Consider the following 116,812-nt stretch of genomic DNA (forward strand, 5'->3'; position numbering starts at 1 on the left):
TGACCACTAAATGATTTTTTAAATTTATGATATGCAAGATTTTTTGCTTCACACTTAATCACATGCATGTTAAAACACAGGACAGTTTTTAAAGGTAAATAAAACATTTTTTTTATTACTGTCAGTTGAATGTGCGATAAAGAAAAAAGTTTTTGGCGATTTCTGACTGAGTTGATGAAATCAATCAATTCATTTATGACACTGTGGCGGGACATGGCTAGCTACCTTATGTAGCTAGCTAAAAGATATTGGCCCTAGATCAGTTTACAACTGGTTTTGTTTAACAAAAAAAGTACAGGATAGCTTCAAGTTCTTCCATTGTGCTGTGTTGTCTCGTGATGGGTTAGGTGACACAAATGCGTGCCTTCCTATGCCGTACCGTACTGTATAGTGGAGAAAAGGCACAATATACAAAGCGTATTTCAATGAATGATACAGTCGAATGTACTGCTGGTAGGCTATCTCGCGACAATACATGCTTGTTTTCCATACTAAATCAAGTTTTCAGCTGTCAATCACAGGGATAAATGAGATTTGTTTTGTGCATGATTTTGTTGTTAACTGTGAAATTAGCATGCACTAATGGTAGTGAATAGCTGTGTATACCTCCACTGCACCACTGACTAAGATCTATCTATATGTTTACAGATGGGGAAGCAGGTCAGGGTGATCCACAAGAACCCAGGGAAGGTCAAGATGATGCAGAACCCCTCAGAGAAGGTCAGGGGGATGCAGAACCCCTCAAGGAAGATCAGGGTGGTCCCCAACCCCAGGAGGGTCCACAACACCTTGGGGCATGTCAGGATGATGAGATGTTAAGTAACCTAGGATTTTTTAATTCAGGCCACAAAACCAGTTGAGGAAATCTTAAAGTGTGCGTAGGATGTCTGAGGGCCAGAAATGCTATTTGCTCAGAAACTATGACAGGCCATCAAATCACTTAATTTTCCCAACACCAATTCCTTGGTGGCTGCAACAGGGCATTTAAGCTCAGGTGGTTGGAGGAATATGGCTGGTGGTTGGTGTACAATTCTAAGCTTGATGGTGCTTTCTGTGTGCTGTGCCCTGTTTGTGAATGCCAAGGAGAGGAAGCAGATGGGATTGATGGTCAATGCTCCATTCACACAATGGCATAAGAAAACATTGGTAATTGGCAGCCATTCAACAAGCCCATCTCACTTAGCTGCAGTTGACTTTAACTTATTTTTAGCTTTTGGTCTTCATGTGTGTATATCTTATACTGTGTTTGCTGTGTTTTTTCTGTGTCTGTCTTCTTGCACTGTTTGGTGAAGCCACAGCCCTCGTTTCATTTTTAACATGTGCCTGCACATTGTTTTTAATGAAGATAAACTGAATTGAATTGAAATGCTAGATTGTTTCTCCAGTTGGTCGACAAACCTGAGACCCAAATATCAGTCCTGATGGATAGTAGGAAGGAAGCCAACATCAAAGAAAACAGGCACATACTCAAGTCTGTAGCAGAGGCTGTACTTTACTGTGGTTGCCAGTGTATTGCACTTAGAAGTACAACTGAGCAGCAGCATTCTACTGGCAACCCTGGAAAGTTCTTGGCCCTGATGAGTCTACTTGCAAACCATGATGAGATGCTGAAGCAGCAAATGGCAAAGCCAAAGCTCAGAAATGCCACCTACCTCTCACCCCAAACCCAAAATGAGATGATTTACGTGATAGGAAAGTGAATGACTGAGGCCCAGATTGTGGAAGAGATCGAAATGCACAGATCTATAGTCATGGCAGATGAGGTGACATCCCATAATATAGAGCTGATGCCAATGTGTGTAAGATTTGTGGACAAAGACTTAAATATCAGGGAAAAATTGCTAGAGAGTTGTTCTCTGCCACAAATCACAGGCCACCACATTGCAACTACAATTAAGGATGGGCATCCAGGTTGTGATCAAGAAATATGCACCTAAAGCAGTGTACATGTATTGCAATGGGCATTGTCTGAACCTTGTCATTGCATGCTCCTGTGCTCTTCCAATTGTGTGCAACATGATTGACAAGATCAAGTTTGTCGTCATATTCTTTACCTACAGCCCGAAGAGGGAAGACCTACTCAGGGAGGTTGTAAATAAGGATGCACACTCTGCTGCAAAGAGGAAAACCCTCATTGACATATGTCACACAAGATGGGCAGAAAGACACCATGCCTACAGCCACTTCTATGGTGTCTTTGTTTTCATTGTTAAGGCTTTAGAAGTCATGACACTTGGTCTCCATACAGAAGAGTACAGCCAAGATATCACCACTGGATGGGAGGGCAAGCACAAAGCAAAGGCCTATGGTCTCTTGTCTGGGCTCGAAAATTTCAGTTTCATCCTGACCTTCCTCACAGTCTACCAAGTTTTATCCCACCTTGCAGGCATAACAGTGAAGCTGCAAAGAACCTCAATTGACATTGTTGAGGCATTTAGCATGGTAGATGAGGTGACAAATATCTACAAGGAGCTACGTGAGACAATTAGGATGACTTCAACCAGATCTATGAGTAAGTAATCAGAATGGCTGCTCAGGTCAATGTGCAGCCTACTAGTCGACCAATGGCTGCTGGACGGTAGACACACAGGGAAAATGCACCTGCTGAAACTGTGCAGGACTACTATCATTGCAACATGGCTATACCCTTCCTAGACCATGTAATCTTGGAGTTCGAATCCAAATTTAGTCCACTATCTGTACAGTGCCACTCGGATGTGACAGTGGACATTTCTGAAGCAGTTCACCTTTACCAAGATGACTTACCTTCACCAGAACTGATTGACCAGGAACTGAAAAGCTGGAAACTGAAGTGGCAAAACAAATCATCAGAACAAAGGCCAACTTCATGTGCTGAGGCAATCAAAGAATGTGATGCGCTGATCTACCCAAACATCTTCAAGCCTCTCAAAATAGCTTGTACTCTGCCAATCACCTCCCGTGAGTGTGAACGGTCAGCCAGCACTCTCCGGAGACTGAACACATCCATGCGTAGTAGCATGACAAATGCTTGTCATCCCTGGCCCTCATCCACACACACTATGATATAGCAGTGGACCTGGATGAAGCTGTCAACACGTTCTCCAAACTGCACCCAAGGAAAGTAGAACTCACCAGTGTTCTCATTCCATAAGTGTCAAGACATGGACAGTAACAAGAGAGGCAATGACAGAGTAGAAGAGAGACGAGTGGGGATGATGACACATCAACAGAGAATACAAGGAGAGGAGGAGCAAAACAGAGGGAGGACAGATGCAGACAAATACATGGACAGCAAAAAGACAGGAGGCATTGACAGAGATCACAAAAAAGCGAGAGGAGGAAGAGAGAGACTGTCCATAAGAGAGAGAGCAATGTGAGAGGAGGAAAGACATTAAGACATGGAACATGAGAGGAGAGACACGAGGAGAGAGACAGCAACAGAAAATAAGAGGAAAGGAGGAGCAAAATAGAGGGAGGAGAGAGACACATGCACAGCAAAAAGAGGGGAGGCATTGACACAGATGACAAACTAGAGGAGAGGAGAGAGGGACTGTCCAGAGGAGATGGACAGCAACATGAGAGGAGAGGAGGAAAGACATTAACAGACATGGAACCTGAGAGGAGAGCCACTAGGGGAGAGGAGAGAGACTGTCCAGAAGAGAGACAGCAACATGAGGAGAGGAGGAAAGACATTAACATACATGGAACAGGAGAGGAGAGACACTAGAGACAGCAACAGAGAATACAAGGAGAGGAGGAGCAAAATAGAAGGAGAGAGACAAATACATGCACGGCAAAAAGAGGGGAGAGGCATTGACATAGATGACAAACTAGAGGAGAGGAGAGAGATTGTCCAGAAGAGAGAGACAGCAACATGAGGGGAGAGGAGGGAAGACATTAACAGACATGAAACAGGAGAAGAGAGACATTAGGAGAGAGACGGCAACAGAGAGTGAATGGAGAGGAAAGAGACAGACTTGACATGCAGCAGAAGAGAGGGAGAAACAATCATAAAGGAGAGACAAGAGAGGAGTGGGGAGAGAGCAAATAGATTTGTAAGATGTACTTATTTAAGGGACAGTGCATATTTAATGAACATTTATAATCAAATGTAACATGCCAGATTTAGCCACCAGACTAATTTTCATCTGTTGTCCATTGGCAGGTTGATGTCAAAGAGAGAATGTGAGAAGAGAGGAAAGAGACCAGATCATTACAGAGACAGTAGTAGGCTGAGTAGTTGGACTGATAAGTGTGTGTGTATCTGATTTTGGTAAGCAATGAATTTAAGTTATTAAATGTCAATATTTGGAGCTGTTGAGTAGTGTAGGTCATTTGGCAGTAGCCTGCATTATATTCCATTATATTTTGAATTGACACCGTAGGGCCTGCATTTTGTGTTTTCCTTTACATATAAAGGCATTTCCACCCTACATTGATGCAGAAAAAATCACCAGAACCCCCCCTCCCCCCACTTAATGTGTCCCCAGAATAAAAAAAAATCAAAAGGCCCACTTTTTCAGAAAAAAAGAACCACCCCTTCCACCAGGCTGGCTACGGGCCTGCGAACTGTTGCTTGATTGATGCTGTCTCTTTCCCTACATACCCGTGCACACTGAGAGGTGCAGGGACGCTCGCCTGTCAAACACGCTCGCCTCCGGAGATACATATCAACGCCTGCTCGCAGAGATCCCTGACCTCACCACACCAACGTTCTCATCAGCGGTGGCCTAGCATGGTGTGGAGCACCATATTGCCACCGACGGCCCCCGAGTCTACGCACGTGCTCGGCACCTCGACTCTGCTAAGCTCGCGATTGCCAGGGAGGAGTTTGCCACCATGGAACGCCTCGGCATCATGCGTCGCCCGTGGGCCTCTCCCCTGCACATGGTTTCTAAGGTTGATGGCGGTTGGCACCCCTGCAGCGATTTTCGTCACCTGAACAATGCCACAACCCCCGACTGGTACCCCGTCCCGCACATACAGGACTTCTCCACCCACCTGGCGGGGGCCACCATCTTTTCCAAAGTGGATTTGATGCAGGGCTACCACTAGGTACCGGTCCACCCTCAGGATATGCCCAAGACCTAGTGGACCGGTACCTAGTGGTAGCCGTTTGGACTCTTCAAGCTCCTGCGGATGCCCTTCGGCCTCAAGGAGGCAGTGCAGACGTTCCAGCGGCTGATGGACTCTGTGCTATGGGATATGCCGTTCTTGTTTGTTTACTTGGATGACATTCTCGTGGCCAGCACGTCCGCGGAGGAGCACCTGACGCACCTCCGGCAGTTGTTCGAGCGGCTCAGTTCGCATGGACACATAGTCAACCCAGCCAAGTGCCAGTTCGGCCTGTTGTCCATCAACTTCCTCGGCCACTGCGTCTCCCCACAGGGAGCTGTTCCACTTCCCGCCAGAGTGGACACCGTCACCAGTTTCCCACGCTCCCGCACCGTGAAGTCCCTGCAGGAGTTCCTGGGCATGGTGAACTTTGATAACAGGTTCATTCCCTGCGCAGCTCACCGCATGCGGCCCTTGTACAAGGCCCTGTGAGGCAAGGAAGCCAAGGGCGAGGTAGACTGGTCCCAAGGGATGGACAAAGCTTTTGATGATGCCAAGGCTGCGCTAGCAAATGCCGCTTTGCTGCCCAACGCCCTGATTGCCCTCACGACTGACGCCTCTGACTATGCGTTCGGGGCGGTGTGCGAGCGATGGGTGGGCGGCGCCTGGCAGCCCCTTGCCTTCTTTAGCAAACAGCTTAAAGAGAACGGGAGGACGTACAGCACTTTCGACCGGGAGCTCCTGGGTCTCTTCCTCTTCACCCGACACTTCAGGTTCCTGTTGGAAGGCCGCTGTTTCACCGCCTTCATCGACCACAAGCCACTGACATTTGCTATGGCCAAGACCTCCGAGCCGTGGTCCAGGCACCAACAGCGTCAGCTCTCTGCCATCTCGGAGTTTACCACGGACATCCGGCACGTGGCTCGCAAGGACAACTTGGTTGGCGACTGCCTCTCCGGGGCGGTGGCAGGGTCCGTTCACTTGGGACTCAATTACGCTGCCATGGCTGCAGACCAAGCCGCTGACGCGGACATCCAGGCCTATCGGACGGCCGCTACAGGGCTGCGGTTGGAGGATGTGATGTTTGACAGCGCCAACGCCACGCTCCTCTGTGACGTTTCAACAGGCCAGCCCCGCCCCATGGTGCTCACTGGCTGGCGGCGCCATGTGTTTGACGTTATCGATGAAGGCGTCCATTAAGCTGGTGGGGGCCAAGTTTGTCTGGCCCGGCCTCAGGAAGAACGTCAAGACCTGAGCTGACTCCTGCGTGCCGTGCCAGCGTTCCAAGGTACACCGTCATACCAAAGCCCCCTTGGCACCATTCCTGGTGCCCAAGAGGCATTTCGACCATGTGAATGTGGTCCTGGTGGGCCCCCTGCCCCCCTCCCACGGGTTCACTCACCTTCTCGCCATGGTGGACAGGACCACCAGGTGGCCGGAAGCTGTTCCCCTGTCATCAACCACTTCTACTGAGGTGGCGCGGGCGTTCATCGGGTCCTGGGTGGCCCGTTTTAGCACGCCAGCCGATCTCACCTCCAACAGGGGCCTGCAGTTCACATCCGAGCTCTGGACTGCAGTCGTGGAGGGGCTGGGGGTGAAGCTTACCACACCACAGCGTACAACCCGCAGGGCAAGAGACTTTGTGAGTGGTTTCATTGGTCTATGAAGGCTGCTCTTCGTGCCAGCCTCACAAACAGCAACTGGGTCGACTACCTCCCGTGGGTCATGCTCAGCCTTCACTCCAACCCCAAGGAAGACCTCCAGTCCTTGTCTGCCGAGTTGGTTTACGGCAGTTTCTCCCGGACGACATGGCCCCCTGGTCTGCAGCTTCTCATTGGGCTGCGGCCCGGGACGGTGCCAACGCTTTCGCTCCGATCCCTACATCTCACCACTGCCTCCCTCAGTCCTAAGTCCCCAAGCATCTGCTGTCAGTCAGGTACGTCTTCATCCACCACAACAGCCAGCGTACCCCACTACAGCACCTCTACGATGGGCCCTTCCGCGTCTTGGAAGCGGGGCCTAAGAACTTTTTGGTGGACATGGGGGGGCAAGCCGGAGCGGATCTTGGTGGACCGTCTCAAGCCTGCCCATTTGGACCTGGGTGGGCCGGTCGAACTGGCCCTGCCCCCATGGCGTGGATGCCCCCCTTCTCGGGCCCCCAGCCCAGCCTTGGCCCCTCCCCCATACCCGTTCAGCGCAGCCGTTTTGGCCCGCCTGGTCCGCCCCCCGAGACGGGGACTGTTCGCCTGTTGGCTGTTTGTGTTTCATTGAGTTCTGTTGTGTTACATTACTGTTTTGCATTTTTTCGTGATGGTGAATTCTGGGGGGGGGGGGGCTATCCTCATAGACAAATGAGGATACATTCACCGGGGGCTGCTGCTCCTTTAAGGCAGACGTTCAGAGTTCTGACGTGGGCACGGTTTAGAGTTTCCCAGGAGGTGGAGCCATGTTTTCGGCAGCCTAGCTGTTAGCTTGTGGCCACGAGAGGTTGTGCTGTATCGGTGTTGTTTTGTGTGGCGAGTAAACGGAATTAACTCGACTCGATCTCTCCGTCTCCTCATTCCTGCACTCCCGCAGAATATGATTAAAGTGTCATATTAATTGGGGAGACTGAGTCTTATTTTTTATAAAAAGGTATCATTAAATTAATGATATATATACTAAATAAAATACTGTATATGTATATACTATAAATTATATACATTAATGATATGTCCTGGTGATCACCACAGCTGATTGCGTAGTAGGGGGTACTCGCGGTTGGCTTGAAATGCTTTGGGGGTACAGTACTCAAACACAGTTGGGGAGCGCTGGTGTAGGAGCAGGGGGCAGCTGCAGCGCCCGGGGAATATCACGCGTCTCTTGCGAAAGAGTTAATGACGCAACTCCTCTCTCCTGGGTCAGGCTGCCATTTCATATCTTAATAGCCACCAGAGACTAATTAGTGTGTGTGTGTGTGTGCGTGTGTGTGTTTTTTTATTATGTCCACTTCCAAAATACACACACACACACACACACACATCTACTCTCGCGCGTGCATGTGTGTGTGTGTGTGTTTTGGAGGTGGACATAACAAAACCACAGGACATAATAAAACCTGTCATAGCCTTGGCAGGAGCACTCACACACAAACACACACACACACTCTCACACACACTCTCTATCTCACACACACACTCTCTCGCTCACACATACACACTATCTCACACACACTCTCGCTCTATCTCTCTCTCACACACACACACACACACACACACACTATCTCTCACACACACACTCTCTTTCTCTTTCACACACACACACACACACTCTCTCGCTCACACACACACTCTCTCGCTCACACACACACTCTCTTGCTCACACACACACTCTCTCGCTCACACCCTCACACACTATCTCACACACACTCTCTCTCTCTCTCTCTCTCTCTCACACACACACTATCTCTCTCACACACACACTCTCTTTCTCTCTCTCTCACACACACACACACACACTCGCTCACACACACACACTCTCTTTCTCTCTCACACACACACACTCTCACACACACTATCTCACACACACTCTCTCTCTCTCTCTCTCTCTCTCACACACACACTCTCTCTCTCTCACACACACACACACACACACACTCTCGCTCACACACACTCTCACACACACTCTCTCTCACACACACACACACACACACACACACTCTCTCTCTCTCTCTCACACACACACACACACACTCTCACACACACTATCTCACACACACACACTATCTCTCTCTCTCTCTCTCTCTCACACACACACACACACACACACACTCTCGCTCACACACACTCTCACACACACTCTCTCTCACACACACACACACACACACACTCTCTCTCTCTCACACACACACACACAACACACACACACTCTCTCTTTGTCCCTCTCTCTCTCACACACACACACACACACACACACACACACACACAACCTCTCCTTCAGTATCTATAGTTCTCTCTCTCTCTCTCTCTCTCTCTCTCTCTCTCTCTCTCTCTCTCTCTCTCTCTCTCTCTCTCTCTCTCTCTCTCTCTCTCTCTCTCTCTCTCTGTCCCTCCCTCCCTCTCTCTTTTAAAGTAATTCCTTAAAGACAGACCTTGGACTTTGGTTATATATTTAGTAATACGGTTGTGACTACATGTGTCCTATGCTTTCAGACACACCTCTGCACTCACGCCACACACTCACGCCACACACACACAGATTTGTAATTTTAATAGTTAGGTCCTCAGAAGTGTGTCAGAGGACACTAAAAACACCAGGTTTTGTGGGGATCACAACTCCAAGGACTCTTTAAGGTAAGGTGAATCCATTCATACAGGTTTCTGATTTCTTTTTATTTGCCTGGGGTACAGTTCATTGCCACCTCCAATTGAAGTTTTCTTGGGCTCTAAGAAAAGTCTGACATCCCGGAGGTAGTCGGCGGGGTTGCCCGTTGAGGAATTATTCATTTACAGATAAAAACCCTTTGTGATTATTGTTGTAGAGAGACTGAATCGGTCAACCCAGGCACAGCTAGCAGAGGACATGCAACTAGTAACTGAAATACCCCCCCCCCGGTTTAATAGAAATAATGCCTAGTCCGCTATTGTGACAACGAATAAGTACTGGTATGAAGGCAATTTCAACAGTTATTCAAAATCAAGATATTAAATGCATTAAGATGTTGTAATTATCGATGTCCTCGTTACTGATTGGGATCAGCCCTGGGTACGACGCTAAACTGCAACCGCAGGCTGCAGAGGGGTAGCGCCTTACCTCAGCAAGGGCCCTTTGGCTAAGGACGACGTCCCTACTGATAGACCTGGTCCTCCTGCATGCCTGTATGGCACTTCCCAGCCAACACATTGGGGATAGGAAGAGGGAACTCTGATTTCAAATCCACCTGCTGCCTTGTGGGTTGTTGCCTCTGTAGGCAAAGGCTGGGAGAAGGTCACTCTGAATTCAAATCCCCGGGCACAGTCTACCCAGCTGTCAGGACCCAGGAAGGGTAAACCATGGCGGCTCCGCTCGGTCAACTCGGCAGCGGTTCTGGCAAAAAGCAACAGGATCCATCCGCGGTCGTCTCAGCTACGTTGTGCCATCAAACAACAGAAAATCTGGCCAGGGGACGCTATAGAGCACCAGATAGTGTCGCCATCTAGTGTGCAGCCTCACATTGGAATATGGAGATAGGGAATCATGGATTTATACTATCTTTGTATTAACTTGTGTTTTACTCGTTTCGGGTGAAGGTGTGTGTGTGTGTGTGTGTTGTGTGTTGTGCGTGCGTGCGTGTGTGCGGCTATCAGTCCTTCACCTTTGTCACCAAAATCCCAGTATTGCCATAACAGGGGAGATAGGACAGGGCAAAGAGCTGGGAAAAACAGGATATTCGGGGGAAATTTCGACGGTTTAAAGACGTTGGTGTCTGTCAGCGTAGCATTTTAGATTCGCAGAGATTTCTCCTCCGCTTGAGCCAAAACCCAGGGATCCCAAAACCGACCAGCTGCACCGAGGCGCACAGTACGTTATTCCGAGTTATGCAAAATGTTATAAATATTCCAATACGTCTCAGCGCATCAGTGGGTCAAGGTTCATCCCAAGTGCTCATAATGTCTAGTTGACAGAAAAAGCCTTTTCTATCCTGTCTCAAAGCTGTTTTCTGTCAAATCCACTTATAATAATCTCTGAAACAGATGAGGCCTCTCCTTCTGTTTGTGCTGTTAGCCCCTGCAGAGCAATGTGGGTTGTCTTGGCCTTGCTGCTTGCCTTGTCCGGTGGGACTCTGTCTCTGGACAAGCTCAACATGTGTATGGATGCAAAACACCACAAAGAAGAGCCTGGCCGTGAGGGTGACCTTTATAAGCAGGTAAGGCACATCAGGCACATCCCCGCATTTGATGCATGGCAGTATTTTTGGTGGGCCACACGGCGTTTAAAACGGCACCGTGAATTATTTTATAGCTTTAAAGTTACTGAAACTGTTGCCGCGGGCCCTTGCAGTTTAAGATGGGCCGACTCTTAAGCCTATAAGTCCTGCAACAGCCAGCGTAGTTGGTTTTGGCTCACAAGAATACAGTTTTTTTTTAGTTTTTTTTTAGAGCCGCTCTTCTGATTTGACCTCTTCTTTGTCTCTAGTGTGATCCATGGCGTGACAACGCATGTTGCACAGCCAACACTTCCACAGCGGCACACAATGACTCTTCATACCTTTACAATTTCAACTGGAACCACTGTGGTATGATGAGTCCAGAGTGCAAGAAACACTTCATCCAGGACACCTGCTTCTACGAATGCTCCCCACACCTGGGACCCTGGATACAGAAAGTACGTTATTGTTTGCCTTGTCTTTAAATGAAGCCGTGTCTGTGTTCGTGTTCATGTGTGCGTGCGGGCTCTGGTCTGTGCATTTGTGTGTGTGTTGTTGTAGTGTGCTACACTAGATGGTAGCATAGCATAGCGATGGTCGTGGTGAAGGGAATTGACAGCTGTTACACCCACTAAATGCACCTGTAGCTTGCTGTTAAGATCAAATTCATACATTGATATGTTTTTGAATTTAAGCTGTCTCTATGACGACTCCTTTTTCTTTTTTCTGTTTTTTTTCTTTTTTCAAAAATGGTGGTATGATCCATAACCCACCCCTGTTTTGGCTTTAGAGGCCATTGGTAGCTCGTTTAGCACAGCATAGCACTGACACTGCTTTGGTTAAGGTTTTAATTCCCGGCATGTTCACCAGTAATAATAATAATAATACTGGAAACTATTTCTTCACACAAATTATATTTACAAAAAAAGCACATTTTATATTGTGGCCTTTGAGTCATGTGTCTATGACTAATGTGTTCTTCTTGGCGGGGTCATCTCAAATAAACTACTCAGTTGTGTGTGTGTGCTACAGGTGGACCAGTCCTGGCGTAAGGAGCGGATCTTGAATGTGCCTCTGTGTAAGGAAGACTGTGACACTTGGTGGGAGGACTGCAAGAGCGACCTCACCTGCAAGAGCGACTGGCACTATGGATGGGATTGGAGCACAAGTGAGTAAACACAGGCACACACACACACACACACACATGTGCAAATGCACACACACACGCAGGCACCTACACCAATGCCGACAGGCTGGTGTGAACTTGTGCACTCAGAAAATATGGATACACAAATGTGTAAATGTGTGCACACACTGTACTCGTGCATACACTCATGCACACTGTACTTATGCATACACAAATTGTCCCCACAAAAAAAAATTCAAATGCATGCATACAAACTGAGCTACTATGTGTGCATACACTGGCACACAAACACCACACATACAGTATAAAGACGCACAAAAACGCATAGATGCACGTAGGCTGTTACCTCGTGGTTTAGGCTAATGATTTAAAACATTGACACGTATCCAGTGTTAGGAGAGTTACTTTTAAACTGTATTCCACTACAGATTACAGAATACATGTCATGAAATGTAATTTGTAACGTATTCCGTTAGATTACTCAATGTGAGTAACGTATTCTAAATACTTTGGATTACTTTAATATTTTCTTACATTTTGTGCAACAGTATATGTAGCATTCACACACTACTTCTTACTTGACTATTCTGTTTCTTCTTTTGTGTCAGCTGGCTGAATATATTTGAGTCACCTTAAATATATATTAACAGGGGCTAGAAGAGTACGTAAACACAAAAGATCTATGATTTTTTTTATCTGGAAAAAAAAAAGAAAGAAGAGAGCTTTTGCATGTCCTTTTCTTTATTTCCATAGCTGTTAGAATGAAAAAGCTTAGACAAAGATGAAAATATAGCATACCGTTTTACTGAATTTACTGTTGAACTAACATTTAGGTGTCACTTTCACTGCATTTTGTGTCACAATCCTCTTAAAATAAGAATGGCACCAAAGAAAAATTTAAGTAATCCATTAATTTCAAGAGCGTAAATGTATTTTGAATACCATAAATTTAAATTGTAACTGTATTTGTATACAGTTACTCATATTTTGTATTCTAAATACGTAACGCCGTTACATGTATTCCGTTACTCCCCAACACTGCACGTATTACAGACCTAAGTCACATACAATTTCAAATACATTTATTAATTGTATTCTTATTGGGTTGTAGGGTCCTATTAAGGGGTACTATACAGAAAAACATGGGAAATGTTGCCCTGTAAAATAGCAATAAGACAGTGGTTCACAATCGAGTCCACACTTACTAATAGTACTGCTACTTTTCTATTCTGCCAGGTAATTCATTACATTTCCCTGTTGTTTTGAGTCTAAAATCTCCCTGATTGGAGGCTGGAATAACTGCACAACAAGTGAACAACAGACGAATGTAATGACCTACCTGGAAAAAGAGAAAACCAGCAATACTGACACTGATGCACATGAGCACCAGATTGAAACCCCCTGCAGGAGGGGGAGATCAATATCCATTTCTAACTATTACAGGAAAACGCTGACATTTTAAGCAAAACATGCCCATGAGCAGTTGGATACCTTATATGTCCTGTCATTTGTGTTCCTGTCTATGCAATTTTTTTTGTGGTTTTACACATCAAAGTCAAAATCCTCCTTGCACAATTTATGAATAAATGTGGTTCTGATTCTGATTGTCACCACTTCCTCTCCTTCAAGTCATTTGAAAACTCTTTTTTTTATGCATGATGTATTTAGAGAATGTGTTAGGGTTGAATAATAGAACAGAATATAAACACAACTGACAGAAAAAACAAACAAAAAGCAGGACTGCATCTCAAGCAGCATATACTAAAAAGAGAAACATCATCAACCACCACACACTCACATATAAATACATAGAAAAATCTCATGCTGATGACATTTGGTACTCAAATTTGGCTACAAACAGCATTAAGAACGTGAGTGTAGTAGATGGAGGAACCAAGACAACAGAGATATAGTTAAACTGTTGATTATATACATAGTCAGTGAAACCATTTTATTGAAAAGCCATTTTATTGAATTTTCTGTCCGAGCCACAAAGGAAGTATTCAATCTTGAACTGACGAATCATGACCCCAATGATGATGTCACAAATGGAGACAATACCAGGGTAAATAGGCACAAGTTCACTCTTTGACCAGAGAACCCTTTGGACAACCTTCCACTGCAAAACCCAATGACGAGAAAATATAGGCAAGTTATGGACTTGGACAAAATCTGTAAACCAAATTTCTGTCTCTACATCGTTACTGAGATCCTTTGGACTAGATAGTATGTAGGGTGTCAGCAGCGGAGGGTTGAAATGTGAATAAGATGTATTATGATCTAGAAAGTCAAGGGTTTACTTTAAACACAGTTTCTAAAGGGAAGAGATAAACTGTAGCAGTACTATCATGTAATTTTTTACAAACAAATTTTCAGATTTGAAAATATCTAAAAAAGTTGATCCTCATTAGAGTACTTGACTGAGTTAACTTATCAAAAGAAGCAAAAATACAATCAATATGCTGTCTTTAAAAGAGCCAATCCGGGGATAGCCGGTTCGAATCCCCGTGTTACCCCTGGCTTGGTCAGGCGTCCCTACAGACACAATTGGCCGTATCTGTGGTTGGGAAGCCGGATGTGGGTATGTATCCTGGTTGCTGGACTAGCGCCTCCTCTGGTCGGTCAGGGCGCCTGTTTGGGGGGGGAGGGACTGGGGGGAATAGCGTGATCCTCCCACGCGCTGCGTCCCCCTGGCAAAATTCCTCACTGTCAGGTGAAAAGAAGTGGCTGGCAACTCCACATGTATCGGAGGAGGCATGTGGTAGTCTGCAGCCCTCCCCGGCTTGGCAGAGGGGGTGGGGCAGTGAGTGCGACAGCTTGGAAAATAAGGTAATTGGCCAAGTACAATTGAGGAGAAAAAAAAGGGGGCGGAAGAGTCAATCCTATGATCATCCTAAATCTGGCCAAACTCATCAAGTGTAGCTAATTAGAAAAATATATTTATCTGGAGACTGGTGGAATAGGCCCCAGCATCCCCGCGACCCTGAGAGCAGGATAAGCGGTTTGGATAATGGATGGAATGGATGGATGGATGGATCAGATCATCTGCATATAGGTGATATCTATGTCCATGTCTGCCCCTAAAAATGTCCAGCATCTCCCCGCTGGTTCTTAGTGTTACTGCCAAAGGTTCAATGGCTATTGCAAAGATTGAGGGGGCTAGTGTACATCCCTTCACTGTCCCCCAATATACAGGGAAGAACTTGGAGTAGTTGGTATTAGTACACATATGTCAGAGGGGAAGGTTACATCATTTTGACTTATAATATGAACTGTTCACCATACACAAATCTTCATACAGTTTTAAACAGAAATTTCTGCTCCATTCTGTCAAATGACAGAATCACCTGAAATTATCAAATCTGGAAAATCAGAAATAGGGGTGTATGTTTGATTTGTAGAAATAATGGACGTAAATATAGACTCTAAGATTCATGCTAGCATATTGGCCAACAGTTTACCATCAGTACTGAGCAGTGAGATGGAACAGAAATTGCTGCACAGAAGGGGATATTTATTTTTAAGTACAAGGGAGATGGTATCTTGATATATACTCAGTGGTTTTACCCAGTGTCTGTGAACCACAAAATTGTCCCAGACCTCTTTCTTAGCAAACATATAACCATGTGAGAGCGGCGCATAAAGATTATCACGAGCATTTGGAACTGAGTCTGATTGTCAGACTATCTGACCTTCTTCTCATCCCTGCCAACTTCTCTCTCTGACCTTGTCCTCTTTTGCTTAGACCAAAACAGATGCCCTCAGGATGCCAAATGTAGGAAATGGACTGATGTTTATCCCACACCCAAGTCCATGTGTGAGCAGATCTGGTCCAATTCCTACCTCTACACCACCCTCTCCAAAACCTCGGGCCGCTGCATGCAGCTCTGGTTCACCAGCCCAAACCCCAACAAAAAGGTGGCAGAGTACTATCTAAACACTGGTACTAAGGCACAACAAAGCTTTGCCTTAACACTTCTTCTTGCTGTGATGTATTTACTGTAATGATGTTATGAATAAAACCATTATAGACAAAGAAATTATGACCGTGTTGTCTCTGCCTGTGTGCGTGTTTACCTTCGTAATGATAATGTCACAATTCTGTATTTTACAATGCAGATGATATGTGGCTCTGCTTTTGTGAATCAAGGCACAGGGCAAAATGCAGTCAACAGCATGGAGCGCAGTATGTATGGGGTATGCTGAACAGACTTTTGCTATTTTCATGGCAGGAGAGGCACAGCATACCTTTTGCGCATTCGGGAATGGGATGAGATTAGGAGGAATACATTATCCATGGGTGTCATAGGGAGCGGGCTGGTATTGAATTAACCGATCAAAAATCCTCTCTTCCTTCCCTTTAAAGGGAGTGCACTGTATGCCAGAGCACTCTGCCAATTTGGTGATGGAGCTTTCCAGAGCTTTCCACAAACAGAAAATGTTATCACAAGAAGAATCTGAATTCAATGAAACAGCAAGATACACTCCACAAATGTGACTTTTCATGACAGAACTATCAAATATTACTTACTTACCTTATTTTACACAAACGTCTTCTCTGTAATGCGTATTGAACAGGCCTACTTTCCACGGCACAAAACCATGCTTTGCTCCATGCGCTTTTATGAAAATAGGGCCCCAAGTCTTTGGTTTCTGTGTGAGCGAGACTTCCTCCTTCATGAATACACGATCTGATTTCTAAAATTTTGGAAAACTGATCATGAAAATTGATGAATGGAACCAATTTTGCTCAGTTTGACCACAAAGGGGTAGGTATCCATTAATTTGTCTCATTCCTTTTTTTAGCTTCTTTCTCATAATTTGTAATAAGAACTAATAACTACTAATAACTTTTAAGCTATTTTCATAGGAGTGGTTTTTTACTTCATTTCCCCACATCAGCCCTTTTCCAAACGCTGTAGTCCAGCCAACCATCAAAACCAATCTGTCTTTTTCAAAGTGTCTCAGAGGCTGGGTACTTCAGTGCTTCCTGGAGAAACCATCCATGTACTTTGTAAATGGTTTCGAACCCAGCTGCTGCTGTGGTCTGTTATATTTCTATCCTTCTTTTTCTTCATTTTTTTCTCATTGCACAATTTAAGATACTGATAAAATACTGACCCATGACCCATGGTGAGGTGCCCACTCCTCATTTTGAGTCAGGAGTGTCCTGCTCAGCCATCTGCCTCGATGTATGTATAGCTATATTAGTTCAAGTCCCTGCGCTGGCCCTTTTACTGCCAACACTTCTGCCAAAGCACCATGCCTATCACAAAAAGCTTAAAAAAAAGAGGGATATCTCTAATTCTTATAACTGGAACAAAACTACAAAAACTTTTCTAAAATGGTCTGTATGGTTGCAATAACATTACTCAAAATGGTTTTTTTCAACTGCAATGGTAAAATGTTTTTGTGAAAATGAGGGATACAAATGTCTGTAGGGCTGGTTTAGATTTGATTCTGTGTGTGTATAAAAAAAGAAAGAAGGATTTAGATTGTTTCCTCATCAGTGGCCAGTACTGCAAAGCTTGCTTGGGTGAAGTTTCTTATGAGAGCAGATCAGGGATGGTCTTAAAAACCTCTAAGAATACTCTCTGATTACATTTACTGGTGGGGAAATGGTGAAACTGATCTCAGATCGATGCCAGAGGATAAATATGCTATGTGGGGCCCCACTCATCATGACATCATCACATGACCATTCCAGGCTAGCTAGTGGTTAGCGGCCTCTGCTGCACTGTAATTGTGGGTTGCGACTGCTAGTGTGTGTCTGCATGTATGTGTGCGTTTGTGTGTAGGTGGGGGAGTACAGCATGAGTGCGTGTGTCTCCACTTCTTGTTGTGCTTAGGTACGTGTTTGTGACTTCATCTTGTGTGTTTCTGTGACTGACTTTGCATGTCATGCCTTTCACTGTGTGCCATGTCTATTTTCAGTTTCTGTGTGGTCTATTAGGTCTTTAGGGAAGCTTTGTGACTGGTTGCTGAACACTGGGTGCATATGCCAGGTATGATCACAGACCACCGGTGGGATACTCAGAAAATGAGTAATATCACTAAATGTTTTTGAAATACGTGTACTTATGTGGTTTTCATAGGTTTCATGGGGCAGGCCTGAGCTATATCAAGTAACTAGTGACAAGATACTGTTGAAACAGCCCACAGTATTTTTCTTTTTTGGCAATTCCAGCCTTTATTTGAGAGAAGAATGATGATAGTCATGAAATGGAGTACAAAACAAGCAAGGGGAAGAGGTCTCAAGCTAAATTTAACCTCAGGATGCTGCAGTCAGGCCTGAGCCTACATGGCATGCTTTCATATAAATGAGCAACATCCCCACTACCATTTAACAGCGAAAACCCACCTAATTCTCCATCCCTGGGCAGTTCACTGCAGCTATTCTAGGAGATGAAAATTATTTTGTGTTGCTGTCTTATCGCCACATCTCTTGCTGTCACTACCCACTGTACTTGGGTAGTAATAATTGTGTGAACACATTAACAAAAGGAGGTATGGTTAGGCATCATCCCTCTGCAAAAGCAGTTATACTGTGATTAATCCTTATCAGGGAATTGCTAAAGATCATTAATCCATTAACATTAAGTGAGAAAACGAACATTTTTTGGGTGGATGATAAATTGTGCACACTCAGCAAATACCAAAAATTTCTGTCACTGTCAAATACAGGATGCACACAAGGTAACCCTCACAATGTTTAAAACCTAAACACATGTCAGTTTCCACTCTTATTTTAGAAGGCACCAAAAAAACATTTTCCATAGGGAATGAAATGCTTCCTCCATGAGTCCCCGAAGCCTCATTCACTGCACAATGTGCATGCATCTCACGAGACACTGCGGAGTGTGGCATACTGCGGAAGCCACAACCTCCAACGGGGAAAACGCTGCATTATTCTCCATTCACTTTGTGTAACTGAGCTCGCAACCTGGATATTTTTACCTTTTTATAAATATTTTATAAATATGCATCAAAGCTGTCGTGTGGTGGGCTGCAAAGCCAGCAAATGTGAGAACCCAAAATTCATTGCTCCTGAGCAAAACAAGGGAGCCCTTGAGAAGAAAAGTGTGGATCCAGGCTATAAGGAGAGACGCCTTAATGGAGGTAGTAGCTTGAAGGGTAACTAAACCCTAAACCGTCTTAGTGAGTTTACAGACATCTACAGGTTAAAGGTTAAAAACATGGCAGGCTGGTCTTGGAACTCTGGGATGTTAGCATAGCAGGATAAACCCAGCTGCAAATAACACTAATAATGGGCCTGTTGGACGCAGGTATGCCAAAGAGCCACCATTGACAGCACTATTGAATAGCCAGTGCTGGCTCTGACTTACAATGCTGATAGGTGTGCTGGCACGCCTAAATAAAAATTTCAAAAAAATAAAAATGAAGGATTATCCACTGGTTAAAACTTTGTAAATTCTACCTGATGCATTCACTGCTAGACTTGAAAGTGACCCTGTATGTTTGGCTTGACTAAAAATAAACAATATTGCACATTCATCTGCCCATCCTTTGTTCATCGGTGTGTAACTGAAAGAATATTTCCATCCATCCATTATCCAAACCGCTTATCCTGCTCTCAGGGATGCTGGAGCCTAGCCCAGCAGTCATTGGGCGGCAGGTGGGGAGACACCCTGGACAGGCTGCCAGGCCATCACAGTGAAAGAATATTTCATCTCCAAAATACCTGCTTCTGAGGAACTGAGAAAAATTGCTTTATTTCCTAGGCGGCGCCCTTTTTAACATTTGACAGTATATTAAATATGCTATGTTGGCTGACTTCACAAGCTTTGATATTAAATCTTGCGCAACACTTTTATACTCTGCATGCACACAACGTAAGATGGGCAGCACGGTGGCGCAGTGGGCACTGTGGCCTCACAGCAAGAAGGTCCTGGGTTCGAACCCCAGGCCGTCCCAGGGCCTTTCTGTGTGAAGTTTGCATGTTGTCCCCATGTCTGCGTGGGTCCCCTCCGGGTGCTCCGGTTTCCTCCCGCCACCAAAAAACATGCAGGTTAGGGTTAATACTCCTGCCTGTGCCCCTGAGCAAGGCAATGGAAAGAAGAACTGGAGTTGGTCCTCGGGTGCTGCAGCTGCCCCCTGCTCCTGTACAATAGGATGGGGTAAATGCAGAGGACAAATTCATTGCAAGAAGGAATACGATTTGTTGTAAGAATACAATGTCAAATAAAGTGGCTTTCATTCATGTTATGCATACCTCTACCACACACACACACACACACACACACACACACACACACACACACACACACACACACACACACACACACACACACACTAGAGTGATGCCATAACCAGAAATAGCAATAGGATGGCTGCAGTCTCTCAGGCTATTAATACCAAGCTCGCCACAGCACACGTTGCCCTGCTCTCGCTTCTGGCGTGTACACACTTGGCGACTATTGTTACCGCTCTTTACACACAAGGCAACCGAGTCACTGCATAGTTCACAACACACAACTCTGAGCACTCTGGATGTGCAAAGTCACACACAAAAAAAAAAAGAAGAAAAAAGTCAAACAGACATTTTTCTCCCTCCACAAACCCAGGAGCCTTGCATCCAACCCCCTGGGTCCACTGATAAGCTTTTTTTTTTTTTTAAGCTGAGCAACAGCGACTGTGTTTGCTGCGAAACAACAAAGTTTGTTTGCACTCGCGCAGCGAAACTTCGGCCGCGGGCGCCCTTTGCCACCCACCTTCGTGTTCCCTCCACCTCTCCCAGCCCTAAAAGTGCAGGGCGCCCGACGTTTGGGACGAACCAATTCGGGAGCTTCTGAGAAAACCAGATCACGTGTGTGTGTGTGCGTGCGTGCGTGCGTGTGTGTGTATTAATCAATTGTTTGAGTGGCTGTTGAAGCTAGAAAACCGCCTGACTGATTGATTGATTGATTTATTGATTGATTGATTGAACAGTAGCAGGGCTGGTCGCAGTCCGGATCCACGTGACGTCACACGGTCACGGGAGCGCGCCACGCTTGGACGGCGACTGGAAGCGTTTGGTCGGGGACGAGTAGCGTGAACCCGCCTTTGCTTTGTGTGTGTGTGTGTGTGTGTGTATGTGTGTGTGTGTGTGTGTAAGTTATGGACGTGTACACAGATCTCAATGTATCTCCCATTGGAGACCTGTAACGATTTAGGTTTAAGGAATAATGACAGAATATTTCAAAGTGCAACTGAATAATTCAATAGCCACTTTTAAGATGGGCCCATTGTTCGTATGTCAGACTTACGTGAGAATCCGCAAAAAAAAAAAACGGGAGTCGCGTAACCGGACTGGCGTGGACCCGGGCGTCATCGATGACTGACCCAGACTGGCTGATACTCAGATAGTGACGTCTTCGGGCACGTGTAACGTGGCGCTAGTTTCCCCACCTGTAGAGCGACCGGTGATTGACAGGTGAACCAGACATGACACACTTGGCGGGGGGGGGGGGTACCGAATGACAAAGAGACGAATAAAGCAGAATATGACACACGGTCGCGGTCGTTTGTTCAAGCCTGTGTGGGGCCAAGCACGTTGTCTGTGTACGCGAAAGAGTGTAACCGGCGTAAAACGCAAACTCGGGCCGGAGAAGGTAAATTGGCCCGCAGAGTTTGAAAATAAACAGGGTTTTGAGTTTTAAAACAAAAAAACAACCCCACAAACAACACAAAAGCAACTGCCGCTGTCCGTCGCCGGGTTTGGACAGGGGGGAGCAGGGGCAGCAGCAGGAGCAGCGTAGCCCCGCTCCTCCCTCGCCTTTCCCGTCCCTCTCCAGGGGTGGATTTACATACACGCGCCGCTGGCGTTTCCGCGGGACGGCGCGAGAGTCTTTTCAGGAACCGAGGAAGCGGGGCGACACACTCGCGAAGTCGTACGGCCGCGTCGTTTCCCGTTCTGTCTTCCACCTCCATCCCCGACCACCACCCCCCTCCCTCCCTCCCTCCCCCCTCCCCCCCTCCCGGGACACTTTGTTCGGCGGCGGTTGGGGTTGGTTGGAGAGGAAATCCACTGGCTTCGACTCTGGAGGCTCGGAGGACTCGGGAAGCGGCTGCTGGGTGAAACCGGTTGGGAAGAGGCCGTGGGCCATGGCCGGCGGTGGTGGCGTCGGTGGGGTCGGCGGCGGCGGCGTCGGCGGCGGGGCGCCGTCGTCCCTGGGGCTCACGCCGCCGATGTGGTATCACCGCGACTTGAGTCGCGCCGCGGCCGAGGAGCTGCTGGCGCGGGCGGGGAGAGACGGCAGCTTCCTGGTGCGGGACAGCGAGAGCGTGAGCGGGGCGTACGCCTTGTGCGTGCTGTGAGTAACGAAAAACCCTTTACTCTTTTTAAGTTCGACGGACGCCGCGAGTTTGCGCGAGGCCCGCGGCCGGCGTTGCTCGGCAACTCTCTTCTTCTTTTCTTTTCTTTTTTACAAACTTTTCCAACCGCGGCGTTTTGTCGACGGCGCCGTCTCGTCCGATTATACTTTGTCGTCGTGCGACGCCGTGTCACGCGTTCTCGAGCGGGTTTGTTTACTCTCTTCCGCCGCCGCCGCCGACTTGTTTACGTCCCCCCCGAGCGGCGGCAGCGGCGGGGGCGACCTCGGCGTGACACCGCTCTCAGGGTCGTCCCCCGTCCTGTCTGGGTAGATGTGGTCGCCAGCGGTGCCGTCTTTTAGAGAGCGTATTGCGCCAAACCCTGCGGTTGGGAGTTGGTGCCATTACATTAAACGGCACCGGAGGGAGGGAAGTATACGTCCTGTCGCCGGGGGGGGGGCACGCCGTTGTTTACCGCGAGGCCGACCAGGGGGCCAATACACGGCGGTGGAGCGGGCGCTCGGGGCTCATAACGGCGGATGTGACGAGGCCAGTGTCTCTGTACCGAGAGGATGGGGTCGTGACCCCCCCCCCCTTTTTGCTAAGGCAAAAGGTTTGACTCCCATATCTCCAATGAACTGAGTAACTCCTATAGGCCAAGTCAGACATATCTTACCCGTTACTTGTTCTTTCAGAGGGAAAGCGTAACAAGACCCTGTTACCTGCGTAAACCCAGAGCAAAGCATCGGTCAGACCATGTGTTGTATGTGCACAGATGTTGACTTGAAATATTCAAGTTTTGAAACGTGTACTGAATGGAGAGTTGTTACAAGTGTAACCGGTTATTTTCTTGCCCGGTGCGGGATTCGATACGGGGTGTACTGCGCCACAAGGCGACATCACTAACCGCTCGGCTAATGGGTCTTATTAGTAGTTTACACAAGGAAAAATAATCTGAAAGAAATAAGTTATAAAACGTACAGTGACTGGCTACTGCTCACAGACACAAGTATGCAAATAAAAGGGCATAAGCGGTGCAGAAATCCTTTGCTGACCATGACCTATACCATGTGACCTTCAGTGCTTTGATGACATTGATTTGACCTACATCCCTTATTTAGTAGTTTGTCTCGTGTGGCGCTGGCTGTGTGTGCATGCATGTCTGTGTGTATGCACATGTATTGTATAGGCCTATAGAGTGAATCCACGAGCATGAAACTCAGCGTGGGAAGGAGAAACTGGCTTTCATCTGTGCTTGTGAGTGTGTGTGTATGCAAGCAAACTTTGCCATCATGGTAAAGACGTGTGGTCAGAAGGAAGTAGGGTGGCAAACCTTCTGTCTGCATAGCCGCCATAAACGTTTTACTGGTCTCCTTTTATTCAGGTCCACGTAGCCAGTTAACAATAGTCCACTGAAGTTATTGTAAAAAACAACAACAAACAAATAAGCTATTGCAAAATATCCTCTTGTACAATATGAGAGTGGAAAATTTGTAGATGGATTAATTAACCTATTTGTTAATAGCTTTGGAGTACCGTGTTGCAGTGCTATTTACAAAATAGACTTGTGACCCATTTTGGGCCCTGGCCCATGACAGAACAGGGTCTATCACAGAGAGGAAGATCCATACAAATTGATCACCATATCCTTTTACCATGCTGTGTTGGTTGTTATTTAGTAGGTCAGACTTAATGAACGGCATCACTTCTGACATCTTTGCCTCAGTTGTTTCCCCTCTCATTCCCAGCTCCATCCTTTCTCTTGTCCTATTCCATTTTAGTCTTCATATTACAGACTTTTTCGTTTTTGGGTTGTATTTTGGGCCCACTGTTACCGCATCTTGTCCAAAAGGTACTTTTCTCAAAAGTGCAGTGATAATTTGCCCAAAGTTCTAAATATCAGATGAAATGGAACCTTAAGGTTGCTTAGCAACTGTGGTGGAGAGATGATGGTGGAGCTAACATGGCTGCCAGTGAAAACCGCAAAAGACAAACTTTTATCCTGTCTTAAATTATACCCTATTTGAGTCATATTTAGCTGTATATAATTCTGTTAGATAGTTGAAGGGGACTGTGTCAGGGTTCAGGGACGTGAGTATTATTTTGAAAATTTAGCCAGTTCAGTTGCAGTGAGAGTTTTTTTTTATATACTGTGTACCAAAACTGTACTCTACTACCATACGTTTATGTCTATCCATTCTAAGGCATGAAACACTGAAGAAATGCATCAAAAAGATTCCAAAGTTTATTCTTCCATTGGATTTTTGGGTTTCCTAAAAGCTAATGCCGGGATCAGACTACATGATATTTTTGTCTTTCACGGTGGTCACCATGTCAGATTAGACAATCATAATGCCATACATTCTTGCTGCGTCTTGGCCGGGAGGCTGGCAACACTACAAATATGACCCCGACCAATCATCATGTGCTGCCTCTCACGATCTCGCACGAGTTCATAGGTCGTCGGGGAGGAGAGTCAGGAAACTGTCAATCATGGCTACAGGAACGCTGTGTGTGATGCTGGTGATCTTGTGTTCTGAAACGAAAGAAAAAACGATTGTGAACGCTGTTCTGGCTAGTGCTACTGGGGGAATGATAACCTAGCATAGCTTAACTAGCTACTCACCGGGTTGCTGAAGTACCTCCGCCTTTTTTTTTTACTCTGTCGTGGTCCTCCCTCGAGGAAACGTCGAAAAGACAGGGGTGTTGTAACCTTTCCTTGGTTTCGTCGTCCCACCTGATGGCAGCAATAGCAGCATCCTTCTCTTTGCCATGTTTACATGCGTGCATCAGAGAGCACCCTGCCATCCTACTGGTCAACGTCAAGGGACACGTCATAGGAGATGTCACCCAGGGGTGGGCGGTCTTCTCCAGAAAGGGCCGGTGTGGGTGCAGGTCTTTGTTCCAACCAAGCAGTGACACACCTGTGTCTCCTAATCAAGTTCCTCAACAAAGACTCTACTGGTTGATTTGTGAGATCTGGTGTGTAACTGCTTGGTTGGAACAAAAACCCGCACCCACACCGGCCCTTTCTGGATAGGATTGCCCACCCCTGGACTAGACAGTAAAATACAAAAAGTTCTGACATGCTAGACGTTTCGTCAGGGGTGTCATGGGGCGTCCAAGGCATCATCGCTGTTCTGCGATCATGTCACACCAAACGGGGCAAAGATGCCTGTTTGTCGTTCCCGCCGCTCGTAATCGGGCCCGATGCTGGAAATTTGTCAGCCACGACAAAATTGTGTCAAAATCGGGCTGAGTTCATGTGGTCTGACCCCGGCATAATAGCTTGTGTTTGTATGCGCAAAATTAGTTATCTCATCCAATTTAGAAAAGTGGACATAAAACCTTCATATTTTATGTCCACAGTCATGATTTCTAACTCTGGCTAGCACTTTAGTGCCCTAAGAAGTATTTTTTTTTTAATATGAGCTGAGCTGCCAAGATTAAAAGCTTAGAGCTGTGAAACCACCACAAACCTAGAAGTACCTAACATACCCTCAGCTCATATCGAATGCATGTTAACACTGTTTCGCAGTAAAGTGTGCATTGCTGGCGTCTTTTAGCAGTTTCCGGATCCCCCGATGGCAAAACAGTTCCCTCTTCTGTCTCCCCCACCTTACTTGTTAATTGCCACCTTGTACAAAGCTAAAGAGAGCGGACCCCATGAGAATGATGAATAAATAAAATTGAAAATGTTTTGGCTTTAGGCTGCAGTAGATGTGTGGCTGGGTTTGGGGTAGGACCGGTGACACATAATGTGTGTCTCTGTTATCATGACATGTCATTTTCACGGTGTACCGGTCTTCCCCATGAAACCAAGTTTCTTAATGTCTGAATTAATCCAGAATTTCAAAACAGTTCAAACAGAAGACTAAGTAAGACTGCTTAGGTTCTGTCGTTCATGTCAGGACAAAAGTAAATGGGTGTAGTTTGTCGAAGTGGAACGCAGCTGTTCGTTTATTGATTATGATGTCAGATCTGTGAAGCCACCGGGATGCTGTCTTGGTGTTTTGTTGTAGTGGATGCAGATAAATGGACGGACATCACCAGCAGCTGGTTCCCTGCTGGGTAAACATTTATGCCGAGCACATTATTTGTTTGCGTCCTGCTTATCAATGTGCTTAGTCTACCATGTGCTGTTAATACTATTACATGACAACCATAAACGTGATAAATTATTTCTTCTAACGTTGCTGTCACCTGTGCATAGTTTTACCACTGCCTTTTTTTGAAATGTGGTCTTGCAGCCATATGCTGCACATCTTAGTCATAGTGACAAGCCGCCAGAAACCCCAAACACGATTAACTTTTTAAGGAATACCAAGATGGCGGCACAGTGGCTTCAACCGTATTGGGCAGTCTGTCATTACTTTATTAATCCCGAGTTTATTACAGATCAGGGAACACGAGCATGACAAGAACCAGGCCGGTGACACATCTTAACCTCAAATGTGATCTTGATGTGAAGAGTTTTTTTTTTCCAGTTTAGAAACACAGGCATGGCCTCCTGTTGGGCTTGGTCTGACTCAAGTTCACAGACATGCTTCCTTTTTGCTTGAGAGGCACCAGTGTATTTAGGAAGTGTTTCCAGCATGTTCCTGTCTGAGAATAGACTGGCGAGAATAGTGTTGGTACTTCACAGCAGCAGGAACAGTCTTGGGACCCCTGAGGGAGCGTTTTCTTCAGGCCTCCTTTCGAGTCTCTCGCTTCCTCACCGTTTCACTTCACAGACTTTGAGTGGGCAGCGTCTGTCTGCCCGCAGCCAGCATGTAAATGAAACACTAACTGTGTGTGTGTGTGGGGGGGAGTGGGGTGGGGGGGGGTCAACTTACATTTGTACAGGAAGAATATTGCCGGCAAACTGATAGTTTCTCCACTTTGTGTTCAGTAATTTGTGTGAAAGGATGATGCTTCAGATGATGCTAAGCTAACCATTGACATTGTGCTAGAGGAACGCCCCATTAGATGCCCATGCTGGATACTTTAAACCCAGAGGTACACTTCCAGACTCGTGTCAATCCTGTGCTAATTTTGATTTCATTCGCCGAAACGTCTTCGTCGTTCTCCTACAAAGGGGGATGTTTCTTTGACCTGTCAATTGAATTTTAATGTTGACAAAATGGATGCCTTTAATGCGCCAGCAAGATGAATGCCACCCCCTTCACCTCCCGCTGTCCATGCAGGAAACACCACATGCATATGAGCTTGTTTGCATGTGTGCAGTGATAGAGAAAGATACACACTGGGTCGTTTGAAATTGTTTTCCTTGAAGGAAGCTGTTTCTGTGTGTGGGTTTAGCACGTCTAAACATGTAGGGGTTCGGGCTTAGCCTGCTGGTTGTGGGGGTTACATGTGTGTGTGCGTGTGCAGAATTCCTCATAGGGAAAGTTGTGTGCGAGTGTGTTTGTCAGGGTTTATGCCCCACTTTGTCTACTTATTGATAGTGGGGTTGGGGCTGGCTAGTTCACACAGTGTTTAATCACAGAAATAACAGGTGATTTTTTTTAACAAGACGGTTTCCAAATGTGACAACTCTAACATATAAATGTTACTTACATTGCTGCTTTATCCTTTCTGTGTTTCTGTAATCTACTTGTGGTCTGTGAGAGTTTGTTCGTTCTTGACAACTACTGTTTATGACGGCGACATGCTGTTACTTATTCCACGGTGTCTGTCTGCTGCTTGTCACTCATTCTGCATATAACACATGCATATAACACATGCACATGCACATACAGTGTGCATGTGCTCTTTTTAAGCTATGTTTTGGAGGACCAGTTTGAATATTTAACCAAAAGATTGAGGAGAATTTTGCAAAGGACATTTTGGACTTCTTCAAGGGTCGGTTTTAGGGTAAGGATTTGGGTTTAGAGTTAAGGTCAGAATAAGGATAACATTCAAGTAAGTGCTAAATTGGGCATGTAGTGCTGATAGTTTGAGTTAGAGTTAGGTGCTCGGGAGTGAATATAGGGAATGAGGGTCCTCACAAGTATTAAACCGACAAGTGTGTGTGTGTGTGTGTGTGTATGTGCAACATCCATCCCTTGTTTTTCTAACCCAATGGGGCCCAAATGTCCCCTTTAGGATAGAAAAACCAGAAACCACCTACCTTGTGGGGCCATTTTATGGGGCCCCACAAGGAAAAGGGTCTATTTTAGGGTTAGGACTTAGTTTAGGGTTAAGGTTATGATTAGGTTAGGGTAAGGGTTAAGGTTAGGCATGTAGTTACGCTGGTTAAGGTCAGGGTTAAGGGCTAGGGAATGAATGTAGTCAATGAGTGTGTGTGTGTGTGTGTGTGTTTCCCTCAACTGGCACTTGTGTTGCCTAGCAATGGAAGGCGAGGAGATGGCACTCTAAACACACCTAGGACAGAGGAAGTCACTGAGGCAGCCTGTGCCTTCACCGCAGAGCTCTGTTTACAACACACACACTGTGTACTTTGGACATATCCCATGAGGAAACTCCTTAGTCTCTCTGTCAATCTCTCTCTCTCGCGCTCTCTCTCTCTCACACACCCCTTTGTTTCTTGCCCCCCCCCCCATTCCTGTTTTAGCTTCGCGGCTTCTGAAACAATAGTATTTACCCCATCGACCTGCAGACAGTCCCCTCCGCTGCCAGCTACCATAAGCAGGAAAACACAACACAGATGCACCGCACTCTTTAACTCCCACCCAGACTGCTGGTGGTTTGTCTAATGGTGGGGCTGTTTTCACACTGTATTTTATTTTTTCTAATAATGTCTCATCAGTGTTGGGACTAAACTTAGAAATCGGTCCACGCTCCAGTCAGTCACCATTAAAACACACTTGCTGTGTAAAATAAGGGCTGACTAATGCAGACTGCAGCACATTTTAGAGGCCGAAGCAACTGTTAGACTTCTGCCACCCGGGGCAGTCTTAAGGACATCTTAGCTTGACAACATCTCTGCTTAAACTTAACGATAGTCTTTTATTTTAGCCAGACTTCATAAACGTGTCTTCGTTAAGAAAGGGGGGGCGTCCGGGTAACTAGTGGTCTATTGCCTACCAACATGGAGATCGGCAGTTCGAATCCTCATGTTACCTCTGGCTTGGTCGGGCCTCCCTACAGACTTGATTGGCCGTGTCTGCGGGTGGGAAGCCAGATGTGGGTATGTGTCCCGGTTGCTGCACTAGCGCCTCCTGTGGTCGGTCGGTGCACCTGTTCGTGAAAAAGTTAGTACCGCCAGACTGCATTTGTCAGAGTGGATGACTGTGCACAAACTTGTAAGACTGGAAAAACAACTGAGTAGTCAGGGCAAAATAAAGTGCTGTCGTGGATCTCTATTTTTAAACCACCATACGTTCTGAAAGTGCACATAGACAATGTCCACATACATTCAGATGTCGGTGTTTTGCATGGGCAACAAAATTTGTCCACACGTAGAGACAGACACAATCCAGTTTGTGTACACATACACACACGCACACAACCCTACAGTTTTCTTGGGGGGGTGTAAATTCTTGTCCCTTTAACAAATATGAAGCTGAGTCGTTTGTATCGTTGAGCTGTGGTTGCGTGACTTGTGTTGTAATTACTCACTGGAAGGGGATTGTAAATGCAGTTCTTCAATCAAAAACAGGATTGAGATCATCCTCGTGTAACGACCACAGATGACTGGACTCGCTAGCCCTTGGCTAACGGGTCGGACCCTTTAGTTGACTGGTTAGCGCAGTCGCCCATGATGTGGGCGACCCGGGTTCGCGTCCTGGCTGCGGCGGTTCTCGGCAGCCCCCCCCCGAATTCACTACATTGGTGTACCCCCGAATTCGCTCCATTGGTGTACAATGTACATCAATTGGTGTCCAATGTAACGAATTCGGGGGGGCAGCCAGGAACCGCCACAGCCGGGACGCGAACCCGGGTCACCCACATCACAGGCAGCTGTGCTAACCAGTCAACTAAAGTGTCGGACCCTTTAGTCGACTGCGGGTGACCTCATTAACCAGTTGACTAAAGGGTCCGACCCGTTAGCAAAGGGCTAGCGAGTCTATTCACCCGTGGTCGGTACACTCGCAGCAGAAACCAAGTTGTGTGCTACATTAATGAGGCATTGTGGATCGAGCGAGACAGATTTCCTGTAGCTGCTACCTTAGTGCAGTGATGCGGGGGGGGGGGTGTTTTGCTGTAGCATCACTTGACTCGTACACACTGTCTCCTCTGCTCAGACATGCTGATACAAGGCTGAAGTCTGCTTACTTTGTGACAGACAGCAACAGGTTGAAGCTCCTCACAGCGGCTGAAGCCCTCTAAAACACACACACACACACACACACACACACACACACACACACACACACACACATTCTCAGATCGAAAATGTAATGTGTAGCTGGAAGAAGAATTAACCATGAAGGAACTGATTCTTTTGCCTCTCTGTTCTCATCTACTTAATTCTTTGTTTCTGTCTCTGTCTGTCTGTCTGTCTGTCTGTCTGTCTGTCTCTGTCTCTTGTCTCTAGGTTTCAGAAGCATGTACATACATACAGAATTCTCCCAGATGATGAGGGATTTCTGGCGGTCCAGGTACAGAGAAGATACTCGCACACAAATAAGTTTATGTGTCTGTCCATATTTAACCTTTGGGATCATATCAAGATGTGCGTGTGTGTGTGTATGTGTGTGTGTGTGTATAAATAGTAGAGTAAAAACTTTTTGCTTCAGTAGCAGTTGGCTGGCTGTGATGCTTGTATTGGCTCTGGGTTCATTTTCTGTTTCTATCCGTTTGTCTGTCTGTCTGTCTGTGTTTCTCTGTGTGTGCGCATGTGTCTGTGTGTCTGTCTGTCTGTGTGTGTCTATGTGTATCTGTGTGTTTGTGTGTGTGTGTGTGTGTGTGTGCGCATGTGTGTGTCTGTCTATATATCTGTCAGTCTGTGTGTGTGTGTGTGTGTGTGTGTGTGTGTGTGTGTGTCTGTCCGTCCTAGACAGACACACAGCAGTCTCTTTGTGTTATGTGCCCAACAGCTGTGAAGCTGCCCCCCACCTCTTGCCACACACACACATTCATGAACACACACCCCCCCTTTTTGCCACATCAGACATCTGTCTCACCAGCTTATGATATTATTGGGATACAACCAGATCCTTTTATCCAACAGTTTTAACATTGAATGCCTCAGAATATTCCAGCATCTATGACTCCAAATTTGTGCTTTTTTTTTCTTCTTTTTTTTTTTTGTTTGACAAGTTTATGTCTTGTGTTTAGATTGCCATGAAAATTTGCCTATTGAACATTCTGTGTACACAAATTAGACCACTGGGGATTTACAGACTATAAAACTATAAATTACATATTTTGGGGTGTTTCCTTGATATTTCCATGCCTTTCCTGCCATCTAGAAAATAAACTCTACCCCCCCCCACCCCCCCACAGACATCTCAGGGAGTACAACCCAAGCGGTTTAAGACTCTACCAGAGTTGGTGTTGCTGTACCTGCAACCAAACCAAGGACTTGTCACAACGCTGCTTTACCCCGTAGACCGAGAGGAAACCGCTGTCAACGATGACAGGGATTATTCAGGTCTATTCAAAACACACACACACACACACACACACACACACACACACACACACACACACACACACACAAACTCTCACTCGCTAACATAAACGGCTGGCCCGCCGTCCCGTGACCAGCCCCCACATGTTGATTATTTATTTACTTTCCTCTGTTTGACAGATGGGGAGGATGAGAAACCACCCCTCCCCCCTCGCTCCGCCTCCACCTCGACTCCTCCAGGGCCTGACACGCCCACAGACAGGTAAAATATTGGACATGAGTTGTATTTTGATAGTGCAGACATCAGCGTTACATAATGTTAGCTTGCGGCTCACGCAAGCAAGCATCAGAGAGTAGTGTGTAGATAAACTATTAAATGAATGAGTAATGAAGTTATTAAATAGTGAAATATAGGGGTCGACCAAACTAGTCAGTAAAGCTGCAGTCCTCCTTAAGTGTCAGCCATTGTTGTCCTTTAGGAATTAACACTTGCGGTCGTCCTGGACGACTGGAATTTATTTATTTTATTTATTTATTTTGAGAAAATTTCCCCCCTTTTTCTCCCCAATTGTATTTGGCCAATTACCCCACTCTTCCAAGTCATCCTGGTCGCTGCTTCACCCCCTCTGCCGATCCGGGGAGGGCTGCAGACTACCACATGACTCCTCCGATACATGTGGAGTCACCAGCCGCTACTTTTCACCTGACAGTACGAAGTTTCACCAGGGGGACATAGCACGTGGGAGGATCACGCTATTCCCCCCCAGTTCCCCCTCACCCCAGAAAAGGCGCCCCGACCGACCAGAGGAGGCGCTAGTGCAGCGACCAGGACTCATACCCACATCTGGCTTCCCACCCGCAGACACGGCCAATTGTGTCTGTAGGGATGCCCAACCAAGCCGGAGGTAACACGCAGATTCGAACCGACAATCGCTGTGTTGGTAGGCAGCAGAATCGACCACTACGCTACCCAGACGACTGGAATTTCTATGGGGCAGCTAAGATTAAACACTTTAGGCATCTGGACAACTAGAAACAAGCTGACACATAGTAGCGTTAGTAAAATTAGATTAAGTACCAGTTCTGCACGTTATTTAAGGATTCTTGATTAACGTTTCATTTGGAAGATAGAACTTAAAAGAAGAACTGTAGCCACTACCGCATTTATGCTCCGCTTTTACTGTTACGTTTTTGACTGTTATCAATCGTAGTGTTTCAACTTCCTGGTTTTTGATGGCTCATGGTTCAAGTCACTTCCCCAAGCTTTGATTACCAGTTAAACCCAGGTGTCCCCAATTACTTTTCATAGCGGGCCACTTTTAGGGCCACTTTTAAAACCACGGGCCACTCAACCTCCAGCAGCATGTTGTTCGTTAGTTTGTTTTGGTGTCGATACGTTGCAGGTATTATAATTTAAACAGAGATTTTTCATCTATTTTTTGATATATTACTTGTCTTACTTTTACTAAGAAATTTATTTATTTATTTATTTATTTTTGGTAGGGAAATAAAATTCTTTCTTCTGGCATTTCTCCAAAAATTCTCGCGGACCATAAATCAACCCGTCACGGGCCGGACGTGGCCCGCGGGCCGCCTATTAGGGACCGCTGAGTTAAACAAACAAATTACAAAATGTGTGGGGAACAAATCGGCCAATCCTCGCCAAAATTATGTAACTGTTCTCAAAAAAAAACATTCCGCTTTTCTTACAAAATGTGAAGGATCGCGTTTGAGTTCAACTTGTGAAAGCAACTTTGCGATCTGCGCTGTTTCTGAATTGAGATGGTTTCTGAAAACGTCACGTCTTGTGTGCTAGTCATTCAGCTGATCATTTGGCAAGAGTCATTCAGCTGGAGTTTGTGGTTGTACCCTTCTTGTCATATATATATATTGACCTTTTACTTTGTTGCTTGATTCCATTACAAAACACATGGGCAACACAAAGATTATTCAAAAACACTGTTTTTTACTCTTCATGAAAGAATGAAGCCCTCTCTGTGGTGGTTTGACTCAGTTTTATGTGGAACGACCTCAACTCTTGAGGGACTACTTCAAAATGAGCTCTTGTCTGCCCTATGTACAACTAGAAATGTTCCTTAAAATTGACCCCAGTCCTTGCTCAGAAGCACATTTTCCACTCATGAGTACTGTCAGCACTGACAATCAAACCAGCTGCCCCTTGACTGCCAAGTTGGCCTATCTAACCCTCTAACCAACTGTCATAGAGGCCAGTACTGCAAATGTGCACACAAAAAAACCAAGACATGCATCAATCTACAGTTAAAAGAAGCCATCGCTATTTTCAAAATTATATCTATATACACTCAGTAACCAGAAAAATAGACACCCTGGCTCTGCAGAAGAAATGGGCCCTCCCTGTCCATTTGCATGTATGTCACTACATAAACACATGCATGGAACAGCAACTCCACTCTCACACATGCTTTGCATGTGAATGGATCACTGAGAATGGGCTTAAAGTCTGATGTAACGGACTTTGAAAAAGGCATTATTGTGCACGGACAGGTGAGTGTGTTTGATCATTGCCAAGACCATATAGCTGCTGAGCTTTTTGAAGACGGCAGTCTCGGAGGTTTACCATGAATGGACCAGAAGGCAAGACACCTTATCAAATGTTTGCTATGTGGGAGGTGGCCAGTGGTGGATGAATGTAGAAGAGTGTCGGGTGGCTCGAGCCATAACAAGTAATCACCAGTCCACATTACAATAGTGAATGTCACAAAATACTTGCGAGGTACAACGGCCACAATTGGAACACAATGCGTCACGCTCTTGCCGGTATGGGGTATAACGGCAGACGACCATGCGAGGTACCTCTTCTGTCCGTAGCAAACCGTCGAAGGCATTTGTAGAGGGCTAAGAAAAATAAACACTGGACTGCCGGTGACTGGTAAAAGGTTGTCTGGTCAGGTGAATTCCACTTCCAACTGCACCACCATGATGGTAGAGTCGGGGTGTGGCATAAACAACATGAGGTGATGAACCCATTGTATATGTGTACAACTGAACTGGCCAGTGGAGCAGATGTAATGGTTTTGGGAGGCATTCAGATGGCATACACTGGGTCCATTAATACCTGTAGACTAATGTCTTGATGCCAGAGCATACCTTAAATGAAGACTGCTGTCAAAAACAACAAAAGGCTTAGTAACTAGAGTGTGCTATAACCACAACGGTGATTTACTTGACCAAACTTACTCCAAGTACACAGACTAAATCGTTCTGTTAGCACTGCCGAAGGATAACGTCAGATAATGTCAGTATTCGGGGAATAAATAATTAAGAGACTGCAGGAAAGAGATGGTGTGCGGTTATATTAGAAGCATTACAGCTATAGCAGCTCATAAAGACAGTTGCGTCCTCCTGCGATGCTTGCTGGTACATGGTGAAACTGCAGGACTCCCTCTCTGAACAGGAAGCCACCGTTTGCTCTGTAAATGAGCTACACCAAAGCAGTTCAGGTTTTTTGATAGACAAGACAGACCATCGGTCGTTATGAGCAATGGAATTTTCCTTTAACATTGTAGCAGACTAGTTTCATCACTTCTTGCCCATCATGTGCACCCAGGGGGGGATGGGTCCTTCGAACCAGGTAATGGCTTCCCTGTCAAAGTGAAACCATCATCCAGGAGTGGTTTGAGGAACATTCAAGTGAAATTATGTTAATAACCTGGCCGCCAAAATCCCCCGATATCAGTCCCATTGAACACCTTTGGGATGAACTCAAACCCAGCGTCTGTTGAAGGGAGCATCAACCCATCAACCTTGGGCAGTGAGGCGAGCACCAGTATGCCACAGGACCATTGTTGAGTCACTGCCATAACATGTGGCAGCTGTTATCAGGGCCAAGGGTGGTCCAACGTGGTACTTATCAGGGTCATAGCGGTCTATTCCGTTGCCTATCTGCATGGGGATCGGCGGTTGGAATCCCCGCGTTACCTCCAGCTTGTTCGGGCGTCCCTACAGACACAATTGGCTGTGTCTGCAGGTGGGAAACTGGATGTGGGCATGTGTCCTGGTCGCTGCACTAGTGCCTCCTCTGGTTGGTCAGGGAGCCTGTTCAGGGGGGAGGGGGAACTGGGTGGAATAGTGTGATCCTCCCACAGGCTATGTCCCCCTGGTGAAGCTGGTGACTCCACATGTGTTGGAGGAGGCATGTGGTAGTCTGCAGTCCTCCCCAGATCAGCAGAGGGGGTGAAGTAGTGACCAGGATGGCTCGGAAGAGTGGGGTAATTGGCCGGGTACAATTGGGGAGAAAAATGGGGGAAAATCCAAAAAAAGAAAAGAAAAGAAATAGTTTGGGGATGACAATTGGGGTTTTCATGAGATATTCACACGTAAGAACATTTTGATAAATGAGGATCATTAGAAATGTCTCTATGATGACAAAGTAGTGGCATGGCATTCATTGTTCATTTCACTCAACTAAAGCGGTTGAACAAGTTCAGAAGATGGCATCAAATTAAGACCAGAGAATGACAACATTTAAACTATATAATGATATTACCATATATTATGATATTACCATATATCATATTACCACAGCCAAAATAAATCCCAGACCATATCTAGCAGTTGGAAAGTAACAAATTACAACTATTCTCATTACAGTACTTGAGTAAAAAAAATTCCCTGTCGCAGTACTTTTTTGAGTATAATAAAATCATACTACTTTTACTTTTGAGTTGATTATAACAGCATATTCTTCCTCACTAATTTAATTTGATAACCATTACGGAGTTTTAAAAAAAATGGCTTGATGAAGAATTTGTCTGAATAAGTCCCAAGAGTGCTGGTACTTGATGTTGTCGGAGACTTTCATTGCCAAAATATGTTTGGTTTGTTCATACAGCATGTTTGTCCAGGTTGTTTCCAGTAATATAAATACATCAACTGAATGATATTTCCAGAGTTTCAGAGCTACAGCTCTGTTTGTTTTTAGATATGAAAAGAACAAAAGTAGCTCACAAAGTAATTTTTTCAAGTAGTTTTTCCAATAAGAGACTCATTTGCTCTTGGGTAATTCTCTTAATACTTTTTCTTGTACTCAAGTAAATGTTCCCTGAAGTGGCAGTACTTTTACTTGAGTAGGAATTTCCACCTCTATCTATTCTCATATCAGAATATTGATTTTATATCAATATATTGCCCAACTCTAGGTTTCTATCTTTCTGGTCACTGAGTTTATATTTTGTAAGGCTAACTCTCCATTAGCCGCCATAATACTGAGCAGTCTATTTGTGTCTCTGAAACAGTGCCGGAATTGTGTCCTCTAGTGACATCACTGTTGGACAATCTATCCATCCATCCATCCATCTATTATCTGAACCGCGTATCCTGCTCTCAGGGTCGCGGGGATGCTGGAGCCCATCCCAGCAGTCATTGGGCAGCAGGCGGGGAGACATGCTGGACAGGCCGCCAGGCCATCACAGGGCCTGTTGGACAATCCGTGAATATGAAAACGTACTCCCTGGTTTGTCGATAGGCTGCGGTGTATGAGAAACACTACGTACAGCTGTATAAGACGATGCCAATAACAGTGCACCATATAGCTGTGTAATGTAACCTTCTTATCTCCGCCAGGCGGATAGCCTGGAGGGGATTGTGTGCGTGTGCGTCCACGGCTAATTTCACACACTACTGGCATCAGCCTAAATTTTTTTTGTGCACAGTTATGACTGTATGATGAGGAATCTCTCTTGGTAGCGGTGATTCAAAACCTTGGAAAAACATTTGTTCTCGCTATCGCCGCTCCCTCTCCTCATTCACTCTCTAGCTAGCTCGACCAATGCTGCTTTCTATCGCTGGCTGATCTGAGTCAACCGTGCACATGTGTGCGCGTGTGGGAGTCACATCTACGGTTGACTCAGCTCTGGGAGAGACGCCCTTGCTGGGCCTCTGCATACCCAGTATGCCGAAGATACCCGAGGGCCGAGTACCAAAGCAGCAGAAAAAGAGGCCAACAACGGTTTTACAATTGTCGTATGCCATTTTATCATTAAATTCACTAGTGAGAATTTTTGAGGTGAGAAATCAACTGTAGGGCGTCCAGGTAGCATCACGGTCTATTCCGTTGCCTACCAAATCCCTGTATTACCGCCAGCTTGGTCGGGTGTCACCTACAGACACAATTGGCTGTGTCTGCGGGTGGGAAGCCGGATGTGGGTATGTGTACTGATCGCTGTACTAGTGCCTCTTCTGGTCGGTCGGGGTGCCTGTTCTTCCCACGTGCTATGTCCCCCTGGCGAAACTCCTCACTGTCAAGTGAAAAGAAGCGGCTGCAGCCCTCCCCGGGTCAGCAGAGGGGGTGGAGCAGTGACCAGAACAGCTCGGAAAAGTGGAGTAATTGACCAAGTACAATTGGGGAGAAAAATGGGGGAAAATCCCAAAAAACACAACAAAAATCAACTGTGTAGATTTCAAATATTGGCAATTTTACAAAAGTTGATGTCAAATAGAAATTTGCTCCATCATTTTCAGAGTTGAGAAGCTCCACAAACTGGCGACCAGCCGGCCAGTCAGCTCGGCTGGTGCTCTCTCAAGAGACCAGTCTCGTATGAAAGGCTTTTATTTCCCTGTTGACGGATGGTTTGTTTTTGGAATAGAACTTTATTTGTCATTGTACAAGTACAATGAAGTGCAGTTCTTATCAGTGCAAAGCTCAGTATAAAAAGAATTAAAAACATAAAACACACACACATTCATTTTAAATGTTTATTTTAAATTCAGTTTAAATCTAACACAAATGTCCATTATAAAATTAACAGAACCTGTGATTATCTGCTTTGTTCTCCTGTGGGATGATTGGTCTGAAATTTACAGGGTTAACTTGATTAGTCTCTCAATATTTCATAGGGCGAAGCGAACTCTTCGGTGTTCTTTGTCGATCTGTTTTTAAGCATAGTACTTCAGACAGTTATACTAAAATGAGGCTTTTAGATGCGGAAAAATTAACGTGGGGTTTCAAATTCACTCCGTCAAAGTCGCGATCAAATAACATACTTGCTGATAAAACCATTTGATTCCTATCAAACTTTGATTTGAAGTGTCATTACTCAGTGTTGATGGGTGCTTGCGTTATTCAGCAGAACTGATAGTTACTGCCGAATAATGCATCCCCTATTATTTCAGCTTAGGTCGTTATTAGATGTATAAAATTCACAATGTCCAGCCAAAACTTCCCCAAATATGCGCTGGTAAAACCATTTGATTCATAGATCTCCAGAAATAAAGTTAGTGTGGATGCATTATTTGGCAGAGGTGTATTTTAATACCAGCTGAGAACAGAGAATCAGCCGCTAAATATTATTATTCGATTCAATTTATGTCATTAAAAACAATATGCAGGCACGTGTAAAAACAAAATTAGGGATGCGGCTTCACCAAACAGTGCAAGACAGACAAACATGGCAAACATAGTATAAGATATATATACAGATGAAGACTAAAAGCTAAAGATAAGTTAGAAAAAATTGTTTCCCTTAACTTTCCCTTTAAACTAACTTTAGTGTCATTCCCACTATGAACTTGAAGAAATTATAGAAATTACATCATGCCAAGTTTGGTATAGGGATGCTCGTCTTCTTCGGACTGCTAGGCATACTGGGTATGAAGGCCCAGCAAGGCGTTTAGTCTTTCCCGACTCGGATCGGGCATGATCAAAAGTGTGGGAAGATGGCGGCGCGAATTTACGTTTGCAGCGGCCTCACCCAGTTCCGTCCATGCAGTGTCCTGGTCCACGTCTGTGTCTAGATTTTTGTTTTTGTTGGATGGTTTAGCGAGCTTGGTGTGCTGCGTCCTGTGGGCCCGGGTACCAAGGCCCTGCCTGGAGCTGTGTCTGAGGAGGAAACACCGAGGGTGGTCTGATAGGGTGTGGAAGCGGGGCAGGCTAAGCTAACTGCTAGCCCATGCAGACTGGCAGTCCGACAGTCATCCTGGCTTTTGCTCTGTTGGACAGTGAAATTTTTTTTCCCTGATGTATATATTTGTTTTTGTAGTTTTTTTTTTTTTTTTGTAGTTTGGATATGTGTGTTCTTGTCATTTGGATGTGCTTTTGTCTTTGTGTTGCACTGCTGTGGGCTGGGGAAACGATATTTTGTTTCATTTCACGTGCGCAGGCGCATGGAATGAAATGACAAGTAAATGATCCTGATTCCTGAAATGTTCCTGAAAAGTTATTAAAAGACTTTTGATAATAGAAAAAAATGTGAAAGTTATAAAGGAACAACTTCCTCTAGGTTACAGTTGAAACAGGAAGTGTTGCGTATTCTTGTCGCTGCCCAATCTGAATCAACCGTAGATGTGTTGCACACATGTGCAAGCATAAACAATTTACCCAACTCTTATTTGATTTATTTTTTTATTAAATTTTTTTTCAAGGAAAACAAATTGAACTGAACAGTTACAGTTGAAAGACTATGATACTTTTTAACATTTTAACATCCCCAAATCCCATTTACCCACATCCTGCTCCCCTCTATCTACTCCTACCCCGTCCCACAGGCCCCTCCTCGGACCAGAATTAAACCACATTACAGTAGGTTAAATATAAACACGAAAAAGGGAAGAAAATTTAGATAAGTAAAACACAAAAAAAGGCACAAAAATACAAAATAAATAAGATAAAGAAGCCAGTAAATAAATAAAAGAATAACTACTGTGCCGGCTGTATTAAGAAAATAAAGACAGGGTTAGGGTTAGACCAAAATGGTCGCATAGCCAACCTTTTCTTTTTGGAAAGCGCAAAGTTCATATTGGTTGTATTAGTGTGAGGGTCCTAGGAGGCTGCACATCCACAGACTGACAGGCAAAACGTTTTTATGAGATAGATTTTTTTTTTTTGAGCTTGAGCGCTGCATATTTAAAAATGTTTTTTCCGTATTTCCCATTCAGTCGACTTGGGCGCCGTGCAAATGTCTTGTAATGGCAGGAAAAAACAGTTTTTTTCTGTTCGTGTGTCTCTGTCCGCTGCTAATCTCTCATACCCCTGGGCCTGTCAGCCTAATATTTATGCACAGTTATGACTATATGATGGAGGACCTCTCGTGGTTGCGGTGATTCAAAACCTTTAAAAAAAAACCTGTTTTGTCCCCAAGTTTGAGCACCGGGGAAGGGGAGATAGGCCTGGCATGGATCTGCACTCTACTGAGTGCACTCTTCTAGTTGTTAACATTTTTGCTGTTTGCATTGGGCACGAGGATGCCCTTGTCACAGAAGTCAGATTAACACACAGTTTGATAGTATGAGTAAGCTCACTTATAATACCAAAATCATGCATGTGCACACGCTCTCCTTCAGTTACTCTTATTTTGCTCTTTGTCTTTCTTTTGCATGTAACACACACCACACAATAAATATTCTTGGTAAAGAGTCATACCGTAAGCACACCATCATCCGTACTCTTATTCCCTTTAAAGAGTCATACCATAAGCACACCATCATCCTTACTCTTATTCCCTTACATTTGTGTATACACGCACACACACACACACACACGCACACACATCTCGGTTCTCCCTGAACAACCCCCTCTCTGTAAAAAGGAAACCACATCCTGTTGAAAACCACATTGCTCACAGAGGATGCAGGGCTTCGGGGAAGGAGCATGCATGTGTGTGTGGATGCGTTCATGTGTTTGGCAGGTAGTGTGTTTACATGTGCATGTGCGGTTTTTGTTTAATTAAACAAGTAGAACGATTAAAAGATTCCCGTCTTCACGTTTTTTTTTCTAAAAGCCGTAGTTTAATGAGATCTATTCAAAGTCCTGTGTGACTAGCCAATACCGTCCCTCCTTGTTTTCACTTGTAACAGCCGTCCTTCCATTAGCTGAGTATTTGGGAGTTTTTAGGGCCGGGCAGAGCTCGGTAACACTTCCAGAGAGTCAAGTACTTTTGTCCAAACAGAATCCCACTGTATTTTCTTGATTTGTTCAACTCCATTTTTTTCTATCTGATGTCAAAGAGCCCCACGCGACGGTAAATGTTTACTTTTCTTTGACACGTGTCACCCCGTGGACGGGTAGAAACCTACATTTCTGAAAGTCTGTTATGCGTTTGTGATGCAAAGGCTTTGACCTTAGGCGGCAGTGCAGCAAAATCCTCCTTTAAATCATAAGTGCACGTGTGCGCAAGTGTGAGTCAGCGCTCTCTCTTTAGAGGAAGTGTGTACGTCTGAAATTCCTGGCTGCACAGATATGGTATGACTAAAACACACAAGTGTACAGACACAGTTTCACGAAAGCATGTGAAATCTGGAATTGCGTGTTCCTCATCTGAAAGAGCCGCTTTTTTTTTTCCCAAGACCTAGTTCTCCTGACCCAAAAATTCTCCTCATTCACAGTATCAAACCCTTTTAATGCAAAGAATGGGGTTTTCAGTGTTTTTTGCCAGTTTTTTTTTTTCCACAAGTATTTTTTCCAAACTTGATTCCTATTCTTTAATCCCAATATTTCCATTTTTTTGCGTTGTACTGCACTGTTCTTGTACGGTAGTTTGTGTCACTACTTATATCTGTTTGCACTCACCTAATCCTGTCTGTGTGGATCGATTTCTTTCAGCTCCCCTGCGGCTAACGGCCTTAGCACCATATCCCATGAGTACCTGAAGGGGAGCTATGCTCTAGATCTGGAGGCAGTCAAACAAGGGGCCTGCATGCTGCCTCACCTCAACAAGACCCTAGTGTCTTCTTGCAAACGCCTCAACGGGTGAGAGAGGAAAGTCCAAGCACACACGCACCCATGCATATCTGCAGCTGCATCAGAGCGGACATGTGTTGGGAACAAACATGCCCACGCATGTGTACTATAAACATATGTGTACTATAAACAGATAAACATATCATCAATACCGGGTATTTTTAAACACACACACACACACACACTCATATTATTTACGCACATGTCTTTCTTCTCCTTCTTTGTCTCTCTTCCCCTAGGGAGGTTGATAAGGTTCTGTCTGGTCTTGAGATCCTCTCCAAAGTATTTGATCAGCAGAGTGCCTTCATGGTGTCCAAGATGATCCAACAGGTAGGTGTGTGTGTGTGTGTGTGTGTGTGTGTGTGTGCGCGTGTGTGTGTGCGCGTGTGTGTGTGTGTGTGTGTGTGTGCGTGCGGGCGCGCCTGCCTGCCTGCCTGCCTGCCTATAGCTTTGTCTTTTTCTGATGTGGCTTGGTCGGGGGTCCCTACAGACACAGTTGGCTGTATCTGGGGGTGGGAAGCCGGATGTGGGTATGTGTCTTGGTCGCTTCACTAGCACCTCCTCTGGTTGGCCGGGGCCCCTGTTCAGGGAGTAGGAGGAACTGGGGGAAATAGCGTGATCCTCCCGCGTGCTACGTCCCCCTGGCGAAACTCCTCACTGTCAGGTGAAAAGATGTGGCTGGCGACTCCACGTGTATCGGGGGAGGCATGTGGTAGTCTGCAGCCCTCCCCGGGTCAGCAGAGGGGCAGCGACTGGGACGGCTCGGAAGAGGGGGGTACAGGTACAATTGGGGAGAAAAGGGGGGGGAGAAATTTTTTTTTTAATTCCTGCAGGAAAAGTAGGAGGAGTGTGTACGTCTCTGTGTTTACATGAAGTTGCTGCTACCCCTTCAAAAATGTTGTGTGTGTGTACATATGAATAATTGGATGTGCACATGTACAACTTTGTTGAGATACAGGGCAAGGTGAGGCATTCTGAGCTTCCTGTCTTTCCAAAAGAACAGCTGCCCCCCCTCCCACCCCAATCTCAACACACTTGCGCACCACACACACACACACACACACACACGCACACACAACACAACATACTGACAGAAACATAACAAAACACAGACATATACATAAATGCAGATACATAGAGAGAAACTATTCAGAAGCTCTCACACAGTAAATCCACAAATCCAAGTACACACACACACACACACACACACACACACACACACACACACACACACACACACACACACACACACACACACACACAGGCAAACACTACTGTGCTGCTAAGTGCATTGCAGGTCATGAGAAAAGAGCTCTTTTGTCTCCAGGAGTTGCTGAGACAGCTGAGCAAGACACAGTCACACTGCAGTCACGAATACACACAAACAGTCAAGACACACAGCATCACATTAGCACTGCTTTCATAGCAACCTGTAAATGTTTTTGTACATACATAAGTGTATGTGTGTGTGTGTAAAAAAAACAAAACAACTTTTGTGTTATTTTCCATTGCATGTGCTAGTACTTTCTATACGGATTGTGTTGTTGATATTCATAAGTCTGTGTGTGGGTGAAACCCTTCCCATTTAGATCTGAGTATGAGTGGAATGAATTGCCACTGATGAAAAATTTACATTTTTACTTTGTAAGTAAGTTGAAAATACTTGCAAATGAAAAGACTAGGTGGTGGGGCCTTCGCACGATTGTAGCAAAACCCCAAAGTCTTGGTCATGGGACTGCGTGTTTACCTACTGGGTTGGGCGTGTTACACTCTTGAGTCTGGCTTTTGACCTTTGACGAGGGACGTGTATTTGTTTGTTTTTCGGTTTGGGTGGGTGGGTGAGTTAAGGGGTTGGGCCACCACTCCCATTCATTTCTAACTAGACATCGCCGCTTCTTGAGTTGTTTGTTACTTGTCACGCATCCTCCCTTGTTCATGTCTTGTCTCTCATTCTCCATCATGTAACAACTGATAAATGTGTATTTCTTCACCAGTCAGTGAATCAGGGTGGAGACCAGGAGTTGGAGAACCTCGTCACCAAGCTGGCAATCCTCAAAGACTTGCTCTCCTCCATAGAAAAGAAGGTAGATAAATTCAGATGTGTCTCTCATGCTTTCGCCTTTTGCCTCTAGCCGGTGCTCTGCCACTGTGTTGCTCTTTCTGTCTAACCTTCACTCATAGCTTTTAATAAAATGGATCATTATGTATGTATCGTTTTAAAACTGGATATATCATCTAATTTCTGGGTTATTAGCTCCAGAGAGGTTGAGATGTTGGTTATTGGCCCAGCAAGACATAGGCGTGGGTTTGATAACCGACACTTCCAGTTGAGAGAGAGACGGAGCGAGACAGACTCAGGAATCAGGAACACTTTATTTGTAATTTCACTTCATGCACTTGCGTACATGAACTGAAACGAAACGCCATTTCCCCACAGCAGTACAACACATACAAAAACTACAAGAACACACATACCGAAACTAACACATATATCCAAACTAAACAAAGAAATCACCGTCCAAGGGAGCGAACGCCAGCCAGGATGACTGTCAGAACCGCCGGTCTGCATGGGTTAACAGTAAGCTTAGCCCGCCCCGCTTCCGCATCCTGTCAGACCGCCCTCAGCGTTTCCCCCTCGGGCGCAGCTCCAGACAGGGGCCGTGGTCCCCGGGCCCGCCGGACGAAGCGGACGAAGCAGACCAAGCTCTCCCAGCCGATCCAGCGCCAGCTCCCCCAGCCAGACACCCTCAACACACCTCCCCGCACTCCTCACGATGACATCAAAAACACCACAGTCAGCGCCAGGGGAGGCCGCCGCCAGACCGCCCTCGGTGTTATCGGAACCGCCCGTCTGCGTGGGCTAGCAGTTAGCTTAGCCTGCCCCGCTCTCCCAGCAAACCCAGCACCAGCTCTCCCTGCCATCAAACGAAGACTAAACTTGGATGTGGACAAAGACACCGCATGGACGGTACTGGGTGAGGCCGCCACAAATGGGAATTCGCGCCGCCACCTTCCCACACCAGAAACGGAAGAGAGGGAGAGAGACAGAGAGACAGAGACATGGAGATGGAAAGAGAGGGAACAACTTATCAAGTCTCTAGTCAGTGTTTGCCATGTTTTGTCCCTCTTTTTTTTTTTTATCGTTTTGGGTCTCGCTCACATCGTTGCTGGATTATTCATGAAACAAATTTCAGATTTCATGTTTCCATAATATATAAACAGTGCAGGATTTATGACTCGACAGCGAATTTACTACACTCTTAAAGTTGTCTCCTGTTAATAAGGCGGTATAATTTTACAACTAAATGTTATGTGTGGAAAAATTCTCCTTTATGCCCCCAAAGTAATCAAGTCTTATTCCTTTTTTTTTTTGTAAAAATTTGCTGCTTGTGTGATGCCTCCTTCCACACTGTGCCAGCTGTGTTTGTATTCCCCCCTCCCCTCAGGTAGACAGGGTGGTAACAGATGATGCAGAGCAAGCTGCGATGTGATTGGCTGCAGTAAATATCCCCCCTGGGGTTGATTTGAGGGGGGGGGTGCAAGGGAATGCCAAAGACCCACCCTTCTTAAAGCTGCCATCTCCCCTTTCCATATTCTTTAGGGTAATGCCGCTATGTGATATATCTCAACCAAGTAACGTTAGTACATATGAAGACCACTTTTACTGAGGGTTAAATTTTCGCCATATTAGAGATTGGCACACCAGAGACTTGGTTTTTCTGAGCTCTCAGAAAGTTTTTTAATGGTTTTTACTCACACATGGTGTAAGAAAACCTTTCATGGTTAGGAATATTTTAAAAGGTGATTGGTTGTTTTGAAGCAGATTGTAGAGGAAATGGCCATAGTGCAGTCATCCCTTGCTTCATTTCTAGGTTCTCCCCCCCCCCTTATCGCTACTCTACTCATACTAGCTCACATCCAGGAAATGAGAAATTGTTTCCTTGTCGAGACCAAATATAGCAGCTGAAAATCAAATTGCTATCCCTGCTGCTAATGTTTTCTACCGCCCGTCTAAGTTCTCTCCCCCTTCCTTTTGTTTCTGTCTCGTACTACTACTCTCGTACTACTGTTTTCACTCGTTTTCGCGTTCACCGTGAATCCCACCGCAGCTTCAATTTCAATGACACAAAACCATTACGTTCTTTCTGGTCTTCCATTCCTGATCCCTCAAGAAAGTCCCGACGGACTGCACTTTTCTTTCTCCTCCTTGCCCATCTTTCTCTCCCTCATTCTGTCTCCCTCTGCCTCTTTCTATGTCTCTTTTTGTCTTACTCTCTGTCTTTGTATCGTTTTCTTTCTCTTTCTCCCCCAGGCCCTGAAAGCTCTCCAGGACATGAGTTTGTCCTCTCCTTGTTCTCCTCCTCCTCTCTCTACGCGTCACAGCAAAGCCATCCCTGTACAAGCCTTTGAGGTACACACACACACACACACACACACACACACACACACACACACACACACACACACACACACAGTGTCTTTATTAGTGGGCGTCTGCTACAGGGAGATGAGAGGTCAGATAAGGGGGCAGTGATGATGTCATCTGTTCCTAACTTTTCACCTTTCCAGGATGTGGCTCAGCGCTGGAAGTAATTGCTCTTACTGTTAAACTGGAGTCGGGTGACAGAAACTGCTTCTTTTTTCTCATCAGTGTACACTGATATGCTTGACCCTCATGTATTTGTTAACTCTTAAAACATCTGATGTGTTCCAATTGATATTTAGGACGAGAAGCAGAAACTGAACCAATATAATGCTTTCATGTAGATTGCAGTGGATTGTATCTGAATTTTATTCTTATGTCCCCGACAAAGGAGGCAAGCAGTATTGAAATACCACCCATGGCCGTGGTATCCAATGTCTTGTGTTACTTATGACACTTCCGGTCGGGTGAACGCTGGCGAAACTCGCTGCTGCTGCCCTCTGGATCGCTGTTGATTTTTGCTCTGTCATTGTCTCTATTGTTCCTTTAGCCAAATGATCAGTAGCTCATTCTGCTGACAATTTCAGAAATGTTTGCTTGTTTTTATCTGACAATCCTGTGTGTTTTGGGCTACCAATTGTTGTATACCTGGCTGCTCGATTCCTCGCCTCCCCCAGGTACTGTCGTTCTACTCCGGATCCTACGTTTGGTGCAACACCAGCAGTAATGTGCATCAATGGGCTGTTTATATGGATTATGTTCGCCTGGATTACCCTATCTTTGATACTCCATCCAGTAACACCGTTACTTCAGTACACGAGAGCGGAACTTTTTCAACTACGACCCCAACTCTCTGAGCCACCACCGGTATTGCTTCTTCACCAGGATATCGTTCGTCATTTTCATTGGAAATGCATTCACCGTGAATCCCACCGCAGCTTCAATTTCAATGACACAAAACCATTACGTTCTTTCTGGTCTTCCATTCCTGGTCCCTCAAGAAAGTCCCGACGGACTGTTGACCACAGGGCACTAGCTACACCTAGCCATGTCGGCTAGCATCAAACCTGAAAAAAATAGTCTCACCATCGGGTTATTTAACATCGGCTCGCTAACCAACAAGGGACTCTACCTCATGATCTACTGAATGATCATAAGTTGTTTTTTTTTGACTGAGATGTGGCAACAACCCAATGGTTTTTCACAGTGAAATCAAACTATTCATCCTGGATTTGTGTACACCTGCAAATCTCATGACACCAGCAGGGGGGGTGGTGTTGCGATACTTTACAGTGAAAAGTGTCTTCCAAAATTGTGCCTGTGTATTTTTCATTCGAGTCTATTACCCTACAAATCAATGGGCCAAATCCTACTATACTAGCCACTGTTTATCGACCACCGAAGCCCAACAATGATTTCTTAAATGAACTTTGTTTTTGTAACCTTCTTATGTTCTTTGTCCCCTAATGTAATATTACTGGGTGATTTTAATATACACGTGGACGATGTCAACAATATTCTCATAAGGGATTTTATATCATGCCTGGATAGTTTTGGATTACAGCAATATAGTGATTTTCCTACGCACTCGAAAGGACACATACTTGATCTGATTTGCTGCTCTGGTGTAACTCCTCTTAATTGCAAAGCATCTGATTTGGCCATTTCCAACCACAAGTTAGTGTCTTGCGATGTTAACAGTATCCAAAACAAATTTGTCACACTCCATCTCCATCCGTCCATCCATTATCTGAACCGCTTATCCTGCTCTCAGGGTCGCGGGGATGCTGGAGCCTATTCCAGCAGTCATTGGGCGGCAGGCGAGGAGACACCCTGGACAGGCTGCCAGGCCATCACAGGACCAACACACACACACATTCATACCTAAGGACAATTTAGTATGGCCGATTCACCTGACCTACATGTCTTTGGACTGTGGGACGAAACCGGGCCCCTGGAGGAAACCCACACAGACACGAGGAGAACATGCAAACTCCACACAGAGGACGACCCGGGACGACCCACCAAGGTTGAACTACCCCGGGTCTTGAACCCAGGACCTTCTTGCTGTCAGGCAACCGGGCCAACCACTGCGCCACCGTGCCGCCCACATTCCATCTCATTCCATATTATTAAGAATATTGATTTATCTGCTCTTTCTTAACCTCCCCAGCAAAGACAATTTATCCACCCCAGACGAACTGGTCTGTCATTACAATGATGGATTTTATAGTCTTTTAAACGATCTTGCTCCTTTGAAAACCCAGTTTGTTTCCTTTACCCTCTATGCCCCTTGGTTTACACCTGCACTACACCAGCTTAAAGCTCAAGGCCATCACCTGGAACGCCTTTACATGAAAACTGGCCTTGTTGTTCATAAAGACATGTATGATGACCACATACTTCATTATAAGGAGGATCTGTCCACAGCAAAATCATCTTATTATGTAAATTTATTTAGATCAGGCGCAAACAGAACACTAGAGCCCTTTTTTTCATGGTAAACAATATTTTACAGCCACCGAACACTCGTGCATCTCACCTGTATTCAGTTGCTCAATGTAACTCCTTCATGACCTTTTTTAATGCCAAAATTGAAAAATTCATCAGCAGTTGACCTCGTCGAACAAAACCACATACAGTTCGTCTTATTCACCCTTCTATGTTCCCATCTCTTCTTCACTATCTAGTTTTAAACTCCCAACTGTTGCTGAAATATCTGGTCTTATTCGCAAATCCAAATAATCTACCTGTCAGCTAGACCCCCTTCCTACCTCTAGTAAAAGCCTGTCTACCTTCTCTATCCTCTTTAATAACTGATATCATACATTCCCCCCTTACGTCCGGTCTTGTTCCCTCATCTCAAAACAGCTGCAATAACTCCAATACTCAAGAAACCTGATGCAGACCCCAATAATTTGAATCATTTTCACCCAATCTCAAATTTACCATTTCTTTCTAAAGCACTTGAAAGAACAGCTGCATCTCAGGTACACTACCGTTCAAAAGTTTGGGATCACCCAAACAATTTCGTGTTTTCCATGAAAAGTCACACTTATTCACCACCATATGTTGTGAAATGAATAGAAAATAGAGTCAAGACATTGACAAGGTTAGAAATAATGATTTGTATTTGAAATAAGATTTTTTTTACATCAAACTTTGCTTTCGTCAAAGAATCCTCCATTTGCAGCAATTACAGCATTGCAGACCTTTGGCATTCTAGCTGTTAATTTGTTGAGGTAATCTGGAGAAATTGCACCCCACGCTTCCAGAAGCAGCTCCCACAAGTTGGATTGGTTGGATGGGCACTTCTTTGAGCAGATTGAGTTTCTGGAGCATCACATTTGTGGGGTCAATTAAACGCTCAAAATGGCCAGAAAAAGAGAACTTTCATCTGAAACTCGACAGTCTATTCTTGTTCTTAGAAATGAAGGCTATTCCATGCGAGAAATTGCTAAGAAATTGAAGATTTCCTACACCGGTGTGTACTACTCCCTTCAGAGGACAGCACAAACAGGCTCTAACAGGTACTATTTAATGAAGATGCCAGTTGGGGACCTGTGAGGCGTCTGTTTCTCAAACTAGAGACTCTAATGTACTTATCTTCTTGCTCAGTTGTGCAACGCGGCCTCCCACTTCTTTTTCTACTCTGGTTAGAGCCTGTTTGTGCTGTCCTCTGAAGGGAGTAGTACACACCGGTGTAGGAAATCTTCAATTTCTTAGCAATTTCTCGCATGGAATAGCCTTCATTTCTAAGAACAAGAATAGACTGTCGAGTTTCAGATGAAAGTTCTCTTTTTCTGGCCATTTTGAGCGTTTAATTGACCTCACAAATGTGATGCTCCAGAAACTCAATCTGCTCAAAGAAGTGCCCATCCAACCAATCCAACTTGTGGGAGCTGTTTCTGGAAGCGTGGGGTGCAATTTCTCCAGATTACCTCAACAAATTAACAGCTAGAATGCCAAAGGTCTGCAATGCTGTAATTGCTGCAAATGGAGGATTCTTTGACGAAAGCAAAGTTTGATGTAAAAAAAATCTTATTTCAAATACAAATCATTATTTCTAACCTTGTCAATGTCTTGACTCTATTTTCTATTCATTTCACAACATATGGTGGTGAATAAGTGTGACTTTTCATGGAAAACACAAAATTGTTTGGGTGATCCCAAACTTTTGAACGGTAGTGTACATGCTCACTTGATGCACAACAATCTGTTTGAACGATTCCAGTCTTGGTGAGACAGCCTTGGTGAAAATCACTAATGATCTATTGATGGCAGCTGACTCTGGGCTCTTAACCATACTTGTCCTTCTTGACCTGAGTGCAGCCTTTGATACCATCTCACATAACATCCTCCTAGAGAGATTAGCTTCCATTGGAATAACTGGCACCCCCCTTGACTGGTTTAGATCATATCTCTGGCCGTACTCAGTTTGTTAACTTAAAAATTTGAGATCACAGTCCTTTCCTGTTATTACCAGTGTTCCCCAGGGCTCTGTATTGGGGCCCCGCCTATTTATTATTTACCTATTACCTCTTGGCCACATTTTCAGGAAATTTGGCATTCAATTTCACTGCTACGTGGATGGCACCCAGCTTTATCTATCCACCAAGCCTACCTCCACTCTTCAACCCACTTCCCTTTCTGACTCCTTACTAGAAATTAAATCCTGGTTTTCATACCACTTCTTCAAACTTAATAGTGATAAAAACCGAGGTCCTCTTAGTAGATACTAAATCTACTTTGGCTAAACCTAATAGTTTTTCCCTATCTATTGACAATTCTATAGTTCCTCCATCGCCTCAGGTTAAGAGTTTGGGTGTTATCTTGGACAGCACACATACTTCTACCTACTACTACTTCTAGTACTACTTTTGGCTGCTCCCATTAGGGTTCGCCACAGCGGATCATCCTTTTCCATTTCTTCCTGTCTTCTGCATCTTCCTCTGTCACACCAGCCACCTGCATGTCCTCTTTCACCACATCCATAAACCTCCTCTTTGGCTTTCCTCTTTTCCTCTTCCCTGGCAGCTCCATATTCAGCATCGTCCACCTATACAATATTAATCATCTTCACCCATCGCTTACACCTAACAGCACCACCATACTCATTCACACCCTGGTTACATCCCTTGTTGACTACTGCAATTCTGTCCTCTTTGGTCTTCCCCTCAAGTGTCTTCATAAACTTAAATTGGTCCAGAATTCAGCTGCCCATATCATTACCAGAACTCCTTCCATAGAGCATATCACTGCTGTTCTTCAGCAACTCCATTGGCTCCCTGTTAAATACTGTATTACCTTCAATATACTGCTTCTCACCTTTAAGGCCCTTAATAACCTAGCTCCTTCATATCTTTCTGAACTCCTTCATATCCACACGCCCTCCCGCACTCTCAGATCCTCTCCTGCTCTCCAACTCACTACTCCTTTGGCCTGCTTGACTACCATGGGGTCTAGAGCCTTCAGTCATTCTGCCCCCGCCTATGGAACTCTCCCACAAGACATTCACAACATCAACTCTCTTTCAACCTTCAAATCCCATCTCAAAATGTACCTTTTCAAACTGGCATATTCAGTCTGATCCACGCTTCATTGAGTTTTGTGCAGATGATGATTTTATACTTATCTGTTGTGTTAACTTTTTATTGTCTACTCTGGTTTGTTTGGATTTTATGCTGTCTTATACAGGGCTGCTTGTTTTTTTTAACTGTGTTCTGTATTATTATCATTATTATATCCATCAATATTTAATATATCCTATGATAAGGCAATTTAATTTGACATGGGACGTCCTAAACATAAGATCAACAGGCCAAGGAGGCATCATATATACCTTTTCCATTGCTGTCGTTCTGAGGCCAGACCCAAAAGAATGTTTGTAATGCACTTCCTGTGACATTATCAGAGGGCCCCCACTACTAACCCAGTGACTCAGTTTTAATGCATCACATCTCACTTTCCCATGCTGGGACTCAGAGACGGTCACTTTTGGAGATGAACCTTTTTCAGAGAAGCACAGAAATGTTTTTCTCTGGAGAAAGACTTTGAATTTTGATCCAAAAACAGAACCAAGTGAAATGGGTTCAAGAACAAGGGTTAAAAGAGAGAAAGAGAGACGGAGCATAACGGACAAGACTGAAAGAAAGTAAGGATGTTGAGAGTGGGGGAAAAGGGATACACACGTGTGTGAAGTGGCTGAAAAAAGACGTGTGAAAAGGGGCTGGTGCAAGAGGAATGAAAAACTAAAGGAAGAGGAGGGATGACATATTTCAAATATTAGCTGGCAGTGGAAATGTGTGTTTTCTGTTGGTCTGGTGATGAACTCTTTTTAGATACTTCCTGTTTTGTACAGGAAGTATAGTGGTTTGCTTTGATAAACACGATTATGGGTAGACGATTTGCTACTAAATTAGTCCAGTAATACACATCCACAGCCGTGTTTATATTCTAGGTGACTCAAATGTCACATAGGAAAAAAAGGAAAATGTGCCAACTCACCATCTCGAGGAGATGCCGTTCTGATTTAAGGCCAAGTACACCATGAAACGGAGCCCACGCGGGATCACTGCGATCTTTCACAAATGGGCTCTTTGTTGACCTGACAAGTTTGAATTCACTAAATCAAAGTGTGGCTTCACCAAGTAACATCATACTTTTTGAAAATATTTTCCTAATGTAAAAGATGAAAATTAAAAATAAAAATTAGTACTTTTTTCTCTTTTTTTTTTTACATGCAATCTGTGATAGCATAGCAGTGAGGGAGTGTACATGTCCAAGAGTCTTTTAATCATTTTTGGCATTTTTATTAGATAGTGACAGTGGAGGCAGACAGGAAATGTGGGGGAGAGGAAAGAGGGGTATGGCATCCAACAAAGGTCACACCGGCTAGCATTGTGACCATGCGTCCTGGCGCTGTAACCATTGGAGGCACTCCTCCATGTGTCCCACTGTGTCTGTGTCTGCTTTAGAGCCCCCTGGTGGTGAGGAGTTTGAATGACCTGAACGACAAACAAAACAACCCCCAGTATTAGAACTCACACAGGCTCTTTCTCTCACAAATGCAAAAGGAGCCTTTTTAAGCACACACTTTCTGTGCGATTGTCCGTTTCTGTGTATATGTATATTTGTTTGGGATTTTTATCCGTCTCTGTCTCCGCTACAGGTAAAATTAGATGTCTACCTAGCTGAGCTGACTAAGATAGGAAAGAGTCAGAAGCACACCCTGTCAGTTGATGTCGAGGGAGGAAGGCTGGTGGTGATGAAGAAAGTGAAAGACAGCCAAGAGGACTGGACTAACTTCACACATGACAAGAGTGAGAAACACACACATTTTTCTGCATTATCAGCCTGGACCACCATCCTACATCAGGAGAGATAGAAATGTACACAGACATGCACAAATAGAAACAGTATTTCAGCATTTCTTGGATCACATTATGTGTCAAAACTCAAAATGAGTCAAGGGCCTTTTTTTTTTTCTTTAATGACAAAAGTGCAAGGAAATTTGAATGAGTTTAGATTGGATGTTCATCATTAGCTCTTGTCGCAAATATGCTGGTGATAGGAATTCAAAAAGGACATTTGTTGACATGCTAATTTCAACCTTTCTGCCTGACCTAGTAACTCTCTCTCTCCCCTGTTTCTTTCTCTTCCTCACTCCACCCTCCCTCTAAAACCCACCACCCCTTCTGTCTTTCCTCTTCTCTGTCGCTCGGTTAGTCCGTCAGCTGATCAAGTCTCAGCGGGTTCAGAATAAATTGGGCATTGTGTTTGAGAAGGAGAAGGACAAGAGCCAGAGGAAAGACTTCATCTTTGCCAGCGCCAAGGTTGTGCATGCTCCAACACATGCACTCAAACCCACACATGGACACACACACATGCATGGACATACACATAAATACATTTACACACAAATCAACACACACACAACAAGTTGTTTGCTCAGCAAATTATCCGATGGATGCATACGTAAAAGAAATCACATGGGCATACGTAGTTGCACACATACACACAAAGACACATGTACACACTCTTGCTGCAGAGATGGTCCACCCTTTTGGGCATCTAGGCCAATATTACTCTAAAACATACATCTAGATTGAAATTAAAAGGAAATACTCTCACCCATTTTATTAGCCTATTCATTTCCAAACAAAGGACACGGGCAGTGGACAGATTGGGGGGGGGGGGGTCACAGGCTGTGTGGGCAATTGACTCCTATACCCATATGTGATTTTTTTTTTCCCCCATCATGGATCATATATTTATTTCTGCTAAGCCTTTTTTCCTCTGTGTTCCTCAAGCATCTGTCTCCTGCTCTGCTTCCCTATTTCTATTTTTATTTTACCCACAGAGAAACCCAGGTGAAATAAGGAAAAGACAAAAGTTTTAATGCCATTCTCTTAAAAACAGAATATACTGACTAATAGTGTCATAATTTAATTAATTAACAACAGCAATGAAAGATCAATATGATTTTTTTAAAGGTCAAAGCATTATTGCAAACCATTTCAATCCAAGTGTAAGTGAAATGGTGTACACATTTTGGCAGACTTAGACTAGTTTCAGTAGTTACGTAACAAAACCACATGCAGCAGTCACAAACATCTCTGAAGTGCCACTAACTAAAGAAGTGGCATCCAGTAGGCAGTTTGGTTGACTGGCGTGTGTGTGTGTGTGTGTGTGTGTGTGTGTGTGTGTGTGTGTGTGTGTGTGTGTGATGTTTCAGAAGCGCGAGGCGTTTTGCCAGCTGCTGCAACTGATGAAGAACAAACATTCCAATCAAGATGAGCCAGACATGATCTCAGTCTTCATAGGCACCTGGAACATGGGTAGGACATGCACACCAAAACACACACACACACACACATACGCTGCTATAGTCCCGGACTAAAAGTCGCGGTTTTTTTTTACTCGTCTGGCTGGTCCTGTGACTTATATTCCAAAGCGAATTATACAATGTAATTTTGTTGGACGAATACACTGCATTTCAACTAAGGCCACTAGATATCACTGATTAATCTTGTGACTCAATTGAAAACACTGTACCGCCATATAAATGCGACTTATACACTGAAGCAACTTTTTTTTCCCTCGTAACAAAGTGCTTTTTGTTGCTGAGTGGGACTTGTACTCTGCTGTGACTTGTACTCTGGCAAATACAATATACGTATTTCTGTATATCATATCCATTCGGATGCTCTTTTTTTTTCCCCCCTCTTGGTACTGATATTTTCACAACAGATTGTCATGACCCAATTCTGCATATCCTCTTAAGAAATCGGCTTCAATCAAGGTGTAATTTTCAACATGTGCACATTATTTATATAACTATGGACAATACTCGTGTCTGTTGCTCTACAGCACAACCCACTGTGTTTGGGTTGACGCATTCATTTTAAAACAAACCAACACATTCCCAAAAAAGACACACGAACGTAATGAAGATGATGCTTCCTTGTAAATGATGCCTTGGTAGGAATGATGTTTTTGTGTGTGGGAGAATATCGTTTTCTGGGTCTTTGTCTGCAGGGTCGGTGCCTGCGCCTAAGTCGGTTGGCTCGTGGGTGTTGTGTCGCGGCCTGGGTAAAACCCTGGACGAGATGACAGTCACCATCCCCCATGACCTGTACGTGTTTGGAACCCAGGAAAACTCGGTGTGTGACCGCGAGTGGGTTGAGTCTCTCCGTGCCACCCTGAAAGAACAGACAGAGCTGGATTATAAACCGGTGAGGGAGAGGAATGAGACCTGAAGTACTGAGATGCCTTTACTTGTAACCCAGGACTGGCTGGCTGCGTCATAGAGGGCTCCTGTTAATATTTTGAAAACGTGTGCATGTAGTAGGTTCCTTTAACTAACTTACCAGGCGTCCGGGTGGCGTAGTGGTCTATTCTGTTGCCTACCAACATAGGGATCGCCAGTTCGAATCCTCGTGTTACCTCCAGCTTGGTCGGGCGTCCCTACAGCCTACAGCCGTGTCTGTGGGTGTGAAGCCGGATGTGGGTGTGTGTCCTGGTCGCTGCAGTAGCACCTCCTCTGGTCGGTCGAGGCGCCTGTTCAGGGGGGAGGGGGAACTGGGGGGAATAGTGTGCTCCTCCCACGCGCTACGTCCCCCTGGTGAAACTCTTCACTGTCAGATCAAAAGAAGCGGCTGGTGACTCCACATGTATCGGAGGAGGCATGTGGTAGTCTGCAGCCCTCCCTGGGCGCAGCGACCGGGACGGCTCGGAAAAATAGGGTAATTGGCCAAGTACAATTGGGAGGAAAAAGGGGTAAATTTTTTTTTTTTTTTTTTTTAAAGCTAGTTTACCAAAAAAAAAAAACTTTGCATAGTGATAGATTTCTTGGATTTGGGATTGTATTTTATCTAAACTGAACCATTTTAAAAATGTTGTCATGCACTAAAACTATAAGGAACAGCATCTCTTACTCAGAATAAAGTGAAAGCATATGAATAAAGACTGTCTGATTGTTAATGCTTGCAGATAGCAGTGCAGACTCTGTGGAACATCAAGATTGCGGTGCTTGTGAAACCAGAACATGAAAACCGCATCAGCCATGTGGGAGTGTCAAGTGTCAAGACTGGCATCGCCAACACATTGGGTAAGATTACGCATCTTTAGCTATGTCTCACACTGTCCTTGTTCACCTAATTCATAATTTTCGCTTGTGTAATCTTGCCTACGTGTCTTCCGTTTGCTTGTTTATGAAGCGCTTTCTAAACGCTCTCAAAGTGCTAGATTTCGGTGTGGGTCAAGAACAGTATGCATAAGAGAAATGCACAAGTTTTTCTTCCATATGTGGGCAAGTGTATGAGGAGAAAAATTATAAAAGACCAAAGAAAATGTGTGTTTTTTGGCACTGTGACTTGATCTGCTCGGCGGTATTCTGTGTTGAATGGTTTCCAGCAAACTAATGCTTGCAGTGGTGTATTTCTTCTGAATGTGAGATTCTGGTTGTTTCTCTAGGCAACAAAGGCGCAGTGGGTGTGTCCTTCATGTTCAATGGGACGTCGTTTGGCTTTGTGAACTGCCACTTGACTTCGGGGAATGAGAAGATTGCCAGGTTAAAAAAAAACAACACACTCGCACCGAGACACATTTGAAATCCCCACAGGCTCAACAGCCACCTTTAACCTTACCGTCCTGGATTTTTTTTTTTTACTTTGTGCCACACAGTGAGAGAAAGTGATAGTGTTTCGTGGAAGAATGACTATGTGTCCTGGTCGCTGCACTAGTGTCTCCTCCCCACGCTATTCCCCCCAGTTCCCCCTGGGGAACTGGGGGGAATAACGTGATCCCCCCCACGCGCTACGTCCCCCTGGTGAAACTCCTCGCTGTCAGGTGAAAAGAAGCCGCCGGTGACTCCACATGTATGGGAGGAGGCATGTGGTAGTCTGCAGCCCTCCCTGGATCGGCATAGGGGGTGGAGCAGCGACCGGGACGGCTCTGGAAAGTGGGGTAATTAATTGGCTGGATGCAACTGGGGAGAAAAAAAAACAAACAAAAGAAACAGCTGTTTACGACATATGCAGCAATGAGGTTGTGTGTTTATAATTGTGTATGTCTATTTATAGTCTGAGGGCTGTAAACTGTCAGATTTGGCGGGGAATCTGACCCGGAGACAAACATTTGATATCGTATCTAATTTTGTCACTTATGTTCTCACTTATGTATGTGGTTCATACAGAGTCATCAAAATAAAATTGAGTTGCCTACCAACACGGGGGTTGGCGGTTCGAATCCTCGTGTTACCTCCGGCTTGGTCGGGTGTCTCTACAGACACAATTGGCCGTGTCTGCAGGTGGGAAGTCGGATGTGGGTGTTTGTCCTGGTCGCTGCACTAGCGCCTCCTCTGGTTGGTTGGGGGGACGCCCCCCCCCCCCCCCGGATCGCCAGAGAGAGGGTGGAGCAGCGACCGGGACGGCTCAAAAAGAGCAGGGTAATTGGCCAGATACCACTGGGGGGGGAAATTGAAAAATAAAATTGAGACTACTGATAAATAATCACTAAAAAACTCCTTATAGCATCTTTAAATCCTGACCACCCCTACCCCCTGCATGGACTGCACTTGAGTTTGCCCTCGTACAACAAAAATCTCTCTTATCTCACTCACTCATGCTCACACACACACACACACACACAGTGCTTCACCTGTTCCTTTTGCTCCTACAGGAGGAACCAGAACTACCTGGACATCTTGAGGCTGCTGTCTCTAGGAGACAAACAGCTAAGCTCCTTTGACATCTCACTGCGCTTCACACACCTGTTCTGGCTGGGAGACCTAAACTACAGGCTAGATATGGACATACAGGTGGGACCTGCTTCTAAACCAAACACATGGGGGCGTAGATCCATATGTTAATTACAGCCAATTTGAATGACATGTCATTTTGTTCTTGTTATTCACTATTGTGTTTGCAGGAGATTCTAAACTACATCAACAGGAAGGAGTTTGACCCCCTGCTGAAGGTAGACCAGCTCAACCTGGAGCGAGAGAAGAACAAGGTCTTTCTACGTTTTGGTCAGTATACCAGCATAGCCACTGCAGACCTGCCATTATTATGCTGGCTTCTTTCTCGCGTTGTCTCCAATTGGCATCTGTCCACCCGGTACTCGGAGATGCTTTTTGAATGGGTTCAGTTTGCTGGAAGCTCGCACAGATGACGTGGTCCCAAGGGGCGCTGATATGCTGCGGAGCCCACATGAGTTGTTACGGGCCTCACCCAATGAAACACTGTTTAACACTGGAACGGCCAAAGGTGGTCATACAACCGTTTTGGGTTTCCAAAGTTGAGTAACATTGTGAAAGAAAAAAAAAGATACAGACCTGCCGCTCCCTGAATGCTCCTAAAACTGCAGGTATTTGCATTAAAATGAGTTTTAGATCAATTGCACAAAAAAAACGTTGTGATAAGCTCTACCTAAAACGACCGCTCATGGTCGTTTTCATGGTGGTGTTTAGGTAGGAGTGAAATCCCGGTCGTTCTAGTGTTAAGGAAGGTGGCCGCTCGGTAGCTCTGACACACCTGCACTCTCACACAGCCCTGTAACGGCTAGGTTAGACTCAGAGCGGTGACACCTTAATGGTAGGCCAGTAAAATCCTGACGATGAGGCCCCATGAGTTCAGCTTTGTTAGTGGTTGCTCCAAAGTGTGGTGCGGGGACGGCAGCAGTGTGAACATTCAACACTCAAAAGGTTAAAGGGTGCTATGTGTCAGATGGGGTTTCAGCGGTCATACACGGCGAGAGGGGTTCTCATAAGCATGAGCGAAGCTAGTGTGCTCATTTAAATACATGCCGTGTCATCTGTCTGGAGGTGTTTTTTCAGATTTGCCTTTAGTATTTTTTTCCCCCCGTTGGGTAACACCGTACACTTGGTTTTTGGCTCCTTGAACTTGACTTGCCTTTTGTTATCCCTGGTATAACTTGTCTCTGTTAGTTACTGCTACTAAAATATTTATCCCAGCAGAGGGCGATATCAGAAAATGTCAGGCTCTTAAAAATGTTTATTCGTAGTGGCGTCCGGGTAGCGTGGCGGTCTGTTCCGTTGCCTACCAACACGGGGATCGCCGGTTCGAATTCCTGAGTTACCTCCGGCTTGGTTGGGCATGCCTACGGACACAATTGGCCGTGTCTGCAGGTGGGAGGCCGGATGTGTCCTGGTCGCTGCACTAGCGCCTCCTCTGGTCGATCGGGGCACCTGTTCGGGGGGGGGGAACTGGGGGGGAGTAGCATGATCCTCTCACACGCTACGTCCCCCTGGCGAAACTCCTCACTGTCAGGTGAAAAGAAGCGGCTGGCGACTCCACATGTTTGGGAGGAGGCGTGCGGTAGTCGGCAGCCCTCCCTGGCTCGGCAGAGGGGGTGGAGCAGTGACCGGGACAGCTCCAAAGAGTGGGTAATTGGCCGGATACAAATTAGGATACGGAGAAAAATAAAAATGTTTCTTCGTGTGTGTGTGTGTGTGTGTGTGTGTGTGTGTGTGTGTGTGTGTATGCAGCGGAAGAGGAGATCTCTTATCCCCCCACCTACCGTTACGAACGTGGTTCCAGGGACACATACGTCTGGCAGAAGCAGAAGGCCACAGGGGTATGTTTATGGACAGTCCAACACACACACACAAATACAGCCATACAGTCTGTATGTTTTTGTGGTGTAGCTTTCTGGGGGAGGGGGGTTATAATCAGAGAGCAAATGTCAGAAATGCCCACATCCTTCCATGTCATCTTTGTTTTTCGCCGCCCTCTCGGCTTTACACATCAAGGTTTGACGGTTGCCGGGTCTTCTATCTTTCGTGCCGTGTTCGATTTTGTCTTATCATCGCTCAGATTTTTTTTTTTTTTACCCTGAGGGGGACGAGGTATATTAATTCCATGTATTTCTTATGACTACGCCTGTGTTTCCAGAATCTCCCACCCATGATTTCCTCCCTTTGTGCATTGTCCTGATCAGATTGCTGTGTCTTCCCCTCCTCGTTTCACCTCTTTCAGATGAGGACCAACGTTCCTTCCTGGTGTGATAGGATTCTCTGGAAGTCCTACCCAGAAACACACATGGTCTGCAACTCCTACGGTGAGGCCCGTAGCAGCGGTGTAGTTTAACGTGATATTGATTTTGAGGCTGGCTTTGTGCTGCCAGCAACATTAGAGTCCAGCAAGCTGATTCGCTAATGAGGGCAACAACGGGGCTTGTTTTCTCTCCGTCTGTCAGGCTGTACAGATGACATTGTCACCAGTGACCATTCCCCTGTGTTCGCCACTTTTGAGGTGGGGGTGACCTCCCAGTTTGTCTCCAAGAAAGGTACAGGCTGAAAGAAAGGACTCAGAAATGACACCTTTTTTTTTTTAATGTCTTTCATTATGTTTGAACCATTTTGTTTGTCTCCCTCTCTTCGTTTCCCGCCTCCTGCGTTGTTCACTTTCTTTTTCTTTTCTTGCCCTCGTATCTCTTGGTCTTCCTCTCTTGCACGCACCGTTTCCTGTTTTTCTTTCGTTTCCCTCCCTCTGTTTCCAATCTGCCGAGCTGCACGCATCCCATTTACAAATGAACCCCCTGTTTATCTCCTCCCGCCGCACACCTCCCTCTCCTCGTTCTCTCTCCTTCTGCTATTCACTCTCTCATCCCCCCCCCCCCCTCTCTCTCTCTCTCGCCACTTCCGCTCACCCCCCTTGCCCTCCCTAAGGTCTTCCCAAGTCGTCAGAGCAGGCCTACATCGAGTTTGAGAGCATCGAGGCCATAGTGAAAACGGCGAGCAGAACCAAGTTCTTCATCGAGTTTTACTCCACCTGTCTGGAAGGTGAGGCGCGTGTGTACTTATTCAAAAACGCACACATTATGAGAGTAAGCTTACTTTTCATATATGGCAAAAGAACTTGAAGCATATGTACTTGCTGTGCATGCTCACCTGCAGGTTAACTCAGGCATTAACAGACACACACAGGCTTGGATATATTCGCAACAAAATAAGACAAAATATTGTTAGTCAACACTGTACCAGGTTCATGTGCTGGAATACTAAATCTGTTTGTGTCTATCTGTCTGTGTGTTTCTCTCTCCCTCGCTCCCTCCTCCAGGCAGTCAGTATACCAATGGGCTAACATCCAGCTTGTTGTTGCCCTGTCCTCTTCCCAGCCAAGAATAGAGCAGAAATACCTTCAAATAACCTCCCTTTTTTTCTCACACATTCCTTCCCTCGTCCCGCCTTCTCTTCTCCTTCCCCTCCCTCTCTTTGTCTCTTCCTCCGTAGAGTTCAAGAAGAGCTATGAGAATGACAGCCAGAGTAGCGACAACGTCAACTTCCTGCGTGTGGGTTGGTCCAATAAGCAGCTTACCACACTCAAGCCCCTCCTGTCTGAGATCGAGTACCTGCAGGACCAGCATCTCCTGCTGACAGTGAAGTCACTGGACGGATACGAGTCCTATGGTATGGATGTGTGTATGCCTGTGATTGGGGGATGGGTGTGTTATGTAGGTGTCTGTATCTCTTCAGGTGTGCGATACAGCAAGGCTGTTCTTTCACAAGTTCTCAATGGCCTTTGATACTTCCATGAAGTCAGAGCAAGATGGACAAATAAGGGCGTGGGGTGGTGAAAGAGACCACTGAATATTTTGCCCTGCCATTACTTTGATTTCTATTCAGACATGTGGTTGTATCTAAATGTCTTGTCTCACCCACCTCCACCCTCCTAAATAGGAGAGTGTGTGCTGGCTCTCAAGTCCATGATTGGCAGCACGGCTCAGCAGTTCCACACTTACCTGTCCCACCGTGGGGAGGAGACGGGAAACATCAGGGGGTCCATGAGGGTCAGAGTCCCTGCTGAGAGGATGGGAACCAGAGAGAGACTATATGGTAATGCACCGTCTCTTTCATATCGCACCGCACAGCAGAATGCAGTGACACTTGTACCACTGGGGCAGTTCATTTCAGGGCGCTTCAGTTCTGCACACTATGCGCGACAACAGACATGATATTAAAACAGAACGACAAAAATAGAAGATTTGTGTCTGTGTCTGTATTGTCTGATTAACTCATAAATGCATGCCATTGTTATCTACCTCCATCTTCATCTCTTTCTTGCTTACTTAGACTGAGCCAAAACCAATCAACAGAAACCATTCTTTCCAGAGAAAAAGCTCTCCAGGGTCTTGAAATAGGCTTTAGCCTGACAACACCTTTTTTTCATAGAGCTTTTACGCTGTAAATAAACTTTGAGCTTCAAGCACTGAGGCTGCGGGGGGTAAAATATTTTTAAGTCTTGATAGAAGTGGCCCTTTGGATTGTGCCGTTAGGGGTGCAACTCTCAACATTGGGACAGTGTTTTCTATGTCAGAATGCAAATTATAGAATGACAGTCGGCGGTGAGTTCAACTTTTTCTCCTTGGCGTAAAGGGAACTCAGTACAGCGCAGGCGAGTGCTTCAGTGAACTGACGTCTTACAATCCTTACAGTATCTTGCTTGTTTGGTTTTTTTCCTCCCTTTTTCTCCCCAATTGTTCTCGGTCAATTACCTCACTCTTCCGAGCTTGCTGCTCCACCCCCTCTGCCGATCGGGGGGGGCGGGGGGGTGCAGACTACCACAAGTTACCTCGGATACATGTGGAGTTGCCAGCCGCTTCTTTTCATCTGACAGTGAGGAGTTTCGCTGGGGGGTCGTAGCGCTTGGGAGAGTCATACTATTCCCCCCCAGTTCCCCCTCCCCCTCGAACAAGCACCCCCGACCGACCAGAGGAGGTGCTATTGCAGTGAGCAGGACACATACCCACATCCGGCTTCCCACCCTTTAGTCGACTGGTTGACGTAGTCGCCCGTAGTGCGGGAGACCCAGGTTCGCGTCCCGGCTGCGGCAGTTCCTGGGCTGACCCCCGAATCTACTACATTGGTGTCAGAAGAGGGATGGTGAGACCGAGAGGCCATCAGAAGTGCGTGTGCCCAGAGGCGTGAGGGAGATGGTATGCTGAAGCGCGGGGACGCGCTTCCCAAAGGAGGGGGATAGTGTAACGATCACGAACGAATGAGTAGACTCGCTAGCCTAGCCCTTGGCTAACAGGTCAGACCCTTTAGTCGACTGGTTAACGTTATCATCCGTGGTGCGGGAGATCCGGGTTCATGTCCCAACTGCGGCGGTTCCAGCTGCCCCCCTGAATTCGCTACACAGGGACGCCTGACCAAACCAGAGGTAACATGGGAATTCGAACCGCCGATCCTCGTATTGGTAGGCAACAGAATAGACCGCTACGCTATCCGGACGCCCTAGTAGCTTGCTTGTTTAATGTGATGTCCGCAGTCTATAGATGATGAAAAATCCATTACACCAGCTCATGGGGCACGTGCCACATAACAACTTTTGTAGTCAGGGTTCACCAACAAAGTATTCCAGAGCAAAACCTCCAGCAAATCAGGCCCACATACACAACAGCAGACATAATTTCTGCTCAAACACAGACCCACATAATGCTGTACCAAAGACACTATCAACATGCCAAAGAGTTAGGCAAATGTGTTCCTACCACACAGCATCTAGGCCTGTGCCTGACTAACATTAAAGGTACAGACTACCCAATAATCTAAATTCGTCAGCTGTTTTCTTACTGTGAAAATAATCTTCATTCATTCATCATCGGCCACTTCTTTGGGGTCAGGTCACAGTGGCAGCAAGCTAAGTAGGGCACTCCAGACGTCCCTCTCCCCAGCAATGCCCTCCAGCTCCTCCTGGGGGATCCCAAGGTGTTCCCAGGCCAGATTGGACATGTAGTCCCCCCAGCGAGTTCTGGGTCTACCCCGGGGTCTTTTCCCAGTTGGCCGTGCCCGGAAAACCTCCAAAGGAAGGCGCCCAGGAGGCATCCTAATCAATGTCCAAACCACCTCAACTGGCTCCTTTCGACATGGAGCAGCGGCTCTACTGCTCCGAGTTCCCTCCGAGCTCCTCACCCTATCTCTAAGGCTGAGCCTAGACACCCTACGGGAGGAGACTTATTTCAGCCGCTTGTATCCACGATCTCACCCTTTCCGTCACGACCCAAAGCTCATGACCATAGGTAAGGTTTGGAACGAAGATTGACTGGTAAATTGAGAGCTTTGCCTTCTGGCTCAGCTCCCTCTTCACCACAACGGTCCGGTACAACATCCACATTACTGCTGATGCTACACCAATCCACCTGTCAATCTCCCGCTCCATCCTGCCCTCACTCATGAACAAGACCCCGCGATACTTGAACTCCTTCACTTGAGGCAACAACTCATCGCCAACCCAGAAATAATCTAATAGAAAAAAATAAATCACCATTCCATATCATCTCATTCAACATCATCATCATCATTCTTTACTATCAGTAGCCAACACTTTATTAAAAGTCTTAGCATATTAGTTGAGAATGAGAACAGTAGGATATAATTGTTGTGCATCCCATCAGTTTCTGAAAGTACTATTTGCCTAAATATCTGGTATGATGGCATACATCTTTAAGTGCAGCCCCCTTTGTAACTCACCTCTTTGCTACTAGAGCCTGCCTGCTCACTGTCCTGATCTCCTCTTGCCTGCTGACTGTCAATTTGACCTCCCTCTGCTTCCTTAATACAACAGCACATACGTGTAAAACTCACCATCACCCATAGTATCCTGTTCCGTATTAAGCCTGCATGAAAATACAGGCTGCATTATCATCTCTAAGTCCTAATTCTTACAAGTTTCAGCTTACTAATTTCTTTGCACCGAAGAAGTGCCGGATATCTCCTCTCCTCTTGCTCATGTTGACTCTGTGAATGAAATCTAATCTGAGTTCAATAAAGTAGTCATACATTTGAACTAATACACTTACTCAGCCTTCAGCACACACAGGTTTTAATAATATTCAAATACCCATCCAGGTAAAACGTCTACATTCCTGAGTGAAAACAAAGGGGGTGTCTATTATAAAAGCTAATATCAAAAAGGCGAAAGACTAACCAAACCACCACAGCCACGCAAGACTATTAAAACGAAATAATAAACTGTATATTGATGTCAAAACATCTCTACAGCTAATCCTCCATTGCCTCATTGCTCATGACTGAGAACCAGTGTTAGCTAACATAAGATAATATGTGACTTCTGTATTGGTAATGACATGCCAAGCCATGGGCTCAGCTAGCTAGCTATTTAGCCAACATTGGAAATGAAAGGGCGCACTATTAGCTAGCTAAGATTAGTTAGCTAAACTGCAATTTAATGCAAAAGCTCCAGCATCCCCGCGACCCTGAGAGCAGGATAAGCGGCTTGGATAATTAATGAATGGATGGAGTTAGAAACTAGCTAACATTAGCATTCATCTATTGACACTTGGCACAATCTAATTCAGAAACTCAGAAGGTAAGAAAGTAAAGTTAATTAAAATAGCTAGATAGCTAGTTATTTACCGTAACCTTCAGTCTCCATTGGCTTGCGCGATGCACGCGAGACTTTAATGAGGTCACGTGCCACCACAATGGGGCAGACGAGCGGTTCAAATAACGTCAAGGTTAAGAAATGGTGTGGTCCATTTAAGGGGTGGCTGATATAACACGGGAAATAGATTGTAATATTTACGATTACAGGTGAGAAGAATGTATAAATGTTTCGACACCCCCCCCCCCGACCTGTTGTTTTTACCTCTTTTGGAGGGTCCCAACAGTGTAAACTTCCTCCTACTCCTTTTTGAACATGTAACATTGAATTTGTTTATTGAGTTTGTTGTATAGGTTTATTGTTCATTTCATTTTATTATTGTTTCATTGTTGTTGTTTTTTCTTTATTACATGTTCAAAATAAAAAAAATAATCAAATCCTAGTCCTAATTTGGGGGGGTCAAACCACATCCCAGTCCACCCAGTAATTCGAACCGTGTTCTATGTGTTTTTACTTTTCGTGAACTGACCTGTTGTTGTGTCTTGCTGTGTTTCAGAGTGGATCAGTGTGGACAAAGATGAAACTGGAGGACCTAAAGGGAAATCCACCCTGCTTGCCAGAACTGGACACGAATATGTCAAGTCAGTAAACTGTCATCCAATATTAGGCGTGATGTAGTTTTTGTACTATTTATTTGTAAGGCTTGAATAAGAATGCACAGAAAAATGGATTGATAGTAGTATTAGGGAAGAAGTAGGTATCTTTCTAGTTTCAAAATGATCCGAAGCCTTTTTCCAGTTTTTATGATTGTGTATCACGGTGTTTTACTCCGTGTGCTTGGTGCGGCACCATCAGGTGGGTTGTGAGAATTTGAATTTGAAGCAGTGGAAAATGTGGATCTGTGTGCTCACAACTTGGTGGATTGTAATGTAGCGCCGCTTTGTCCTTTGCAGTCCCATTTACTGTTATCTGCTGTTTCTGCCTCTGCTCACCCTTTACTGTCTAATGAAGCAGAAATGTCTGCATTACAGTCCTCAAAAACTAACAAAAAAAATTTGGGAAAAAAATGGTAATGAAATCAGTAGACCTCTTAATCGTTGTCATTTTGGGGTTCTCAGACTACATCTGGATCCATTCAGTTTTTTTGCCTATGGCAAAAATTGATGGGGTTTTTGGATCCTTCTTACCAGTCATTTTGATTTTAGAATATATTGAATATGAATAGAAAAGAAATATGACAGTTATTATATATTTAAACATGTAAGTGAAATTTTAAGGATTATTTTGCCAACAATCATGCTGCAGATGTTTTGTCACCCGGCTATGAGAGGGATCACTAGTTTTGCCATGCATGTCCAGCTAGTAGACATCAGGGGCAATGCAGTTTATGCTAATCCAGCATTTCTCAAAGTGTGTGTTTCTGGAGGAGGAGCATATGCATGAGGTTGCAAGCAAGTTTAGTGATGAAAAATTTCTGATGAAACTGGCCTATCTCAGCGATATATTTGGAAAGCTGAATGAATTAAATCTTCAGCTTCAAGGCAGAGACAAGCACCTTCCTCACCTGGCAGACAAGATCAGTCCATTCCCTCGAAAGCTTGAGATGTGGGGCAGGCGGCTTGATCAAGGAAATAAATACTGATTTCTTTGAGAATCTGAGTGAATTTGTTGAAATCAGTGATTCTGGCGCCCCCACAGTGATTTCATGTCTTAAGGAGCACATCTCTTCCGTGAGAGGATTCTTTCAAAAATACTTCCCAAACAACAGCGCTCAGTATGACTGGGTGACAGATCTATTCAATGCAGCAGCACCTGCTGATGTAAGCTCTGCTGAAGAGGACCAGTTCATCGAGATGACATCTGACTCCACACTGTGGCTGAGCTTTACAGCTCAGACACTGAGTGAATTCTGGCTTGGTGTGGAGAGGGAGTATCCACTCATAGGACAGAGGGCTGTGGGCATTCTACTTCCCTTCACCACATCCTATCTCTGTGAGATGGGCTTTTCTGCTGTTGCCTCACTTAAAACAAAGTACAGATCTAAGTTCAGCATTGAGCATGACTTGGGAGTGGCAGGATCAAGCCTGCAACCCCATTTTGAAAAGATGTGCAGTGCAAAACAGGCTCATTGCAGCCACTAACAGTGATAAGACTTGAGCTCTCACAAATTGACTTGCTCATCGTTTTTCTCAAATGTCTGCATTTGTTCTTCTTTTTTTGTTGTTGCTCAGATTGTATTTTATTGTTATTGTTCCAGCAAAGTGATTTTTTAAAATCCTTTCGTTTTTCTCTGTTTTTGAAAAAGCATGATGGAGCAATCTAGTGACAAATGTCACAACTGATGGAGCAATCTAGTGACTAACATCACCAAAAGAGGTTTGATGAAGTTGAAGTAGAACTTGCGTTTGTTATTTTCACAACAGAAATTACTGGAAGAAAGTGAAAGGAATGTTCATAATCTTGATGTTATTTAAATAAAGTTAAACTTGGCCCCTTTTTGTCACCATTTTGTTGGGGCGGGGGGCATTAAAATGTTTCTTCTTCCAAAGGGGGGCATGACAGAAAAAGTTTGAGAACCACTGTGCTAAGTTAACACTTGCTAGTGTTTTCTTAATACAGCTTCAAGCCCAATCAATATCTACCTCAACCAATGCAGAGATACACGAGAGAAATCCTCGAAAGCAAAAAAGGTCAAAATTATAGTTGGACATGGTCCAAGGCAATTATTTTACCCCCCTATGCATTTTACATTGGACTGAAATAGGATTGGGGCCAGAATCCTTGATTGGGACATGAAATTTACATCCCCATTTAGATGTCTATAGGGTAAAAAAAAAACAAAACAAAAAAAACACCATCACAGTCACCCTTTCCGCTCTCTGGTGTTCACAGTGTTGCTGTAGCTTGTTGATCTTTCACCTGCACTGAAACAAATTCCACCAACCTGGCAGCATGACTGAAGAACAGGAACCCAGTATGGAAGTTTGACCCACATTTAGTGTAAATATGCAATCAGGGCAAATGGACAGTTATATTTCGCCCAGCTAGACTTGGAAAATCTGGTGATTCCCCTCCGGGAGGAGCTGGAGGAAGTTGTCCTTGAGGGGTGCATCCGGACTGCTCTTGGCTGTGTTGCCATCGCGGCCCTGACCTAGATAAACAGTTTTGAAATGGATGGATGCAGTCAGAATAGTAACAGGGTGAAAGCTGAATTGGCAACACATGTTTTGGTGCTTTATTGACCATTGTAGACACTAGATATTTTCACCACCTCCTTCTAAGGATGTCAGAGTACAACGTCAGCTACATAACAGGGGCCCCTGTAGCTGTTAGAGATTCGATCAGTTGCTCAAGGACACCTCAGCAGGGCCGAAACAGTCGTCACGTTGAAGACCATTTCTAACCACCATGCCACTCTGCTGCCCCCAGTGGTAAATGGGCTGCATTTTGCATGGCAGTGTGGAATGGCAGTGTGGCAAACAGTTAGATCCTTTTAAGTGTTAACATGTTTATGGTCATTATTTAGTTGAACTTATTAACCCCTAAATTGCTGTATTGTATGCTCTCCATGCAGACCATCTCTGGCTCGCAAGCAGCTAGGAGAACTAGGAAAGGTCAGTGAAGAGGGAGAGAGAAGCGGCAAAGAGGACGCTACTACAAGGTACAAACCCACTCTTTTTATCATCTCACGTGCCCACACACATGTTTAGAAATGTACCTGTACATGCACACTTAAAAATAAACACATGATTACCTCATATGCTCTCATGCAGTTAGGCCTTAATGAGTACACAAACAAACTCAAGTCGCATACAACGACGAAACTCTCATTTACGGACACGCACTTACAAATTTGACAATGTAAGATGTGACCAGCATCCCGAATAACTGAATAGAATTAAGTCATAATGAATAACCTAAATCAAAACAATCTTAGGACCAGTCATTGTGTGTTCTCAGCAAGAAGCATAGACACAGCCCAGTCTACACATGTGCTCTTGCCATCAAACTTACATTCTGTATTAACTGTCCACTCCATTCTCTCCTGCGTGTGCTGTTAAGGTCTAAACAGGACTCTTTGGAGAGTGATCCTGCTGTCTGCAAGAACAGCTACAATAACCCTGCCTACTACATCCTCGAAGGCGTTCCCAACCAGTCAGCAGCTGCCATGTCACCAGAGCTCCTCCCATCTCCTTCATCTGCCAATCCCCAGGCAGCTAAAGCCCCTCCTTCTTCATCCGCAACACGAGCCAAACCCTCCTCTGGAGCCCTGGGGCCCTCCCACCCACGCAGGCCCACAGTAGGCCACCCTGTCCGCACCATTAGTGAGGAAGGGTCCTCAGAGGATGACGGGGGTGGCTGTGGGGCTGGGGTACAGGCAGGAAGTGGGGCAGGGGTGGGAAGCACACTGAATAGGCCCCCTCCTGACTTCCCCCCTCCCCCTCTACCTAAAGGAGCCCTGGAGATGGTTGCAGAAGCCCCCTTCCCCAAACCACGCCCACTTTACCCTGACCTGGCCGAAGTCAGGATCCCAGCTTCGAAACCTAACGCTCCATCTGCTGCAGTCGAGGGCTTAAGGCGGGGAGGAGGTGGAGCGGGGGCACTGGATGACCAGTCGTGTTCGGTGCTGCAGATGGCGAAGACGCTGAGTGAAAGTGAGTTTCCCGGACAGCCTCCACGTGCCCCCTCTGCGCCGCCCCCTGTCAGGGTTCAAGGGTTAGGGTTGGGCTTGGACGCCTGCCGCACCTTCCCCCCTAGAAACCCCATCACCGAGAGCATCGCAGAGGACCTGCCTGAGGAGGTGGGAAGTTAATTTATACATTACTGCATAAAATGTTTATGTTATGGAAAGTTAGCATTGTTATGTATTGGCATTAAGCATTATAATCCACACATGCACTAATGTAGCGCAAAATAAATCGGTAAACATGAAAACAAATGTGACAAGTAAAAATGTACCACGACAAGAGTTTTTAATAACCCTGTCCACTACAGTGATCAATTAATTATGGTCCTGTCCATGACGGAATCATAATTAATTATAATGCAACCCCTGACTACACTTGTTCTGCAGTTCACTTTGTTTTAGATTTTACCCTTCTTCTTTGCTATTCCATAACCTATCATACACAAGACAGCCAACCCTAAGATAACATCCTGAGCAAAACTGGATGTTCCGTTGCCTAAATGCAAACGGTGGTCTTTGCCGGGGTTGGTTAGTGTCCTATTGTCAGTAGGGGTGCGGACAGCAAAAATCTCTCGCTAAATACATATTTTAAGGAGCCACAAGTTGTAGACACTCGGGACCAATACCCACCCTGCAGCCACACATTTGTCAGTCTGCGTAGAGAACCCTGTGGCATTGGCAGGCACAGATGCAGGCGTTGTTTTGTTGACTTTTTCTGTGTCCCCGGCACAGGCGCTGTGGGGCAGCAGCAGCTCCTCTCTGTCTGTAGGGGAGTCCTCAGTTGGGGAGTGGCTGCAGAGACTGGGGCTGGAGAGGTATGAGGAGGGCCTCTTGCACAACGGCTGGGACGACCTGGAGTTCCTGAGGTATGAAACACACTCACCAAACACACAGTTGGCAGGCACGTTAAAGATTGATGGGGCATCATCAGTCCCTGCAGTGGTAATTGTCAAGTTCTGGACAGTGTGTAACTGGTCTTGCCTTGAGACCACCACAAGCAAGGTGTTCTGCTTGAGAGATGTAGGTTAAGATCTGAGCTGGACTTGTTCAGTCTGCGTAAAAGCATGCTTTCCTTGTTCCACCTGTGTTCTTAGAAATACTCCTGGGTAGGAGGCAAACTTACAGGTCAGCGCTGTTAGTTGTATGGTCAGACTATACTATGAATTATGAAAGATCAAAATAACATTTCGATTGGTACACATCTACCCAAAAAAGAAAAGCGGGAATGTGCTTCTGAGTCATAATTTTGCTTTCCCACCTATGTGGTTTGTTTTTTTTGTAGAGGTTAAAAACTGACAATTCTCCCATGTTTGATTGAAACATTTGCTGGCGTCCTCTCCTCTGTTGCCTGTGTCTCATTCGTCCCCTGCATCTTTGCAGTGACATCACTGAGGAGGACCTGGAGGAGGCAGGAGTACTAGACCCGGCCCACAAGCGCATCCTGCTAGAGAGTCTGAGGCAACAGCAGCAGCAACAAAAGTAAACCGTACCAAATTGGTCCACAACTGGTCCAAACTGGTCTGGTGTCAACCAGGCCAAATCCCAGCTGAACTGGACTAAACTGGACTGAACTGAGCTGGGCTGTGTGCCAATCTATACCAGACTGTGCCTTCTGAAAGAAATTGCACTCCATTTTTATTTAAAAAAAATACTTGTTGAACCAATAAGTTTTTTTTTCGTCACTTGTACTGTATGTATGTTATTATGTGGCTGTCGTAGAGGCGGTCTTATTTAATGATAATCATTTCACTCCATCAGATTGGCATCACAACCTAACCTGTGCTTTCAATGCAGAGGGAACGGTCGTGAACCAACATTGGTGGTGCGACCCACAATTTGAAAGGAGATGATGAAATTCATGAAATCTCTGCAAGAGATGGCAAGACGCTGCACAATTAAGAGGGGGATCCATGCCTGTGTAATCAGGTTCAGTCTGGCAGAACTCCTTTGGTTTGGTTGGCCCTGAGAAAGCCTTACCTTCCTCTGCAGACCACCGGTATTTTAGACGGAACTGGTGAAAGTAGAGACCTGAAAGTTAAAAGCAAAACTAACGTGGGGACATTAAAGCCAGAGCCTTAAAATCTCACACTCGGCACGTGTTTACCCAAATCCCATCAGGCCCCCTTCTGTGAACTGGATTCAGCAAGTATAGAGAAAAGGGGATAATTAGGCTCATCCGGCTTCTCGGGACTCTCAAGTTGTTATTTTCCCCAACTAAAAGTCAAGGAAGGTCAGGAAATTGTATGAGGAAGAGCTGATAGCCTCACAGTCAGCACTTGGGGGGGGGGGGGGTTGTGTTCCCCCCCTAAAGCTCAGGTGGAGGAACCCTCCTGCTTCTGTGCCAGTGGTGGATAGGGAGTGTTGAAAGCATTAGAGATGCGGCTGAAGAGACCGAGCCCTGATGGATGTCAGGCCCCTGTCAAGGTGCACAACGTATCTGTCACTACCATTCAGATCCCGGCAAGTATTGCCTGTCTTTATGTTGGTAGTATTAATCCGGTGCCTCTGCCTTTATTTATAGTCTAATGTTTTCCAAAGACAAAGGGAATAAGGATCGAACTACCCAAACCAGCACCGCAAGAGCCAAAAGCAAACATTTTGAAATGAGCTTTCCCACAGGTATTTTGTTTACCATCCTCCTCCAACATTACTAGCCCCATGCATATTTTTTTTTCCATCATTTCATAACAGATTATCACACGGAAGTATCTGGCGAACGTAACATCTGTGGATAGCCACTGTAAAGTGTTGTGTTTGAAGACTTAACACAGTGTGTCTGGCTCGGTCCTGTTCATATATTACAGATGTCCATCAGGGCAATTAGTTTCACTTTTTCATAGACAAAATAACTTCTTACTATTAATTTTTCATGTATAAGCAGGCACGAAAAGTTCAAAATTGTGTATATTGGGTCAACAACTGACATTAGTTTGATCTTTTTACTTAGTAACTCAAGACACGTTTCTTCTGCAACTTATAAAGAGAGAAGTACAGGCAGTTGTTTCACATAATTAATTCTACTGAGGCGCCACGATACAAAGACAGCATCTTTGTATCGTGCAAAAACTTAAGATGCCAACAAATTAGATTTTCTCTAATTAGGGAATACTTTTTTTCTTGTCCATGTGCCCATGTTGTTGTTTTTTTATAGCTCACATGTTGATCACAATTTTTTTTTTTTACAAGATTAGATTTTGCCCTAACTTCAGGACGAGGAAAAAATAATGCATCTCAGTGGTGGAAGTCTGGATGAGTTGAAGCTGCAGTTCTCCGATGTGGCCGGCAGTGGGCACTGCCGCGTCATAAACCTCCCTAGTTCACCGCGGACCCGCAGGGAAAAGGGTTAACGCGGAAACGTATTCTCACCTAAATCTCAACCGTCGTGATTTGTGTATATGTGTTGTATATTGCACCGCTTAAAATCTGTTTAAAAGAGTTAAAACTTGTTTGGTTTGTTTTGGGTTTGTCGTTTTGTTCAAAATGGCCTTTGGAAGCCCCCCGGTTAAGATCCTGCCTTTTCTCTCCCGGTCTGGGAATGACACCACAAGCCAAAAAAAGGGTGTCTTGTTTTAGTGTTGTTGTTAAGAGTTAGAACCGTGTTGGTCTTTTACAGGTTTTAACTGCTTTTAGACTTGTCTCCTTCCCACCGACATCTATAATTTACCACCTTAGCTGCGTTCACAATTAGACTTCTCATTAAGGTTTTTCTGCAAAAAAAAAAAGCCTCCACAAATTGGGACATATGATGTTCATTCATATTTACTAAATTATTGTGACGCAGCCTCATTTGTGCAGAATCTTGTTAAAGTTTTTTTTTCTTTTCTAGGTTTTTATCAATGGTTTGGACACAACACACACATTCAGTTCCGACAGTTTCGTCTTTTCCTAATTTTGTTTTGCCCCACACAAGCTGTTGTATGTAGTAGCTTGTACGCCGCATCCCTCAGCCTGCCTGCGAGCGTTTGCGCGTGCGCGCGCGCACCTAACAGAGTTTATGCGGTATTACATTGTGTGCTGTGTCTTGTGTTAATGGTCAAACTTAATTTCAGTGCCATGAGAAAATGTCGACTGTCATGCCAGATTTTAAGTCTTTTATATATATATACATATATATATAATGGCCGTTTATCGTTTGCTTTACCGTGTGTGTGTGTTTGTGGTCTGTGTCTGCGAGGCTGTTTATCTCGCCATCATACCCTTTTTATCTCCTGCATCTGTTGTGTTAAATTAATGTAAGCTGTTGACTCCTTGTTATCTTTTTCTTAATAAAACTAACTTTCCACAATTCTACAATTGCTTCTCTTTTTTTTTTTTACAATCTTAACAGCAAACTGTCATTTGCTGTTAAAACAGGAAGATATGGACTGAGGTGGTCGTGTTGGGCTGTTCCTTGTATGATTGACTCGAGGCCTGTTTCATTAAATGACGTGCAAGCAAGAAACTGTCCAGAAAGGTGTCGACAGCAACCGTGCAAAAGGTCCAGACACGCACATGGCAGCTGTTGCTACATGGCAGTGGACATTTTCCCACAGACGAAGCATACGCGTGGTCTGCAATTGCCTTTAACGTAATTTAAATGGGAATGACATGTGGACGAGTCCACATTGCATCCATTCAAATTCAAATTCCACATACACTGCAAACGTAATCTAAATTTGCTGTAGAAATAGGTTTGCCAATAGAGGAACAGGAAACAACGCTCCGTTTTTAAAATCATGTCGTGCACCCTGAAACGTCACATCTTAGGTCTCGTACTACAGCCGAAAGCTTTGAATACTTGGGCTTCAATTCAGATTTATTGCTCAGAGCCATTATTTTTTAAATGTGGCCAATATCAGATTCCAGTGTGAACAGGTCACGGTCCTGAACTGACCACAAGAACACATACACCTAAACTAACACACATATATCCAAACTAAACAAAATAATCCCTGTCCAAGGGAGCGAACGCCAGCCAGGATGACCGTCGGAACCGCCGGTCTGCATAGGTTAGCAGTTAGCTTAGCGCGCCCCGCTTCCGCGTCCTGTCAGACCGCCCTCGGCCTTTCCTCCTCGGGCGCAGCTCCAGACAGGGGCCGTGGTCCCCGGGCCCACCGGACGAAGCGGACCAAGCTCTCCCAGCCGACCCGGCGCCAGCTCTCCCAGCCAGACCTCCTCGACACACCTCCCCGCACGCCTCACGACGACATGAAAAACACCAGTCAGCGCCAGGGGAGGCCGCCGCCAGACCGCCCTCGGAACTGCCGGTCTCCATGGGCTGGCTAGCAGTTAGCTTAGCCTGCCCCGCTGTCCCAGCCATCAAACGAAACAAAACGTAGACCCTGACGCGGACAAAGACACTGTATGAACAGCACTAGGTGAGGCCGCCGCAAATGTGAATAGGCGCCGCCATCTTCCGATACCGGCACCGGGCGAGGCCGCTGCGAACGCGCATTCGCGCCGCCATCTTACCACATCGGAAGCGGAAGAGCAAGTCGCCGTTTATGACGTCATACGTGAATCGCTGTGCAGCGGAAGCGAGCGAACTCGTGAGCAGAATACGTGGGTGAGGAGAAAAGGGAGCCAAATTGTGGCTTTTTGCAGAGCAACGGCTGCTACTTCCGTACCGAGGTGTGCGGATGCGGAGTCGGAGCCAGGGGCGGTGGCGGGATCGTGATGTGAACGGCTTCACAAGAAACAGATTTCATCCAAAATGTCAGGACGTCAGTGCCTACTTTTAAAGACGCCCGCCGGCGCCTCTCCGCCAGACTCTCGTGGCGAGACGCTCAGTTGAGGGTCCCCGCTTGTCTCGCCGAGAGAGCGCGCGGCAGTTGGGTCGGATTGGCGGGCAACAGGGGTATGGCAATCTGAAAGGGCCAAATTACGTTTTTAGCGAACCTCACTATAGAAGCGCCTCAAAAACAGCGTTTTTGTCGGGGGTTTTAAAAAAAACCCGGCTTTTGATGTACCCGAAAAAAGCGGCGTTTTTGATAAATGAAACCGTAAAAAACCGTTTTTCTTTTAACAAAACGCGATTGGAAACTGATTTGAGTTGGTCCTTTCCGCCTTCCGTACCCAGGCGGGCTTACGTCATAACAGTGTGACCGTCATGAATTTCCAACCCAAGCAGACAAACGAGGACGCCGGACGCTCTCGTCATCCGGGGACGGACGGAAGAAACCAGATCAGCACACGGTGGAGAGTAGTGCTTCCATAATGTAGATTTATTAGACAGAATATGCAGAGTAGTGCTATAATCTCCATTCACTAGAGCGCTCTTCCATTCATAGTTTAATGAACACACTTGACTTTTGAGACCGACTCTCTGGAATCAAATAGGTTCTTAAAGCAATGGGAAAGAAATACAAAAGATCCTACCTAACATTATATTACTAGTTACAGAGTCATTTTTTTCAAGTCACAAGAGTTTACCTATAGAGGTTCAAAAAGATCTGTCGGTCTGGTCACTAACAAAATTGAAAAATATGAATAAATAACACTTCCTGTACCTTTTGGGTTTACATCCAGGGCAGGGCTGCCCGGAAACCTCTCCACACTATGATGATACTCTAGCATCTCTTTAAGGGGAAAAAAGCAAACCAGAAAAACTATAAGACTTAGCAACAGGCATGAAATTAGAATGGGGGGGGGGGCTGTATGTTGGCCATGGGGTGGAGGTCGTTCAAAATGTGGCCAGGTGTAGATTTAACATCCGTTTGCACTGATGTGAAATACGTTGCCCATGCTTGTGCCAAGATGGTATAACACCTTTGGGAGATTTGCCCCGTCACCATGCGAAGTTTGCTGGGGCAGGGGTGGGTTATAGGCGGTGTGTGTCGTTTGAGTTGTTTTTCTGGCTCACATATGCAGAGTGTGATGAGCAAGCTTGGTCCACCAAAGCTCACCCAACAAGATTCATCACCAGAGGAAAAACACAATCACAATGGTTGACCATTTAGTACATAGGGGTGTGCCTCCTCCTCCTCCTCCTCCTCCAACCGCAAAACAAAGATTGTGGAAGCCGAGTAAAAACAACAACAAACTGTGACAGCAAATGGGACCCTGGAAATGTCGCAGATGGATCAAAATTCAACACACCAGCACCAGGGAACCCCCCCCCCTGTAGGAGACTCCATCCTCCGCTAACCAGACAGATTATTGAATACGCCGTCTCTCTCTCTCTGTGTCTGAACCCCCAGAATAAGTTGTCGGTGTTTACCTTCGCTCCTCCATCACGCTGCTGCGACCAGAGGATCACCAGGGGCCGTTTCAAAAGACGACGAAGAGACAGGCCTCCTCTGTGTTAACGCAAACATACTGAATGCATCTTTTCTCTTAGATTGAAATGCAAAAAGAAACAAACATGTAGGGGTGGGGGACTTTTTCACCTCTCCCTCGCTACGTTTGAACAAAGTGCCCAGTGTTTGAGGAAGATGAAGACGCCGAGAGAGAGACGGAGAGAGAGAGAGGGAATGGGTGGGAGCAGAAATGCAACTTGATTAATTGATTGATTGGTTGATTGATTGATTGGATGTCATCGGTGGGGTGGGGGGTCGCGGCGGGGAAAAAAGGGGTGGGGTGGTCAGGGCTGGATACAGTAAAAGACTGGACAGGATAGGGAGAAGAGAGGGAATTGTCCCGACCCCAACAGTCCTAATTGGATTTTTTTTGGGGGGGCGGCGGCGATTTGGGGGTGCCTTCTTGTGAGGTTAACCTCGGGTCTCTCCGTCAGGGGCTTAGAGGAAGTTGTGCTCACTAGTAACAGTTCAGGTTTTGTTTCTCCCATGGGAGACTGGGGCCGTGGTGTTTGGCTTTCTGCTTTAAACCTGCACCTGACTGACATCCTCAATGGAGCTGCAGGCGTAGCGGGGCAAACAGCTAAGAGCGCGACACGTCTCGCTGCTCTGCGGGGCGTTGCGACGCGATCTGTGTCCGGGTATGCGCGTGCGTGCGTGCGTGCGTGCGGGGGGGTATGGCATGAGTATGAGCGTGTGTGATTTGTGCACGGCACATGCATGCATATCAATATGCAGATCCATATTTCACGTGATTACGAGTCAACAGAATTGGCGTATGACGGAGGGCACATAGCAAGCATCCTTTCTTCTTCTTAACCCCGGCTTACAGAGTTTCCATGAGGTCATAAATTAGGGTCCTGTACATGAAGAGTTTTATATATATATTTATATATGAGTGTGTATAGAACCGAGTACAACAGAGCCAAGTGTCTCTTTTCTCTCTTGTACTTATTCCTAGTCTGAGGTAAAGCCATCGATAAGCTCTTTCCTATACCAATAGCTCCAGTCTGAGGGCCACATGGGACGCTGCGGCTGCAGAGGGAGGGAGGGAGGGAGGGAGGGAGGCAGCAGACGTGATCATGTCCCCTTGTTTTTTGGGGGGGGGGGGCGGTGACGCGGCGCAGCCCAGTTGCATGTTTAATCCACTGTTTGACCACTGTGGCCGGCCCTTTGATTCGTTTATTGATTTTTTTTATCTTTGACGTCACCCAGCCCAGTCTTGCTGATTTCAGGGGATCTGACAGGCAGTCCTTGCGGAACCAAATCCACCGGGTCGGGGACCTCACTGAACTACAACGGCAGACTACAACAGAGGGTTCAGGGTTATAGTGTGACAGGCGGTGTCCCGGCCCGCTCCACAAATGCTGGAAACTCCTGGTTGCTCCAGCAGACCACAGAATATCTCCCCCTCCCCCCTCCCCCCCTCCCCCGCTCTCTCTCCCCTTCAGAAGAGGTTCGTCTTGAGGGCGGGGTTGGGTTTTCTGTGGAAAGTGGACAGGACGCCGGCAAAGGGCCCGGTCATACTGTCCGCCGGCTGCCAGGCCTTCAGGATCTCCTGCGTCTGGGCGGCAGGCTGGGCCATGGCCGGGTTAGAGGGCCCCAGGCTGGACCAGCTGGGCGGCTTTAAGCCCTGCAGGACCGGGGAGCTGGACGTGTTGGCGTAGCCGCTGTTCACGGGAGCGGGGCTCGGGCTCAGACTGGCGGGGCTGCCCATGTTTCCGTTGGCGGAGCCCGGCAGGGAGGCGGTGCTGTCGGGGGTCGGGCTGCAGGTGGACTCTTTGGATTCGTCGTCGTCCGAGGAGGACCTCGGCTCTCCGCTCTTTTTCCCCCCGGATCCGCCGCCGCCGGCGCTGCTGCCCGTGCTGCCGCCGGAGCTGCTGGTGTTGGATTTGGCGTTGGCGGCACGCTCCTGCTTACGGAACTTGGCGCGCCTGTTCTGAAACCAGACCTGCCGGACACACACACGGACACGTCGGTGTCAGCACTCACTCATATGTGTGTGTGTGTGTGTGTGTGTGTGTGTGTGTGTGTGTGTGTGTGTGTGTGTGTGTGTGTGTATATATATATATATGTGTGTGTATATATATATATATATGTGTGTGTGTGTGTGTGTGTATATATATATATATGTGTGTGTGTATATATATATATATGTGTGTGTATATATATATATATATGTGTGTGTGTGTGTGTGTATATATATATATATATGTGTGTGTGTGTATATATATATATATATATGTGTGTGGGTGTGTATATATATGTGTGTTTGTATATATATGTGTGTGTATATATATATGTGTATATATATATGTGTGTGTGTATGTGTATATATATATATATATATACATATATATATATATATCAGTGGAATCACAGCAAATGAATTTTTCTGTTGCATTGATGGATGCTGAAACGCTGCTCTCAGCCTGTTAAAAAAGAGGTAAATGTGAGTAAATGGTTATAGCGCTTTTATAGCGGCAACATCCACTCAAAGCGCTTTTCATTCAATGCCCCCCCCCCCCCCCCCACACACACACACACACACACCACCACCACCACACACTCATACACCGTCGGTGGTGTCAGCCAAGGTAACAGCCAGCTCATCAGGGACAGGTCCTTGTGTGCAGCGGCCTTCCGGATACAGTATACTGACAGCTTATCTAGTTCCCCGGGTAACCGCTGCCTAGCTTCATACCCTTCAGTTTAGTGGGACCTTCTGGACCTTTTGGGGAGGGGGGAGATCGAACAACATCTCCCGTCACACGCACACACACACACACGCGCGCGCTTCTGGGTGCTGACCTGCACGCGGGCCTCCGTCAGGTCTATCTTGAGCGCCAGCTCCTCGCGGGTGTAGATGTCCGGGTAGTGCGTCTCGGCGAACACGCGCTCCAGTTCCTTCAGCTGTGAGCTCGTGAAGGTGGTTCTGATCCGCCGCTGCTTCCGCTTCTCGTTCAGACCGGAAGGGTCCGAGAAGAACTTGTAAGGAACTGCGGGTTCAAAAGGGATGACAACATGGCTGAAGGGTTTCTGCGGCGGACCGGGTCGAAGGATCCCGACTGGACGGAATCAAGACACCTCGTTAGACATCAACCCATCTTAACCGCCAGGCAGCGCGGGTAACATTACTGACAGAGACCGGAAGCTATAGTGCATAAATACATCCGCCACAACGACATTATATAGAGCCAACATGGCCGAGGCGGGATTTATAGATTTATTTGCCCGCATAGATTTAAAAATTACCAGCAGTTAATGATCTTTTTAACACATTTATATTTGCAACGATTATATATATATATATACAGCCTATCCCCGCGACCCCGATTGGGATAATCGGCTTGCATAATGAATGGATGGATGGATGGATGGATGACGATATATATATATATATATATATATATATATATATATATATATATATATATATATAGCTTCTTATTTGTTCAGCTCTTTCCCTACCGTGAGTGTTTCTTTTAATAAAGTTATATATATAAAAATGTGTGTGCATGTATGTATATATATATATATATATATATATAGTGTGTGTGTGTTTGTGATTGTTTTACAGTGCAGATTATACAGCAGGCAGGCAGGCAGGCCTACACGTAGTGAGCTGTGTATGTGGGTGAATGCAGGAAGAGACGTGACCGGGCTGAGACCGAGTGAAAGGCTGTTTGGGGGTAACACTGTTACCCCCAAACAGCTCGCTACATGACGAGGGCACCTTTAAAAAAACGAGGATTCGTTTCGATCTGAATTGCGTCGTATAAAATCTGTTGTCCTGAAATTAATTAAGACATATATATAAGACATATATATTTATACTGTTGCCGGCCCACAGACACTGACGAGTCATCTTGGATCGTGAGGCTGCTCATCATTAAAGCCCAGGAGCGAGGCCTCCGCTACAGTGGATGAAGGACGGGGTTTTTTTTCGATACAAAATTTAAAAGTGTGCACAACAAATAAATAAATAAAGTGTTTTTCTTCTGGGTTTAAACGATTTACAAGAAGACAAGCTGTTTTTTCGATAGGGCACAATAGGGGCAATCTACTAATTTTCCAAGAATTCCGTCCCTTAATTATACGTGTTTAATATCCTAGCAAAAACAAGACGGAGGGGCCTAATCTGAACGTCACGGAATGAGGGACAATTAAAAAAAACAAAAAAAAAACAATCATGCGCGCGCACGCGCGAGGCTTGAGTGGCAGGTCTCAGCAAAGCAGCTCTTAAAATCCGAAACACACGACTGGAGAGGTTGTCTAAAGACCTGCTCCTTACATTTCAGTTAAAAACGGGCTAGACCCCCCCCCCCCATGGAAGAATTTAATCCTCATGCCCCCTTTGGATTCAATTAAGACAATGGACTCAGGTAGCGTCCACCTATAGCTGGTGTCGTGAAAACCAGACAAAATCACTGCACATTCCAACAAGTTAAGTTTACTGTAAAATAAACAAACAGGAAACGGATTCCCGCGGGGAAAGCGAGCAAAGGACCTGGACTGTGTCAAGTGACGTGACATTCCGTGTGAAATGAGTCTACATAACTTGACACAATTAAGTTCATTTGCTCACTTTTCCCGAGGGAATCCGTTTTTTTTTTTTTTTTTTTTTTTTAAGTAAACGAAACTTTGTTAGAATTTACACAATACATTTATCGGCCTTGTTAGAAGGGAATTAACCTCCACGGCCCGTTTATCAAAAACACATCCCACCTCACTGCCACGTATAGCGAGCAGTCTGACTAGATCCTAACACTACAACGAATGCTACGGCTAGACTAGACTAGACTAGACTGGACTTGACTAGACTAGACTAGAATAAGGCAGACTACCTGTGGAGTAAGGTGTAGGCTGGTGCTCTCGCAGGGCGCCGAGGGTGCAGCTGGCCGAGCTGAGGGGCGTGCAGCCCGGGTTGGAGAACGGCCCGCTCCGGATGGGGTTGTATTGGAAGGAGCTGGCCTGGCTGCAGGAGCTGAAGTCCGCATAGGCCGAGGCTTCCATGGCCGCCATGCAGGAGTCGTAAGAGTTCAGGTAGGAGTAATCCATTTTATACATGGAAAAGCGGGACCGAGACTGCCAAGAAATGCCCAGTGTGCAAACCCCCCCAAAGTTCTGGCGGAGCGGCGTCTGTGAGCCGGGACTGTATCGGGACTAGCTCTGCTGGACTCGCGGATCCTGCTGCTGCCGAGGGCTGAGGCAGAGTCGCCTGTCTTTCTAACAATATCTCCAAGGACTTGTGGGCTTCGCCTCTCCCACTTATCAGCCCCCGAGTCGAGACTGTCAGCTTTGCGCTTCTCTGGTGCCGCTGTCAAGAGGACGGAGGTGGAGGAGGTGGGTGGGGGTCTCTCTCTCTCTCTCTCTCTCTCTCTCTCTATCGCTCGCTCCGTTTCTCCCCGTCTCTCTCGCGCGCGCTCTCTCTCTCACTATGCTTTTAAAATAAAGTCCAGGTGATCACGTCCTCCTCAGTCAAACCTACCTCCGTCCATCCCCTCTTCCCTCGTCCCCTCTCTCTCTCTCTCCCTCTCTCTCCCTCCCTCTCTCTCTCCTGGTCTTTGGTAATGGGCCCTCCTCCGTCCCTCTCCGTGTGACAGCGCGCCGTGCAACTCGCGCATCCGTTTATAGTAAACTTGGTAGCGCGCGAGACAAAAGCGAGGCGGTGGTCTGTCTCCATGGCAACAGGCCGGCACCGCCCACGCGGCTGGGAGAGGTCCCGCGCCGACGCGCAGGTAGACACAAGGCGCGTTTAACTCGGCGTTGGGTTCGGACAGTAAAAAAAAAAATACAATAATACAAAAATACAATACCGGCAGTCCGGATCTTGGCTCATATAACAGAAAGTAGAGAGCAGACTCCGCGCAGCCCGTATAAGATGCCGTGACGGCGACGGCTGATAACGGCGCGATTTGCTGTTTAGAAGGCTGACGGTGCAGCCCGGGATCACGCCAAAGCGTGTAATATACACGCTGGTCCAGCCCAGCGACGGCGATATAGCTTCTTCTTCTTCTTCGTCTTTTTCTTCTTCTTCTTATTAATATGTTGCGTGGTCGTTAAGTAGTGTACGCACAGCCCCACCAAGGCACACGGCCCTGTGCGACCGCGCAAACGGCGGTGCGGGATAAGAAAGGGCTCGGTGGCGGCCGCCTGGCAGCGCGGAGACACGCTTCATGTCCTTACGTGTGAGGGAAACCACCGTGCTCGTGATTCCTAAAATTAAAAGCCCTGATTTGATTCCGACCAGCTGTGTCGCCCGACCGGGCGTCAGTTTGACGGAGGGGGGGGGGGGCGTCAGCGAGGGAGCCGCTGGCCGCGGGGGAAGAGCGCGTCCGCGGCAGGATAACCAGAAACTCACTGACGCCTCATGCATTGGTTTAAGTTTATTGCTCAGTGTCGTGCGATGTGACAAGTCGCATCCCACACGACCCCCCGACCCCCCGACGCCGGGGGGTCGGGGGGCCTCTCGGACGGCCGACGCGCTGCTTTCTGCAAATCGCGGGCTATTTAAAATCCCGACCGCTCCGCTCCGCACGCACGCACGAGCGCCCCGGCTCCTTTTATGAAATTAAGAGCTTTTCGTTTGCGGATGGACCAATATCCCACCAAATAATAGCCTATTATCTACAAACCCAAATTATGTTTGTGCGCGTGCGCTCGATAAACTGATTGCGCAGTCGTGTGCGTGTGCCATTGCAGGATATAATAATGTAATGGGGCTTAAAGTGTGCGCTCTCTGCTTGACCAGCGGCTGCATGATGATGCGCCTTAATGCCATTATGCTACCACAGGCACACTCCCGCTCGCTCTCTCTCTCACACACACACACACACACACACACACACACACACACACACACACACACACACACACACACACACACACACACACACACACACAGTGCTGTACATAGCAGTGGACGACAATTAGGCTAATAAGATTTGGTTAGTGTTTATTGCACGACTTGGTCACAAGTGTGCCCAAGCGAGCGGCCTGATGAGGAGGCGCGTTAGGGAGCACGCCTATAGGGATCCTCACTGTCAAGCCCGTGCACCCACATCTGTGGCACCAACGAAACGGCGTGGTTGTGCCAAATTACCGTTTCAGCAAAGCAGCAGGGTTTCGTGAGACGCGTCATTGCTTCTTGTCATTGTGGCGCCTAAATATATCCAGTCTGAGTGTCTGCGCTATATTTCTACCCCCCAATTTGCACATTATTTGCTCGTCATGTGGGCGGAATTATTCTTCGACAGACATGAGGGGTTCTCCCACGACGTGTGATTTATACATCTGATGCATTATGCACACTAGCCAACGGGATGAAGCCAATCGGGAAGGGACCCAACACTTCTGGGGCCCTGTTTACTTCGGGAGTATCCCCCATCGGTTTCTGGTGTGTTTTATACCTCTACTGCAGCACCCTTCGGATTTACACCGTGCCACGACAAACTGACACCAGCGGTAACTTCACATCGCGTCTGACGCCAAAACCCGCCGTCTGTCGGGATCAGGGGGGAGTTTGCGGAGAAACTGCAACTGTTTCCAAGTTAAACTGACCAGCCTGGCGCCCAGTTTGCCTCCCAAAAGGAAGGAGAAGAAGAAGAAAAAAGAGGAGCCTCCAGCAGCGACCCCAGCCCTCCCACTTTAAGCATAGAAACGTAATCCCTTCAAAGAAGGACCGTCTCTTCCCAGCCCCTAATCCGCCCTATAGAGCTCAAACGTGGGGGTGGGGGTGGGGGTGGGGGGGAGTAACTTTGGACTTAAAAATTCATGGGCGATTTAACGGAAACAGTAACGGAGACCTTTTTACATTCATGACGTCTGAGTCAACACGCAGGAGAAGAATGGCCACAAGGGGCTCCTGCAGACCCCGGAGGACACCACCAGAGATTAGCCCACAGTTTGTGTGTATGTTGGACAAGTCAACCCTCACCTCACTGAGCACACTAGACACACTGGACACACTAGACACACTGAGCACACTAGACACACAAGACACACTAGACACACTAGACACACTGGACACACTAGACACACTGAACACACTAGACACACTAGACACACTGGACACACTAGACACACTGAGCACACTAGACACACAAGACACACTAGACACACTGAACACACTAGAAGCACACTGAGCACACTGAACAAACTAGACACACTGAGCACACTAGACACACTGAACACACTGAACACACTGAGCACACTAGACACACTGAACACACTGAACACACTGAGCACACTAGACACACTGAGCACACTGAACACACTAGACACACTGAGCACACTAGACACACTGAGCACACTGAACACACTAGACACACTAGACACACTGAGCACACTGAACACACTAGACACACTAGACACACTGAGCACACTAGACACTAGAAACACGGAGCACACTAGACACACTAGACACACTGAGCACACTAGACACACTAGACACACTGAGCACACTAGACACACTGAGCACACTGAACACACTAGACACACTAGAAACACTAGACACACTAGACACACTAGACACAATGAGCACACTGAGCACACTAGACACACTAGAAACACTGAGCACACTAGACACACTGAGCACACTAGACACACTGAGCACACTAGACACACTGAGCACACTAGACACACTGAACACACTAGACACACTAGACACACTGAGCACACTAGACACACTAGAAACACTGAACACACCGAACACGTGGAACACGCTGAGCACACAGGCGTTTATCTGGGCCCGGTCTTCATAACGCGTTATTAACAGCCACAGTGCAGCAGGATATTATAGGGGTCAGTTGTCTGCTAACAGGACGACGTGCTTTACACGGTGTTTCCACTGAGAAATCAATTAAACCTGTTTGTTGTGGGCTCTATTTTTTTTTATTTCAAACCCCAGTTCCGTATAGGAGTGATGAACAGAATTGTAGATATTTCCATTGGGCGACCCCCCCCCCACACTTTTTACCCATTTATCACCACGTTTGCTCTTGTTTGGTTAGAGAATGCTCTGTTTGGTAGACGGATAAATAAATAGATAAGTAAATAAGGGCAGCGGGTGCTATCCGGAGCCCATTAATTAATCACTCACTCCGCCTCGTAACGAGAAAGCATCTGATTTCAGCGAGCGCGGGACACGGCCGCTGCAGACGTCTTAATTGGATTTGCCGAGGCTTTGTTTCTTTGGCTCCCGTCGTCCCCGTGACGGTAATCGCGTGCGATGGTCCTCCTCCGGGCAGACCCGGTGCGGCCAGACCGGCAGCCCGTCTCCCTCCGCGGGTCTGCGCGGAGGCCTCATACAGGACCGACGGAGGGTGAATGCAGATTGGCGTAATGAAGCGCCGGCAGACCGACGGGGCGACCCGCGTGACGGATGGAGGGATGCGGTGGCTTTGGAGGGGGAGGCGGTGACGCGCACGCACAGGGACTCGAGTGAGGGACGAGTGAAAGACAGGACAGAGACAGGACAGAGACAGGACAGAGACAACGCTTGGCTCAGAGAAAAGCCACACGGGGGGTCCCCGCACGGGACGGGCGCCCTGTGGTACCCAGCGGTGGTCCGAGCGGCCAGGGGAGCTGTCAATCAAACGAGAGCCCGCGCGATCCATCACCGGATCAGCCGAGTCAAAGAAAAGGGTTCAACAAGCCGCGCGCTTTAAAGCTGTTTTGCGGCACGGCGACCGATGTAGACGTCTACTGGTCCGAGCCTGGTCCAGATTGGTTTCTGTCAGGGTTACAGAGGGTACACACCAACTAATCAAATTAATGACATTCGGATGTTCGTCCCTTTGGTCTAACTCGAGGGGTCGAGCAGAAAATAGGCGAGGGAAGACAGCATGGCCGCCGCTGCAAGCTGCAGCTGAGTGTGCAGGACGCTGTCCAGGTGCTGAAACACTCTGGGACGAACACACACAGAAGGCCACACGGGTCCCTGCGGCTCCTCAACAACACGGGGGCTTTCCGCTGCGATGGACTATATTTCCTCAATGCACTCAGACAGATCAACGGCACTTTACTGAGTATCCGGCGAATATTTAGTTAATCTAATTAATTCTATTATTACATATCGCAATGATTTTACAACAAAAAAATAAAAAATAAAAACGCATCCTTCATTATACCCTTCATGATTTGATGAATAAGAACAAGAATATAAAATGTGAAAATTTGAGTATATCACGCTGAAAAATTAATAAAAATCGTTTTTATAAGCCAATAATTTTAGCAGTTAAGACGGATAAAATGTGGCACAACACCTACAAGACGCCTGCGAGGATGTTGTGCTATATTTCCCGTTTGTGTCTGTATGGCTCTGAGCGCCACGCTCCCGTCAGTCGCCCTGCGGATTTATGAGAGGCGGGAAGTAGACGACACGGCCTGGCTGGGGGGTAATAAGACAGCGTACGGCCCTGCGTCGGCATTGCTTGCTATTAACGTCCATATTTCATGCTGCTTTGGCGGTGAATGGCGGAGAAGCGCGGTCGTGTTAATGATCGCGTCCTCCTATCACGTTGTCAGATATCGAATTTTGCTTTCGAGCTCGCGGTGGTGGGACGCGTGTGCGCAGGCGCGGCCGTGTGTTGGCGCTCACCCGGAGACGAGGCGGAGCGTTTGGGTTTTTGGTTCGATGCGATTCACCTCGTCTGTAAGTCGTCTATCTTAATGCCCCCCTGCATATGCGACGTCATCTCCTTCAGCCTCCCACAGACTGGGAGATTTGAGCAACCCTATACGTTTATTATTATTATTATTATTATTATACGGATCTAATAAACTCGGGTACGACATCAAGTTTGATGTATGAAGACTGTACGATGATTTTTTTTTCTTTTTCTTTTGTTTTTTTAGTGACTACAATAGTAACGCCTACTACGACGCAAATCCATGACGACGTCATCAACGTGCGCGCCGCATCAGCGCGCGTGGCGTAGAGTAGCTAGCGTAGCTACTCACCCGGGATCTGCGATCCCCCCGCTACTTCTTCCCACGCTACGTCCTCCTTTACGCGGTTATGACAAGAGTTGGAGGACTCGTTATACAAACAGGGCTTCTGTTGCCACCACTCGACGAGGTTTTCCTCTTTGTTGGAATCCCACATAGTTTTAGCTCGTTTGGTTGAATCCATCGCATTTGGGGCCACAGATGCTAACAGTCCGTTCGTGTTTAGCGCCAGCCAAGATTCTGCGTCGCGTTGATCAACGCGTCATTTCCTGCTGCGTTTCTATTGGTCGGTTAGTGGACGCAGGTCGTGGCAGCAGTCACACTGTGAGACGGTCGTCCCAAATTTCTGACACAGTCAGACTTTTGTCCCCAGCTTTTCTTCGGTCGCAAAACCGTAACAACGGCCGCCTTTGAACCCGTCTCACAGTGCGACGTAGGACCGCCGTTTTGGAGCCACGACCAAAGATATCGCCGCGTTTAGTCGTCGTTCGCCCGAAACGGCCCAAATTCGCACAGTGTATCCCGGCCTTGAAGTCTGCTCTCCCTTTGAACGACCTTTTAGCGCCCGCCTATAGGCGCTGACACTGAAAGGACCCCCCGCTTGGTGCCTTTCTGCCTCGCCAGAATGAGTCGTTTTCATCACTTCTCCTGATAGATCGCCTGCCCTTGGAGGTTGGAGAGTGTAAATAAAAAGCAAAAAAGGTAGCCTTCAGTTGCTGCTGTTAACGTTTGTACAGGAGCAGAGCTCGGCGTGTGTGTGTGTGTGTGTGTGTGTGTGTGTGTGTGTGTGTGTGTGTGTGTGTGTGTGTGTGTGATGTGTCTGTTGACGGGTGACCAAGACCGAGCGGGCTGTTGGGCAGGAGTCCGGGCTCCCGTTGGCGCACCGGTCGCCGCGTTCTGATCCCCAATGACCGAAATGTACCGTGACGCTCCGGCTGGAGGCGACAGGTCCCGTCTGAGCGGCTTCGCACAGGGGTGGGACGCACACAATAGCATCTGACTGCTGACGCCGGGGTAATTACATAAATCCTTCACAAGAGCTAATGCAGGCAGAGAAAACACTGAAGGGGTGGCCCTAAAGTGAAAGCCCTTTATTAAATGTGCTGCTTCGGAGAGATTTCCTTTTAAGTAGCCGTTAAAAGAGCCGAGCCGGTAGCCCGAGCCCATGTGCTGATAAATACGCAGCCCTGCAGCCTGCATCCCTTGTAACGCAACTATACGCGGTGATTCTGTTGGCCGATGATAAACACGACAAAATAAGAAAACCGACATTGCCAAACGGTCCAGTTTGTCAGAGCGGGCCTGCTAAATGAATAGGCCTGCGTGTAATTGTGATGAAAATTGTGCAAAATTGTGCAGTTGTTCCCCATTAAAACGGAGACCGGCAAAACTAGGCTAAACTCATTACTTACCAATAGAGAAACAGGCGGACGTTTTTTTTGGTTTTTTTTGCATGCTAGCATCGGTCCACCACACTGGGAACCAAAGTTAGGATTCAAGGCCATTGTTTTAATGCGGGTATTCATATGCCCGGCACATCTCCGCACTGCACCACAACACGGGACCTATATTATCCTAATGGATAAAAGCATGTTACTTACACACAAAAAAGAAGCTTTTCTTTTTTTTTTTAGGATAAAAAAACAGGTCTCAGGAGAACAACACACACACACACACACACACACACACACACACACACACACACACACACACACACACACACACACGCACCACAGCTGGAGCAGCGGGGAATGGGCGCGCGCAGGAGAGCTTCTCCAAACACGCTAATTAGATCTGGAGCTCTGGCCTCGCGCTCTGAGAGCAGGCCCAGCGGCGGGGCGCGCGGAGCTGTGGAAAGTTAATTGAATTAAACTTCCTCTAAACTAATTAGACCGCAATCTGCCACGCGAGCTGTCCCTGAGCAAGGTTCGAATTAGGCAGAATGGATTTGTTCCTTTTTCTTTAAAAGAAAAAGGGGGCAGGCTGGCTGCTGTGTGTTTTATTTATTTATTTCTTCTTTTTGTGTGTGTGTGTGTGTGTGTGTGTGTGTGTGTGGGGGGGGGGTCCTTTTATTCGTCTTTTATGCTAATTCTCCCAGGGGACAATCACGTAACCGTGCGAGTTTGGCCGGCGAGAGGGGATCTCCGGTCCGTCCACGACCCTCTCTCTCTCTGGAGTCCGCCCCGCCGAGGTCACCGCAGCGCCGGGCCTGCGCGGACACCTCTCCCCACAGACAGCAGCGCCCGCTCAGCTTCCGGTGGGCTGGCCAGACGGATGCCCCATGGATATTTATTTATTTATTTATTGGGAAGGGGGACACAAAAATCGCTCTTGGAATTGGCAGCATTAGCAGTCGGTTCTCATTCAACCGCATGTCGCCATCGAGAGGATGAGCAGTGTGGCGGCTTCATGCGAACGAGCATTTGGATGTAAAAGAATAAGGCATCTTTTTGGAGTCAAGAGAGTTGAAAAGCTCGTGTTGAAGCCGTCTTTTCAGTCCGCCCGTACTTGCAGATACAGCTCTATGGGGGAGTAATGACATATCTGGGGGAGGGAGGGGGGGAGAGCAGGGTCGCTTGAAAGAATTATAAGGATGCTGATCCTAGACCAGTAAGGTTGTCATAAAGTGCTTATTGCCATGTGGACCACACCACTAACATAAATTTAGTATCCATGTAGTTTTTACTTCCGATGGTGGGGTGGCACCCCCCCCCTCCTCCTCCTCCTCCTCCTCCTCCAGATCTGCTCTTGGCCTGACCAACCAAACGTGCGAACGCTTCGCATTCACGGATGTCAGCAAACAAAAGCGGGAAGAAACAAACAAAATCGCGGAGTTACAGGGCAGGGTGTGTAACCCCCCACCCCACCTCCACCCCCCCCCCCCACCAGCCTCGCTGAGGATGGCGAGACGGCACACAGCAACATGCCATCTTATTAGACAAAGGGCCGAGCGGAACGGGGTAATGGTGATGCAATCGATCGCAGCGTGTCCCCGGGGAGCGGAGCGGATGGAGGGAGCAGCGGAGGGAGGGAGGGAGAGAGGAGATGAGATGAGAGGGACACGGACGAAAATGCTCCGTTAAGAGCATGGACAGATATGATAATGGGAGAGGTGTATCAGAGTCCTGGGTGATGCGCTGGTCGTCATCAGTCACCACCTCCACCTGCGCGCGCGGAGCTCCCTCCGGGCCGCTGGCACGGGGAACGGTGACTTCCGCTACAGCTCGCCAAGGCGTGGCGAGGTGGCGAAACGCCGCGCTGGAGCGTGCTTTGAACGAGGGCCGTGACACAGACGTGAATTTGATCGGTCAGACGTCTGGGGCCTAGCGCGTGGGAGGATCACGCTATCCCCCCACCCCCCCCCCCGCCATCACCCCGAACAGGCGCCTCGACCGACCAGAGGAGGCGCTAGTGCAGCGACCAGGACACGTACCCACATCCGGCTTCCCACCCACAGACACGGCCAATTGTGCCCGTAGAGACGCCCGACCAAGCCGGCGGTAACACGGGGATTCGAACCAGCGATCCCCGTGTTGGTGTGCTACCCGGACGCATGAGCCTCTTATTGCTAATGTCTGGTAACTTTCTCACCCCCCCCCCCTTTCATCTCACTTATCTCTCTACACCGCAGTCTGACTGCATCTGCACGCCTCCCTCGGTCCATCTCACGCTCCTTCTCTCTGTTGTCTCCTCAGACCCCCCCCCCCGCCAGCCCTCTCCTCCACTCCCCCAGTGGTTTGAGCTTTCCTCCGTCTGTATTCAGGAAACTGCAGAGGAAAAGGAGAGGACACTGGAAGGAAAAGTGGAGGAGGTGTAAGATGGGCCCATGTGAAGAAGGAAGGAAACGGAAGAAGAGATCTGTAGGAGAGGGAGAGAGAGAGAGAGAGAGAGAGAGAGAGAGAGAGAGAGAGAGAGAGAGAGAGAGAGAGAGAGAGAGAGAGAGAGAGAGAGAGAGAGAGAGAGAGAGAGACCGGCAGACAGTCTGTATAAAGACGCAAAGGCGGGGGGGGGGGGTGAGGCTGATAGTTGACGGTGTGAAATGGCAGGAGACACGAGAAGCCAGAGGTGTGCAAGGCGAGAGAGAGAGAGAACAAGACTGACACGAGAGAGGGAGGGAGAGAGGGGGGGGGGAGATCGTCGGAGAGGTTAGGAGGATGGAGAGCTTGGTTTCTGTTTCTCCATAATCTAATCAGAGAAATGGCAGCAGTCAGAAATAGCCTGACGGACAAAGAACCTCTTCTCTCTCTCTCTCTCTCCTCCTCTGCTCATCTTCCTCAGGGAGGATAAATGGACACACACACACACACACAGACACACACAGACACACACACCCCAGACTTCCTAAACCCATCAAGTGTAGATGTGTGTGAGGGTTATGAGAGACGGGAAAAGCCTCAAGGTATCATAAGAGAAGCTGATGGACTGTGCATCCGAGACCACTTCTAGATGCTGGGGGTCCTGCTGGTGCCAGTGCGGCCCCTCCATCCCCACAGCACGGAGCGGGCGGCTACCATGACGTCCAAAGTTCATTTTCTCTTTCCGTTCGTCGGTTAAGTGTCGCTATTCACTATCTTGGTTTCCTGGTTATGGTTTTTGTTTGCTTTCTGCCCCTCGTGGAGGTAATTTCCATTTGGTCTCCTGTGGGGTGCTTTGTGGCATACATATAGTTTGATATACCCGCATCGCCACGACCTCTGAGAGGTGCATCCCGTCTTTAACGCTGACTTTATCTGAACAGTGTGTGTAGCTATAGTGCATCCATTTCTGCAAAGAATGTGAATCAAATAAATATGGGCTCATCTCCATGGCTAAACGGTACCATCAGTGGTCTGGCAGCAAATCACAAAGGCTCGTAACCATCAAATAGACCTTGCTGGAAATAAATACCACCATCATATTAACATGTATATGAAATTTGTAAAAAAAGAAAAGAAAGTCAAACGTGATGAAGGCGGATATTATAACAGGCTGTAATGTAAGTATTACTGACGCAAGTTTCTTCTTGCGAACATCATCACATATTTCGTAAAGCCGCCAGCAGCCACGCTGCAGGGTGTGTTTGTGTGTGCATGTTGTGGGGGGTCCAGGTGGGGCACACAAGAGTCAGTGTGTGAAACTGTCCCGCGGTTTCTGTCATGCTAATCCCTCTCACCGGGGGTGACTGTGTGTGTGTGTGTGTGAGGAATACCCTCTACATTTCCATGGAATTCCACTCAAAAGAAGGGGCTACCCTGCCATATTCCCTGCCAACATCCCCCCCCACACACACACATTCCAGAGAAATACCTCTGTCATGTCCTGTCACGGGACAGACAGGCATTATTGTTGTAGAATTCCCACCCAGGCACTGGTGTAACACCTCCCCAACACACACACACAAGCATCCATCCATCCATCCATCCATCCATCCATCCATCCATCCATCCATCCATCCATCCATCCGTCTGTCAGACTGTCAGTGCAACACAAACAACAAAGAGAGGAGGAATTCCCCTTTGGTTATTATGGTGGCTTTATTGACAGGGTACGACACAATACAAGAATGAAAAATGTCGTCCTACCGAGTCTGGCGCCTTGTCAACATGTTGTTCACATCAAACAATTACGACACTTCACTTTAGGTCCCTACATTCTTCTTCTTTTTCAAAGTATTTGCCTGCAAAGACACATACTGTATAGCATCACATCCCATGGTCATGACATTTGTAGTAATGTCCAAAAAAAAAAGTACACATACTCCACAAAGCGTTTATATTACTCATTACTTAAACTGGCTTAAATACACTTCTGCTCATGTGTTTACTCCGCTGACTAAATGCTAGTTACCACTAGCATTTAGTCCTCCCCAACACACACTAGCATTTACCACTAGCATTTAGCCACTACCACTAGCAGCTCTGTGGGCAAGATCCTCACATGTCCCTTTCAATGCGGATCACGGCGGATCTCTGACGGCCACAGCACCAACGACAATCTGAAGCGGCGCATGCTGGACAGTTTAATTAACGACAACAGCAAACAACATTCGGCCAGCAAAGCTTTCCTAATGCAAATGGAAGAATATACATATGACCTTCATTGATGCCGCAGATGAACCGCCCTTTCAATCTGCATTGCATCACTTGGGTGTTTATGGTGTCTGCGTGATAAGGGTACCGCCACTTGGTTTACAGTTACAGTCCCCCCGGAGCATCGTCTCCATTAGAATATGTCTCACGAATATTTATTCCCATTTCTCCTGCCTGGATGGAATATTGCTCTGCTGCCTCAAAATGAAGCCAGGCGCCCCCATGCAACGTAAACTAATAACGCGTTTTCTGTGCAAGCACACTCGCTGTCAGCAGCTTGTTCTGTACATTACACTTCTTTCTACACACTTTGGTCTCAGAGTCACAGTCCGGATGTGGTTCGTGTGGACAAGCCTGAGACTAAACCAGTGACTTTGACCTGTTTTAACAATACGGAAACGCATTTTTTCCCCCCATATTGTACAGGTATTTTCTGCTCTCTTAAATAAATAAGCCAGTGTGATGCAACGGTGGGATCAGAGCAAAAGGGTCAGTTTTGCAAGGCTTAAACTATGGCCCTGCTTCTCCCCTGTGAGGATAACAGCGCCTCACACTGACAGCATTGCCCCCTTGATGTTACTTCTGCTTTTCTATTAGCGTTCCAAGTTCAACTTGGACGGTGATGAGGTTTTGTGACGTCAAGGTCCCTAGGTTCAATCCCCGCGGCAGTCCTGAATTAAGACGTTTGTGTGAGGACCACGCCTGCACACACACACACACACATCCACATTTCCCAACTTCCTTTAAAACGTACCTCTACTGAGGTTGATATGGGTGCATGTGTTGAGATTAGCTCCAACTAGTATCAAAAAAAAAAAAAAAAGGAAAAAAAAAGACATTATATTGTGACAGGTCTTGGACTCACAACAGGTCCATCTATTTTTTTTTTTTTGCTACACAAGGTATCTATGGGATGATTGAGTATATGTAAATTACAATTCTGGGGAAAATCTACATTTACATACTGTATGTGTACACTGAAAGCAGGAGGCAGTGATGTTTGTAAGAGGTACTTTTATTGGTGATTTCCATCGAATCAGCCCGCCTACGCCTTCCGCTAGCTACTGTCTATGATAATGATGTTGATGATATGGACGAAGGTGGTGTGTGTGTGCACATATTATTGTGTAATGTCTGTTGTGTGGCTGCAATTCTACATGCCTACGTGTCTCAGTCACTTCGTCTCTGTGTCTCTTTACGTCTGTGTCCCAGTGTGTACATGTGTGCATGCTTGCATGTGTGTGTGTGTGTGTGTGCTAATGCTCAGGGCTGAGTGGTGGGCGGATGTCCAGAGCTCTGGCTGAGCTGTCCTCTCCTACCACCTCTAGGCGCAGACTGGGCATGCTTCGTTCCTCCTGGCCCTCTGAGTGGACAGACAGCCGCAGAGTGCATCCTTTGGGGAGGAGCTCCTGCTCGTACGCTGCAGCTAACTGGTTGACCACCCGCCGCTCAACCTGGGGGAGCAGCAGTAAGGAGAGTGAGGGAAACTCACTGGAGTCAAACGGTGTTGCGCTTCCAGTTTCTGTGTGTTACCTGTATGTATGCTACAATGGGGGGGGGGGCTACATTGCAGTTAAATCAATACATATTTCACACACTATTCTACACAAGAGTATTTCAGTTTTTGCTTTTGGCTGTCTGTGGGATACAGTCTATGAAGCAAACCTCCAAAACTGTGGAGGCGCTGGCTCTGTGAGCTGTGCTTAACGGTGAGTCACGCTACAGCAAGTAATGCAGTAATTTTACAGTGTGGTGCATTAAATTCTCTCTCTCTCTCTCTATATTTTTTTTTTTGGACCCCCCCCCCCATTTTTTCCTCCCCAGTTGTATCCGTCCCATTACCCCACTCTTCCGAGCCGTCCCGGTCGCTGCTCCACCCCCTCTGCCGATCCGGGGAGGGCTGCAAACTACCACATGCTTCCTCCGATACATGTGGAGTCGCCAGCCGCTTCTTTTCACCTGACAGTGAGGAGTTTCACCAGGAGGACGTAGCGCGTGGGAGGATCACGCTACCCCCCCACCCCCGAACAGGTGCCTCGACCGACCAGACGAGATGCTAGTGCAGCGATCAGGACACATACCCACATCCGGCTTACCCACCCACAGAGACGGCCAATTGTGTCTGTAGGGACACCCGACCAAGCCGGGGGTAACACGGGGATTTGAACTGCCGGTCCCCATGTTGATAGGCAATGGAATAGACCGCTACGCTACCCGGACGCCCCTGTGGTGCATTAAACTCTAAAAATGTGAAATACAAACTACCGAAGTGGTAATGTTTAAGAAAATAAAAAAATGGAAAGAACAGCAAGTGCATCATTTTCATGAGGAAATCTATTACGCAGATTTAAATGGAACCGCTCGAAGGAGAACGGAATGAATTTGCTTTTTAAAACAGCAATCGGGCCCCAGGTTTAACTAAGTTAGATCCCATTTAAATTCATGATGGAGTTTAAGACCCCAGATTAAGCGACCATTCATCCAGGATTCATCTCCCATATATAGTTTGCAAATTGCCGAGCAAGACGGCAAGGTTGCTAACTGAAATTTCACTGTGCGTAGGGGATGTTTCACACAAACAGCTGTTCGTATGGTTTACACGGGTTCTTCTCACAATCAGCCTCTTCCAAAACATCTCCTCACACCAATGTCCAACCGTGGCAGTGCTGATCCTTGAACAAGCACCAAACACGTATGATTATTATCAAAACCTGTGTTTGATTTTGTTTCTTTATCTTGTTTTTAAGGCGTCCGGGTAGCGTGGTGGTCTATTCCGTTGCCTACCAACACGGGGATCGCCGGTTCGAATCCCCGTGTTACCTCCGGCTTGGTCGGGCGTCCCTACAGACACAATTGGCCGTGTCTGCGGGTGGGAAGCTGGATGTGGGTATGTGTCCTGGTCGCTGCACTAGTGCCTCCTCTGGTCGGTGGGGGCGCCTGTTCGGGGGGGAGGGGGAACTGGGGGGGATAGCGTGCTCCTCCCACGCGCTATGTCCCCTTGGCGAAACTCCTCACTGTCAGGTGAAGAGAAGCGGCTGGCGACTCCACATGTATCGGAGGAGGCATGTGGTAGTCTGCAGCCCTCCCTGGATTGGCAGAGGGGGTGAAAGCAGCGACCGGGACGGCTCGGAAGAGTGGGGTAATTGGGCGGATACAATTGGGGAGAAAAAGGGGGGGGGGTGGAATCTTGTTCTTACACATGACTGCAGAACACCTTAACGTGAGTGTTCCTCCTTGCCATTACTGCTCCTGTGCATGCAGTGGAAGACAGCGACTGAATGCAAACTAAGCATCACTGTAATCCACGGCATTCAACAGTACACAGCTGAAGGACTTCGTCAACTTTGAACACAAACAAATGAGAAAGAAGCAAACTAAGAGAAAAAATAATAAGACAGCATTTTAAAAAGCAATACAAGGGAGATATTTTTTGTTGATATTGTTGAAGGTTAATAGGGAGTTGTCTTTAACATTTTTGCAAACTAAGAGAGGTCCCCGACTCTTCCCAGCTGGGTCTTTTCTATTCCAGTTTAATAAAGACATTATTTTATCAATAAGCCACAAAAATACATCCATCACTGTTTTAACTCTGGGTCTTTGTTGGTGGTTGGGTACCTCGTGTTTGATGGAGCGTGCTCCATAATGCATGTTGTAACCCCCGGCCAGCAGGTTGAGAACCGGACGATCCCATTGAAGAGTGATGTCATGGCGCTGCTTAGCCTAATGAGAGAGAGGGGGGGGGGTCCATATTTAAATGCAGGTGCATGAGAAGGGAGGAGATACAGGAGGGGGGGCGAAATTGTTAGAAAAGAAGGAAAGGAGATAGAAAGCACCGCTAACGACGGCACAAGAGGTCAGCGGCGAAGACGACGAAGAGGAGAAACGTGACGCGAGAGAGGGGCGCGACACGGAGCGGTAGGCAGAGGAGGGTGTCCGACGCCATGTCTGCCAACGCTAACCGACCGGCCCCTAATGCGTTTTTAATCAAACGCCAGTCGATAGCGCTGATCAGAGCAGCTCATTTAGCCACTGCTGTTAACACGCCATTCGATAAATAAGACGCCGTGCTTCACTCCAGAGACATAAACACTAATAATACAACAGTATAAACAACGCAATAATGTCACCGCGGTCGCACTACTCATTTAATATAAGAGAGTGGCATACAAATGTCTCTTTAATGCTGAAATGAGGTTCCAACGAGAAAATAAACTACACTGTCAGCTCTGCCGCTTGTAATGTTATCTTAATCCGTTGTTCGATATAAGGAGGGCATCTGGACATACTTGGGCACAAAGACAAAGACAAATAATTATAGAGGAAAGCGTAGGTATCCCAAACACACACATGCATACATTAATAACGGTAATATACAGATATTTACACACAAAAACACACACACACACACAGCACCCCCCCCCCAACCATACAGACACACTGCTATGAGTCAGGGCCATTTCAGCTGCCTGGGGGAGGCTGTGCTGGCTGTCAGAGCAGCAGCTTTCATATTAATAATTAAATATTGATGAGGGATCCACATGTTAAACACTGTAATCACATTATAGCGAGAAGGAGTGTCACATAATATCGATCTGAGAGTGGACCTGCATAGCTCAGTGGGTGGAGTACTGACAGGGCTGGGCGGTCTGTTCCCACTGGGGCCTCCCATGCTAAAAATGTAATGTGCTCTGGAGAAAACCATTCACTAAATGGCATTTGTGATGTTATGCGTGACTTCGCCGCGGAAGGCAAGGTTAACACACACACATACACACTCTTAAAGCATGACAAAGCCCACAGCAAACAGCACATACACACACAAACACACATACAGATGTGGTGTGGCTGGGGCGTCTGGGTAGGGTAGCGGTCTATTCCGTTGCCTACCAACACAGGGATCGCCGGTTCGAATCCCCGTGTTACCTCCAGCTTGGTCGGGCGTCCCTACAGACACAATTGACCGTGTCTGCGGGTGGGACGCTGGATGTGTGTCCTAGTCGCTGCACTAGCGCCTCCTCTGGTCAGTCGGGGCACCTATTCGGGTAGGGGGAACTGGGGGGAATAGCGTGATCCTCCCATGCGCTACGTTCCCCTGGTGAAACTCCTCAATCAGGTGAGAAGAAGTGGCTGGCGACGCCACATGTATCAGAGGAGGCATGTGGTAGTCTGCAGCCCTCCCCGGAGCGGCAGAGGGGGTGGAGCAGCGACCGGGACGGCTCGGAAGAGTAGGGTAATTGGCCGGATACATTTGGGGAGAAAAGGGGGGAACCCCCCCCCCAAAAAAAAGAAAGCTATGGTGTGGCTACAAAGAAAGACACTCTTGTTCACCGCTCATCGGCTCATTATTAAATTGCTTGAGCAGCAAATCTAAGTACTGGAGGTGGCGAGGCAGCCTGACGTTAAGAGAGGCCGTTCTTCAAGCAGAACATCCAGGTTCAGGTCCCACATGCTGGCAAACCTTCCTGCTAGTGTCCTTAGTTGCACACAGATAAGACAATTTCCCCACAAGGGTTCAATAAGAGCCCCATGTTATCAACTAATCTACATTTTTGTATGATTTTTTGTTGTTGTTGTAATGTGAAAGACTGGGCATGAAACAGGCCGCAGGACACTTGTTTAGTTATGGGCGACAGACGAACCTAGCAATGCACACGCTCTCCTGTTGTCACACACACAATAATTTGTTTTGCATTTAAGGACATGAGCACACTCATACACAAATAATTACATTACTGCCCACTGTCTGTGCAAGGGTTGTCGTACTTGGGTGTAGTACCCGAGTATGGTCTTGAGTTTACATTGTGACGCTATCGGTCGCGTCTCGGACTTCACAGCATCATGACGCGGACCTGACTCGGTCTTGGGTAGCGCGGGCTTGTGACAACTTTTCAAGACTGGTTGAATATGAGACTCTGATTTCCCTTTAATTAACGTCAATACTTCCACTGAGGAGATCAATAAAGCGCAATCAAATCTCTCTTTTTAATCACTGATAATTTATGTATCTGAAACATTCTTTACTTGGCGGCGAAGAAAAGCCTAAATATATATTAGTGTGGTGAAATGTTTTACTTTTACTACAATGATAGACTACTACAGTTACAGTCATGGTGTTTCGTTGGACTCGCTCTGGTCTGGTGTACGTCTTAAACTTTTAGCCCCATAGGACTTTACTCGGACTCCATTTCTTAAAGTCTTGGACTCGACTCGGACTTGATAAGCTTCAGTCCCAGACTTGACTTGGACTCACCACCCTAAAGACTTGGTCTGGACTTGGTCTCATCTTGGGTGGTCTTGGCTACAGGCGTAGTGCCTTCCAAGCCCCCTTGTACACAAAAATCCTTACCTTCTTGGCCCAGAAGTTGAGCTCTTTGCTGACCAACTGTAGCAGCTCTGAGTGACAGAATGGCAGGAAGTAGACGATCTCATTGATCCGACCCAGAAACTCATCCCTCCGGAAATGTGCCTGAACACAAAACAAACCAAAGCATTTGTTATACCATTCAGTCTTTCAGGCCACAACAGTCCATTGGTGACAAGAAAATAAATAGCGGGTGTGCGGGTAGCGTAGCGGTCTATTCTGTTGCCTACCAACACGGGGATCACCGGTTTGAATCCCCGTGTTACCTCCGGCTTGGTTGGGCATCCCCTACAGACACAATTGGCTGTGTCTGCGAGTGGGAAGCCGGATATGGGTTTGTGTCCTGGTCGCTGCACTAGTGCTTCCTTTGGTCAGTCAGGGCGCCTGTTCGGGGGGGAGGGGGAACTGGGGGGAATAGCGTGATCCTCCCACGCACTACACCCCGCTGGTGAAACTCCCCACTGTCAGGTGAAAAGAAGCAGCTGGCAACTCCACATGTATTGGAGGAGGCATGTGGTAGTCTGCAGCCCTCCCCGGATCAGCAGAGGGGGTGGAGCAGCGACCGGGACGGCTCGGAAGAGTGGGGTAATTGGCCAAGTACAATTAGGGGGAAAAAGCCAAAAAAAAACAAAAACCAAACAAACAAACAAACAAAAAAAGAAAATATATAGTGCCATTTGACTGTAATCAATCCAATAAATGATGAGTTTCTGTATGACTCTATGCTTGTGTGTACAAGTTCTGTACAAGTGTGGATGCTTGTGTGTACTTTACCTTAAGGATTGGCCGAATCACAGAGTCCTTAAACTGTCTGGAAATTTTGATGTCGTCACTCTTTTGCACATCATCTGGAGAAGACACAGTGGCGACAGTTAAGACTATCTGTGACGCTGGTTCACCATCACCACACAATCACAAAATAGTTGTAAAGCAATGCCACGCAAATCTATGAAGAACAAAAGCTTGCAGAGTTGGTGCATGTGTCGGTAAATGTTAATGTGACAGGGTCAGAGTGAGTTGGCAGAAATCCTGATCCTAATCCTGCTGGAAATCACAATTACATTGACTTTTCTTAATCACCAGACTTTAGTTTTTGAGAATCCATATCTTGGTGGACTTGTGGTGTTGTATAGTCAACATTTTGACTATTTTCACTCAAACGAAATTAAAGGTGTCAATCCTGCGAGTCACATGACCATATGAATTTCAGTCATTACAATAAATGGCTTAATAAAAAGCATGTTGAATGATGTGTCTTTGCATATTTTTGTGGGTGCACTGCTCTCTTACTGAGGTTGTCGGCTAGCTTCCTGCGGCTGACTTCTTCAGCTTCCTGGCGAAGCTGCAGTGCATGCTGGGCAATCTCATCACTGGCAACGTTGGACGTCATGATGAAGATGGCATCCTTACACTCAATAGTTTTACCCTTGCCATCTGTCAGTCGACCCTAGGAGAGGAAGGGAGGGAGGGATGGAGACAGAGGAAGTTACACCGGTGTCCATCTTGTTATACAGAAACACAAGTTGATTAAAATGTGTCCGTCGTGTTTGTTTGTGTACCTGTGTGTGTGTGTGTGTGTGTGTGTGTGTGTGTGTGTGTGTGTGTGTGTGTGTGTGTGTGTGTGTGTGTGTGTGTGTGTGAACACGTGCGTATGCAAGAGACTGAATCTCATTTAACAAATGCAGTGAGATAGTGTGGATGACAAGACTGGGCTTTCTTGATCTGATAAAACAAATTACTGTGTGTGTGTGCGTGTGTGTTTGTGTGGTATCTGGGTACCTCATTATGTAACAGCTGCAACACGATAGTGACCATACATGATATTGTGATATTAGGAAATCATAAACTTTTGAAAATAGAACAATTGCTGTATTTAGTATCTGCATTTGTGTGCATGTGTGTGTGTGTGTGTGTTCATACCTCATCAAAGAGCTGCAGCATGATAGTTAGGACGTCGGGATGGGCCTTATCCACCTCGTCGAAAAGGACGACAGCGTTGGGACATGCCCTCAGCAGCTTGGTCAGATGACCTCCCTCCTCGTGTCCCACGTATCCTGGTGGCGATCCGATGAACTTCGCCACCTAAACGGATGGAAAGAAAAGAAGAGGTCAAATCACAGTTTAATTAAGTTACTACCGTATTGTTATGCGTAGACGTACTGAGGACAAAAAAAAAAGTCTGGCTATTGTCTACTTCCTGATTGGGTAAATAGAAAAAAACAACTTACTTCGTGTTTCTCCTGGAACTCAGACATGTCCATGCGGATGAAGCCCTGCAACCACAGGACGAGTTAACCTCCCAAGTACACAAACACCCGTGGCTACGTTCGTACAAGTATAAATACATGTACCAACTTGTACATCAAATTAAATCATCATTATTTTGGTGCGTTTGACGGAGTTGACACAAATCAAGTTATGAAGTGAATGTTAATTTTCATAAAAAGTGTTTTAATAAAAAAAACCTGTTCCCTTACGCGGCTTGTTAGCTCAGACCTTTGTCTATAAATATATTCATTTCAAATTAATGTAGTATTAAAAAACACGTTTTGTCCCTCATCTCAAGAATCGGTGATTTCCATGTTTATCCCGCAGCAGAATTCAGTCCGGTGAAAGTAATTCCAGTGGATTGTTGTAGGCAGCGTGCCAGCTCTTTAAGGTTCGAGGGCTGGTGCAATCTACCTAATGATAAGGAAACTGCTGAGCACATCTGTATGCATGTGAGTAATCCTGCACAACGTACCTTCTTGATGTCTTTGTGCATGTAGCGAGCCACCTGTTTAGCCAACTCTGTCTTTCCTGTGACATGGAAGATCAACCGGTTAGAAGTCCAGGATGGGAAGTCAAAGGATAGCAGTCCCAGAATAATAATAAAAAAAATAAATAAGGATAACTATTGAATAAGAACAACCCCAACCCATCTTGACATTTGCCATCTGATGCAGCTTAATCCCAGTTTGCTTTTCTCCTGTCGATACACATGGGCGTGTGAAGGGTAGGGGTTTAAAATGGAAAATAAGCTTTTGCATGCAGATGTACAAGTGTTTGTCTCTCTGTTTTTCTCTCTCAGTGCTGGCCTAAATCTCAGCACCTCTCTGTGCAGAGCGTTCAATAACCTGCCTCTCTCTAGAAACAACCATTATGTTTGTCAGTAAAATATTTTGCATATAAATGCTGGTATGCGATATTGATGGCTTGTGTTTGGTATGCATATGGGGATGGCTGTGTGTGTGTGTGTGTGTGTGTGTGTGTGTGTGTGTGTGTGTGTGTGTGTGTGTGTGTGTGTGTGTGTGTATGTGTGTCTTGTTGCTGTTTAATATTGAAGTCTCATGGCCACTGTTTGTTGCTGAGGGCAACAGAGAATATGAACACTGGCTTTCCTTCATCCATCTCTGGCCTGCCAGTTCTTTATCTCTCTTTCTCTTATCCATCTCTCAAGTCTATTTCATCCCTGCCTCTCTCCCTCTTCCCCTTTCTCCCCGAGACACACCTCTTCCATCTTCCAGCTGTAATGTACATGGAACCATTTCTCTAAGCCATTCCCCATGAGGAAAAAAATACACTTGGTTTCAACACTTCTTGATACTATATTTGTTTTTTTGTTTTTTTTGTTGGACCCCCCCCCCCTTTCTCCCCAATTGTATCTGGCCAATTACCCTACTCTTCCGAGCTGTCCCGGTCGCTGCTCAACCCCCTCTGCTGATCCCGGGAGGGCTGCAGACTACAACATTCCTCCTCCAATACATGTGGAGTCGCCAGCCGCTTCTTTTCACCTGACAGTCAGGAGTTTCACCAGGGGGGCCTAGCGCGTGGGAGGATCACGCTATTCCCCTCAGTTCCACTCCCCCTAGAACAGGCACCCCGACTTGACCAGAGGAGGCGCTAGTGCAGCGACCAGGACACATACCCACATCCGGCTTCCCATCCGCAGACACGGCCGATTATGTCTGTAGGGACGCCCGACCAAGCCGGAGGTAACACGGGGATTCGAACCAGCGATTCTCATGTTGGTAGGCGATGGAATAGACCACTATGCCACCCGGATGCCTATATTTGGTTTCTGACCTCTGTACTCTACCTGTTACTGTATAGTACGTCTGCAGAGTCTGTGTCTTGTTCCATCTATGAGACATTTTTAGTCTCGTAATCGTTCCCTGAGGGACTCCTATTCTTTGTTGTATTGTTGTTTCTATGATTTGGAATCAACAGCTTGGTTGGAAGAAAAGGGACTTCTGATGCGTTCAAAATCCTTAGAAAAACCTCATTTATGCAAGCTGTTGCAGCTTCTTTTACAGGGATAAACGGCCTGTGCAACTACTTTATTAGCTGAAGAAACAGCGGGGGGAACGTGATCAGGTGTAGAATAAAATGAGAAGAGAGTTACCGATTCCCGAGGAGCCGAGAAAGAGGAAGACGAGGGGATGCTCTTCATCATACCAACCGTTCTCCTTCCTTCTGATGGCTAGAAGAACGACAAGAGGGGTGAGGAGAGACAGACAGAGACATGCCTTGATATGTTCATCTGTTTGTATTTGCTTCTGCAGTCAGTATTTTCACACTAATACAGCCCAGCTGAACCAACTCCACCTGAAAGGGTGTGGGCATCTCACGAAGTATGATAAAAGAGGAAGAGGAGAGATGAGAGCAGGGTCAGACACATTTGGTGGAAAGAGGAGAAAGAAAAGCAAGAGAGAGGGGATGAGAGACCTCCAGAACACTATCCACCAGAGCCACTCCCCCCTTCCCTCCTCCCCCCTCAGTCAGTGGGGCCATTAGCCAGCAGTAATTGTGTTAGCCTCCCTGGCGCAGCCATAGCTAAATCAGTTTAGCATGGATCCCAGCCTTATGCACACACGCACGCACGCGCGCGCACGCTCACACACACACAAACACACTATTGCTTAAAGAGCAGTGCCTACCCAACCCTGCCATCACCTCAGCAACCACACAAACACAAATACACACACGAACACACACACGAACACACACACACACACACACACACACACACACACACACACACACACACACACACACACACACACACACACACACGTGGGGATGAAAAGGATTTGGGGTAAGTAAAGAGAGTGCACTTGGCAGGTTTCAGCTACAGGGAAGCAAAGCAGACATCAGTACAAACTTATTCATACCTGAACCTGCTGAGAGCCAAGATCTGAGACCAGAGCCACTGACGGATGGCGTTTTACCACAGGGTCATAACGAAATGAAAAGTCACCGCTTGGTGAATCCAAAGTTTTCTTCAGTCTACCACCGAAAGATGGCCTTTGTGCCTTGATAAGACCGCCATGCACGAGAACGACAGCAGTTTAATGGGTGCCTGGGAAACTGAATGCTTAAAGGAATGGTTTGGAATTTTTTTCTTTAAGTCTATCCCTGTTTTACACTCACTGTTCATGTAGCACACGGGTAAGTTTCATTTCCACAGTCATCCATGCTCTTCTTACTACTAGCCATGCAACTCCAGGTTGCCATCGGTTTAACGCAACTATCCATCCATCCTTTCTTCCATTATCCATACCGCTTATCCTGCTCTCAGGGTCACGGGGAGGCTCGAGCCTATCCCAGCAGTCACTGGGCGGCAGGCGGGGAGACACCCTGGACAGGCCGCCAGTCCATCACAGGGCCCCAGTCCATCCACAATTCTCGTTCAGTGCAAAAAAGCCCTCCACGGTTTAGCCAAAGCTAACAAAGCTACAACAGTCTTTCATGGCGAATTCGAGTGGTCGTTTTAAAAGTTTACATTTGATTTTATTGCTGAATTCCCCTCTTAGGGTTTGCTTTGCTGAGCCACGGTGGAGTGACTCCTGCTGGTAACCGCTTGTAACCTGTGTTGCAGGAAGCAGCACAATTACCCACCGTAAAAAAAAGAAAAAAATAACCACTTGAGTTCTCTGTGTCCAGTATGAAGAAAAGAACAGATGAAAATGAAATCCACCTACACACTAAATGCGTGGTGTGCAAAAAGTCGGGATGAACTTGAAAAATTCCAAATTTTTCCTTTATTCAGGTTAACCTTTGCTCAATGTTCAGCGAAACAATCGTTTCCGTGTCACTTTCACTACAACTTTTGACACAGACACTGTTGACCAAAGAAACTTTTTTACGTGAAAACCACAATTTAGGATCGTTTACCGACCACTGCAATTTTTGTGACCGCCACTGAAGCGCTGCACGATCCGACTTCAGCGAGTTTACACAGAAGGGACCAGGACATGGCAGCTTTGGTGTAACCCGTAAACCGGACCCATCAGAGGTTCTGGTTTGTCTCCTGGCCAACCACTGAAACCAGTACACTGATCAGCAGGCGCGCAAAACTCATTTCTACCACAGCGGTTTTCTTTTCATTTCTTTTCACAATATATTTCCTAACCAACTTTAACCATTTCAAATTATGCAAATGTGGCGATTGAACTTTCCCCGTACAAGGCACGTTTCTTTTTTTTCTTTTGCACCAATGCTAAACCCCTTCAGTGTGTGACTGGAGGTGCACGGCTCCATTTCACTCCATGAACTACGCCTGCAGCTCAAACACATAACCTCTGGAGGCCTCGATTTTTTTTGCCAATACGTTAACTGGAGAAGGTTTGACATGACATGCTGTGAGGTAGACGGTGGGGTGGCTAAACAGTCAGCAAAACCAAAACACAGCAGGTCTGATTTTCAGAAAAGACCTCGTGTATCTTCTCAGAGTGGCAAAAGACAATACACTAAATCTCTACTAGGTTTAAGTAGATGAGAGAATCACCCCAGCATCAGAATTTCATGTGTTTAGAAATAATATGTTTAGAAATAATACTAAGAGTTTAGCAATAATACTAGGAATCTATAAACTCATCCATCCATCCATCCATTATCTAAGCCGCTTATCCTACTTAGGGTCGCGGAAGGCTGCAGCCTATCCCAGCAGTCATTGGGCGGCAAGCGGGGAGACTCCCTGGACAGGCCACCAGTCCATCACATGGCCGACACACACACACACCTAGGGATAGTTTAGTACGGCCGACTCACCTGACCTACATGTATTTGGACTGTGGGGGGAAACCGGAGCACCTGGGGGAAACCCACGCAGACCCGGGGAGAACATGCAAACTCCACACAGAGGACCACCCGGGACGACCCCCAAGGTTGGACAATATAGCGTTTTTTTTTTTTCCCCTCGGAAATCGTCAATGGTGTTGATAAAACTGCTCAACAAATGAGGACCGGAATATCAAGATAGATGTAGGTTAAAAAAAAAACTTTACACACTCATCAGCTGCTAATGTGGTTAAACAAACAGTTTAACCACACTGCTTATGACTGCTTATGGCATGAAACAGGCTTGTTCTGTCTCATAAAGAATTTACTTGATGCACTGGACTATTTTGCTCCTTATTTGTTGAGCACTTTTCCTACCGTTGAGTGTTTCTTTATATATATCTATATATATATGTGTGTGTGTGTGTGTTTGTGTATTTTTTCTAATATAAACTCATATATAAACTCAGTAAGTTTCAGCCACAAAAGAGCGCCATATGAAACTGAACTTAAAGTAACATCCAAAGTTAAAATAGCGCATGAGATTTAACCTACAGCCACTACTGGTGAATATAAACAATCAGAGGCCTCGCGTGTGGAACAGATACAACACAGAGATGGATGAACAGAGCGGATGGGTGAGGGATGAGCAGAGAGAGAGGTGGATGAAGAAAGACGGGAGAAGGGGGTGGTGTTAGAAACAACATAAGAATGAGTGAAGGATGTAGCAGAGATGGAGAGGAAGGAGGGGAGATGGAGGGAGAGGAAGCCCAAGAAGATAAAAAGGGGTAGAGGAGGAGGAGTAACAGATAAGGAAAGAGATCAGGAAGTGATGCAGAGGCAAAGATGAGGAGATAGAGAGAGAGAAAGAGAGAGGGTGTAGAGATGGGGAGAGAGGGGAAACAGAGGGAGAGACAGAGATTGGAGAGAGAATAAGGTAGAGCGAGAGAGAGAGAGAGAGAGAGAATGAGTGTGTCAGAGATGGACTTTGAGATGACTAGTGACAAGAGGGACTCCAAAGCTCCTTCAGCCTTATCAATGGCCGTGTGAATGACAGCGTAACCTTCTGTGTGTGTGTATGTGAGTGTGTGTGTGTGTGTGTGTGTGTGTGTGTGTGTGTACACGTGAGTGTGTGTGTGTGTTTTAGTTGATTGAGACTGACTTTGACAGAAGGGCACATTGACATTTCTCAAAGGACCCCAACAACAACGAAAGGAAGGAGAAACAAAACACAAATTAAAGCTTGCACACACTCAAAAACACATACACACACACACACACACACACACAAACAAACATACAAACACACACACAGAGCTCTGTGTATTGGGTAGGTCTGGTTGGCTCTAACATGATTACAGAGGGATGATTCTCCTCAATATCTCTTAGCCCTGAGAGCTAAACCTGGATCAATCTAGCCTCCTGCGTGTGCGTGTGTGTGTGTGTGTGTGTGTCTGTATGCATGTGTGTCTTGCTGCAGGCCAGTCGTTCGTCATGAAGTGCCCCAATGGAAAAAAGCCCTTTGGGAAACACGACGAAATCTCCAAACAAAACATATAAGAACCAAAAAAAAAAACAAAAAACACCCCTCTCACACACACACACACACACACACACACACACACACACACACACACACACACACACACACCTATTTCTGTCTCCACACCCTAAGTAAACTCCTTCTTCACCCCCCTCCTACCGTTCCAATTTCATTTTTGATGCTTGTGTACTGGTATAGTCAGCATATCCGGACACAACATGATGATGTACGACAAAAAAAGCCGGGGCAAGAGTGTGGCTCAGTTGAGCGGGGCACTAAAACTGCCAGGATCAGGGATCCAGTTCCTCTTTTTGCCGCCCATGCTTAAAATGCACGCACTGGTGATACTGTGACAAGCTACGCACAAAAGTGTCCACCGCATTATGTACAGTTGTCAATAAGTGGATTAGATTACAGGTGTAAATATCTTTGTATTAATGTATGGATTGGTTTTGAGAGCGAAAATCATTCCTCCTTTCCTATTAGCTTCTTTCAGTCTTATCACGCCACATCCTGTGTGTGTGTGTGTGTGTGTGTGTCTAAGTGTGTGTGTGTTATATGTACTGTATTACTTCTCGTGGATCAATAAGCTGCTTCTTTATCGCTGTGGTGATGTCTTGGATAGCTTTCAGGACAATTTGCCCTGACAACAACAATTTATCACCTTACTGAAGACTACAAGTCCCTTGACCATTGGCTCGGCCACTGGACTACTACTCCCAGAAACCTCTCCTTCTTTTGCCTCCACCAGCACCACGGGGCCGCGGCTCTAACTCAGTATCCTAAGCCCTAAAAATACCTCATATACTTTGAGAAAAGTGAGTTGTGTCATTCCAAAAGGACGGCTCTATGTTTTAAAAAAAAATCCAAGTCGCTCCCCATTTTATAAAGACTAACTTTTTCTGCCCTGGGTGGGGTGGGGGGTGGGGTTACAGATTAGAGCAGCAGTTCTCTTGTTTATTATCTTGGATTGTAGATATATATTTTCTAAAGACTTCTTAACTAGCAGTGTCCCACACCATAAAACAATAATATACAGTCACCGCCGGGTGTGGAGGCCTTGCTAAATACAGGACTCGCTCCCTCTCACTCCCGCTCTGCTGTCTGGATCAATACCTGGCCTCCATGGATGCCTGGCGCAATATCAGGTCTTTACTGTCTGCTCCGTTATTGTGCTTTAACTCATCCTCCCTCCATTTTTCTATGCATTACGTCTCCTCTCTCCATCTTCTTTCATTGCTCCGAGCCTTCCCCGTCTCAATTTGTTCTCCGCCGTCTTCCTTTGTGCGCATTTGTCTCCTTTCTGACTCCATGTTCTTGTCCACCCACTCTCCTCCCTGCTCCGTACGCCTTTCTCTGCCCTTTCCTCTCTCTGCTCTCCCCCTTTGCCCCTCTCTCTCTCTCTCCAGCGTACACCAAAGCAAGAAAAGAAGACGGCCATGTGGTTAAACAGTTCAAGCAGCAGAAAAGGACAAGGGGGGAGACGGAAGAGTGACAATAGCTGCACGACGGCGGAGAAACGCGGGAGGTGAGTGGAGCACAAGGAGAAGGAGGCGAACGGGTGAGTTGTGGCGGAAGATGGAGGTGAAGAGAAAGACAAAGCTGAGCGGAGAGAGTCGAGGGCGAGAGAAAGGCAGAGGGCGAAAGCAAGGAGAGCGAGACAAGGGGGAGAGAGCGAAAGCCAAAGGGGGAGGGAAAGAAAGGGAGAAAGGGCGGAGGCGGGGTCTGTAGTATGTCTCTTCTTTCTGTAATTGTGTTAACTGGCGGCTCAAAGCCTGGCCTCTCCAGCTGTTATGCAGACACACAAAAACACATGCACGCATGCATGCACACACACATGCGCACGCACACACACACACACACACACACACACACACATACACACACATACAGAGCACCTGTGTGTGCCTGACAGACAACTCATTTATCACAATTAACCAATTACAGCCTCCACCAGCCTGCCTGAACCCGCCTACTGTTATACTGTATGGAAGAAAGAGAGGAAGACAGAGAGAGGGAGAGAGACAGATGCAGATAATGAGGGAAAGGGGCGAGAAGACAGATAGAAAGAGGAAACCAGAGAGAGAGGCAGTAAGGAGTCACCGGGAAAAGGATCCAGGCTGTAGCGATGGCTCACCTCGAGCAGATGTGTGTATACATCCGTGCATACTGCGGCTATGTGTGTCTGTGTATGGCCGCACAGCAGGCCTGACTTTGCGTGTGTATAGCTGTTTATCTGCACATTCGTGTGTACCGCATGTGAGTTGAGGTGTGTGAACCTGCTGTAAGTGTTTGTGCATGTACGTGTAGGAGTGCGCACCCATTTACCAGCAGTTGTGTTTGTGCGTGTGTGTACCTGAGGCCACGGTATTGATAGAGCCCTCTTGTCCAATGATGTGCTCCTTCAGCCGCCTCTCCAGGGGGAATCTCCTCCTCTCCTCGGCCTCCCTCCGAGCCTGTGCCTCCTGGAACTACAGGGCAGGAGAATGCAGAGAGGAGGAGGAGGAGGGAGGGGTGGTAAAATAAATAAATAAATAAATAAGGATGAGGTTGTTTAAAGAAAATGAAATGCAAAGAAGAGGAGAGACAGAGATGCAAAGCATGAAAACACAGAAGGGGGGGGGGGACTGTCAAGTAATGGATGAAATAACCTTCACTCACTAAAGTAAAAGTTAACAACGAGCAGAGAGAGAGAGAAAGAGAGACAGAGAGAGAGAGAGAGAGAGAGAGAGAGAGAGAGAGAGAGAGAGAGAGAGAGAGAGAGAGAGAGAATGTGTGTGTTTGTGTGTGTAAAATAGACAAAAAGAAAGTGAGGAAGAACATGAGGGAAGGTCTCCAGGTCTTCTTTACTTCTCTTTAGGGCGTCCGGGTGGCGTGGCGGTCTATTCCGTTGCCTACCAACACGGGGATCGCCAGTTCGAATCCCTGTGTTACCTTTGGCTTGGTCGGGCGTCCCTACAGACACAATCGGCCATGTCTGTGGGTGGGAAGCCGGATGTGGGTATGTGTGTCCTGGTTGCTGCACTAGCGCCTCCTCTGGTCGGTCGGGGCACCTCTTTGCAGGGTGGGGGCTGGGGGGGAATAGCGTGATGCTCCCACGTGCTATGTACCCCTGGGGAAACTCCTCACTGTCAGGTGAAAAGAAGCGGCTGGCGACTCCACATGTATCGGAGGAGGCACGTGGTGGTCTGCAGCCCTCCCCGGATTGGCAGAGGGGGTGGAGCAGCGACCGGGACGGCTCGGAAAATAGGGCAACTGGCCAAGTACAATTGGGGAGAAAAAAGGGGACCCCCCCTCAAAATAAATAAATAAATAAATCTCTTTCCATCTTTCATCACATTCTGGTCTCCACTTCACGTCTCCTGCCAACCTCTCAAATGACCCCACATGGAGGCGTCCTACAAGGAGAACGTGAGGTCTCCCCCACCCCCCCCATTTACTGCACAGCAAACCACAATCATCTCTCCCTACCAAAACAAGCTTCCAGAAATCTCCCTCCCTTTCCTTCTTTTAAATGCATTCATACTGAAATCCTGAATGTGCAGGCTGTGCTGCAGAAACAAGATGAGAACAGCCGATCAGATCTGTTTCTACCACAAGCAGGGCTTTAATAAGCGAGACGATGGAGTCGGTAATTAGCCAGTTTGACACTTATGCCAGGAATCATGTTTGTAAAGCTACGTGTCACATTTCCTAAAGGAAACACTTCCTAAACAAACACATTTCTCTTCCTGGCTCCTTACACCATCTTTTGTGTTTCTGGACAAACCACCCGACTACACCCCTTACTTCCAACCTTCGTCCTTATCTGCCACTTTTTCATCAGGATGCTTCCTCTCCCCCGACCAGCAGCCATCTGCTTCCTGTCTTTTTCCTCTGCCGCTCTTCCTCTTTATCACACCCTCAGCCTCCGTTCACCTCTCCATCTAATCCTCCCTCTCTCCCTCTCTCCCTCTGTCTCGCTCCCTATTTTTTTACAAAGGTCTAATCCATTTCCTCTTCTCCTGCGTCTGTTGCTCTTTCTCCCCACTTTTCTTCTCCCTACTAAGTTCTCTCTTTTTCTCCCTCACCTATCCCTCCCTCATTCATCCTTCAGCCTCCTGATCTTTGCCCTGGGGCAGGGACAGGCTGTTTATTCTCCCCCTCTATCTTGTTTAACCCCGCTCTGTTACCAAGCAGCTGTTAATCACAGAGAGAGAGAGAGAGAGAGAGAGAGAGAGAGAGAGAGAGAGAGAGAGAGAGAGAGAGAGAGAGAGAGAGAGAGAGAGAGAGAGAGAGAGAGTGGCTGAGTTGGGCAAGGGAGCAAAAGTATGAGATTGTAAAAGTGTGTGTATTTGTGTGTGTATGAAAAAGGGTGAGAGAAAATTTGTAGAAAAAAGATTAGAGCTGTGTGTGTGTGTGTGTGTGTGTGTGCGCATCTGCACACATTAAAATGAGCGAGTGTGTGTGTGTGTGTGTGTGTAGGTTTCGCTGCTGAAAATGCTGAGGTAGGCTTGACCTAATGTGCAACCTATCTATTCCCCCTCTCCTGTATTTATGACTTTAACAGGCTTTCCCCGTGTAGCACAGTTACCACCAGGCTTTGTGCCGAACCAACAGCTTTTACATTTGGACCAGAGCCAGTCACATGCTGGGTTGAATGCTGGATTGCCGTTATGCGATGACCTCCTGAACATGGATGTAGAAAATTCACGATTTTACTTAAGGGTCTTACAAGTTTGTCCCCTTTTCTACCCAATTGCACCTGGCCAATTACCCCACTCTTCCGAGCCATCTGCAGACTTACCACATGTCTCCTCTGATACATGTGGAGTCGCCAGCCGCTTCTTTTCACCTGACAGTGAGGAGTTTTGCCAGCGGGGATGTAGCGTGTGGGAGGATCACGCTATCCCCCCCCCCCCCCAGAACAGGCACACCGACCGACCAGAGGAGGCGCTAGTGCGGCGACCAGGACACATACCCACATCCGGCTTCCCACACGCAGACACGGCCAATTGTGTCTGTAGGGACGCCCGACCAAGCCGAAGGTAACACGGGGATTCGAACAGGCGATCCCCGTGTTGTTAGGCAACGGAATAGACCGCCACGCTACCCGGACGCCCCCTTACAAGTTTAAGTTGAGCAAATCTCCCAACTAAAGGCTTTATGAACCCATAGCAGCCAGTGTGACAATTACAACCGTATTTTAAATATTAAAATTCTGTCGTGTATCAAGCAACCCAGTGTGTCTGAAATGAGGGGCCACTGAGCAAATCCAAACTACACTCCACGCACGGCAAACAGGGTTACGGACTGAACTGGTTTATAGCTCCTGCTAGCCAAAATTAGTACGTGGCTATTATTATTATTATTATTATTATTATTCTTCAAGCGCCTTTTATGGCTTCTAATGAAAAGCGGAGAAGTAGCACCGAGGTAACTTATACCGCAAGTAACCGACCAATATTTGTGTTCATATTGTGTCACCATTAGAGCTTCATCCGAAGTCAGACATTAGTTCCTGCACTTGCTTCCAACCCCATTTAACCTCCACCAGCTTGCACCGGCTTTCACTCGCCACTTGCTCAATAGCACCTGTCACTCACCCACCCCGCTAAAACGGACCTCCTGTGGCCCGTGTGTGTGAGCACGCCGGCAGCGCAAGACAATGGGATCAGCATACAGACCACTGGTGGGTGTCTTTCGCTGAATCACAAGGACTTAACTAGTAGACTACACCTGTCTACTATCGTGGACAACCACTGTTAAAACAATTTGGTTTTCAAATCACATGCAAGTTCTGTATTTGTCCCCCCCCCCACCAAGATTCAGTGAAATTAAATTGTAAACCACTGAGGAGAAAATAACAAACACATATACAACACAACACACATATGTGTGTGTGAGCTTGGTGTACCTTGCCCTCCCACTCCAGCAGTAGTGTGTTCAGCTCTCCCTCTTTGGCATAGGCCCGTGGTGTGTGTCCCAAGCCGTTGGTC

At 46.5% G+C, this 116,812-nt stretch overlaps 4 protein-coding genes and 1 long non-coding RNA gene across 7 annotated transcripts in view; 2 read left to right on the forward strand and 3 right to left on the reverse strand.

Annotated features, from left to right (window-relative positions):
• Positions 1 to 9,190: 9,190 nt before the first annotated feature.
• On the forward strand, positions 9,191 to 16,101 carry folr (folate receptor). The gene is made up of 5 exons (XM_056284063.1): positions 9,191 to 9,368; positions 10,780 to 10,921; positions 11,191 to 11,379; positions 11,954 to 12,089; positions 15,814 to 16,101. The coding sequence occupies exons 2-5, from the start codon at positions 10,793 to 10,795 to the stop codon at positions 16,071 to 16,073; spliced, it is 714 nt and encodes a 237-aa protein (XP_056140038.1). The 5' UTR covers positions 9,191 to 9,368; positions 10,780 to 10,792; the 3' UTR covers positions 16,074 to 16,101.
• Positions 16,102 to 21,886: 5,785 nt separating this feature from the next.
• inppl1a (inositol polyphosphate phosphatase-like 1a) lies at positions 21,887 to 75,878 on the forward strand. The gene is made up of 27 exons (XM_056283145.1): positions 21,887 to 22,381; positions 30,862 to 30,925; positions 31,773 to 31,920; positions 32,080 to 32,161; positions 42,476 to 42,622; positions 42,853 to 42,943; positions 44,608 to 44,697; positions 46,926 to 47,024; positions 54,208 to 54,358; positions 54,765 to 54,871; positions 55,774 to 55,876; positions 56,577 to 56,773; positions 57,531 to 57,648; positions 58,014 to 58,110; positions 59,220 to 59,358; positions 59,469 to 59,568; positions 61,048 to 61,136; positions 61,538 to 61,619; positions 61,758 to 61,847; positions 62,230 to 62,343; positions 62,794 to 62,970; positions 63,241 to 63,396; positions 67,464 to 67,548; positions 70,482 to 70,568; positions 70,970 to 71,708; positions 72,327 to 72,460; positions 72,975 to 75,878. Exons 1-27 carry the CDS (start codon positions 22,173 to 22,175, stop codon positions 73,075 to 73,077), a joined length of 3,798 nt encoding a protein of 1,265 aa, XP_056139120.1. The 5' UTR covers positions 21,887 to 22,172; the 3' UTR covers positions 73,078 to 75,878.
• LOC130115472 (uncharacterized) lies at positions 53,994 to 70,957 on the reverse strand. Of its 2 annotated transcripts, XR_008810499.1 has the most exons (4): positions 70,922 to 70,957; positions 70,757 to 70,795; positions 69,852 to 70,058; positions 53,994 to 54,043 (listed from the first exon to the last, which is right to left on the reverse strand). It is a non-coding gene; the product is annotated as an uncharacterized LOC130115472 (long non-coding RNA). The 2 variants fall into 2 exon arrangements; XR_008810498.1 differs by lacking the exon at positions 53,994 to 54,043 and having other exon boundaries at positions 67,576 to 70,058.
• A 4,437-nt stretch (positions 75,879 to 80,315) lies between the features above and the next one.
• Positions 80,316 to 83,938, reverse strand: phox2a (paired like homeobox 2A). The gene is made up of 3 exons (XM_056284080.1): positions 83,716 to 83,938; positions 81,680 to 81,867; positions 80,316 to 80,819 (listed from the first exon to the last, which is right to left on the reverse strand). The coding sequence occupies exons 1-3, from the start codon at positions 83,936 to 83,938 to the stop codon at positions 80,316 to 80,318; spliced, it is 915 nt and encodes a 304-aa protein (XP_056140055.1).
• Positions 83,939 to 95,315: 11,377 nt separating this feature from the next.
• Positions 95,316 to 116,812, reverse strand: part of clpb (ClpB family mitochondrial disaggregase) — a 49,787-nt gene continuing 28,290 nt past the window's right edge. For both annotated transcript variants that reach the window (XM_056283377.1, XM_056283376.1), the window contains 11 exons: positions 116,731 to 116,812; positions 113,191 to 113,305; positions 106,635 to 106,712; positions 104,994 to 105,049; positions 104,479 to 104,523; positions 104,171 to 104,332; positions 103,541 to 103,697; positions 103,025 to 103,098; positions 102,236 to 102,355; positions 99,505 to 99,609; positions 95,316 to 97,343 (listed from right to left, as the gene is read on the reverse strand). The exon at positions 116,731 to 116,812 is cut by the window's right edge and continues 16 nt beyond it. In XM_056283377.1, coding sequence (XP_056139352.1) covers positions 97,146 to 97,343; positions 99,505 to 99,609; positions 102,236 to 102,355; positions 103,025 to 103,098; positions 103,541 to 103,697; positions 104,171 to 104,332; positions 104,479 to 104,523; positions 104,994 to 105,049; positions 106,635 to 106,712; positions 113,191 to 113,305; positions 116,731 to 116,812 — 1,192 coding nt within the window. In that variant the 3' untranslated portion in view covers positions 95,316 to 97,145. The remainder of the gene's footprint in view (positions 97,344 to 99,504; positions 99,610 to 102,235; positions 102,356 to 103,024; positions 103,099 to 103,540; positions 103,698 to 104,170; positions 104,333 to 104,478; positions 104,524 to 104,993; positions 105,050 to 106,634; positions 106,713 to 113,190; positions 113,306 to 116,730) is intronic.

Source organism: Lampris incognitus, chromosome 7, assembly GCF_029633865.1.
Source record: "Lampris incognitus isolate fLamInc1 chromosome 7, fLamInc1.hap2, whole genome shotgun sequence".
NCBI classification, from domain to species: Eukaryota; Metazoa; Chordata; class Actinopteri; order Lampriformes; family Lampridae; genus Lampris; species Lampris incognitus.

Coding starts and splice junctions, on each gene's coding strand:
- folr (XM_056284063.1), top strand. CDS start 10,793: ATGTGGGTTGTCTTGGCCTTGCTGCTTGCCTTGTCCGGTGGGACTCTG. Junction 10,922..11,190: donor AGGGTGACCTTTATAAGCAG/GTAAGGCACATC, acceptor CTTTGTCTCTAG/TGTGATCCATGGCGTGACAA. Junction 12,090..15,813: donor TGGATGGGATTGGAGCACAA/GTGAGTAAACAC, acceptor TCTTTTGCTTAG/ACCAAAACAGATGCCCTCAG.
- inppl1a (XM_056283145.1), top strand. CDS start 22,173: ATGGCCGGCGGTGGTGGCGTCGGTGGGGTCGGCGGCGGCGGCGTCGGC. Junction 58,111..59,219: donor GGGAATGAGAAGATTGCCAG/GTTAAAAAAAAA, acceptor TTGCTCCTACAG/GAGGAACCAGAACTACCTGG. Junction 67,549..70,481: donor ACTGGACACGAATATGTCAA/GTCAGTAAACTG, acceptor CTCTCCATGCAG/ACCATCTCTGGCTCGCAAGC.
- phox2a (XM_056284080.1), bottom strand. CDS start 83,938: ATGTATAAAATGGATTACTCCTACCTGAACTCTTACGACTCCTGCATG. Junction 81,868..83,715: donor GCCTACACCTTACTCCACAG/GTAGTCTGCCTT, acceptor TTGAACCCGCAG/TTCCTTACAAGTTCTTCTCG. Junction 80,820..81,679: donor TGACGGAGGCCCGCGTGCAG/GTCAGCACCCAG, acceptor TGTGTCCGGCAG/GTCTGGTTTCAGAACAGGCG.